General features: G+C 48.2%; 5 protein-coding genes across 11 annotated transcripts in view; 1 reads left to right on the forward strand and 4 right to left on the reverse strand.

The window, feature by feature from the left end:
• LOC116966097 (transitional endoplasmic reticulum ATPase-like) overlaps positions 1–14,717 on the reverse strand; it is a 33,824-nt gene extending 19,107 nt beyond the window's left edge. The window contains exons 1-5 of one of the 2 annotated variants that reach the window (XM_033012263.1): positions 14,446–14,717; positions 10,888–10,999; positions 9,140–9,312; positions 2,553–2,695; positions 980–1,110 (exon numbers count right to left, since the gene is read on the reverse strand). In XM_033012263.1, the coding sequence (XP_032868154.1) occupies positions 980–1,110; positions 2,553–2,695; positions 9,140–9,312; positions 10,888–10,999; positions 14,446–14,465 (579 nt within the window). In that variant the 5' untranslated portion in view covers positions 14,466–14,717. The remainder of the gene's footprint in view (positions 1–979; positions 1,111–2,552; positions 2,696–9,139; positions 9,313–10,887; positions 11,000–14,445) is intronic. The other variant, XM_033012264.1, reaches the window with a different exon arrangement.
• A 4,702-nt stretch (positions 14,718–19,419) lies between these two features.
• LOC116991954 (N-acetylmuramoyl-L-alanine amidase-like) lies at positions 19,420–26,936 on the reverse strand. Its single transcript, XM_033050965.1, has 5 exons — positions 26,611–26,936; positions 23,110–23,964; positions 21,782–21,992; positions 20,737–21,031; positions 19,420–19,526 (listed from the first exon to the last, which is right to left on the reverse strand). The coding sequence occupies exons 1-5, from the start codon at positions 26,681–26,683 to the stop codon at positions 19,494–19,496; spliced, it is 1,467 nt and encodes a 488-aa protein (XP_032906856.1). The 5' UTR covers positions 26,684–26,936; the 3' UTR covers positions 19,420–19,493.
• A 5,839-nt stretch (positions 26,937–32,775) lies between these two features.
• LOC116991813 (long-chain fatty acid transport protein 1-like) lies at positions 32,776–55,319 on the reverse strand. Of its 5 annotated transcripts, none has more exons than XM_033050775.1 (13): positions 55,147–55,319; positions 48,823–49,005; positions 45,086–45,480; positions 44,230–44,391; positions 42,196–42,265; positions 40,804–40,895; positions 39,500–39,609; positions 38,488–38,697; positions 37,363–37,489; positions 36,639–36,776; positions 34,730–34,894; positions 34,285–34,431; positions 32,776–33,533 (listed from the first exon to the last, which is right to left on the reverse strand). In XM_033050775.1, the coding sequence occupies exons 2-13, from the start codon at positions 48,987–48,989 to the stop codon at positions 33,376–33,378; spliced, it is 1,941 nt and encodes a 646-aa protein (XP_032906666.1). In that variant the 5' UTR covers positions 48,990–49,005; positions 55,147–55,319; the 3' UTR covers positions 32,776–33,375. The 5 variants fall into 5 exon arrangements, with proteins under 5 accessions (XP_032906666.1, XP_032906664.1, XP_032906665.1 ...); XM_033050773.1 differs by lacking the exon at positions 55,147–55,319 and adding an exon at positions 54,996–55,138; XM_033050774.1 differs by lacking the exon at positions 55,147–55,319 and adding an exon at positions 51,421–52,000.
• A 13,246-nt stretch (positions 55,320–68,565) lies between these two features.
• LOC116991952 (ras GTPase-activating protein nGAP-like) lies at positions 68,566–109,540 on the forward strand. Of its 2 annotated transcripts, XM_033050961.1 has the most exons (18): positions 68,566–69,168; positions 75,749–75,888; positions 76,125–76,194; positions 87,877–87,965; positions 88,499–88,578; positions 89,249–89,402; positions 90,328–90,426; positions 91,890–92,438; positions 94,286–94,430; positions 96,317–96,461; positions 98,401–98,637; positions 100,441–100,642; positions 102,999–103,099; positions 104,813–105,179; positions 106,306–106,437; positions 106,646–106,818; positions 108,281–108,359; positions 108,862–109,540. In XM_033050961.1, the coding sequence occupies exons 1-18, from the start codon at positions 68,682–68,684 to the stop codon at positions 109,090–109,092; spliced, it is 3,480 nt and encodes a 1,159-aa protein (XP_032906852.1). In that variant the 5' UTR covers positions 68,566–68,681; the 3' UTR covers positions 109,093–109,540. The 2 variants fall into 2 exon arrangements, with proteins under 2 accessions (XP_032906852.1, XP_032906853.1); XM_033050962.1 differs by lacking the exons at positions 68,566–69,168; positions 75,749–75,888; positions 76,125–76,194 and adding an exon at positions 79,822–79,970.
• A 28,255-nt stretch (positions 109,541–137,795) lies between these two features.
• Positions 137,796–144,179, reverse strand: part of LOC116991970 (glutamate--cysteine ligase regulatory subunit-like) — a 15,423-nt gene continuing 9,039 nt past the window's right edge. Inside the window, exons 4-7 of the mRNA XM_033050986.1 lie at positions 143,536–143,592; positions 141,830–142,032; positions 139,640–139,754; positions 137,796–138,434 (exon numbers count right to left, since the gene is read on the reverse strand). Coding sequence (XP_032906877.1) covers positions 138,259–138,434; positions 139,640–139,754; positions 141,830–142,032; positions 143,536–143,592 — 551 coding nt within the window. The 3' untranslated portion in view covers positions 137,796–138,258. The remainder of the gene's footprint in view (positions 138,435–139,639; positions 139,755–141,829; positions 142,033–143,535; positions 143,593–144,179) is intronic.

Below are 144,179 nucleotides of genomic sequence, written 5' to 3' on the forward strand. Positions count from 1 at the left end.
CAAACCCTTAATAATCCATTTTTATGGTAGAGTATTGCATACTCTAGAATAATGTCCCTTCTTGCCACAACTATTACAAGTAATTGCACATAAAGAAGGGGTATATGGTCTGTCAACTCTGACTCCCTCTACAAAAAAGGCCAGAGCAGACTCTATTTCCTCAGAAGGCTCAAATCCTTCAATGTGTGTAATGATATGCTGCACATGTTTTACAACACTGCGGTTGCAAGTGTTATTTTCTACGCTGTTGTCTGCTGGGGCAACAGCATTAGTGCAAAAAACAACAAGAAGCTGGTCAAACTGGTTAAACGAGCTAGCTCAGTGCTGGAGGGGAGAGTAGACTCTGGGATGGATGTGCTTGAGAGGCGTATGAGGCACAAGGTGCAGGTCATCCTGAAAAACCCCGGGCATCCCCTCCATGTAATTCTGGAGAGTCAAAAGAGCACTCGGAACAACAACCGGCTCCTCTCCCTGCCCTGTAGAACGGAGCGGTTCAGGAGATCCTTCACCCCTGCAGCCATTAGATTTTATAATTCGGACCGCTAGGCTGTAGGGGGATGCATTTTGCAATTTTTAATTTTTAATTGTTAATTATTGGTCTTTTTAAGTATTTATTGCTCTCAGGTAGTGTCCACATTGTATTCTATGTATTTTCTGTCTGCGTTCGTTTTGAATCTGTGGGTTTGTTGGTTGGGGGCTTCTGGACATCTGAATTTCCCTGAGGGGATCAATAAAGTATTTATTATTATTATTATTATACATGGCAGCAGTCACAATTTTAGTAGTTGCTTTGGACTGGCATACTCTAGAGAAACAGGTTTGGAGAGATATGGACCAAACGCGAGCAGGTGGGAAGAGTGTAGCTGGGACGTGGTGGGCAAGTTGGGCCGAAGGGCCTGTTTCCACGTTGTATGATTCTATGACACTTTGTGCATTAACCAGCATCTGCAGTTGCTTGTGCCTGGATGGAAGCACTCACCTCTCGTTTGATGGGCTCACCCTCGCAGTGTAGGACAGTATCTGGTGCCACGATGCAGTGTGGTGAAGGGTCAGTGTCCACCACCTTGAACTCCACCGCCCGCAAACCCCCCCGGATCAGGAAGATGTCTCCTGTAAAATACACACGCCATTAGTTTAGTTTGCACCGTCTGGAGAAGGGTCTCGGTCCAAACGTCACCCATTCCATCTCTCCAGAGATGTTGCCTGTCTCGCTGAGTTACTCCAACGTCTTCGGTTTAATCCTGCATCTGCATTTCTTCCTACACTTTAGTTTGGAGATACAGCGCGGAAACAGGCCCTTCGGCCCACCAAGTCCGCACCGACCAGCGATCCCCGCACACTAACACGATCCTACACCCACTAGGGACAATTTTTACATTTACCAAGCCAATTAACCTACAAACCTGTACGTCTTTGGAATGTGGGAGGAAATCGAAGATCTCGGAGAAAACCCACGCAGGTCACGGGGAGAAAACGTACAAACTCCGTACAGACAGCACCCGTAGTCGGGATCGAATCCTGGTCTCTGGCGCTGTGAGGCAGCACCTCTACCACTGCATCTCCGTGCCGTTCTAATGGGGTCACACATGTCCATCAATGTATTGTCAAATGTGCTACATGTCTAATCAGGGTGCGTTGGCCCATCTGTGAGTCACGGCGTCAGACGGAAGAAGGCTGCCTGCCCCTTGTCCAGGGTTACGTCCGTGCCCGCGTGTCCCTGGAGAGGGAACATGCGGTGTCCATGGGGACTGTGGAGGCCTTCTGTGAACGCTGGTCACCGCAGGAGGTTGAATGTATTATAGATAAAAATGGTAATATTTTAATTTGATAATTTTGTTTAACTGTTTTCTAAATAGTTTGAGCTTTCTACCTTCTCTTGTAAATTGTACATTTGTTTAAAAATCTAATAAAAAACCTTTTATTAGAAAAAAAAAAAGGGTGGAATATATCCTTGACAAGGATTGCCAACTAGATTTAATATTCAAAAGATAGACACAAATATGCTGGAGTATCTCCGTGGGACAGGCGGCATCTCTGGAGAGAATGAATTCAGTATGAAGAAGGGTCTCGACACCCATTTTAACTTTGCCTGCTTCGTTGTCAACTTCCCCTAGTTAATAATGATCTAGTCTACATTTTACTTAATAATAATAATAATAATAATAAATTTTATTTATGGGCGCCTTTCAAGAGTCTCAAGGACACCTTACAAAAATTTAGCAAGTAAATTGATCTACTTGATCTACGACCCCTTTGATGTCTTGTATTAACACCTTACCCTTCCATATCTCTGTGTGTCTCCCTCTCCCCCGACTCTGACTGTAGAGGGTTTCAACCCGTTGAGTAACTCCAGCATTTAGTGTCTATCTACGGTTTAAACCAGCATCTGCAGTTCCTTCCTACACATTTAATATTCAGCATTTAAGAATATTTACTTATATTATGGTGGTGGGATTATTGGTATTGTGTTGTATTGTTTCATATTATTGTAAATAATTGATTAAATATATATTTTTATTTTTGAAAAAACATTAAAAGCAAGTTGGTCGTACCTTTGTGGACAGGTCGATAGGCCTCCAGAAAGTAGGGCTTCAGATACACCTCAAACAAATTTCCAGTTAGCCCCTCGATCGTATCATCAATGGGTAAGACGTGAATCCGCTTTCCGTACTTCACATCTGGACACGAATGGATGCTGAGGGAAGAGAATGCCACCGTTTGCAAACATCTGGGCAAAGGGTTAAGGGCCTGTCCCACGAGCATGCGACCTGCATGCGGCAAGCGCGACCAAACCGGGAAGCGGGGGCCGCGGGGAGGTCGTGTGAGCGAAGTCCGCGGGAAGTTCGCGCGTGACGTACGGCGTCAAGACGCTGCGAACGCCCGTCGAGGCGGCTGCGGGCCGGCAGGCCGTTGCCGCGGGGAATTTTGAACATGGTCAGTTTTTCGGAGCCCCGCGCGATGTCGGGACCAGCTCCGCACAACTCCATACGGCTCCGGCAATCGAAGTGGGACCGGCCTCGTGAGGCCGTACGGCTCAAGCGACCACGTTAGGTCGCGCTTGCCGCATGGAGTCGCATGCTCGTGGGACAGGCCCTTTAGTCCTTAACTACCAGGAGACACCCAGTAGCCAGAGCATTGCTGTAGGGGGTCAGAAATGCATCTTCTCAAGGAGTGCACATGAGGTACAATAGAAAATAAGACACAAAATGCTGGAGTAACTCAGCAGGTCAGGCAGCAGCTCTGGAGACCATGGATAGGTGACGTTTCAGGTCCTGCTTTTTGCAATTCACAGAACAGGCAATGAAAGCTTTTCACTGTACCTCGGTACACGTGACAACCAACTAAACTGAAATGGATATAACACGTCAGGGTACTTCGTAGACCACAGTCCGATCTACAAACATCCAAGTATTACTCCATTCGGCCCATCAAGTCTACTCCGCCATTCAAACATGGCTGATCTATCTCTCCCTCCTAACCCCATTTTCCTGCCTTCTCCCCATAACTCCTGACACTCGCACTAATCAAGAATCTATCTATCTCTGCCGTAAAAATATTCACTGACGGCCTCCACAGCCTTCTGTGGCAATGAATTCCACAGATTCACCACCCTCTGACTAAAGAAATTCCTCCTCATCTCCTTCCTAAAGGTATGTCCTTTAATTCTGAGGCTGTGACCTCTGTTCCTAGACTCTCCCACTAGTGGAAACATCTTCTCCACACCCACTCTATCCAAGCCCCTAAAGGGCCTGTCCTGTACCTGCCTTCTCTCCATACCCCCTGATCCCTTTAGCCACATCTAACTCCCTCTTAAATATAGCCAATGAACTGGCCTCAACCACCTTCTGTGGCAGAGGATTCCACAGATTCACCACTCTCTGTGTGAAAAATGTTTTTCTCATCTCGGTTCTAAAAGACTTCCCTCTTATCCTTAAATTTTACTTCGGAGTCACGTGAGTGACTACGTGAAGAACCCCGCTAGGACGCATGCGTGTCATATCGCTACACGCATTGCAACGAGTCACAGCAGGGGGAGGACGTTCCCCTTAAGCGGCAGAATCAAAAAGCCGACAACAGCAGGTAAGGGACTCTGCGTTTTTCCAACTTACCTTGCAGGTGGAAAGATGGACAGAGCTACTAGAAGGAAGGCTGCGAAAAAGCTGGAGGGGGAGAACCGCGGAGTTGCGGGCAGCCAGCAGTAACTGCAGCAGCCGACGGCACGCCTATCTCCCGAAATGGGATCAGCTGTGCCCGACTTCGCTCCCGCACCGGCAAAATCCACTCCTCGGCCGGGCGGGAAAGCGAAGCAAAAGACGGATCGAATACCAGACACGGACGAGTCTGACTTTGAGCAGCCGCGAGCGGCCAGTGCCCGTGAGCACCGGGGCCGGTTTGAGCGGCTGCAGGATGATGAGCAGCCGGGAGCGGCTAGTGCCATAGAGCATTTGACCCGGTTTGACCGGCTGCTGGAGGAAATACTCCAAAGTGGCAGACTCCGGGAGATGGAGGCTAGCCACAGTGGGCAATCAATAAGCCCCACAGCGGTACCCCTTGTGGGGCTGCATAGTGTCTCTTCCTCATCAGAGGAGAACACGGAGGATCAGTTCTGGGCTGACCCAGAACAGGGCAGGGAACAACATACCCCCAGTAAGCCTGGGGTGAAAGAAGACATGCTGGACATGGTGACCCAGTTCTTCCAACCAGACCAAACCGGGGAAGACCTGGAGCCAAAGATAGCAGCTAGCATTGGTTATATGTCGTTTAATCAATTACAGACACAGGCTCTATCAGACACCATGGCACGGCATTTACCTCCAGGTAACTGCAAGTCATTACATGTTCCGAGTGTAAACCAGTGCATCTGGAAGCATGTGGGGACAGCAATTCGAACCAGTGATTTAAAAATTCAGAAGGTCCTAAAAGCATTAACAGCAGGAATAACAGCTTTTGCCCGTACTTTGAAGGAGCAAAACATGACCCAAGACCACCAGGATGCACTGGCTCTACTGGGCAACTCACAGTATGAGTTGAATAACATTAGAAAAAGTGCAATCCAACCAGCATTGGACCCCAAATTTGCCGGCCTTTGTAAACCAGGAACCTCCAAACCGCCAATTCTATTGTTTGGAGGGGATTTACCCAAACAAGTTAAGGAACTTGATGAAGAGGCGAAAACACTGGGGCTCATAAAGGCAGCAACCAAAACCTACTACGGCCAAAAATATCAGCCCTACGGACCTCCCAGACGGCCAACACAAATCGCAGGGAGCGCAAAAACCAGGAGCACCCAACAGGGGTCTTTTTTAAGGCATGACCCAGGCCGACCGCCCTGGAAAATGCGCAAGCCTTCAACCCAACAACAGACCCAAACAACGGCGCCTCAACATCCACGGAGGATGCCGAAGAAATAACACACCTACCACTGGTAACCATGGAGGCAGGTGGGTCTGGTTCCTTAAAAATTAAAGGGAGCACGAAAGTTGGTGGGAGGTTACGATATTATTTGGATGCATGGAATAAGATAACTTTAGACACTTACATTCTAAGCGGTATCTAGGGTTATACCATAGAATTTATACTAAAACATAACCCACCAGTACAGTGCTCACAGGCATACAGAAATCTAAAGCACATGCTGAACTACAGCGGCTATATAAAAAAGGAGTAATTGAACACACCCAACACGAATCACAGGAATTCGTGTCCAATATCTTTATAAAAAACAAGAAAGATGGTGGTTGCCGCATCATCATCGATTTGACAACTTTAAATACCTTTGTACAATATATTCATTTCAAAATGGAAACCTTTGTTACTGCTAAGCAATTAGTTTCCGAAGGCTACTATATGGCAAGCATCGATTTAAAAGATGCTTACTATACAGTGCCCATAAGAGGTGACCACAGATGTTATTTGAAATTCAACTGGATGGGACAGCACTGGCAATACAGGGCACTACCAAATGGCCTAACTTCAGCCCCCAGGCTATTCACAAAAATATTGAAACCAGCCTTGGCGTTACTACGAAAACAAAAACATATGGTAATGGCATATCTGGATGACATATTTATTGTTGGCAAAACTTTGGAATTGGCTAAACTAGCAGTAACAGCCACGAAACAACTGTTCGAAGAACTGGGGTTCATCATCCATCCAGTTAAGTCTAAATTAACGCCTTCAACAAAAATGGATTACCTGGGGTTCACCATTAACTCAGTTCTCATGTCAGTGACTTTGCCGATAGAAAAGGCTACAGCCTTACAAGAGGCTTGCAGCGAAATCATTGACATCACCAAACCCTCCATTAGACTGGTAGCCAGAATAATTGGGAAAATAGTGGCCGCATTTCCAGCCACACAATTCGGACCTTTACACTATCGAAATTTACAGAGAGCAAAAATAAGAACACTCAAAATTAATGGGGGGCCATTTTGACAGGCCAATGAAGCTACCTACAGAAGCCATTATAGAACTAAAATGGTGGGAACACAACATCAAGTATTGTTCCAACCCACTAATTATCAGCAACCCGTCTATGGTACTACAAACTGACCCAGTGCACTTGGTTGGGGAGCCACCAAATCCATCTCGAGCTGTGGAGGGAGATGGAATGCACAGGAGGCATCATTATTAAAAGCATGGGGTATAAACTACCTGGAAATGTTAAGTGCATTCCATGGCCTTAAGTCATATTGTTCGGGGTTAAATCACCAGCATGTTAGATTACAAATTGACAACACCACCGTGGTAGCATATATCAACCATATGGGTGGAAATAAATTGACATCATGTGACAATCTGGTCAACACAATTTGGCAATGGTATATCCAGAGGAATATTTGGATATCAGCTACCTACTTACCAGGTAAACTAAATTTAATGGCAGACACCAGGTCACGCAAATTCAATGAAAACACTGAATGGATGTTGGATAAAAATGTATTTGCTGAAATTACAGCACAGTATGGAACACCAGATATCGATCTTTTCGCATCCAGGCTAAATCACCAGTTACCAAGTTATGTTTCATGGGAACCAGACCCTGGGGCAGCAGCTACAGATGCATTTTCGCTGCATTGGGGGAAATTGTTTATTTATGCATTCCCTCCTTTCTGCCTCATCAGTCGGGTACTAAGGAAAATACAACAAAACTCTGCATCTGGGATTCTTATAGTACCCGATTGGCCTACTCAACCATGGTTCCCGGTGATACTAGACATGGCATTAGAACCGTGCATCACCATTCAACATAGACCAAATTTGCCTGTCATAATCATACCAACTTATTAATTTGTAGAGTCTGAAAGCGCCTCTACAACACCTGGGACTGACGGACCGAACAATGGACATGATTGCATCGGCCCACAGACAGTCCACCAAAAAACAGTACTTGGTGCACATCAAGAAATGGGGGAAGTACTGTCACGACAATAACCTCAACCACAGATCCAACAATATTCCGTCTGTTCTGGAATTTCTGGCCAGTCTACACTACGATGAGGGGCTCAGCTACAGTGCCATCAACTGTGCCAGAAGTGCTCTGTCAAACTACCTGTGGGTACGAACAGAGCGGCGTTCTGTAGGGACTCATCCCCTGGTAACCAAACTAATGAGGGGCATTTTCAACACGAATCCCCCAAGAACCAGGTACACCCAAATTTGGGATGTGAGCATTGTATTGACCATGTTGAGAAACTGGTCTCCACCAACAGCTCTGTCCCTACAGAAACTTACTATGAAAATGGTCTTGCTGATGGCTTTGGTCACGGCACAAAGGGTCCAGTCACTACAAAAACTAAGGCTGGACAACTTGACCATTTCATCTGGGAATTTGACTTTTCTTATCCATGACTTAATTAAACAGAACAGACCGGGAACAGCAGGGCAAAAAATAGAGTTCCGGGCCTACCCGACGGATGATCGCCTCTGTATAGTAACTCACTTACTATTATACATAGAACAGACAAGAATCATCAGAGGGAAAGAAATGGCACTGTTAATTAGCCACAGACAGCCACATAAAAAAGTGACAGCCCAGACCATCTCACGATGGCTAAAACAGGTCCTAGTAAAGGCAGGAGTAGATACTAACGTTTTTAAATCTCACTCCACCAGGGCTGCAGCCACATCAGCAGCAAAACAGTTGGATGGTCCTATGGACCAAATCCTCAAGACTGCAGGATGGTCAACGGAAAGAATGTTCCAACGATTTTATCATAAACCGGTCATAGAACCTGGAACATTTGCAGAAACACTTTTAAGTTCTGTAATATGATTTTACCCATAAATAGGGGCTATGATTTGGATTTAATAAAAAAATATTTCATTGTTTCAATATCGTATTGATATCTAATGATGTTAACACTATTCTCCCCACAATCAAGGCAGAAGTGAGGCATGGACTCGTTCCACGGCATGAAATCACAGAGCTTTAAAATCTTCACGTAGTCACTCACGTGACTCCGAAGTAAAATAGTAAGATTAAACGAGAACTTACCAGTTTGAAGTTTGATCCTTATTTTATGAGGAGTAACGTTGAGGGAATACGTGCCCTCCGCTCCCACCCTTGATCATATACTCAACTGGTATCTCTTCTCTAATCTTACTATGTTTAGTCATTATAGTTATCTGTGATTCCACACCGCTGCTTTGAAGAATGACACGCATGCGTCCTGGCGGGGTTCTTCACGTGTTCCCTCAACGTTACTCCTCATAAAATAAAGATCAAACTTCAAACTGGTTAAGTTCTCGTTTAATCTTACTATTGTCCTCCTTCGATTTTCCAGCATCTGCAGTTAGAAACATAGAAAATAGTTCCTTCATAAACTAAATGAAGACCTGCTGTGTTAAGCCCCTGACCCACTTAGGAAACCTGAACGGAAACCTCTGGAGACTTTGCGCCCCACCCAAGGTTTCCGTGCGGTTCCCGGAGGTTGCAGGTGGTTGCCGGTAGTGGAAGCAGGTAGGGAGACTGACAAAAACCTCCGGGAACCGCACGGAAATCTTGGGTGGGGCATAAAGTCTCCAGAGGTTTCCGTTCAGGTTTCCTAAGTGGGACAGGGGTATTACTCCTGGAACAAAACTAAAACTCTAAATTAAAAAACATTGTTAACAGCGCTAGGGGGGGGGGTGGGGTCACCTGACAACGTCCCCCAGTCGCACTCGTAGGTTGTTTCGGGTCACCCTGCTGATCCGGATCCTCTCCTCACTGCACGTGTCGTCGGACAGGACAATGCAAATTGTCTCCCTCCGCTTCTTCCCCTTCAGCAACACCGTGTCCCCACGGAAAAGCTGCAACTCGTCCATTTTAACCTGCAGGAGAAACCAGGTTTAGTTTAGGAAGGAACTGCAGGTGCTGGTTTTACACAAAATGCCGGAGTAACTCAGCGGGACAGGCGGCATCTCTGGAGGGAAGTATCTTTAGTCGGTGGACCAAGTGGGTCTTCATTTAGTTTTACTTTAAAGATACCGTGCGGACACAGGCCCTTCGGACCACTGAGTTCGCGCCACACACCAACACTAGTGGGAGAGTCTAGGACCAGAGGTCACAGCCTCAGAATTAAAGGACATACCTTTAGGAAGGAGATGAGGAGGAATTTCTTTAGTCAGAGGGTGGTGAATCTGTGGAATTCTTTGCCACACAAGGCTGTAGAGGCCAATTCACTGGATATTTTTAAGGCAGAGATAGATAGATTCTTGATTAATACAGGTGTCAGGGGTTATGGGGAGAAGGCAGGAGAATTGGATTAGGAGGGAGAGATAGATCAGCCATGATTGAATGGCGAAGTAGACTTTTTGGGCCAAATTCTACTATCCCTTATGACCTCATTAATAGGTGACGTTTCGGGTCCCTAAACGTTACCCATTCCTTCTATCCAGAGATGCTGCCTGTTCCGCTGAGTTACTCCATGGTTTAGTTTAGTTTAGAGATACAGTGCGGGAACAGGCTCTTTGGCCTGACGAGTCCACACCGACCACACTGTCCTACACACACTAGGGACAATTTATGATTATATCAAGCCATTTGACCTACAAACCTGTGCATCTATAGAGTGTGGAAGGAAACCGAACATCTATACCCAAATTGCCCACACCGGCCAACATGTCCCAGCTACACTAGTCCCACCTGCCGGCGTTTGGTCCATATCCCTCCAAACCTGTATCCATGTACCTGTCTACCTGTTTCTTAAACGTTGGGATAGTCCCAGCCTCAACTACCTTCTCTGGCAGCTTGTTCCGTACACCCACTACCCTTTGAAGGGAGACAAGCCCAGCCATCCCAATAGACAATAGGTGCAGGAGTAGGCCATTTGGTCCTTCGAGCCTACACCACGATTCAATGTGATCATCCCCAATCAGTACCCCGTTCCTGCCTTCTCCCCATATCCCCTGACTCCGCTATCTTTAAGAGCCCTATCTAGCTCTCTCTTGAAAGTATCCAGAGAACCGGCCTCCACCGCCCTCTGAGGCAGAGAATTCCACAGACTCACCACTCTCTGTGAGAAAAAATGTTTCCTCGTCTCCGTTCTAAATGGCTTACTCCTTATTAAACTGTGGCCCCTGGTTCTGGACACCTCCAACATCGGGAGCACGTTTCCTGCCTCCAGCGTGTCCAAACCCTTAACAATCTTATATGTTTCAATAAGATACCCTCTCATCCTTCTAAACTCCAGAGTGTACAAGCCCAGCTGCTCAATTCTCTCAGCATATGACAGTCCCGCCATCCCGGGAATTAACCTGGCAAACCTACGCTGCACTCCCTCAATAGCAAGAATGTCCTTCCTCAAATTAGGGGACCAAAACTGCACACTAGGTGTGGTCTCACTAGGGCTCTGTACAACTGCAGAAGGACAAGAGCATGCAGTGAGACGGGGCATGGTGGCTTACCTGGGAGAGTGAGACAATGCTGTTGTCGTCGTTGATGGCCTCGTCCACGATGAGGCGGTTGGGCCGGTGTTTCTGCTGGAGGATGGCGGTGGAGACATCTTCTGGCTTCGTGCTGCAGAGACAAGAGGTGGAAGAACCCGATCAATCCCAGAGCTAATCCAGTGCCCTTTAGTGTTAGTTTAGAGATACGCCGCAGAAACAGGCCCCACCGAGTCCACACCAACCATCTAGAAACATCTGCCTGTACTGGGCAGGATGGAATCAGTGCATTACCATCCAAAGAAAATAGACAATAGAAGATATTGCAGGAGTAGGTCATTCGGCCCTTCGAGCCAGCACCGCCATTCAATATGATCATGGCTGATCATCCCCAATCAGTACCCCGTTCCTGCTTTTCCTTGACTCCGTTAGCCCCAAGAGCTGTATCTAACTCTCTCTTGAATACATCCAGTGAATTGGCCTCCACCACCTTCTGTGACAGATCACCCCGTCCACTAGTTCTATCCTATACACGAGGGACAATTTACAGAAGCCAATTAACCTACAAACCTGCACGTCTTTGGAGTGTGGGAGAAAGGGCCTGTTCTTGTTATGTACCGTTCTGTGTTCTCTATGTTCCAACTCAGACACCACACAAGGCCACGCCAACAGTGTAGGTCCTATATAAGCGATGTCTTAAGCTACAAAGTCTCTAAACAATGAGATGCAATAAATCTCTCTGCATTTCTCCTTTATCCTGCATGTTGGCGCAGTGGTAGAGTTGCTGCTTCACAGCGCCAGAGACCCGGGTTTGATCCTGACCACGGGTGCTGTCTGTACGGAGTTTGCACGTTCTCCCCGTGACCTGCGTGGGTTTTCTCCGGGATCTCCGGTTTCCTCCCACACTCCAAAGACGTGCAGGTGTGTAGGTTAATTGGCTTTGGAAAGATTGTAAATTGTACCTAGTGTGTGTAGGATAGTATTAGTGTGCGGGGATTACTGCGGACTCAGTGGGCCGAAGGACCTGTTTCCGTGCTGTATCTCTAAACTAAACTAAACTAAACATTCCTTAAAACCTACATCACAGTTTAAGCTTAGTGTTTAGTTTAGTTTACTTACAGCACGGAAACAGGCCCTTCGGCCCACCGAGAACAATCCTTCCCACACATTAACACTTTCCTACACCAACTAGGGACAATTTTACATTTTACATTTAATACCAAGCCAATTACGTCTTTGGAGTGTGGGAGCAAAATAAATATCTCGGGGAAAACCCACGCAGGTCACGGGGAGAATGTACAAATTCCGTACAGACAGCACCCGTAGTCAGGACGAGCCCTGTCCCACTGTACAAGTTCATTTAAGACTTCTCCCGAGTTTCTCCTGATTCGAACTCGGAGAATTACGGGAATGGCCGCTCGTAGGTACTCGGGGCTCTCGTGGACATTTTTCAACATGTTGAAAAATCTTCACTAGTCATCCCGAGCTTACCGTGTTTCCCGAGTACCTGCCGTTAGCGTTACGAGCCACTAAGAGACGTCCCCGAGCTCCAACGTACCCGCTACGTTCATTCTAGGTGCTTTCAAAGGTTTGATTTTTTTTTTTTAACTCGGGAGAGCACTTGAATGAACTCGTACAGTGGGACAGGGCAAGGCATTAACTCTGCCGCAGAGCCACCTGAATCTGTAGCTTTGATTAGCAAAATTCGAATGGGATTTTTTGAGACATTGAAGGCACAGTGTAAATAAATGCGCCTTGTTGTTTATCGTTATAGGTGTCAATTCTCTCCCAGCCTAAGTTGTGCAACAGGCAGGCGGACAGGCGGCTTGTTCAAGAATAGTTCAGTAGATTGAAGATGACATGTCTGAGAAAACCATTTGAACCCTCCCTCAATTTAAATAGCACGGCAACGAGGAGGATTAAATAAAGCTCATGAGTTCACAGGTTCCAGGAGCAGAATTAGGGCATTCGGCCCATCAAGTCTACACAAAAATGCTGGAGAAACTCAGCGGGTGCAGCAGCATCTATGGAGCGAAGGAAATAGGCAACGTTTCAGGCCAAAACCCTTCTTCAGTCTACTCCGCCATTCAATCATGGCTGATCTATCTCTCCCTCCTAACCACATTCTCCTGCCTTCTCCCCATAACCTCGGACACCAGTACGAATCACAAATCTATCTATCTCTGCCTTGAAAATATCCACTGACTTAAAAATATCCACAGCCTTCTGTGGCAATTAATTCCACAGATTCACCACCGAAAAGGGATAAGATAGCGTGTTTCTTACAGAGAAAATGCAAGGGCCTTCTGTATTTAAGGCCCTTGGCCTTAAAAAAAAAAAATCCTGCATGCCATCTTAAAAAGTAAAATGTCTGATTACTCACTCACTCTCTCTCTCACACACACACAGACAGAAACACACACACAGGGACACACACATACACACAGAAACACACACACACACACAGGGACACACACAAAGAGACACACACACACAGAGACACACACACTCACAGACACACACACACACTCACAGAAACACACACATAGACACAGAAACACACACACACACACACAGACACACACACAGAGACACACACACACACAGAAACACACACACAGACACACACACTCACAGAAACACACACACAGGGACACACACATACACACACAGAAACACACACACAGGGACACACACACATGACACACACATACACACAGAACACACACACAGGGACACACACAAAGAGACAGATACACACACACAGGCACACAGAGGCAGACACAGAGAGACACACACTCAGCCACACAGATACAGATACACAGGGCCACAAACACAGGGACACAGACACACAGACACACAGATACAGATACACACACACAGGCAGACACAGAGAGACACACACTCAGCCACAGACGCACAGAGACACACACACAGGGCCACAAACACAGGGCCACAAACACGCACAGAGACACACATTCCCCTCCCCCTCTCCCTCTGCTTGTGAGCTCAGGGGGGGGGAGGTGGTGGTGGGGGGGATAAATAGCAACTCAGATTACACACAGCATGTGATTCCTGACCCAGGGTGAAATGGGAGAGAACCAACTTCACAGCAGGAGCAAACTTGAGACTGCAATGAAGGCCCCGATGATGTTAGTGCAGAATCAGGCACACTCCCCTTGCCTCTCCCCACCAATGCAGCAACCTGCAGGTTTATATCCCCGGCCTGCAGCAGCAGCAGCAGCAACCCGGCCTACAGCAGCAGCAGCTCCCCGGCCTATAGTGGCAGCTCCCCGGCCTACAGTAGCAGCTCCCCGGCCTATAGTGGCAGCAGCTCCCCGGCCTATAGTAGCAGCTCCCCGGCCTGCAGCAGCTCCCCGGCCTACAGCTCCCCACCAATGCAGCAACCTGGCCTGCAGCTCCCCGGCCTACAGCAGCAGCTCTATTTCCCCGGCCTACAGCAGCAGCAGCAGCAATCTGCACCACTCCCACTGAAGGCTTTTTCTGTTTACGAGGTGAATCTTTCCCAGATACAAGGGGAAGGGCGATGAGAAACGAGCCCCGCGCTCTGATACATACTCGCCTGCTGCTTTGGGCATGGTGGTGACTCTCTGCCGTGTCCAGCCAGCGATCTTTAGCTAAGCCCCGTGTGTCTGGCTTGTCTGCTCGCTCCCCCTCTCGCTGTGTGACTGCAGCCTTGGCTCGTCAGTCCGTCAGATGCCTCGCTCTGTGTGTGTGTGTGTGTGTGTGTGTGACACAGCTGTTTCTCCGCTCTACATGCTTTACCAATGTCATTGAGAGCTAAGCTTGTTGTGTCAGTCAACCCTCTCCCTCCCCCACTCCCTCCCCTTCATCCCTGCTCCCCTCCCCTTCACATACACTCCCTCCCCTTCCTCTCTTCAGCTTCACTCCCCTTAATATCCCCTTATCTGCCCCCTCACCATCTCCCCTCCTCTCCCCTGCTTCTCGACTTCCCCTCCCCACCTCCATATCCCCTCCCTATCTCCCCTCTCCATCACCACCACCCCCCCTCATCTCCTCCTCCCCTTTATACCCCCTCCCCAGACTTCATATCTCACATCCCCTCTCCTCCCCACCTCCTCTCCCCTCCCCTTCATCTCCCCCTCCTCATCTCTCCCTCCCCTGCATTCCTCTCACCCCCTCCCCTCCCCCATCTCCCCCTCCTCATCTCCTCCTCCCTTTATACCCCCTCCCCAGACTTCCTATCTCACATCCCCTCTCCTCCCCCCCTCCTCTCCCCTCCCCTTCATCTCCCCTCCTCATCTCTCCCTCCCCTCCATTCCTATCTCACCCCCTCTCCTCCCCAACTCCTCTCCCCTCCCCTTCATCTCCCCCTCCTCATCTCCCCCTCCCCTCCATTCCTATCTCACCCCCTCTCCTCCCCATCTCCCCCTCCTCATCTCCTCCTCCCCTTTATACCCCCTCCCCAGACTTCCTCTCACATCCCCTCTCCTCTCCACCTCCCCTCCCCTTCATCTCCCCCTCCCCATCTCCCCCTCTCCATTCCTATCTCACCCCCTCTCCTCCCCATCTCCTCTACCCTCCCCATCACCCCCTCCCCTTCATCTCACATCTCCTCTCCCGTCCCCTTCTTCTCCCTCTCCCCATCTCCCCCTCCCTTCCTCTCCCCTCCCCTTCATCTCCCCCTCCCCATCTCCCCCTCTCCATTCCTATCTCACATCCCCTCTCCTCCACACCGGCCCCTCCCCTTTATTCCCCTCCCTTCCCCTCTCCTCTCGCCTTCATCTCCCCCCCCCCCCCCATTTGCTCCCCCAGATCTGAGGTCTCCCCTCCCCTCCCCGCCTGCATGCTGCCAGGACAGTGAACCCACCCTTGTGTCCACAAGGCGATACCTGTACATCACGTTGTGCGTTCGCAGTGTGTCTTAGTAGACGCCCCCTTCAGTCATAACTGACCATGGGAGATGCATCCTAGTTTGCAGGTGATGTGTGGTCGGATGCAAGCCTGGGCGATCGATGTCATGTGGAGGACAGGCTGTTGCCCATGCAGCACGTCCCCCCTCTCCACGTCGCTGATCGATCCAAAGGAACAGCAGGGCCGTTACAGTTTGACACCAGCGCCGTCGACGTTCTCCCCGTGACCTGCGTGCGTTTTCTCCGAGATCTTCGGTTTCCTCCCACACTCCAAAGACGTACAGGTTTGTACCACAACTATGGCTCGTTGCCAAGAACCAAACAGAATTTTGGGTGACCATTCTGGTGTAAGTACAATTGATAACATGTGTGGCACTCGAGTTGTGGTTTAGCTCCACGGATCACACTTATGATCAATATCTGTGCATCTCAGTTCCCAGACATGTTTGGCAATTGGAAACTCATATCTCTGGATAATATATAAAAGAGTATAAGATTTGGAGGGGGATAGATAGGGTGTACTGTTGGACTGCCTCCTGCGAGTGTGGGGACCCAACACAGACAGTGGGGTACATAGTCACCAGTTACCCCAAACACCGGCCACTGAATGGGGTCTGATTGACCTGGGCGGTGACTCGTTGGCCTGGCCCGCCCCAACATGGCTGCAGGTCTAAAAGACAAACGACAGAAGAAGAAGAAGTGGTCTGCATGAGTTTGGCCATTTCCCTGATTTGTTTTCATTGCTGAATCACAGCAAGATATTCCTTTAGATCTCCAGCATCTCGGCCAATGTTCACGTCTGTTCCTCTGCTGGTTAATAAGAAGCTGCTTTGGAGAGGTATTGGATCTTAGGGTTTGAGTTTGCTTTGTTGATTGCCACGTTGGAGCCACTGTGGTGTGATTATTAACTGCGCGACTCTCCCCGAGTGCCTATAAATAGGTTTAGTGCGCTGCTCGTCTGATGCTATCTTTGAGGAATGCAACAGAAGATGAGGAAAGTCCTGATCTCCACCCTTGGTCTCCTGCTGCTGCTGCAGATACTCTCCGCCAGAGAAAATCAGGTCCAACGCAACTCACATGGTCAGTAATGCTTACTATGTTCTGTTGTGCTGAAGTAAAGCAAGAATTTCATTGTCCTATCAGGGACACATGACAATAAACTCACTTGAACTTGAGCAGTGCACTCCAAAGACGTACAGGTTTGCAGGATAATTGGCTTGGGCTAAATGTAAAATTGTCCCCAGTGTGTGTAAGAAAGTGTTAATGTGCGATGATCGCTGGTCAGTGCGGAGTCGATGGGCCGAAGGGCCTGTTTCCACACTGTATATCTAAACTTAAATGCAGATAAACTAAACATTTGTTAACTTACAAAATTCATAAGGGGTTGGACAGGCGAGATGTAGGAAGATTATTCCCGATGTTGGGGAAGTCCAGAACAAGGGGTCACAGTTTAAGGATAAGAGGGAAGTCTTTTAGGACGGAGATGAGAAAATCATTTTTTACACAGAGAGTGGTGAATCTGTGGAATTCTCTGCCACAGAAGGTAGTTGAGGCCACAGTTCATTGGCTATATTTAAGAGGGAGTTAGATGTGGACCTTGTGGCTAAAGGGATCAGGGGGTATGGAGAGAAGGCAGGGATGGGATACTGAGTTGGATGATCAGCCATGATCATATTGAATGGCGGTGCAGGCTCGAAGGGCCGAATGGCCTACTCCTGCACCTATTTTCTATGTTTCTATGTTTCTATTCTGGAGCCATTTACAGTGTGCAGAAACATGATGAAGTGAATAAGTGGAAGGGAGGTTGGTTTGTGTGAAGGTCTGGGCTGCGTCCACAATTCGCTGCGATTTCTTGTGGAGTTTTGCAAATTAAACTGGGTGAACGACCGAAAGGTCGTCATGGTTACGGGAACTCAGACCTCCCGGCCAAAGAACTTTCCCATTTTTGATTTCAGGGCAGAAGTGTCGACATATCGGGGGGACTTGCCGAGCAAAGATGTGTCTGCAAACGGAGATGCCTTTAAAGATGGCTTGCATCAAACATTACCGGTGCTGCAAAACAAAGTGAACAAGAGACTGCCACACTTGCTGCTCCCAAGTTCCCAACAGAAGGCCTAACTTTAACTCAGGCTCCCTTTCCTTAGCTAGGCCCGGTGACCCCTGACCCCTGACTTGGCAGACTTGTCATAAATAAAACTTACTGCTTTGATCAAGGACTTTTGTAATCTTTCTCCCGGGGAAACAGCAACAGTAGCCCAGGTAACCATTCACCCACTTTGATCTAAGACCATTAGGGATCAGTGTGCCTGGACATTAACTACAGGAAGGTCTCTAGTTAAGGGTGTGAAGACTGAACCATCTTACAAACACCAAACATGGAGACCTATCTGAGTCAGATATTGGAGGGGCCCCGACCCTGAAGGACGGCACAGTGGAACAGCGGTAGAGTTGCTGCCTCACAGCGCCAGAGATCCGGGTCCAATCCTGACTACAAGTGCTGTCTGTACAGAGTCTGCACATTGTCCTTGTGTCCACGTGGGTTTTCTCCGGGTGCTCCGGTTTCCTCCCACACTCCAAAGACGTGCATCTTTTGTAGGTTAATTGGCCCTCTCTAAATTGCCCCCAATGTGCGGGGAGTGGATGTGAAAGTGGGATAACACAGAACTAGTGTTGGTCTGCGTGGACTTGGTGAACTGAAGGGCCTGTTTCCGTGCTGTATCTCTAAACCAAACCAAACCTAACCTAACCGTAACCAAACCTAACCTAACCTATCCTAACGTAACCTAACCTAACCGAACTGAACCTAACCTAACCTAACCTAACCGTAACCTAACCTAACCTGACCGTAACCTAACCTAACCCTAACCTAACCGTAACCTAACCGTAACCTAACCTAACCTAACCGTAACCTAACCTAACCCTAACCTATCCTAACCGTAACCAAACCTAACCTAACCTAACCTAACCCTAACCTAACCTAACCTAACCTAACCTAACCGTAACCTAACCGTAACCTAACCTAACCTAACCGTAACCTAACCTAACCTAACCCTAACCTAACCCTAACCTAACCGAACCGTAACCTAACCTAACCCTAACCTAACCGTAACCTAACCTAACCTGACCGTAACCTAACCTAACCCTAACCTAACCGTAACCTAACCTAACCTAACCCTATCCTAACCTAACCCTAACCTAACCGTAACCTAACCTAACCTAACCCTAACCTAACCGTAACCTAACCTAACCTAACCTAACCTAACCTAACCTAACCCTAACCTAACCGTAACCTAACCTAACCGTAACCTAACCGTAACCTGACCGTAACCTAACCGTAACCTAACCTAACCTGACCGTAACCTAACCGTAACCTAACCGTAACCTAACCTAACCTAACCAAACCTAACCGTAACCTAACCGTAACCTAACCTAACCTATCCTAACCTATCCTAATCTAACCTAACCGTAACCTAACCTAACCGTAACCTAACCCAACCTATCCTAATCTAACCGTAACCTAACCTAACCTAACCGTAACCTAACCTAACCTAACCGTAACCAAACCTAACCTAACCAAATCTAAACCAAAACCTAAACCTAAATCTAAATCTAAACTAAAACTAAATTAAATTAAATCATGAAGCCAAACCATAGCAGATTTATTGAAGGGGTTTTTATTGTGGAGGCATATCTGTGTTGTTCTCCCAGTCTGATCTTCGCCCGAGGCATTAGTTATCGGTGCTTGCTCCCCTGACCGTCGACCTCCTAATGTGGAACATAGAGACAGCAGGGTCAGAGTTTATACGTCCCGTACCCCCCCCGCTCAGCGATGTCCGCACCAGCCTCGCCGTTCTATCGCCCCACACTTGGCCACTTGGATACACCTGGATAGGACAGGTTTGGGGGGATATGGACCAAATGCAGGCAGGTGGGACTAGTGCAGCTGGGACATCCTACCTTCTATCCTTGTCCCGCCCCCTCCCCTGACATCAAGTCTGAAGAAGGGTCTCGACCCGAAAAAAGTCGCCCATTCCTTCTCCCCAGAGATGCTGCCTGTCCCGCTGAGTTACTCCAGCATTTTGTAGCTGGGGCATGTTGGCCGGTGTGGGCAAGTTGGGCCGACAGGCCTGTTTCCACACTGTATCACGCTATGACAATATATATATGTGTATTTGTGAGTATGTGCATATATATCTTTTGTTTATTATATTGCCTGCAGTGTACTATGTTTACACATTCTGTTGTGCTGCTGCAAGTATGAATGTTGTTGTTCTATCTGGGACATATGACAATAAAACACTTGCCTCTTGACTATAACTGAGATGGCCTCTCAGGGTGGTGGCACAGTGTTGAGGCAGTCATGTCTCTGACTCTGTGATCCAGTGAGCCAGGTTCGATTCCAACCACTGCTGTCAACTCGAGCTTAAAGATACTGAGTCTGGAGGTGGTTGAGAGGGCGGCACTGTGAGGCAGCAGCTCTACCCGCTGCACCACTGTCCCCTCCCAAATTTGACTCCAATTTAATGCTAAAACCACCCCCCCCCCTCCCCCCCATTGGAAAGGGCCATGTCGGGAACGGGTGTCAGGGGTTATGGGAGAAGGCAGAAAAATGGGAATAGGAGGCAGAGATTGAATGGAGGAATGGGCCGAATGGCCCAATTCTACTCCGATAACCTGTGAGATCCAAGTGCATGGAACTGCAGATGCTGGTTTAAACCGAAGATAGACCACAACATGCTGGAGTAACTCAGAGGGACAGGCAGCATCTCTGGAGAGAAGGAATGGGTGACGTTTCGGGTTATAACCTGAGGAAGGGTCTCGACCCGGAACATCACCCATTCCTTCTCTCCAGAGATGCTGCCTGTCCCGCTGAGTTACTCCAGCATTTTGTGTGTCTATCTTAGATCCAACATGGTCATCTAACCATTCACCAACGGCCCAAGGTCTAACACTTCCCCCATTGTAATGCAGTCACCTTGAAGGCCTCCCAGGTGGTGATTTCACTGAAGAGGGCGTTGCCGGGGCAACTGGTCGCCCTGTATTGCCGATGTCCCTGGATGGCGTAGTCGCTGGTGATCTTGCCACCCGCCACGGCACATCTGGTGAAGCTGTCCCTCACCAGTGCCAGCGCCGTCGGCTCGGGCAGCTCCGAGCTGTAGTTGCCGATGAAGCCCACGCCGTAGCCCTTGGAGTTCTGGCCTTTGGTGTGGGCCCCCAACCAGTGCCAGCCGCGGCCCTCGTACATGTATCCGTCCGAACCCACCAGAAAGCTGCAGACACCAGGGGAACAGCCAATGATGCCCCACCATCACCACTCCCCCTCTCTCTCAACATCACTTCCTTCCATCTCCTTGTCATCTCCCACCATGATCTACCCATCTGTCCCTCCCTCCCTCCCTCCCTCCCTCCCTCCCTCCCTCCCTCCCTCCCTCCCTCCCTCCCTCCCTCCCTCCTCCTTCCCTCCCTTCCTCCCTCCCTCCATCCTTCTCTCCTTCTTCCCTCCTTCCCTCCCTCCCTCCCTCCCTTCCCTCCCTCCCTTCCTCCCTTCCTCCCTCCCTCCATGCTTTTCTCCTTCCTCCCTCCTTCGCTCCCTCCTTCCCTCCCTCCCTACCTTCTTCCCTTCCTCCCTCCCTCCCTTCCTCCCTCCCTCCATCCTTCTCTCCTTCCTCCCTCCTTCCCTCCCTCCTTCCCTCCTTCCCTCCCTCCCTCCCTTCCTCCCTCCCTCCTTCTCTCCTTCCCTCCCCCCCTCCCCCCTCCCTCCCTCCTTCCCTTCTTCCCTCCATCCTTCCCTTCACCCTTCCCTCCTCCCTCCCTCCTTCTCTCCTTCCTTCTCTCCCTCCTTCCTTCCCTCCTTCCCTCCCTCCCTCCCTCCTTCTCTCCTTCCTTCTCTCCTTCATTCCTTCCCTTCCTTCCTTCCCCCCCTCCCTCCCTCCCTGGTCACTATGTACTAGATGGGCCGAAGGGCCTGTATCCACGCTGTATCTCTAATCTAAACTAAACAAGGAGGCCCAGCCACGTACCTGTATCCAATGTCATTCCATTGCCGGTCATCCTGATGGAAGTTCTGGATGCTCCTCATGTTCGCGGCACAATCTGGGAAGTTAGTGCAAGGCTGGCTGGGCGTGTAGGTGTGGTGGATGTAAACAAAGTGCAGAGGCAGCGCCAGCTGTATGGGCTCACCCTTGAAGGGACGGGCACCCCACATACACCGAGGGATAATGGCCGGGCAGTCTGTGGGGAATGATACAAATAGAGTACACACACAACTCCCACACAAACCAACCTCCCTTCCATCGACTCCATCTACACCTCACGTTGCCCCGGCAAGGCCAGCAGCATAATCGAGGACCAGTTGCACCCTGGCCACTCCCTCTTCTCCCCTCTCCCATCGGGCAAAAGGTACAGAAGTGTGTAAACGCACACCTCCAGATTCAGGGCCAGTTTCTTCCCGGCTGTTATCAGGCAACTGAGGCTTTCCACTTACACCTAGATACACGTGGCAATAAACTAAACAGACACAAAGTGCTGGAGTAAATCAGGCAGCACCTCTGGGGAACGTGGATAGGCAACGTTTTGTGTCAGCACCCTTCTCACGTCTGAAGAAAGGTCCTAACTTGCAGTGTTGTTGGTCAGGGGGAGCGCAGTGGCTCAAGTGATAGAGTAGCTGCCTCACAGCGCCAGAGACCCGGCTTTGATTCTGACTACAGGTGCTGTCTGTACGGAGTTTGTACGTTCTCCCTGTGACCGTGTGGGGTTTTCTCCGGGAGCTCCGGTTTCCTCCCACACTCCAAAGACGTACAGGTTTGTAGGTTAATTGGCTTTTGTAAAATTGGCCCCAGTGTGTAAGATAGTGCTAGTGTACGGGATGATCGGTGGTTGGGGAGGGCCAAAGGGCCTGTTTCCCTGCTCTAAGCCAGGGGTGGGCAATCTTGTTCAGCATAGGGGCCGGGACGCATGTCTGTGAGCGGATGGCGGGCCATATCTATCAGGTGTACACATGGATCCCGCCCCGGGTGGAAGGCACCAAATCACGTATTCACATCGATCTCTCCCCTTCGAGGATGCCCCCGTAGCACTGGCCCCTAGTTATGGGCGCTCACCAACATGACGCACCTATGGACTATTGCCTTGGCTCTGTCCTGAAGGTGGTGGCTCAAATACTCACACTCACTCGTCCTCCTTGCGTCGTTGAGTCACTGCGTCTGGGCACCGCGGTCACGGGCCCGGGAGTTGCCGGAAGTTTGCCGGCCGGATGATTTTGGGTTAAGGGCCACATTCGGCCCAGGGGCCGCAGGCTGCCGACCCCTGCTCTAAACTAAACTAAACTGAAATTCGATAGTGACCTTACCGAGATAATTCTGGTGAAAGAGTTTGACCCCTTGCTCACATATCTTCCTGAAGGTGTTGCGTTCGAGGTCCCCGAGCACTGAATTGTTCCGTAACTGGTCGTAGAGGGAAATGGCGCCCAGGACTTGACCGGTGAAGTTGCCGAGGTCAAAGGTGGCCTTAAAGTTCATTCTCCGTGACCTGGCCTTGAGTGGCAGTAGGCCGGGAGCCTGGCTGTAGTAGTCCCTCAGCAGGGCGCTGAGTCTGGGCAGTGGGGGAGGGTGCTGGGCAAGGTGATCTCCCAGGATGAAGCCATCCATGCCGCCGTTGACCAAAGCGCTGGTGGCCAAGGTCCAGGGGCCAGTCCTGGTGAAAACCCGTGGCAGGTCCACATCATCCCAGCAGCCGTCAGATGCCAGCATTTCCTGGTTCTTGTTCGCCTGGTGGGCCAGGAATGCCAGGCCCAGATCCTTGGCCAATGTCAGGGCACACAAGCTGTCCACCGGAGCCCAGAGATCTGCATCGGCACCAGACCTGGGTGACCTCACCTCCCTCTTCAGCCCAGCTTCCACGCCTGCCACCAGGTTGCCCATGGCCACCGTTGTCCCATCCGGGGTGAGGACCACCCCTCTCTCGACCAGGCGGCCCACCTCGTGGTTCATCACCTCCCGGAGGATGCTCTCCTTGGCCTGAGACAGGAGCCCCGACAGGTCCACGGGTGCCGGGACCTCCCCCAGCAGAAGGCGACGGAAATCCTGATCAGAGGTTTGAAGGCTGCGTAGAATGGCTGTAACGTTGAGAATTGTCATCCCGGTATCCTGGCCTTCCAGCTCCTCAATGATGCTGAGAACATTACTCAGGTGGTAGGTCGGGGTGGCTAAGAAGAGAACAGAGGTATTCAGCAGGGGAGGGAATACCCAGCGCCCAGTCATGTTGCCGTGCAGAGTAATCAGAGTTAAACCCCTGTCCCACGGTACGAGTTCATTCCAAGAGCTCTCCCGAGTTTGCCCTGATTCGAACTCGGAGATTTACGGTAATGGCCGCTCATCGGTACTCGGGGCTCTCGTGGACATTTTTCAACATGTTGAAAAATCTTCACGTGTCTTCCCGTGCTTACCTGCCGTTAGCGAGTCTTCCCGAGTACCTGCCGTTAGCGTTACGAGCCGCCAAGAAACGTCCCCGAGCTCCGGCGTACCCGCTACGTCCATTCTCCGTGCTTACCACGAATTTGATTTTTTTAAACTCGGGAGAGTTCTTGGAATGAACTCGTACCGTGGGACAGGGCTATTAGACACAAAATGCTGGAGCAACTCAGCGGGCCAGACAGCATCTCTGGAGAGAAGGCCCATTGTGTATTATGTTTACATATTCTGTTGTGCTGCAGTAAGTAAAGGGGCTGTCCCACTGTATGAGGTGACTCAAGAGTTCTCCCGAGTTTCCCCGGATTCGAACTCGGAGAATTACGGTAATAGCCGCTCGTAATGGGCTCCCTTGGACATTTTTCAACATGTTGAAAAATCTTCACGAGCTTGCCCCGCTTCCTGAGTACCTTCCGTTAGCGTTACGAGCCGCTAAGAGACGCCCCGAGCTCCGCGTACCCGCTACGTACATTCTACGTGCTTACGAGTTTGATTTTATTTTAAACTCGGGAGAGCTCTTGAATTACCTCGTACAGTGGGACAGCCCCTTAAGAATTTATTTGTCCCATCCGGGACATATGACAATAAAACTCTCTTGACTCCTGACTCTTGGGTAACGTTTCTGGTCGAGACCCTTCTTCTCTGCAACATTAAACCTCCTTTCATTTTTCACCCGAACAGTGAAGGAGACAGGACTGGAACAGGCTGTGTTGAACGTGATGCCAAGATAATCTAATCTCCTCTGCGTGTACATGATATATATCCCTCCACTCCCTGCATATCCATGCACCTATCCAATAGCCTGTCAAACGCCACTGTTGCTTCTGCCTTCACTACCACTCCTGGCTTAGTGTAGTTTAGTATAGTTTAGTTTAGAGATGCAGCATGGGAAAAGGCCCTTCGGCCCATCGAATCCACGCCAATCATTGATCACCTGTATACTAGTTCTATGTTATCCCACTTTTGCAACCTACGCATCTTTCTATTTATTTCTTTATTTGTTTATTTTTTGAATTGTATTTTTATTAGAAGCAATGTACAGTGGTATAAACCATGGAATATAATATAATACATTTTGTGTACAACTTCTTGTTTTAAATTTAACAATATAAAATTAATAGACACAAGAAAAGAAGAGGAGATTAAGGATAGTAGTGATGTGTAGTTAACAATTAGTAATTTGTGGATAGATAGAGAGAAAGAGCCCGTAGAAATGTAGAAAAAAAGAGAAGGCCCGGAAAGGAAGAGCAAAAAAAAGAAATGTATAAAGATAAATAAAGGCGAGAAAAGAAGAGAATAAAAAAGGAAGAGAGAAAGCAGAACAGAACAGAAAAGGGATATACCTACTCCATGTCTTTCCACACCCCACACCTAGTTCTGAAATGGTTAATTACCAGAGTTATGTTGCACCATATTATACTTGTAATAGATCGATGAAAGGAGACCATATTTTTAAGAATTGTTCTGATTTTCTTGCTAGAACGAATCTCACATCTTCCATATGTAACATTTCAGACATGTTTGTGATCCACATTTTAAGCGTTGGGGTCGGTGAATTTTTCCAAAATTTGAGTATATGTTTTTCACCAGGGGCAGTCTACAGAGGCTAATTAACCTACAAACCCGTTGGTCTTTGAGATGCAGGGGGCGAAACTGCAGCACCCGGGGAAAGCCCACGCGGTCACAGGGAGAACATGCAAACTCCCCGTACAGGCAGCACCCGAGGTCGGGATCGAACCCGGGTCTCTGCCGCTGTAAGGCAGCATCTCTACCAGCTGCACCACCGTGCCGCCCGGCAGCGCGTTCCGGAGACCTGTGTAGAAACGTGACCCGTACATCTGCTTTAAATGACGGTATCCTGACGAGCGGTAAACCGTGTACCACACACTGTGTCGAAAGCAAAGATCCTATAGCGGAGCAAGATAGACCACTCCTGCTAAATGCAATGGGCTGACGTGTAGTACGCAACGGAGCGGAACGTGGGCCTTTTTTTCATCCATTTCCCTAACCCGACCCGACCCGACCCGACCCGCAGTGTAATCAACGTTGCGGGGGAACAGTTTGTGTTAATAAATTATAATTCTGAAAATGAGGAGAAGATTTTTCCCAAATAACTTTTATTTTTACGAGGATGTTTCCGTAACCGGCTTCCGTCTCCGCGCTAGTATCTTTGCTCCGCTACGGGATCTTTGGTGCGGAGACGGAAGCCGGTTACGGAAATGGGGCCGAAAATTACCCATGGATCTGCCCATGACCGTACTATGTCTTTTTCGTCGAGTGGACTCTCTTGCTCGCTGTAGGATCTTTGTTCGAAAGCATGTGCCTTATTAAAACGCAGCTCGTTAAAATGAATCGTCACCAAAGCAGAGAGAAAACTCACTCACCGTAGCCGGACCAGAGCAGTGGGAACAGAAGCCAGAGGGAGAGAAAGCCTTGTGGAACTCCACCACTGCCCATCCTCACAGCTGACGACTGGAGCAGAAACCTTTGCTCTGCGTACTATTCAGTTAGAGAGTTTGTGCAACACTGCCCGAACTTCACGGCAACTGGCAAACAACTCACCACTTCATTACATTTTACTGCACTACCTTGTCATCCTGATTGGTGAACTCAATCTTATGTATTTACATCTCTTTGATAACTTTTTTTTACGGGATATTGATTATTGAGCGGTTCAGGCAAGGTTCATGTTTTAGTCGAAGGTAGACACAAAAAGCTGGAGTAACTCAGCGGGACAGGCAGCACCTCTGGAGAGGAGGAATGGGTGACATTTCGGGTCGAGACCCTTCTTCAGACTCAGTTTAGAGGGATGAAGGGGTATCTCATTGAAACTTTCCTAATAATGAAAGGCCTGGATAGAGTGGATGTTGAGAGGATGTTTCCACTAGTGGGAGAGTCTAGGACCAGAGGGCACAGCCTCAGAATAAAAGGACGTTCCTTTAGAACGGACATGAGGAGGAATTTCTTTAGTCAGAGGGTGATGAATCTAGGGAATTATTTGCCTCAGACGTCTGTGGAGGCCAAGTCAATGGGTATTTTTAAGGCGGAGATTGGCAGGTTCGTGGTGTCAGGGGTTATGGGGAGAAGGCAGGAGAATGGGGTTGAGAGGGAGAGATAGATCAGCCATGATTGAATGGTGGAGTAGACTTGATGGGCCGAATGGCCGAATTCTAAGTATTTATGAACTAACAGGCATTTTATCTCTTCATCTAATCCTAAAATGACTCTTTCTTCATTAAACCTCTTGAATCACACTAGTGTCCACCTGGGCTAATATCTCTGCCTGTGGCTGGGTGTCAAATTATTTTATTTAACTCATTCGTTGGTGTTTTTGGCCCCAGTCTAGGTGCTGTACGCATGAACATGCTGTGGCTGTAATCACACCTGCAGCCACAAGGTGGTGGTGCAGTGACAATTCACCAAACTTTCCCTGCTGCCTCTCTGCGCCGGGGACCCGGGTGCTGTCTTTGTGGAGTTTGCACATTCTCCCTGTGCGTTTTCTCCAGGTGCTCCGGTTTGCTCCCACATGCCAAAGAGACGTGCGGGTTTGTAGGTTAACTGGCCGCTGTATGATTGCCCCCTGGTGTGTAGGGAGTGGATGCAAAAGTGGGAGAACATCAAACTAGTGTGACCAAGGTGTGAACAATGGTCGGCATGGACACGGCGGGCCAAAGGGCCTGTTTCCATGCTGTATCTTTCAATCCATAAATAATCAAAGCTCGCATCCCTTGTACGTAGATGCAATCTCATAGTACAGTACAGCAGTACAGTATTGAACGAGCCCTTCGGCCCACAATGTTTGTGCTGAGCACTATGCCTGAGCACTTCTTCTTGCATATGTTGTAGGACAACTTCAAGTTCAAGTGAGTTTATTGTCATGTGTCCCTGTATAGGACAATGAAATTCTTGCTTTGCTTAAGCACACAGAAAATAGTAGGCATTTACTACAAAGATAAATGTGTCCATATACCATGATATAAATATATACACACATGAATAAATAAACTGGTAGTGCAAATAACAGAAAGTGGTTGCTAATAATCAGAGTTTTGTCCGAGCCAGGTTTAATAGCCTGATGGCTGTGGGGAAGTAGCTATTCCTGAACCTGGTTGTTGCAGTCTTCAGGCTCCTGTACCTTCTACCTGAAGGTAGCAGGGAGATGAGTGTGTGACCAGGATGGTGTGGGTCTTTGATGATACTGCCAGCCTTTTTGAGGCAGCGACTGCGATAAATCCCCTAGATGGAAGGAAGGTCAGAGCCGATGATGGACTGGGCAGTGTTTACTACTTTTTGTAGTCTTTTCCTCTCCAGGGCGCTCAAGTTGCCGAACCAAGCCACGATGCAACCGGTCAGCATGCCCCTGTAGAAGTTAGAGAGAGTCTTCCTTGACAATCCGACTCTCCGTAATCTTCTCAGGAAGTAGAGGCGCTGATGAGCTTTCTTGATAATTTGCTTGTTCTATTTGACCTTATGTGATTGTGCACGCCGGGTTGATTGCATTTGTCGAAAGAGGGCGGACCACGTGAAGGTTGCAATCTCCCACCCCATGTTAAACTGATTTTGCACTTTTTCTGCTTATTTATTGATGTGTGTGTGTATATATTTAGATAATGGTATATGGACACACTGATCTGCTCTGTAGTCATGCCTACTATATTCTGTTGTGCTGAAGCAAAGCAAGAATTTCATTGTCCTGTCTGGGACACACGACTATAAATTCTCTTGATGTTTTTAAGAAGGAACTGCAGATGCTGGAAAATCGAAGGTAGACAAAAGTGCTGGAGAAACTCAGCCTATTCTCAGAGAAACGTTGCCTATTTCCTTCGCTCCATAGATGCTGCTGCACCCGCTGAGTTTCTCCAGTACTTTTGTCTACCTTCAATAAAATCTCTTAGAAACATAGAAATTAGGTGCAGGAGTAGGCCATTCGGCCCTTCGAGCCTGCACCGCCATTCAATATGATCATGGCTGATCATCCAACTCAGTATCCCGTACCTGCCTTCTCTCCATACCCTCTGATCCCCTTAGCCACAAGGGCCACATCTAACTCCCTCTTAAATATAGCCAATGAACTGGCCTCGACTACCCTCTGTGGCAGAGAGTTCCAGAGATTCACCACTCTCTGTGTGAAAAAAGTTCTTCTCATCTCGGTTTTAAAGGATTTCCCCCTTATCCTTAAGCTGTGACCCCTTGTCCTGGACTTCCCCAACATCGGGAGCAATCTTCCTGCATCTAGCCTGTCCAACCCCTTAAGAATTTTATAAGTTTCTATAAGATCCCCTCTCAATCTCCTAAATTCTAGAGAGTATAAACCAAGTCTATCCAGTCTTTCTTCATAAGACAGTCCTGACATCCCAGAAATCAGTCTGGTGAACCTTCTCTGCACTCCCTCTAGGGCAATAATGTCCTTCCTCAGATTTGGAGACCAAAACTGTACGCAATTGACTTGACTTGACTTGACTTGGTGAGTTACTCCAGCACTTTGTGTCCATCTTATTGTATTGTGTCCACCATTATATTGCCTAATGAAGTAACTCCCTCCCTCTGTCTCACACATACACACAAACAGCCAGCAATTAAGGCACAAGTCATTTAATCAAAATTCACCAACAACTACTGTATACAAAGGCACTAGTGTGCCACCGACTGTGCGTGGCTCGGCTGGTTAAATCCTGGTGAAGAGATAAAGAAAATCGACTCTTAAAGACATATAAATCCTTCAAAAGAGGTAAACTGTTAAAGCTAGTGAGATCAATCATCTTCTATTAACTTCCACTGGCGTCAGTTTTGGCCAAGAGCCACCATTCCCCTTATACGCATTTTTTTTTTTTAGTTTGTACATCCCTTTCTTCTTCATCCATTGAAATAAAGTGGCTTTGACACAGTTAAACGTTAAACCTATGCTTCTGACCACGAAGGCTTTCCTTCCAACTAACTCCAGACCAAGTTGTCGAGGCCTTTTTTAAAAATCAACTTTCCAGTGTCAACAAAGTTAAAAAAAAAATTAAAAAATCAACAATTCCTATGAGTTTTTAATATTCCTTGTGGGAGAGACCACATTCGGCATTTGGAGATGCTTCTTCCGCTGGGGATGGGTTGCAGAAAGCAAAGTGCATTAAGCTCCCAGTTCTTGGTTGGAGTTAGCGCTCTCTCCCTTCAGCTCCACTGAACTATTCCTGTCTTAGAAGCAGCCATATGATCGCTGAGGGACATCCAGATACTCAAAACCAGGGCTCTTCCTTATATAACCGATAACATCATGAGGGAGGGGTGGACAGGGTGAATGTACAGTCTTCCACCAAGATTAGGGGAATCGAGAACCAAGGGACATGGTTTAAGGTGGTAAAGAGGGGTAGGAGTAAGGTTTATTAGGAACTAGAGGGGCAACTTTTTCCAAACACAGAGGGTGGTGGGTGCATGGAGCGAGCTGCAAGAGGAGGTAGTTGAGGCAGATATTATAACAGCATTTCAAAGACACTTGGGCGAGAACATATATGAAAGGTTTAGAGGGATATGGGCAAAACAGGGATTCAATTCGATGTGAGCATGTTAGTATTCTACAATCAAAAGCCCACACACTGAGACTATACCCTGAGGAGTGCCTTCTAATGGGAGCAAGAGAGAGACATGGCCAGTCTATCTCTGCCTCAACCGCCTCAGAACACTGGTCGGACGGTGCAAAAGCCTCATGGAGAAGTGGGGGAGGCAGCCCAAACCATGGAGCACTTACCTACCTGCCCCCTCCTCCCAGAGCCCTGCAAACCAGAAGATCTCAAGGTCTTCAATCCACCTGCCCGAGAGCCTGTGTTATGCGGTGGCTTGGAACACGACAAGAAGATGTTAGTATTGGTCAGCATGGGCCGAAGGGCCCGTTTCAGTGCTGTGGGATGGGGCTGAAGCAAGTGGTCGTGGATTTTTGAACACTGCTCCCTGGCAGTGGGGATGTGGTGAGGGGGGGGGGTCTCAGTGGGAGACCAGTCCCCTCGCACATGGTGCCGCACCCTCCCCTGGACCAGAGGGAGAGGAACCTTGTCCGTGAGCAATGGGTTGCACTGATCAGCAGGAGTAGGGGCTGTGAAACAGCGTCGGGGGCTGGACTGGAATGTGGTGACAACAAGGTGAGACTGGACAGGCTTGGAATAACAAGGAACGGCAGATGCTGGCTTATACCCAAGTAGAGACACACACAAAAATGGTGGAGTAACTCAGCAGGGTCAGGCAGCATTTCTGGAGAACACGGCTTCGGATCGGGACCCTCCTTCAGACCCAAAACGTCACCTATTCCTTTCCCCCAGAGACGCTGCCTATCCCCCTGAGTTACTCCTGCATTTGTGTCCATCCAGCATCTGTAGTTCCTTCCTACACGTCCCCGCATTATCCTTCACAGTTCCTCCACCAAGGACCGACTCTGAGCCGGGGGGGGGGGGGGGGGGGGGGGGGAGGGGCTTTCTCGGTGTTAGGGAGGCAGTAAACGGGCGACAGGTACGAATGTGCCACGGCTCCACGGTGCCGAACATCACGGGTGGAGCCGGCAATCCCGGGCTGTCCTTCCCGGCAACACCTGCGCTCCCCACACTGAGGCAAGGCCGGTGAATGGATGGAGTTGGAGGGAGACCCTTCCTTCCCACTGGTGGCCCCGGTGGTCTTGATGTAGTTTACAGCATCGTGCAGAGCACGCCAGGACCGCAGGGGAATAGCACACTCACAAACTCTCACACACATCACGCTCTCACCTCACACACACTTTCTCACACTCTCATTCACGCTCACACAGCATCACCACCTCACATCACACGGACACCTCTACCACACCGGCAGCACACACGGAGCACACACCGCTTACGCACAGCACACCACGCGGCGCACACAGCAGCACGCACGCACACACACACGCGCTACACACGACGCACTACGCGACACAACAACACACCGCGACACACAACACGCACAGCACCACAGCATCACACGCGCGCACCAACCAACCACACGCTCTCACACACATACACTCACGCTCTCACACACTCACACACACTCTCACACACTCTCATTCACTCACACACACACTCATTCACACTCTCTCACACACACACACACACTCACTCACACACTCTCACACACACTCACACTCTCACACACTCACACACACACACTCACTCACACACTCTCACACACACACGCTCACACTCACACACTCTCACACACACACGCTCACACTCACACACACTTTCTCACACTCTCACACTCTCATTCACTCACACACTCATTCACACTCACTCACACTCTCACACACACACACTCACTCACACTCTCACTCACTCACTCACTCACACAAACACTCTCATACACTCACACACACACACTCTCACACACACCCCACTCACTCACTCACACACAAACACTCTCATACACTCACTCACACACGTTCTCACACACCCCACTCACTCACTCACTCACATATGCTCTCACACACATTCACTCACTCTCACACACACAAAGCACTCACTCACTCACACTTACACTCTCATACACACTCACTCTCACGCACACCCCACTCACTCTCACTCACATATGCTCTGACACACATTCACTCACTAACCTACACACACACTAACCTACACACACACACACACACACACACACACGTGGAGAGACAGGGAACTGGCTGCAGCATCACTGTACACTGATGGTGGAGATAAACAGGGGAAACACAAGAGGAGGTGTAACGGGGACGTACAGTGGGGGGGGGGGGGGGGGGGGGAGCAGGGAGGTGTGCGTGTGACATGGCCGCAGGTAGGTTCAGCGACGGTTTCCCTCCTGTGCACACAGTCCCAGAGTGGAGACCGCAGCTCCAGCACCAATTCCTCATCGGTCGGGATCCCGTTTCCCAGTCGGACCCGTGGATTCCCACAGTGGCACGTTGCCTCCAGTATCTGACATTCGATCCGTCTCTGCCAATACTAGCCCCCACTGTGCGTTGGAGGCATGGTCCTGCCTCGTTCCACAGCTACTCAGACACACCTCAGAGGCCAGATAGTGGTTCAGTCCAGAGATTTTCTTCCTCCTCCTCTGTTTAGTTTGTATTCCCTCACCTTTCGTTCCCTGCGACCTGTATTTAATTTGTTAATTTTTGCCGGATTTGTCTTCCTAATCTAAAGATGGTAGTTCCCGGCCAGAATCATCTCGTGAACCTTCCTGTCTAACGGGATGTACTTGGACAGTTTAGAGTCGAGGAAGAAGAGCTTGTCTTGTGTTTGATGTGGGTCGAAGCCCTGCTTACGTAGCCTGGTCTTCTGGAATTTGAAAGTACCTGGAACAACAGAGAGATCCCAGTTATGGTGGAGTCACCTTCAGTCTCCGGATATGCTTCCACACTCCCGGCCTCTGTGGAGTTTAAACCCCTGTCCCACGGTACGAGTTCATTCCAAGAGCTCTCCCGAGTTTGCCCTGATTCGAACTCGGAGATTTACGGTAATGGCCGCTCGTCGGTACTCGGGGCTCTCGTGGACATTTTTCAACCTGTTGAAAAATCTTCACGAGTCTTCCCGTGCTTACCTGCCGTTAGCGAGTCTTCCCGAGTACCTGCCGTTAGCGTTACGAGCCGCTAAGAGACGTCCCCGAGCTCCGACGTACCCGCTACGTTCATTCTCCGTGCTTACCACGAGTTTGATTTTTTTTAAACACGGGAGAGCTCTTGGAATGAACTCGTACCGTGGGACAGGGCTATTAGGTTTAATTCATTTTATTGCCACGTGTATCGAGGTACAGTGAAAAGCTTTTGTTGCGTGCTAACCAGTCAGCGGAAAGACAATACATGATTACAATCGAGCCGTTTACAGTGTATGGATACATCATATCAAGGGAATAACGTTTAATGCAAGGTCAAGTCAGATCAAGGGAAGCAAAGCAAGAATTTCATTGTCCTATCAGGGACACATGACAATAACTTGAACTTGAAAATGTGGTTTTACGCCTGGCCATAAAGGCAGCCATCACCTCACTTGGTGGACATTAATCCCTCCCCCCCACAGAAGGGGCCACCAGCGACCAGGGTCACGTACTTGTGGTGTCGACGGCAGGCAGGATACGTAGGAAGACAGGCCTGGCGTAGGGAGGCAACACCGCCGTCAGCTCGTGGTACAGGTGTCCGGGGTTTACCTTGTCGTGGGGGTCAGCAATGGCCGCCATGCCAGCCTTCCCCTCCACACCTGGCGGGAGGACGGAACAGGAGAGACAAAGTCAATGTCAGTAACTGGAGACCAGGGAAAGGACAGGAGGTAGACACAAGATGCTGGAGTGACTCAGGCAGCATCTCTGGAGAGAAGGAACGGGTGACGTCTCGGGTCGAGACCCTTCTTCAGACCGATGTCAGAGGAGAGGGAGATACATAGATAAGGAAGTGTAAGGTGTGAAAACAGGACAAAGGGGATGGAGATCAAGGGAAATGTAGAATAGATCATTGTTACCTGGGAGAAGGTGACAACAAAGATAAGCTGTCCTGCCTACCTGGCACTTGCACCCCGTAGACAGCCACGTCGGTGAGGTTGAGGACGTGGCTCAGGGTCCCCTCCACCTCTGTAGTGGAGACGTTCTCTCCCCGCCATCTGAACGTGTCCCCGGTTCTGTCCCTGAAGTACATGTAGCCCAGCTCATCCATCACCAGGACATCACCTGCAAAAACAGGAGGTTAGTCGAGTGTCAGGGTGGGAGATTGCAACCTTCACCTGGTCCGCCCTGTTTCGACGGATGCAATCAACCCGGCGTGCACAATCAAATAAGATCAAATAGAACAAGTTGTCCTACACGTTTAGGCTGTGCACGCCATACGCAAGAAGAAGAAGAAGGCTAATGTTGTTTAGTTTATCAGCATTTCTTCGCATCTCCTAGTTAGTTCCAGCTGCAGGCAAGGGGAGGATGATGGCTTCCCAACTGATACATTAACTCTGTAGGGTCTGGAGTTGAAATAGCACCAATCCCTTTGTCTCCACAGATGCTGCCTGACCCAGCGAGACCCTCCTGCCTCCACAGATGCTGCCTGACCCAGCGAGACCCTCCTGCCTCCACAGATGCTGCCTGACCCAACGAGACCCTCCTGCCTCCACAGATGCTGCCTGACCCAGCGAGACCCTCCTGCCTCCACAGATGCTGCCTGACCCAGCGAGATCCTCCCACCTCCACAGATGCTGCCTGACCCAGCGAGATCCTCCCACCTCCACAGATGCTGCCTGACCCAACGAGACCCTCCTGCCTCCACAGATGCTGCCTGACCCAGCGAGACCCTCCTGCCTCCACAGATGCTGCCTGACCCAGCGAGACCCTCCCACCTCCACAGATGCTGCCTGACCCAGCGAGACCCTCCCACCTCCACAGATGCTGCCTGACCCAACGAGACCCTCCCACCTCCACAGATGCTGCCTGACCCAACGAGACCCTCCTGCCTCCACAGATGCTGCTTGACCCAGCGAGATCCTCCTGCCTCCACAGATGCTGCCTGACCCAGCGAGATCCTCCCACCTCCACAGATGCTGCCTGACCCAACGAGACCCTCCTGCCTCCACAGATGCTGCCTGACCCAGCGAGACCCTCCTGCCTCCACAGATGCTGCCTGACACAGCGAGACCCTCCTGCCTCCACAGATGCTGCCTGACCCAGCGAGACCCTCCCACCTCCACAGATGCTGCCTGACCCAGCGAGACCCTCCCACCTCCACAGATGCTGCCTGACCTGGTGAGTGTTTCTAGCATGTTCACAAGTTATAGGAGTAGAATTAGGCCATTCGGCCCATCGAGTCCACTCCGCCATTCAATCATGGCTGACCTCCGCCACTTAATCTCATTTTCCTGCCTTCTCCCCGTAACCCTTGACACCTAATCTAATCAATTCTTCCCGCAGTTTGTTTTGTTCCAGATTCCAGCACCTGCAGCCTCTCTCGTCTCCACGTTTAACTCTGTTTCTCCCTGCACGGATGTTGCCCGACTTGCTGAGTGCTTCCAACATTTCTTTGACTGGCTCAGGCGTGGGTAGGGGCTGAGCTGGGGTTGGAGAACGAGTCAGCACCAGAGAACAGCGTGTAGTTTAGTTTAGAGTTGCAGAAACGGAAACCAGGCCCTTCGGCCCACTGAGTCCGCACCGCCCAGCGATCCCCCGCACAATAATACTATCCTACACACACTAGGGACAATTTACATTTATACCAAGCCAATTAACCTACAAACCTGCACGTCTTTGGCATGTGGGAGGAAACCGAAGATCTTCGCAGGTCACGGGGAGAACGTACAAACTCCGTGCAGACAGGATGGAACCCGGGTCTCTGGCGCTGTAAGGCAGCAACTCTACCGCTGCGCCACCGTGCCGCCCACGTAAAATTCTTGCTGCTCCCTCATCCCACTGCCCTCCGCGTCCCAGCCACACGTACCTGACAGGTAGGCGCAGTCGCCTTTCTTAAACACGTTGTAGGCGATCTTCTCGCAAGTGGCCGACTCGTTGGCGTATCCGTCGAAGCGGCGGAGAGGGTCCTGTTGGTTTATCCGCCCGACAAGCTGGCCTGGCTCCCCTGCGGCACAAAGAGCGGGCACCGGTGAACCCCGGTATAGGATCCACACCACCCAGCCCAGCCCAGCCCAGGGACAGGGTCACAGTGAGCTGCAGGGAACACGACAGCCTCTCGCAGGATCGGGACATCCCGTCACCTCCCAACCACTGATAGAGCTACCACCTCGACATTGGGCACTGCAGACCACCAATTGCACTAACAAGAACCTGTCTTATTTCTAACTGTGTCCGACGAAGGGTTTCGGCCCGAAACGTTGCCTATTTCCTTCGCTCCATAGATGCTGCTGCACCTGCTGAGTTTCTCCAGCTTTTTTGTGTACCTTATTTCACTAATCAAGAATCTATCTATCTCTGCCTTAAAAATATCCATTGACTTGCTCTCCACAACCTTTGTGGCAAAGAATTCTATCAGGAGTAGATGAATCTTTGTCCGTTTTGCAATCTGCTGGATTGCTCCCAATGATCACTATAGCTGGCCCTCTTAAATAGAGTCTTGATTGTCTTACCGGATCTCTGTGTTGTGTTTAAAGCTTTCTTTAATGGGCAGAGCGGGCGATAGGCACTCACCTTGCCGAGGCAGCCCTTACCTGGATTGCAGGGCACACAGAGCCCCCCTCTCCCGCGGATCAGCTCCAAGGTGTCCTCGTTCACCTTCACCAGGTGGATGGGGTAGACGCGCGGCAGGATGCGGCTGTTGAAGCCGCAGGCCCCCACCTGAGGAGACAGTCGAGGGGGAGAAGTGTGTAGGAAGCGGCTGCAGGTGCTGGATGGCACCAAAGATAGACACTAAACGCTGGAGTAACTAACTCAGCGGGACAAGCAGCATCTCTGCAGAACATGTGTAGGAAGCGACTGAAGATGCTGGTTGGCATCGAAGATAGACAAAATGGTCGACACGGTGGTGCAGCGGTAGTTCTTGCCTTACAGCGCCAGAGACCCGGGTTCTATCCCGACTAGGGGTGCAGTCTGTATGGGATTTGTACCTTCTCCCCGTGACCTGCGTGGGTTTTCTCCGAGATCTTCAGTTTCCTCCCACCCTCCAAAGACGAGCAGGTTTGTAGATTAATTGGCTTGGGTTTGTATACTTGGTATTAGTGTAAATTGTGGGGAGTTGTGACAGGTCGAGTCACAGCAAGCAGACAATTTATTTATTTCGGTGGGGGGGGGTGGGTTGAGAGTTGAGCTGTGGGGGGTGACGGGTAACCTCCTTAACTCTATCTGCCTCCCCTGGGGCTGCACCTGGGAGTGGGTGGTCTGTGTGGTGAGGGGGAGGGGAAGGGTTAAGGGCCTGTCGCACTTTCACGACCTAATTCACGCTCTGTGCCGAGCTTGACTCGTACTCGCAGCATGGTCGTCACGAGGTCGTAGGTAGGCCGTAGCAGGCCGTGATGCTAGTCGTGGGCACTCGTGGCATCAAGTAGGTCGGGGCGTTTTTTCTAGCCTGATGAAAAATGTCCATGAGTAAAAAAAGGTCGTGAATTAGGTCTTGAAAGTGGGACAGGCCCTTTAGCTGTACAGAATTGTAGTCAAGACTTCAAGCAGCCAATTTTATTTGAGGGGGGAGCTGAGCTGTGGTGAGTGACGCTGACCACCCCAACCCTCTCTCCTTGCCCTGGTGTGTACCAGCCGTGGGCACGATGGTACGTGGTGGTGGGACTGGGCACACTGGCACAGTGTGGCCGTGCGGAGCAGGGGCAGGGCCGGGCACACACCTTGCCGTCCAGGTTGGCGATGGAGCAGTTGCACTCGGTGGCGCCGTAGAACTCGGCCACGCGGGCGATGCGGAAGCGGCGGGCAAAGGACTCCCAGACGGCGGGCTTCAGCCCGTTGCCCAGCGCCATGCGCACCCGGTGCCTGCTCTCGGCTGGGCGGCTGGGCTGGTTCAGCAGGTAGCGGCAGATCTCCCCGATGTACTGCACGATCTGGGGGGAGAGGGAGAGAGATGCATGTTAACGAGGGGGGTACAGAGGCATCCCCCACCCCAAGTCCAATCCCAATCCACAGGGGGCTGCCTGCGCGGAGTTTGCACGCTGCACTCTCTTCCCACATCCTTATGATATGCGGGTATTTAGGTGTAGGCCACTCGGCCCATCAACATTCAGGAGCTCAGGGAGCAGAATTAGGCCATTCAGCCCAACAAGTCTACACCATTCTATCCTTCCCTCTCAACCCCATTCTCCTGCCTTCTCCCCACAACCCCTGACATCCTCACTAATCAAGAATTTGCCAATCTCTGCCTTAAAAATACCCAATGATTTGGCCTCCACAGCTGTCTGTGGCAATGAAGTCCACAGATTCACCACCCTCTGACTAAAGAAATTCCTCCTCATCTCTTTACTTCAGATACGTCCTTTTATTCAGAGGCTGTGGCCTCTGGTCCTAAGCTCTCCCTCCAGTGGATATATTCTCTCCACACCCACTCTATCCAGGCCTTTCAATAATATCCAGTTTCAATAATGTTTCCCTCATCCTTCCAAAGTCTGAGTTTAATTTAGTTGTGTTGCATTGAGTTGAGTTTAGGAGTTTAGTCGAGTCGAGGTGTCGAGTCGAGTCGAGTTGTTGTGTTGCATCGAGTTGAGTTGTGTTGACCCCCTGGTCCTAGATCAGCCAGGGTGCGGTGAGTGAAGATGCCAAGGTCCAGGTTGGAGTTTGGCAGGGAAGGAGGTGACCCTCAGACCGGGAGCTCTCAGCCTGCAACGCACAGGGTGCTAGATCACAACTTACCGTGCAGTTGTACTTCACGCAGTCGTCCCAGAAGCGAGAGGCTGAGAACTTCTTCCTGATGACGACGGTCACCCCGTGTAGCAGACACTGTCCCACGCCCACTATGTTACCTGGCAGCAGGGCAGACCAAGGCACGGTTAGAAACAAGGCTTCACAACAAAAGCCACAATTGGGCGCAGCCGAGTAGTGGCTGCCTTGCTGCCTTACAGTGCCAGAGACCCGGGTTCGATCCTGACTACGGGTGCTGTCTGTACAAAGTTTATACGTTCTCCCCGTGACCTGCGTGAGTTTTCTCCGAGAACATTGGTTTCCACCCACACCCCAAAGACGTACGGGTTTGTAGGTTAATTGGCTTGGTATCAATGTAAAAAATGTCCCTAGTGTGTGTGTAGGGCATTGTTAGTGTTCGGCGCGGACTGGGTGATGGGCCGAATGGCCAGTTTCCGCGCTGTATCTCTAAACTAAACACAAAGATTGGTTGGAGCTGAGATGGGAACCATCTCACGAGGGCAAAGCATGGCTGGAAGGATCAGTGGCTGAAATCTTATCCAAATGCTGGGGATTTTAACAAGGGGCAAGGTAGAGAGGTTTAGGGGAGGGAATTCCACAGCTTGGCAGAAGAGCGATGACTTCAGGGCTGAGCCATAAGTTAGAAAGGCATCACAGCGGGGCCAGTGGTAGAGTTGCTGCCTTACAGCGCCAGAGACCCGGGTTCGATCCTGCACTCGGGTGCTGTCTGTGTGGAATTTGCACGATCCCCCGGGACTACTGCAGTGTGAAATCGGGAAACAGGGGCGCAACTGGTAGGGGCGCCGCCTCATAGCAGTAGAGACCCGGGTTTGATTTTGACCTCGGGTGCTTTCTGTGTGGAGTTTGCATGTTCTCCCTGTGACCATGTGGATTTACTCTGAGTGTTCTGGTCTCCTCCCACATCCCGGGGATGTGTGGGTTTGCAGGTTAATTGCCCCTAGAGTGTAGGGAGTGGATGCGCAATTGGGAAGACATAGAACGATGGCCAGCATGGACTCGGTGGGCCGAAGGACATGTTTCCATGCTGTATCTATACACTGAAAAAAAAAACTAATCGCCCAGCTCCAGCTTATGTCGCAGTGGGGTTGGCTTCTGTATCTTTCAATGATGCAATGGAGGGGGCAATCGGAGAATTGATGGGAACATACGGGAGGATAGGGGGGGGGGGGGGGGAGGGATGAGTGGGGAGATGGGAGTGCTGTCTCCTTGCCAGAAGAGATTAGATGGGCTGAATGGCCCTCAGATGTCACTAGGAAAGAGGGAGGGTGGGTTACCTGCTGAATGATACAGCGGCAAGCAGTCGTAAATAACATCGTCAGGCCTCATCTGGAAGCCGTAGTATGCAAATGCAGCCATCCGATAATACCTGCAACCAAACACATGGGGTAAGGAACAAGGGAAGTGTAGGGGGAGGCAAAATGGCTCCCATCTCATAAGTTCACTAGTTCTCGGGGCAGAATTAGGCCATTCGGTCCATTGTAGAATTAAATGGACCATTGATCCTGTTAGCATCAACCCCATCTCGGGGATGTCACTGAACAGGTTCACTCCGCGTCACGTTCGGCACGGATATTGTGGGCCGAAGGGCCTGTTCCTGTGCTGTACTGTACTGCTCCACGTTCTTAGTCGGCTGTTTTGGCAACACAACCCGGTCATTTCCAGTTCCCTTTGACAACCCCCGATTACTTTCGCCACATCTTCCCTTTCAGGTAGCAGAGATGTGTGGGTTTGCAGGTTAATTGGCCCTCTGTAAAATTGCCCCTAGAGTGTAGCGAAATTGGGAACACATAGAACTAGTGCAAACGGTTGATCGATGGGCAGCGTGGACTCGGTGGGCCGAAGGACATGTTTCCATGCTGTATCTATACACTGAATATCACATAGAAACATAGAAAATAGGTGGAGGAGTAGGCCATTCGGCCCTTCGAGCCAGCACCGCCATTCAACATGATCATGGCAGATCATCTAGAATCAGTACCCCGTTCCTGCCTTCTCCCCATATCCCTTGATTCCGTTAGCCCTAAGGGCTATATCTAACTCACTTGAAAATATCCAGTGAATTGGCCTCCACTGCCTTCTGTGGCAGAGAATTCCACAGATTCACACAACCCTCTGGGTGAAAACATTTTTCCTCATCTCAGTCCTAGATGGTCTTCCCCTTATTCTTAAACTGTGACCCCTGGTTCCGGACACCCCCAACATGGGGATAAATGTTCCTGCATCTAGCATGTCCAATCCCTTAAGCCCCTGTCCCACGATGCGAGTTCACCCAAGAGCTCTCCCAAGTGAAAAAAAAAATCAACCTCGTGGTACTTCATCACGAGTATCTCTTGGAAATTTTTCACACTGTTGAAAAAACGTAACGAGTTTCCGCGTTTCCCCGAGTACCTGCCGTTAGCATTAGGAGCCGCGACGAGACGTCCATGAGCTCCGACGTACCCGCTACGTACATTCTTCGTGCTTTTCACGAGTTTGATTTTTTTCTTAAACTCGGGAGAGCTCTTGGATTGTGGGACAGGGCCTTTAAGAATTTTATGTTTCTATAAGATCCCCTCTCATCGTTCTAACAAACACGGTGTCAAAATAACTCCCCTCTTCCCAACGCCACCGCCCCCTGTCTGACCAGAGAGTTGGCGCCCATGTTACCAGCAGCCCTTGGCTTCTACCTGCTGTGCACAACGATGGCAGCTTTGGGCATTCCAGTGGTGCCAGAGGTGTAGATATAAAACAGGCGATCTACAAAAGAACACAGAGGGAGCAAGGTCGGTGCATTGCATTGCAGAGGTTCTCAGCTTCTCACCCCCCCCACCCATGTCACTTTACCTCAAATTAAACCACAAGTGAAAAAGCAAAATAAACGAAAGCCTCAGAAGATGGAAATCTGAAACGTGGTTAGAGAATGCTGGAAACACACAGCGAGCAAAGCTGTATCTATGGAAACAGAAACGGTTTCATCCTTTAGGGGTAGCACAGTGGTGCAGCTGCTGCCTCACAGCTGCGGAGACCCAAGTTTGACCTGACCTTGGGTGCTATCTGTGCGGAGTTTGCATGCTTTCCCTGTCACTGCATGGGTTTAGAAACATAGAAAATAGGTGCAGGAGTAGGCCATTCGGCCCTTCGAGCCTGCACCGCCATTCAATATGATCATGGCTGATCATCCAACTCAGTATCCCATCCATGCCTTCTCTCCATACCCCCTGATCCCTTTAGCCACAAGGGCCACATCTAACTCCCTCTTAAATATAGCCAATGAACTGTGGCCTCAACTACCTTCTGTGGCAGAGAATTCCACAGATTCACCACTCTCTGTGTGAAAAATGTTTTTCTCATCTCGGTCCTAAAAGACTTCCCTCTTATCCTTAAACTGCGACCCCTAGTTCTGGACTTCCCCAACATCGGGAATAATCTTCCTGCATCTAGCCTGTCCAACCCCTTAAGAATTTTGTAAGTTTCCTCCTACATTTCAAAGACGTGCAGGATTGCAAGTTAATTTGCCCTCTGTGAATTGTAATGTGCAAGGAATGGATGAGAGAAAGTGGGATAACATTGAACCGGTGATCAATGGTCGGCGCGGACTTGGTGGGCCGAAAGGCTTGTTTCCCTGCTGAATCTCTAAAGTAACCTAAACTTTTATCTCTATTTCACCTCTAGCCTTTGTAACTATCTCCACCCATCAGCAATTTTTTTCTGAAGGGCCTGTTTCCGTGCTGTATATCTAAAGCAGGTGAGGTAGCACCTCAGGAATGAGGAACAGAACTGAGATTTCAGGCGGAAGACCCTCCATGAGAACCTGACACATTAACACTGTTAATTTTCCGCTGTCCCTGCCCTCCCGATTTCCAGCATCTGCAGCTCGTTTGACTTTTAGACACAATACTCTTTGATGTCACATTGACAAATGGTGGCTGGGCTTACAATTGCGTGTGTAGTGGGGTAAAGGTTAGAGCAGGGAAGTGGGTGAGAGGTTACACTCTAAACTGCTTGTGTACTGCAGCTCAGGAGAGTGATTCACCTCAATCAGGCTACACAGGGAGAAGAACCTTTGACACAATGCCAGAGGGGGAAGGGAGGGAGGGGTGGGAGTGAGAGAGAACGAGAGGGGAGGGGATGGCTCGAGGAGCGAGAGGGGTGGGGAAGGGGAAGTATGAGGGAGGGGAAGGGAAGGGGGAGCAAGAGGGGAGGGGGGAGAGCGGGAGGTGGAGGGGGGAGTGAGAGAGAGCTAGAGGGGAGCAAGTGTGGAGGGGAGAAGGGGAGCGAGAGGGGAGAGAAAGTGGGGAGAGAAAGTGGGGAGAGCAAGAGGGAGGGGAAGGGGGAGAGCAAGGATGGGAAGGGAGAGCGAGAGGGGAAGGAGGGAGTCAGTGGGGAAGGGGAGAGGGAGAGACGAGAGAAAGTGGGGAAGAGCGAGAGGGAGGGAAGGGAGAGCAAAAGGGGAAGGAGTGGGGAGGGGAAAGTGGGAGTGAGAGGGGAAGGAGTGGGGAGGGGAAAGTGGGGGTGAGAGTGGAGAGAATGTGGGGAGAGGGCGAGGGAAGAGACCTGGTGACAGAGGCAACAGTGGACATGTGTACAAGTGTCCATGGTCTGCTGTGTGTTGTTACCGGGTTGTCTGCAAAAACAATGTATTTCACTGTACATGCGACAATAAAGTATCCAGAGTCCACTTTAAGGGCCGTCAATGGATATGTGTGAGGAGTAAAACGTACCCATGAATCCCACCGAAGGAGGATGAGAGGGGGCGAACTTGGACGCAGCGTTGAGCTGAGGATCCAGATGTTCGATTCCAGCTGCATCTTTACTGGAGTCCCAGTCCCCACTGCAGAACTTCCGAATGCTTTTCCCCAGGAGGCCGTTCACTTCCAACAGAGCTGGAGTAAGAAGCAAGGCACGGGCCACAATCAGGCAAGGCTGTACAAGGCACAGTCAGCACCTCCACACGTTTATCACCGCTCCGCTGCACAAACCGGGATCTCCGGTTTCCTCCCACACTCCAAAGACGCAGAGGCTTGTAGGTTAATTGGCTTTGGTATCATTGTAATTGTCCCTGGCGTGTAGATAGCGTTAGTGTGCAAGGATCGCTGGTCGGTGCGGAATCGGTGGGCCGAAGGGCCTGTTTCCGCGCTATATCTCCAAACTAAACAAACTTTAAATAGACAGTCAGTGAGTGACGGGATGGGGTTGAGACTTAAAACAGCATAAACTTAGAAACTTGGGAACCAAAGACTAGTGGGCGGCACAGTGGCACAGCGGTAGAGTTGCTGCCTTTCAGTGGCAGAGACCCGGGTTCCATCCTGACTACGGGTGCTGTCTATAAGGAGTTTGTACGTTCTCCCCGTGACCTGCGTGGGTTTTCTCCGGGTGATCCGGTTTCCTCCCACACTCCAAAGACGTACAGGTTTGTAGGTTAATTGGCTTGGTATGAATGTAGAAGTGTCCCTAGTGTGTGTGGGATAGTGTTAATGTGCGGGGATCGCTGGTCAGTGCCGACCCGGTGGGCCGAAGGGCCAAATTTCCACGCTGTATCTCTAAACAAAAAAAAAACCGTTTGAGCGGCTGACTCACCATCAATCATCTCCGCTCCAAAGATGATAGCTTTGGCTCCGGACACAGACATGCAGTGAGTGAGGGCCTCTAGACGGAGGTTGAAGTTGAGCAGGGCGCCCTCCACCCCGACCTTGGCCATGCCGAGCCACAGGCCGACAAACTGCGGCCGGCTCTCCATGAACAAGGCCACCACATCCCCCGGCCGGGAGCCCTGCTCCAGCAGGAAGTTGCCCACCGCGTTGGAGTACTCGTCCAGTTGTCTGAAGGTCCACCGCTCGCCTGTCCCCTCGTAGACCAGGGCCGTCTTATCCGGGTACCTCCTCACCGTCTCCTGGAAGATCTTTGGGATGGTGCTGTCCTCCTTCTGGTGCCTCTTCACCGCTAGCTTGACCCGCATCAGCAGTAGCAGCCCGCTTACCCAGGGGAGAAGTAACAACACAACATTAGTCTACCATTCACACAATGCTGACAACACAGAATGCTGGGCGGGCGAGCTAGCTGTGGATGCACTGTCCCTCCCCTTTTAACGGGACACTGCAAGATGTGCCGAATAGTGAAAGCCCGGCATAGAATTAATGTGAGAGGATGTTTCCACTTATGGGAGAGTCTAGGACCAGAGGCCACAGCCTCAGAATTAAAGAACGTACCTTTAGGAGGGAAATGATGAGGAATTTCTTTAGTCAGAGGGTGGTGAATCTGTGGAATTAATTGCCACAGACGGCTGTGGAGGCCAAGTCAATGGATATTTTTAAGTAAGTAAGTTTATTGGCCAAGTATTCACATACAAGGAATTTGCCTTGGTGCTCCACCCACAAGTAACACCATGATATATCAGTGACAGTTACGAATGACTCAGAAAACACTAAACATTAATAATAATAAAACATTAATGATAAAACACCATTGATCAAGCATGTGAACCAACAAAATACCAGATCAAAGGGAGGCTACAGATTTTTGGCTGTTGAGTAGAGCAACTACTCGTGGATAAAAACTGTTTTTATGTCTGGCTGTGGCAGCTTTGACAGTCCGGAGTCGCCTTCCAGAGGGAAGTGATTCAAATAGTTGGTGGCCAGGGTGAGAGGGGTCAGAGATGATCTTGCCCGCTCGCTTCCTGGCCCTTGCAGTGTACAGTTCGTCAATGGAGGGAAGGTCGCAGCCAATAACCTTCTCAGAGATATTTAAGATTCTTGATTAGTATGGGAGTCAAAGGTAATGGGGAGAATGGGGTTGAGAGAGAGAGAGAGATAGATCAGCCATGATTGAATGGCGATGTAGACTTGATGGGCTGAATAGTCTAATACTAATCCTATCACTTATGAACGTATGAAGTAATACCATAGACCCACTCTCCCTTGTCCCTGGATTCTGAGGCTGCTGTATATCATGTCCAGAGGTGCAGTGAAAAACTTTTGTTGCTTGCTCACAACGGAATGACTATACATGATTCTAATTGAGCCATCCACAGTACACAGGTACATGATAAAGGGAATAACGTTTAGTGCAAGATAAAGTCCGATTAAAGATAGTCCAAGGGTCTCCAATGAGGTAGATGGGAGGTCAGGACTGCTCTCTAGTTGTTGGTAGGATGGTTCAGTTGCATGTTCTCCAGAGGGATACTGTGCAACTCTGTTGGCGCCCTTTATGTAGCAACTCTTTGCATACCTGGGTATTTCACTAAAGAATAAAGAATTAATGAATTAATTAATCAATCAATTAATTAATCCAGATGCTGCCTGACTTACTCCTGCACATTGCGTCCTTTTCTGTAAACCAGCATCTGCAGTTCCTTGTTTCAATGTGGAGTTGAGTGAGGTGGTTTCGCTGATAAACTAGTAGCGTATGTGCTGGCAAGCGGCCAGGAATATTTCTTGAGTGCTGCATTTAAACCTGCTGCTCGCCTCCCACGGACAGTTCAGTTTCACACAGCTTTACAAGATCCCAGCTGGTTTCAATTCCAGTGGTTCAACGGGTGGAACCCGTATCTCTCTTGGGAACTAACACTAAAGAACGGCAGTGTACGAAAGAACTGCAGATGCTGCTTTAAATCGAAGGTAGACACAAAATGCTGGAGTAACTCAGCGGGTGAGGCAGCATGCCTGGAGAGAAGGAATGGGCGACGTTTCGGGTCGAGGACCCTTGCACTCTGAAGATGGGTCTCGACCCGAAACGTCGCCCATTCCTTCTCTCCAGAGATGCTGCCCCCAGCATTTTGTGTCTACTAAAGAAGGGCTTCCTGTTCAGAAGCTTCTTTCTGGCAAATTTCCACTTGCCAGATTAGACTTCTCTGGAGTCACAGAGTGATACAGAATGGAAACAGGCCCCTCGGCCCAACATGCCCATACCGGCCAACATGCCTCATCTACACTAGTCCCACTTGCCTGCATTTGGCCCATGTCCCTCTAAACCTGTCCTATCCCTATACCTATCTCAATGTTTCTTAGGTTAGCACAGCTGCCTCAGAATCAAGGAATGATATGGGGAGAAAGCAGGAAGGGGGCACTGATTTTGGATGATCAGCCATGATTATATTGAATGGAGGTCTCCAAAGCCACAATAACTTTCTCCGTATCCTCCTTCCAGCCTCTGTATTCAACAAATCATCCACACTTCCTTTCTAAGAGGCAGTGATTCAGTGTGAATTTAGCTTGCCTCCAGCTCCATCCGTTTCTTATGAATAGCCAGAGAGCTGGAATTTAGTACAGTATGTTCATACGTTCGCAAGACATGGGAGCAGAATTAGGCCATTCGGCCCATCGACTGTGTACCACCATTAGTTCATGGCAGGTCTATTTTTCCCTCTCAACTACATTCTTCTGCCTTCTCCCGATAGCCTTTGACACCCTGACTAATCAATCTCCGCTTTCAAATACCCAATGAATTGTCCTCCACATTGCCGTCTGTGGCAATGAATTCGACAGATTCACCACCCTCTGGCTAAAGAATTTCCTTCTCATCTCCATTCGAAAAGGTATACCCTCTGCCATCAAAGTTTATAATAACCCCCATCCCAGAGTTTTGAAAGGAGATCCTGGGTGCTCTGGTCCTCAAGGTGGGTGTAGGCAATGAGTTATCAGAGGGAGTAGTTGCAGCAGATACAATAACAACAATTAAAAGGCATTTGGACATGTACTGTATGTGGATAGGAAAGATTTGGAGGGAAAAAAAGCCAAACACAAGAACTACCTTGTGCAGGAAGGAACTGCAGATGCTGCTTTACACCTAAGATAGACACAAAATTCTGGAGTAACTCAGCGGACCAGGCAGCAACTCTGGAGAAAAGGAATAGGTGACGTTTCAGGTCAAGACCCTTCTTCAGACTGAGTGTCAAGGGAAAGGGGAACAAGAGATATAGACGGTGATATGGTGAGACATATAACAAATGAATGAAAGATATGCAAACAAGTAATGATGATAAAGGAAACAGGCCATTGTTAGCTAAGAAGGAACTGCAGATGCTGGTTTACACCCAAGATAGACACAAAATGTTGGAATAATTCAGGGGGGGTCAAGCAGCATCTCTGGAGAGAAGGAATAGGCGTTGTTTCATGTCTGGACCCTTCTTCAGACTGGGACAAGAACTACCATTCAGAGCAGCACGAGAATGACCTGAGTTAGGACACTTTGGTCGGCACAGACTAGTTAGGACAAAGGTTCGGTTTCTGTGCCTTATGAAATGTGACAATGTCGTGTAGTGTCAATTGCAACAGCAGGACATGTATACTCTCACAGTGGAATCTTACAATATAACTTACAAGATGTCTCTTGGGGCTGTTTTCAACACGATTCGGACAAACCTCCATCCTCCAGTCCCAAGATAGATGCCCAAGCTGGCAGCGATGCTCCAGGTCCAGGAAACGCCCAGGATCTGCATCAGTCCCAGAGACCCCAGGGATACTGTGCAACTCGCCACATTGTGCATCTTGCAACGAGATCGCCTGTTTAAAAAACAATGCTGTCAGTAACAGTGGTACAATAGCTTGGTTCTCACAGCACTTGTTATCACCTAGTGGGCCTGTCCCACTATCACCACCTCTGCTGAGTTTGCCCTTGACTCATACTCGCAGCATGGTCGTCACGAGGTTGTAGGTAGGTCGTAGCAGGTCGGGATGCTAGTCGTAGGTACTCGTGGCATCAAGTAGGTCGGGGCGTTTTTTCAACCCTGATGAAAAAAGTCCATGTGTAAAAAAGGTCATGAATTAGGTCGTGAAAGTGTGACGGGCCCTTATGGAGGGATATGGACCAAGGGAGGGACTAGTGTAGCGGGGACATTGTTGGCGGTGTGGGCGAGTTGGGCCGAAGGGCCTGTTTCCACACTGTATCACTCTATGACTCGAAATACTGACAGATTTATCTCCTAGTGGCCTATTGGAGACATTTAATACTGGTGAGCTTGGCCAACTTCAAAAAGTTGGGACCAAGATGCCAAGGGTCATTCCCTCCTCCTCTGCATACAATTCACCGTGAACACAAATCAACGTTCCATCAGTTAAAAACAACATTCAAGGTCCAAGGTCCAATTGAGAACGCACAACTAAAATACAAGATGACAAGACATGCACTATCTTTTTTCTATCAGAGCACAGTTAACCTGCGCACATGCTTTTGGCAGCAAAGGGATTGTTTCTAGTTAACTATTACCCGCTGGGCAATGATGGTTTAACTGATGGGCAACCTAATCACTGCAGTACAATGCAGATGCAGACACAGCCTGGCACTGCTCTCGTTTGATATCAGTCGGATTCCCTGATAGTGTCTTTATCTTGAAGGTATCAGCCCCAACTCAGTGTCTTTGCCATCAGCACTAATTCAGGGCTTTGCGGACCCAGGTCCAAGGATCCTGTGGTCCAGGCAACGTCATAGTTTAAAACTGAAGCAGAGTCGATGTCAATAGAGTCACAGAGAGATACAGTGTGGAAACAAGCTCTTCAGCCCAACTTGCCCACACCAACCAACATGTCCCATCTACACTAGTTCCACCTGCCTGCATTTGGCCCATATCCCCACAACCCTGTCCTATCCATTTACCGGTCCAACTGTTTCTTAAACGCTGGGATAGTCCCTGCCTCTACTACCTCCTCCGGCAGCTCGTTCCATACACCCACCAGCTTTGTGTGAAAAAGTTACCATTCAGGTTCCCATTAAATCTTTTCCCCTCACCTTAAACCATCTATTCATAACGCCATAGATACTGTAGAAAAGGAATAGGTGACGTTTTGGGTCGAGAAGAAGGAATCTGAAGAAGGGTTCCGACCCGAAACGTCACCCATTCCTTTTCTCTAGAGATGCTGCCTGTCCCGCTGAGTTATTCCAGCATTTGTTGTCCAGGCTGGTATTTAGTGTCAGGTTAATCTTCCACCGTGATCACTGCAGGTTCGGGATGCTGAACAGACTGGCCCCGCTCCATCCCCTTCTCTGCCGGGAGATGAATCATTCCTGCTTCTCAACCCTCTCCACGTAGCTATGACCATCAAACTGTTCAGACTGTGCCAGGCCAGGCATTGCAATTCACTTCCCATTTCCACGGCATGCCTCGGGGTTACCAGGGTTCAGTTCGTGCCCACGGTCTGATCTGCCGTCATCAGTCGCCTGATCGAACCATTCACTAAACCAACCACCACACTATCCGCATCACCCCCACCCCCCTCCCCCCTGACAGCAGACCCCACAGATTCCTGTGTGCCACACCATTCTCCATACACACACACACATCCTCTCACACACTCACCCAAAAAAGCTCCCACACTCACACACACACTCTCATACAAGACTTACACACACAAGATGCACGCAAAGACACTCACAAACACACTCTCTCACACACACTCTCACACATAAGATGCACGCACACACACACACACACACACACACACACACACACACACACACACACACACAAGATGCACGCACAAAGACAAAGACACCCACACACAAGACACAGAAAATAAATTACTTGAGGAACAAAATGCCTCATTGTTTCAACTCTTGGAGCAGCATTCATCTGAATTGGAGTGATGTTTTACACATCACAGGCTGAGTTAGGAAGTCAGTTTGCCCTCAATCCCAAGGCAAAGTCTCCTGACTTAACACTGAAGCTCACAGTTAGATCAACACTTGCTACCTGTTTAAGCGGGGACGCAGGTCAAAGGGGCATCAGACACTGCTCTTTGGATGTCACATCTTGATGCGCTTGAAGGAAACTCACCGGGACCACCGATTGTGTAGCGGTGCACTGAGATTTCCCTCAACTTTTGAGGCAGCCAAACCGCAGAGTGGTATGATTCTCCCGAGCTCAGCTTCTCTTTGATCCTATGTCCTGGTGAAAGTATGGGGCGGTTGCAGGATTATCTCACCTCCCCGTCCGCACCCGGCCAACCCCGCTGCTGCTGCTGCCGCCGCCGCTGCTAGTGTTGTTGCTGTGATCTGTCTCACTCTGCACAAAGACACTTCATTGTGGTTTCGCGGCCCAGTGTGCCGGCAGCGTTCCAGAAGAGGGGCTGTTCCCACATCCACTCAGTGTGAGCCTTTCAACAGTGCTGCGTTCCCTGCTCACGTTTCCCAATCACAGGACCTTCACTGGGCAGATAGCAGGGAAACACAGGGCAGGATCCAAATGGCAATATCCCTATTGCCCTACCATTTCCAGCGGGCTGCTTTTAAATCAGAATGCTCTATTATCCCAGCAGAGCTTGAAGTTCCCCTCTATCCATCTCCCTCTCTCTCTCTCTCTGTCTCTCTACTGCTCAGCAAGCCAGTGAAACTGATCTCAATGGCATAGCTCAAGTTACGTGTGTTAAATAATAAACAGGCGATGAGACGAATCAACTCAAAAGAATTCAAGATACAAAGCAGAGGACAACAACCACCTGAAATGGGAGCTTGCCACAAACCAGATGTCTTTGTGATTATTAACCTATGTTAAGCTGGGAAAATTAATATAGTCTGGATGTGTAGGAAGGAACTGCAGGTGCTGGTTTAAACCGAAGACAGACACAAAATGCTGGAGTAACTCAGCGGGACAGGCGGTATCTCTGGAGAGATACACAAGGAACATACACAAGGAACTGCAGATGCTGGAATACCGAGAAAAACACAAAACAGTGAGGGTGGGGTTGGGGGGGGGAGCGGAACAAGGCCTGGCAAGTGATAGGTGGGGGGGGGGGGGGGAGGCAGAGAAAAGGTCAAAGGCTCAAGATGAAAAGTAGACAAAATGATGTGTATGAAGGAACTGTGGATGCTGGTTTACACAGATAGACACAAAAAGCTGGAGTAACTCAGCGGGACAGGCAGCATCTCTGGAGAGAAGGGATGGGTGACGTTTCGGGTCGAGACCCTTCTTCAAACTGAAGAGTATAGTCTGGAACTTGATGGTCGGCGTCAAGTACTTCAACAAAAAAAGGAACTAAAACAGTTTTTCTCGGTAACCTTACTAAGTTTGGAATGCTAAATGCGACCGGCTCCCACCCACCGTTTCAGTTCATATCTGATTCAACGTACAGTACAGAAACATAGAAACATAGAAAGATAGAAATTAGGTGCAGGAATAGGCCATTCGGCCCTTCGAGCCTGCACCGCCATTCAATATGATCATGGCTGATCATCCAACTCAGTATCCCGTACCTGCCTTCTCTCCATACCCTCTGATCCCCTTAGCCACAAGGGCAACATCTAACTCCCTCTTAAATATAGCCAATGAACTGGCCTCGACTACCCTCTGTGGCAGGGAGTTCCAGAGATTCACCACTCTCTGTGTGAAAAAAGTTCTTCTCATCTCGGTTTTAAAGGATTTCCCCCTTATCCTTAAGCTGTGACCCCTTGTCCTGGACTTCCCCAACATCGGGAGCAATCTTCCTGCATCTAGCCTGTCCAACCCCTTAAGAATTTTGTAAGTTTCTATAAGATCCCCTCTCAATCTCCTAAATTCTAGAGAGTACAAACCAAGTCTATCCAGTCTTTCTTCATAAGACAGTCCTGACATCCCAGGAATCAGTTGGTGAACCTTCTCTGCACTCCCTCTATGGCAGGTTGGGGATATTTCTCAGGAATGGAACTCTGGGCGAGACCGGTATTTCCAGCTCTATCACGGGAAGAAATTCCTCCCCCACCACTCCCTCCCAACCAGCGAAAGCATGCTGCTCGACCCGCTGAGTTCCTCCAGCAGATTCCACTCCATTATCAGGGCGGCACAGAGACACAGCGATAGATTTGCTGCCTCATAGCACAATTGACCCAGGTTTGATAAAACTAAATTGCAGAATCTGCAGACTCTTGTCTTACTTCCCGGTCTGCTGTATTCTATTCTGTAATACGGGTCCATCAACTTTACTGTGATTCTCTTATTTTAGACATAATTTAGTGTGGTCACGATAAAAGCCAACACAATTCTGAGAGGCACAGAAAGGATAGTCAGCCAGAACCTTTTACCCAGGATGTTTCCACTAGTGGGAGAGTCTAGGACTAGAGGTCACAGCCTCAGAATAAAGGACGTTCTTTTAGGAAGGAGATGAGGAGAAATTTCTTTAGTCAAAGGGTGGTGAAACATTGGAATTCATTGCCACAGAAGGCTGTGTAGGCAAAGTCAGTGGATATTTTTAAGGCAGAGATAGATAGATTCTTGATTAGTACGGGTGTCAGAGGTTATGGGCAGGAGAATGCGGTTAGGAGGGAGAGATAGATCAGCATTGATTGAATGGCGAAGTAGACGATGGGCCGAATGGCCTAATTTTGCTCCTATTCCACATGACATGAAATATCAAAAACTAGAGGACATAGCTATTAGGTGAGAGGGGCAAGTTTTAAAGGAGATGTGCGGGTCTATGTTTTTTTTGTAGACAAATGAAATGGCAGCAGCATTTAAGAGACTTTTTAGGTAGGCACATGAATATGCAGGGAATGGAGGGATACGGATGACATATAGGCAAAGGAGATTAATTTAACAGTGTGTAAGAAAGGACTGCAGATGCTGGTTAAAATGGAAGGTAGCCACAAAATGCTAGAGTAACCCGAAACGTCGCCCATTCATTCTCTACAGAGATGCTGCCTGACCCGAGGAGTCAGACATGAGGAGTCAGTTCTCCCTGAAGTGCCACCATACATAGAAGCATAGAAAATAGGTGCAGGAGTAGACCATTTGGCCCTTCGAGCCAGCACCGCCATTCAATATGATCATCCAAAATCAGTACCCCGTTCCTGCTTATTCCCCATATCCCTTGATTCCTTTAGCCTTAAGAGCTATATCTAACTCTCTCTTGAAAACATCCAGTGAATTGGCCTCCACTGCCTTCTGTGGCAGAGAATTCCACAGGATCACAACTCTCTGGGTGAAAAAGGTTTTTCCGCAACATACGGCAACATCCCCATTAACTCCCGAGGACCTCTGAACCATGACTGGGAAAAGAGGAGAAGGAAGGTTTGGGAACGTCGCCTTCATGCGGGATCACAATGAAGCACTGTAGAAGCCCAGTGCCTGGGGCAGCTCAGTAGCGCAGTGGTAGAGTTGCTGCCTCACAGCGCCTCGCCCAGCGGGACAGGCAGCATCACTGGAGAAAGCGGGATGGGTGACGTTTCGGCTCGGGATCCTTCCATCGAGATTCTAGCTGCAATTCATGGAAGCCGGTGATAAGAGGATGATGCACAATATTGCTTAGGTTTCAAAAGAACGCAGGAAAGAAAGAAGGGTGTCGACCAGAAACGCCACCCATTCCTTCTCTCCAGAAATGCTGCCTGTCCCATTGAGTTACTCCAACATTTTGTGTCTATCTTCACAGGATTGAAAGATTGCACACACAATCGCACATTAGCAACTGATGGAATAAAATAAGTCGTCAACAGATACGGCTGATTAAGTTATAAGCTAGAAGTGGTCGAGAGTGAACCACGATAAGACCAAAGGTATTTAGTGATCCCAGCTTTAGTTAATTGAACTTACCTGGGGAGATACAGATGGGAGTTCAGTATTCAAGTCTTGCCTTCAATACTTGTGGTCTTCTTGCCTTCAATACTTGTACTCAAGTCTTGCAGAACCTAAAGGTTAGGAAAGGATTAAGCATGTATTAGCAATGTCAGCATCAATTACTCACTAGCGTTCAGCAACCCTGTCTGAGAGTTTGTGTGATCAAAGGGTGCAGGAGAAGATTGCAAAATCAATTTCAACACAGGGAGATGAAACGTCACAGAAATCGACACACTCTTCATTTATAAACAGAGTGACAGGGGGAGGAGCGGAGACTGTGAATGTTGGAGAGATCAGGATGGGCTGAAGAAGGGGTCTCGACCCGAAACGTCACCCATTCTTTCTCTCCAGAGGTGCTGCCTGTCCCGCTGAATTACTCCAGCATTTTGTGTCTATCTTGGGCTCAAGGACACATTGGGAGAAGCATGTTAAACGGTGAATGCTGTGGGGGATCAGAAGAGGAAGGAAGGGGAATGGGAGAGGTGTGATTGGGAATGGGTGCAGGGCACGGGGAGGGTGAGGCGGTGGGTGGTGAGACTTCACAGGGCGGGGGCAAGTTGGTTTGACGGGGGTGGGTTGATCCTGAGGACGGGGAATGGGTGAGGTAGAGAGCGGGCAGGAAAGAGGGTGGAGGGGGCAAGATGCAGGGGGGAAAGTGCAAGGGTGGAGTTGGAGGAGGACAAGGCAAGGGGTAGGAGGGCCGTATTGAGTGAATGACTAAGGGCAGAACAAGGGCAGGAGGAGTGGTGTGTCGAGGTAAATTTTAAGTACAAATGGGGCAGGGACAGTGTGGAGGAGGGGGGGGGGAGATAGAAGGGACTGAGAGGGCTGGGGGACAGAGTGGACGAAGGAACAGACAGGAGATGGAGGTGAAGGGGAAAGGAGATGCGAGTAGGAGGAGGGTGAGAGGGAGGGACGAGAGAGAGAGAGAGAGAGGGGAGGGAGGAAGTTAGTGAGTGGAGGGGGAGACAGGAGGGAGGGGGGAGTTAGTGAGTGGAGGGGGAGAGAGGGGGAGACAGGAGGGAGGGGGAGAGAGAGGGGGGGGGGGGTATGAGGGAGGAATGGAGAGGGGAGCAGTGGGGAAGGAGGGGGAGGGGAGGAATGAAGAGGGGAGGAGGGAGAGGAGAGGAGAAGAGGGAGGTAGTGAGTGGAGGGGAGAGAGAGAGGGAGACAGGAGAGAGGGGGAGGGGGAGGGGGGAGAAAGAGGAGGGAGGAATGGAGAGGGGAGGAGGGGAGGTAAGGCAGAGGGAAGAGGGGGGAGAAGATACAAGATACAAGATAGATTTATTCATCACATGTGCCAGATGGCACAGTGAAATGAAATTCCCATACAATAAAAATAAGGGACACAACACACTATAGGGTTTGACATAAAACATCCCCACACAGCAGAATCAAAGTTTCCCACTGTGTGGGAAGGCACCAAAGTCAGTCTCTCCCTCCATTGTTCCTCGTGGTCAGGGCCTCAGAAGAGGGGGGAGAAGAGGGGAGGGATGAGGGGGGGGGATGAGGGGGAGGGATGGAAGGGGGGAGGGATGGGGGGGGCGGATGAAGAGGGGGGGGGAAAGAGGGGGAGGGACTGAAGGGGGAGAAGAGGGGAGGATGAGGGCGAGAAGACGGGGGAGGAGGGGAGATGAGGGGAGGGATGAGGGAAGAGAGGGGAGAAAGGGATGGGGGGGGGGGGGGGAGGTGGAGAATGAGAGAGAGGGGGGAGGAAGAGGGGGAGGATGAGGGGGAGGGATGAGGGGGGAGGGAGATGAGGGGGGGATGGGGGGGGGGGGGAGGAGGGGGGGATGAGGGGGGAGAGGGGGGGGGGGAAGGGAGGGGGGAGGATGAGGGGGGGGATGAGGGGGGGAGGGGGGGGGAGGGGGGGGGATGGGGGGGAGGGAGGGGGGGGGGGGGGAGAGGAGGGGAGGGGGGGGGAGGATGAGGGGGGGGAGGGGGGGGGGGGGGGGGGAGGGGGGGGGGGAGGGGAGGGGGGGGGGGAGGGGGGGAGGTGAGGGGGGAGGGGGGGGGGGGAGGAGGGGGGGGATGAGGGGGGGGGATGAGGGGGGAGGAGGGGGGGAGGGAGGGAGGGGGAGGAGAGGGGGGGGAGGGGGGGGGAGGAGGGGGGGGGAGGAGGGGGGGGGGAGGGGGGGGAGGGAGGGGGAGGGATGGGGGGGGGGGATGGGAGGGATGAGGGGGGGGGAGGAGGGGGGGATGGAGGAGGGGGGAGATGAGGGGGGATGAGTGGGGGGGAGGGGGGGAGGGATGAGGAGGGGGATGAGGGGGGAGGGAGGATGGGGGGGATGAGGGGGGGTATGAGGAGGGGAGGATGAGGGGGGGGGGGAGGGGGGGGGGGGAGAGGATGAGGGGGGGGGAGGATGAGGGGGGGGAGGGGGGGATGAGGGGGGAGAGGGGGGATGAGGGGGGGGATGAGGGGGGGGATTGAGGGGGGGAGGGGGGAGGGGGGGGGGGGGGATGAGGGGGGGGAGGGGAATGAGGGGGGGGATGGGGGGGGATGTGGGAGGGGGGGATGGGGGGATGGATGGGGGGGTGAGTGGGGGGGATGAGGGGGGGGAGGAGGGGGGGAGGGGGAGGTGGGGGGGGGGAGGGGGGGGGATGGGAGGATTGGGGGGTGATGAGGGGGGGATGAGGGGGGGGATGAGGGGGAGGGGGGGGGGGGGATGGAGGGGGGGAGGGATGATGGGGGGGGGATGAGGGGGGATGAGGGGGGATGATGGGGGGATGAGGGGGGATGATGGGGGGGATGAGGGGGGATGAGGGGGGGGATGAGGGGGGGGATGAGGGGGGAGGGATGATGGGGGGGATGAGGGGGGGGGGAGGGGGGAGGGATGAGGGGGGGGATGAGGGGGGGGATGAGGGGGGGGATGAGGGGGGAGGGATGATGGGGGGGGATGAGGGGGGATGAGGGGGGATGATGGGGGGATGAGGGGGGATGAGGGGGGATGATGGGGGGGATGAGGGGGGATGATGGGGGGGATGAGGGGGATGAGGGGGATGATGGGGGGGATGAGGGGGGATGATGGGGGGGATGAGGGGGGATGATGGGGGGATGAGGGGGGATGATGGGGGGGATGAGGGGGGATGATGGGGGGGATGAGGGGGGGGGGGAGGGGGGAGGGATGAGGGGGGAGGGAGAGGAAGGAAGAGACTCACTCTTGTGGGGGGACAGGGACAGGGTCAGGGTCAGGGTCAGGGGGGGGTCAACCCCAGGGGTTGGGGGGGGGGCGTCGTTTGGTTTTAACGCCAACGGTGCTCGATGGGCGTGACTGCGCCTGCGTCGAGCCCGCCCTATGCCCTCTGGGAGTTGTAGTGCGATTGCTAATGGCGGCTGCGCACTGCCTACATCTCCCAGGATGCGCCGCGGTCGCTGGAGCAGAGGGGCGCCCACTGCCCTCTGGGAGTTGTAGTGCGATTGCTCGTTCGCGGCTGCGCACTGCCTACATCTCCCAGGATGCGCTGCGGTCGCTGGAGCAGAGGGGCGCCCACTGCCCTCTGGGAGTTGTAGTGCGATTGCTCGTTCGCGGCTGCGCACTGCCTACATCTCCCAGGATGCCCGGCCACCGCCCACCTGAGCCAACAGGTTGTCACTGGGCCACAGGTAAAGCACCTGCCTCCTTATAGAGGCTATGACACTAAATATCACCAGCAGTATAGCACAGGTAAGTAAATAGTTTCACTACAAATATGGGTTGGAAGGAATATGAAGTTTAGTCTGAATTTAATCTGAATTTAGTCTGAAGAAGTGTCACGACCCGAAACATCACATATTTTATTTCTTCACTCCATAGATGCTGCCTCACCAGCTGAGTTTCTCCAACATTTTTGTCTACCTTTGTAGGAAGGAATATGTGTATTATGTGTAGGAAGGAATATGTAGAATGCTGGTTTGAACTGAATATAGACACAAAAGCTGGAATAACTCAGCAGGACAGGCAGCATCTCTGGAGAGGAATGGGTGACGTTTCTGGTTGAGACCCTTCTTCATACTAGTTACTTTTTTTGCACATCTTTCATTCATTGTTGTTTATCTCTTTATTATTGCATATATAGTCTCATTTCCCTTTTACCCATACTAGTCAGAAAAAGGCCACGACCCAAAATGTCACCCATTCCTTCTCTCCAGAGATGCTGCCTGTCCCGTTTTGGTGTCTATCTTCCCCAATGGTTTATAGAGCTTTACATTAAATTTACACTGAATTCAAATGTATTTTACACTTGTTTAAATGTGTTCTAGATAAATCAAACTTAATGCTCATTGATTCAATGATACTTCAAACCCAGGTTCCTATCTCACCAAAGAAAGCACAAAGGAGATGAGGAGCAATTTTTTTAGTCAGAGGGTGGTGATTCTGTGGAATTCATTGCCACAGAAGGCTGTGGTTGACAAGTCATTGTATATTTTTAAGGTGGAGATTGACAAATTCTTGATTAGTTCAGGTGTCAGGGGTTATAGGGAGAAGGCAGGAGAATGGGGTTGTGAGGGAAAGATAGATCAGCCATAATTGAATAACAGAGTAGGCTAGATGGGCCGAAACGCTTAATTCTTCTCCTAGAACTTTATGATGTTATGAAATAAGGAACTGCAAATGTAGGTTTACAAAAAAGACACAAAATGCTTGTGTAACCCAGCAGGTAGCATCTCAGGAGAACATGGATAGGTGACATTTCGGGTCGGGATCCTAATTTGAAGATCATGTTTAGTTTGGTTTATTATTGTCACGTGTACCGAGGTACAGTGAAAAGCTCTTTTGTTATGAGTTATCCAGTCAGTAGAAAGACAATACATGATGACAACCAAGCCGTTCACAGTGTACGGATACAGGATAAAGGGAATAACATTTAGTCAAGATGAAGTCCAGTTGAGTCCAACAGATAAAGATAGTCTAATGGTCTCCAATGAGGTAGATAGTAGGTCAGGACCATTCACTAGTTGGTGATAGGATAGTGCAGTTGCCTTTGCAATAAATCCATCCCAGGTTTTCATCCCAACAAAGCAAACATGAAGAAATAAAGAACTGCAGATCAGGCTTACAAAAAAAACAAAGTGCAAAGGAACTCAACGAGTCAGGCGGCATCTTTGGAGGGAATTGAGAGGCGACGTTTCGGGTCGGGACCAGAAACACGACATATCAATTTCTCTGATGCTCTAAGTTACTCCAGCATATTGTGTTAGTCTGTTTGCATATTTGAATCTTTGCTGCCACCTTCAGACATATGTTCATCAAGGCAGATTGTTCCAGTGTAAAATAAAGGCAGTTTAACAAAAATAACACCTATAATTAATTCATTTTTAAAAGTAGTTGCAGGAACATTAGATTTATAATTTAGAGATACAGCGTGCAAACAAGTCTTTCGGCCCACTGAATCCACACTGACCAGCGATCACCCCACTGGTCAGTAGCACTATCCTACACACTAGGGACAATTTACAATTTTACCAAGGTCAATTAAACTGCAAACCTGGATGTCTTTGGAGTGAGCGAGGAAACTGTTGCAGCCAGAGAAAACCCAGGCAGTCACAGGGAGAACGTACAAACTCCGCACAGACAGCACCCACAGTCAGGATTGAACCGGGGTCTCTGGCACTGTGATGCAGCAGGTCTACTGCTGCGCCACCGTGCCGCCCTCAGTGCTTCTTCTTTCGTGTCCATCTTGTTTCAAGTGTTGACATCGCTGTCATCGTCCATCCTGAAAAAGACGCATGCTGCCCTCATATTTAAAAAAACGCTGCGACCTAGCTGAGGCCTCGAGTACGCGGAGACCACTCTCGAGCACGAAGGAGAGTTACGAAGACCTCGTGTCGACCATGCTGCGAGTATGAGTCGTGGGCAAACTCACCAGAACTCGCGGATTAGGTCGCCCAAGTGGGACAGCCCCTTTAAACTAATTTAAAACATTCTCAGACTGTGTTTGTGAGCAATGCAAACATTGGACCAGTAATGTAAATATAACATCTCTTGGCTAACTTATGAGACTCTTTCTCTTCTTTGTCTTCTTGCCAATATTGAATGAAGAAATGGCAACATTGCCACTTCAATCTCAGATAGATCTGCTACAAAATAAACAAAACGTTTAATGTAACAACAGCAGCAAAGACAGGGAAAGGTAAGAATTATTAAGTATTCAAAGGAAACAGGAAATCATTCAATCCATCGTTTCCACATCACTGAGTATTGGAAATTTGATTATCAGGGCTGATAAATTGGATGATGCAAGCCACGACAAATTGTGTTCTTATAAGTTTTTTTGTGTTAGTAATAAACAGTGTCTTCTGGAAATAGAATAGAATAGAATAGAATAGTTTCTTTATTGTCATTGTAACATGAACCATGTACAACGAAATTGTAAAATGTCAGCCAGTCAGTGCACCATTCAAACATTTCTAAAAGCTAACGATACATACAAGGTAAAATATTTAAAAAAAGAGATAAACAACTAAAATAAATATCATAAAAATAGCACGCATAAACACCCAGCCCTACATCCTTCTGTCGATTTCACAGTCTCTTAGTATGTATCGCCCCTGCGTTCCTTGGCGGCTACATTTCGTGCCTTTATAGCAGTGGGGTAAAAACTGTTTTTAAGTCTGTTTGTCCTTGTCCTTGTAGATCTGTACCGTCTGCCTGACGGTAACAGTTCAAACAGGGAGTGTCCGGGGTGGGAAATGTCCTTTATAATACTCTGGGAAATAGACACAAAATTGACACAAAACAGTTAGATGCAGCCCTTAGGGCTAACAGAATCAAGGGATATGGGGAAAAGTACTGATTTTGGATGATCAGCCATGATGATATTGAATGGCTCGAAGGGCCGATTGGCCTACTCCTGCACCTCTGTTTCCAAAATGCTGGATTAACTCAGCGGGCTCTGAGTACCTGCGCAGTACTGTTCTGCATTCTATGTTCACCCACAATACTTCAGATAGATGGCATGAAAGTGGCCAGTAGGGCATGAAGGTGTAGAAACAAGGAACTGCAGACGCTGGTTTACACAAATGGACACAAAGTGCTGGAGTAACTCAGCGGGTCCGGCAGCATCTCTGGAGAACACGGATAGGTGACGTTTCTGGTCGGGACCCTTCTTCAGACTCTGGAACTTTTATAAACAAATTACTCGAATGATTAAATCCACAACTTGATTATAATTGTTGAAAACATTATAATAATATTGAATTATCATGAAATGAGTCCCTGTAGTGCCATAACTCTTAATATGTCTGTATAAGAATTGAAAATGATAAAATGTATGCATACATTAGCTCAACTAAATTGAGAATAATGGCTCTGAAGGATCTGCATGGACAACGTAATTGCAGCTATTAATTTTGAAAATAAGGATTTTCTTATTCAAATATCTTGAATGGGTTTGCCATATGAGCAGATTCAACAGATTAAGCCGATTAAAGGGGCTGATTGTAGTTATATCATATATATTTTATCCACGTAGGAGTCCGTGGATATATCGTAGCGGCTCGTAATGCCAGTCGTAGGTACTCGGGGCATCAGGTAAGTCGGGACGTTTTTTCATGATGAAAAATGTGCACAAGTAAAAAAAATAGCCCCGAGTATCTACAGCTGGCATAACGAGCCGCTACGATATATCCACGGCCTCCCATGGACTTGTTACGAGCATTCTGCGAGTTTGAAAATTCGGGAGAATTCGTGAATAAGTGGCGAGAATTCGTGAATAACTCGGGAAAGTGGGACAGGCCCTTAACTGGGCCCGGTAAATACGCCCCTAGTGTGCAGGGAGTGGATGCGGAAGTGAGATGACACAGAACTAGTGTGAACGGGTGATCGATGGGTGCAGTGGGCCGAAGGGCCTGATTCAATGCTGTATCTTTCAATCATTCAAAAAAAAAAATACCTGCAGATTTTGGAAATCTGAAATTAAAACAGACAAATTATTTTGCATTTGAAATGGAAATGGAAGGAATAGAGGTAAAGGTCTGAAGAAGGGTCTCGACCCGAAACATCACCCATTCCTTCTCTCCAGTATTTTGTGTCTATCTAAAGATCAAACCAGGCAGGGCTACAATATATAAATTTATTTCTAAGAAGCTTGCGAGTAAATAGGAAGAGTGGAAATGAATGCCTGCGATGCATTACCACATGGACACAATATCACCGGGCAAATGCCAGCTGACAAGGAAGAATCTGAAGAATGGAAAGAAGGACAAAGCAGAGCTTGTTGTGCTATGCTGCAGTCCTTGACAACCATGCAGGCCTAGCGAGTGGAACTGAGACCGGCACAGAGAACGAGAGAGAGAGAGAGAGAGGGGGAGAGCCTGTGAATTACTGAAAGCAGAAGTGAAAGACTTAGTGTGAAAATATGACGTCAGCAGATCAAGGAGAACGTTTCGCCAGTCAAAATACCTTGCAAGTTTACTGCCGCAGTTTAGTTTAGAGATACAGCGCGGAAACAGGCCATTCGGACCCCCGAGTCTGCGCCGGCCAGCGATCCCCGCACATGAACACTATCCTACACACACTAGGGACAATTTTTTACATTTACACCAAGTTAATTAACCTACAAGCCTGAGATAATAATACTTGGAATATCAGAACAAAGTTTAACACTCACAACAAGCCAAAAAAACATCCTCGACTACAGTATAATAACTGGGAAAAAATTAATATTAAATTTTGGAAAGGCCCTATAACCCCCACAATTAAAATGTGGATTGTGGAAATGTCAGAGACCCTACATCTAGAAAGAAATAGACTTCTCTTAATGAACAAACAAGAACATTTTGTTAAAATATGGGCTCCATTCATTAACTATTTGAAGGGATAGACTGGCCCAGCACGAAAACCCAACTGAAGCTTGAACTCAGGATTAGATGAAAAGTTATACTTTATAATTCACGAACCTATCTCCAATGACGTATTATTAGTAATTCATTCCACTTTTTCTCTTTTTTGACATTTGTAATTCTTTTTTTCTCTTTCTCTCTCTTTCTATCTATATAAAAAAAACACTAGAGTGTGGGAGGAAACGGAAGATCTCGGAGAAAACCAACACTGGTCACGTGGAGAAAATACAGCACCTGTAGTCAGGATGGAACCCAGATCTCTGGCGCTGTAGAGTAGTAGGCTTACCGCTGCACCACTGTGCCACCTGAGTTGTTATTCTTTTCAGGGCAAGGTTCTACAATCAAATAAATGCCTCAAACTGATGCAGTGTCGTGACATACATCCGAAAAGTTAGTTTACATCAAGTTGTTCCTAACAACCTTTTAGGAAATGGCGCCTTTATGAAAAATAACTCTTCTTTGGAAAGACAGAATATACCTAAAAATAGATGACCTGGAATATACCTTGATTAGAAACTTGTGTTGAACTTATATTCAGTTTTGATTGGTTCTTTTCACACCTTACATGAATAGCTACTTCCCCACAGCCATCAGGCTATTAAACCTGGCTCGGACAAAACTCTGATTATTAGCAACCACTTTCTGTTATTTGCACTACCAGTTTATTTATTCATGTGTGTATATATTTATATCATGGTATATGGACACATTTATCTGTTTTGTAGTAAATGCCTACTATTTTCTGTGTGCTTAAGCAAAGCAAGAATTTCATTGTCCTATACAGGGACACATGACAATAAACTCACTTGAACTTGAACTTGAACTTGTACCCTTCCATATCCCGTTTCCCTCTGTTCAGTGATGATCAGCCATGATCATATTGAATGGTGGTGCTGGCTCAAAGGGCTGAATGGCCTACTCCTGCACCTGTTTTTTTTAACTTTGTTTCTTTGTTAGTTTAGTTTATTCTCACCTGTACCGAGGCACAGTGACATTTTTTTGTTGCATGCTATCTAGTCTTCCCTGACTCTCACTCTGACGAAGGGTCTCAACCCGAAACGTCACCAATTCCTTCTCTCCAGAGGTGCTGCCCGTCCCGCTGAGTTACTCCAGCATTTTTGAGCCTATCTCCTCCCTCAGCCATGATTATTTGGTGTAAACCAGTATCTGCAGTTCTTTCCTACAAATTCTATAGGCAGTTCATGCACTGTAGGATTAGTGTAAATGGTTGCTTGATGGGGCTGAGGAGACCTTTTTGTGCTCTATCACTCACTTGTCCCACCTCTGTGAGCTGTTTATCTATTTTTCAGTGTGCAGTATATGTTAAGAAGTAAATCAAATAGCATGAAAGTTAATTTATTTGTGTTTTCTGTACTTATATGTCATATGTATAAATTCATTTGCAGGATAAATGGCTCTAATGCTAGCACATCACTCCTCAAATATGGGACACAAAACTGGACACTATATTCCTAATGTGGTCTGACCAGTGCCTTATAAAGCCTCATCAATACATCCCTGTTTTTATATTGTAAGCTAAACAAACCTCATATGAGGGCCAGTTTCTCCAGCTACCCTTCCCTTTGTCTCTTGCTCAAGATATCCACATCTGTAGTTTCTTGTGTCACAATCTCTTTCCTCAAAAAATAGGAACTAAAATTGGTCACATGTACGTCAAATGTGGTCGTACTAATACCTTGGTCAGTTGCATTAAGATTACCTGCCTTTATACTCCCAATTCTCTGGAAATAAAGGGGCTGTCCCACTGCGGCGACCTAATTGGCGAGTGTAGAAGAGTTTGCCTTCGACTCATACTCGCAGCATGGTCGACACGAGGTCCTAGGAGGTCTTTGTAACTCTCCTTCATGCTCGAGAGTGGTCCAACATGCTGGAAAATGCCCGCGAGTAAAAAAAGGTCTCCATGGGAAAAGTCTATATATTTTTTTACTCGTAGGTTTAGTCGAAGTAGGTCGTAGTAGGTCGAAGGTAGTCTTAGATAGTCTTCAACATAGTCGAAGGAGGTTGAAGGAGATTGAAGGAGGTGGTCTTCACTCTCCACTATTCGGTGTCCAGTTTTCCCGAAGTTAGTCGTAGCTGGTCTTCTACATAGTCGAAGGAGGTTTTCAACATGACATTTTTTCAAACTTTTCTAAACTCTTCTAAACTCGCCAATTAGGTTGCCACAGTGGGACAGCCCCTTAAGGGTAACAGTCTATTTGCCTTCCCTGCTACCTTCTGCAATTATGTGCCAGATTCCTGCACCATGCACAAACCCCTCAATGTCCTTTTCATTGTCTACAAAGCTTTCCTGACCATGCACTTTGACTTGAGTGTATTTATCAATGATATAACTGAGCTGTTTGGAGAGCAGGCAACATAAAGTTTTTCACTTTACTTCGACACTCGTGACAATAATAGACCTAAACCAAAATTAAACAGTACATATCCCAACGAGCAACACTTTTAGAAATTAATAATAAAAATATCACCACATTGAATGTTTTAGTCATGTACTGAGCGATCTCCTGTTTTCATTAACACTGCGTGGGCTACATTTTCGGAGTTAGTTTTTAAGGTTGGAGATCCAGCGCAGAAACAGGCCCTTCGGCCCACCGAGTCCCCATGACTAGCAATCACCAGACACTAGCACTATCCTACACACACACACACTAGGGATACTTTACCAAAGCCAATTAAACTACAAACCCTGCACGTCTTTGGAGTGTGGGAGGAAACCGGAGATCCCGGAGAAAACCCGCGTGGCTGCAGGGAGACTTTATTCAGGTAATAAATATATACAATACATGAACCGTGCAAAAAATTCATCCGACATTTATGGAGGTTTTACAAATTGGTCAATGCAGTCTACATACATTGCTCAAATTTCACAAATTTATCCCCCACCCTTGCCACTCATGTGGCCCACTGGCGTGGGATCCCTTCCCTTATTTTTGAGGGGTGTCTCCACCACACCCTGCCCCCATGTCCAGCAGCAGAAGGACCCTAGACTGTGCCTTGGCGTTGGCTGCACCGAGCTTCAGTGCGTCCCTCAGCACGTTCTCCTGCAGTCTGCAGCGGGCCAGTTGGTAACATTCCCCGACGGACATCTCGCTCCGCTGGGTGGTCAACAACACTCGGGCAGACCAAAGAGCGTCTTTCACCAAGTTGATGACCTTCCAGCAGCTCTCGATGCCAGTCTCTGAATGCGTCCCTGGGAACAGTCCGTAAATCACAGAGTCCTTTGTGACGGAGCTGTTCGGAATAAATAGTGACAGGGACCCTTGCAGACCTCTCCAGACCTCTCCAGACTCTCTGCAAAGAGGTGGGCAACCGCCTCCTCTCCATATTTACAATTGACAAATTCCGTATAGACAGCACCCATGGTCAAGATCGGACCCTGGTCTCTAGCGCTGTAAGGCAGCAACTCTACTGCTGAGCCACAGTGTGACCCAAATTAAATGCAAAACCGGATTGCTGGGGAAGATGAGGCACGATTGCCGTCACCTGCTTCCTGTAGCTCATCAGTCAGGGGTATGATACTAGTCTGGGGGCAAGTGCATTCCTGGACCATCTGTATACACCAGGGTCAATTTACAATTAACCTTCCGTTCCTATCGCTGTTGGGCAGTTGGAATGTGGGAGGGAAACGCAAGTACACTGGGGAAAACCCCCCACAATGTCATCCTTTGGAGAGGGTGCAGAAGAGGGGTGGGGATCGATGGAGATGATTCACTGTGCTGAGATGTGCAGTGGGGAGAGGTAAGGAGCAGATCTCTTCCCTCTGAAAATCTTTGGGCGGCACGGTGCCTTACAGCGCCAGAGACCCAGGTTCGATCCCGACTACGGGTCCTGTCGGTACGGAGTTTGCACGTTCTCCCCGTGACACGCGTGGGTTTTCTCCGGGTGCTTTGGTTTCCTCCCACACTTTAAAGACGTACAGGTTTGTAGGTTAATTGGCTTCGGTAAGATTGTAAAATTGTTCCTAATGTGTGTAGGATAGAGTTAGTATGCGGGGCGATCGCTGGTGGGCTGAAGGGCCTGTTTCCACATTGTATCTGTATCTCTAAACACCTCAACCAATTATGTCTGCATAATTTAGAGGGTGGTGGAGGCAGGTTCTCTGGATGCTTTCAAGAGAGAGCTAGACAGGGCTCTTATAAATAGCGGTCAGGGGATATGGGGAGAAGGTAGGAACGGGGTACTGATTGGGGATGATCAGCCATGATCACATTGAATGGCGGCGTTGGCTCGAAGGGCCAAATGGCCTACTCCTGCACCTATTGTCTATTGTCTATTGTATATATACACAATGAACTTTTTTTTGTGTACTATGTTTACATATTCTGTTGTGCTGCAGCAAGCAAGAATGTCATTGTCCTATCTGGGACACATGACAATAACACATTCTTGACTCTTGAACTCTAAGGATGGAATGTTCTCCCAGGGAAGAAGCCTGACGCACAAGGCCTGAAAACGGTGGCTCTTCTTTGAAAGAGGTTTGTGACTGACTTGGGGGAAGGGGGAAGGCAGATGTGACATTTAGGTTTAAAAGAAAACAGTCTTTTGAATCTTCTCCCCGTGTGACCTTGTGGTTTACATTGACATCAGGGCGTTGTGTGTGATTGGTGTCCTTCACGCCAGAGCACCCTCCCCTTCTTCCTCTGTGACAGATGTACTATCAAAACACCTAAAAAAAAAACCCCAACCCACACGCACGCACAGGCACAGGCATCGGCTAAGAAATCAAGCACTCTCAACGCGGCAGTGGTTTCAGTTGTCGAGTGTCAAGGGTCCTCTGAGCAGAAGATACCTAGACCTCCCTCCTTGCCCAGTGCCTGGTGATGGAAGATGAGGAGGCTTCACCTGTCCCTGCTACGGACCAGACCGACAAGCAGCCAGCAGAGAGCCAGTCTAAAGCCAGGCTAAAGGCCTACAAGTGGTTTACAGGCACCAAACAGAATGCCAAGAGGTGCAAGGAGGAGGAGGAGGACGATGGAGGGGAGGAGAGGGCAGATGAAGGGGACTTGAAGGAGGATGCTCAAGGTGCAGAGGCTCCCGTGCAGGAGGGTCAGGAGGAGATGGCCTCTGACCCCGAGGGTACGAGGAGTTCCCAGCAGGAACAACCATCCAAGGATGAAGCCCAAGGCAAGAAGGACCAGCTCTCCAAGAAGACCGAGCCGGCCAAGTCGGTGAGAGGTCCGGGGCGGAACCTGCGGAAGGTGAAGTCGGACTCGGCCGAAAGGATCCGGAGTTTCCTGACCTCGGTCTCCAATCGCCTGTCCAGGAAACGTTCTCTCCAGGAACCCATGCAGGTGCCGTCTCACCAAGGTACGTTGTTGCAAGCTCTGTGTTGCTGCCGGAAGGATTTTGATTTGGGAATTCTGCGGCAGGTGGATTCAAAATTCTTGGCAGGAGGAAACTATTTTCTTGGCGGGTGGGGTCACAGTGACTGATGAAGGGAATATTGGAGGAACAGCACCTCATATTTTGCCTGGGCAGCTTACAACCCAGTGATATGAGCATTGACATCTCTAACTTCAAGTAACCCTTGCTTTCCCTCTCTCTCTATCCCTCCCCCTTCCAAGTTCTCCAACCAGCGTGACTGTCCTACTGATTGGATTTTACACCGAACACCTCGTTGTCTGTCAGCTTCACCTAACAACATTTTCCTTGACCTTCTTCCCCTCTGATCTCTCGTTTTCACACCTCACCCATCCATATTTCCCTCTCCCCTGACTCTCAGTCTGATGAAGGGTCTCGGCCCGAAACGTCACCCAATCCTTCTCTCCAGAGATGCTGCCTGTCCCGCTGAGTTACTCCAGCGTTTTGTGTCTATCTTCGGTATAAAGCTGCAGTTCCTTCCTACACGTACAGCCAATATATTCTGTCTGTTTGTACAATATAGACAATTTCGCACCTAAAGCTAAATTAGAAACTTCAGGAAATCAGAGAGGCCGAATATTTGCTTAAAATATGATAAGGATCAAAGTGTGAAAGTCATATTCAGAAAGTGGCTGTAATTTATTTGTTTTTCCCCCGACACACAGCTTCACAATGATCAAAGTCTCGACCCGAAAAATCGCCCATTCCTCCTTCTCTCCAGAGATGCTGCCTCATCCGCTGAGTGACTCCAGCATTTTGTGTCTATGTTCACAATGATCATTTGAGGTGTAGTCACTGTTGTGGTATAAGAAGCAAAGCTGCCAATATGTTCACAGCTAGCTCCCACGGATAGCGCCGAAAATACGACTAGATCATCTGTTTGCCTCCAGGGATGTGTAGGAAGGAACTGTAGATGCTGGTTTATACCCAAGTCCAGAGGAAAAGGCAGCATCTCTGGAGAAAAGGAATAGGTGACGTTTTGGTTCGAGACCCTTCTTCAGACTGAGAATCAGGGGAGAGGGAAACGAGAGATATAGAAGGTGCCTGGAACAAATGAATGCAAGATATGCAACCGGCAACGATGATTGAGTAAGGGTAGAGCCCACAATGGTCCATTGTTGGCTGTGGGGAGGGCGATAACAAGTTATACAGACAGTGAAACTCAACAGGACGACAATGAAACTAGTACAATGACTAGGATGGGGGAGGGACGGGATGCAAGGGTTACTTGAAGTTAGAGAAATCAATGTTCATACTGAAGGAACTGCAGGTGCTGGTTTAAAACGAAGATAGACACAAAATGCTGGAGTAACTCAGCAGCTCAGGCAGCATCTCTGGTGACCATCTTCAGGTGTTTGTTTTATACGTCTGCACTCTCCTTCAACTCCAAAACATTCCAACTTGGACATGTAATGCCAGCCCACAGAGCAATTTATTCCCCATTAACTTTCCCTGCTACCTATTCTCCCCACGTTAAACCATTAAACACTACAACCTCCAAATAAGTTCTGAACTACATAGACTTGGGGGCATTCATTCACTTTTTGCACAGTTACAGTTTGTTTTACATGTACGTATGTGTGGATGTCTCTCTCTCTCTAACGATGAGATAGAGCGGCGCGCGAACGCGCAACTAGAGAGAGCGCGCGCGCACCTGGCGGAACCTCGCGACAACCCGCGACCCGCGCTCAACACCCCGCGAAACCGAGATCGCTCGAACTCCCGAACGCGCGACTCGCTCGAAATCTACCGCGACAACCGCACCACGCCCTCTAACCCTATAACCGCTCCCTAACGGTCTCTAGCTGCTCCTTAACTCTCTCTCGTCTCTACCTCTCTCTCCTCTCCTCCTGTCTCTCCCTCTCTCCGTCTCTCCCTCTATCGGTCTCTAACTCTCTCCTCTCTCTTCTCCCTCTCTCTGTCTCTCCCTCTCTCTGTCTCTCCCTCTCTCTGTCTCTCTCTCTCCCTCTCTCTGCCTCTCTCTCTCTCTCTCTGTCCCTCTCTATGTCTCTCTCTCTCTAACTGTCTCTCTCTCACTCCCTCTCCCTCTCTCTCTGTCTTTATTATATATATATAGAAAAGATAGATAGATAGATGGATATATAGATAGATAGATGTTTAAAAAAACATAGTGTCTATCTTCGGTGGGAATGAGTGCCTGATGGGGAGAGAAGCCCGTGAATTACTAACAGGTTGTGGGAAGCTTACAGGCAAGAAGCAAAGTGGGGAAGAGCTAATCAAGAGAAAAGAAATGCAAAGATAAGCAACATTATTACCTCAGGGCTTCTCAAATGACCACAGTGCAAAATATTCTGCTCTGCAAATTGAACAACTTCCCACACGCTTCCGGTTGAAGAGATTCCATTGTCAATTTGTTCTGAAGCTTGGTTGAGCCTCTGATAACTCTGTCACGTGAGGAGCAGGTAGATCAAAGTAGCAGCAGCTCACAAAAAGAAATACATACATGTAGCTGGATCCCCCGACAACCTGTCTGGCAGATCTGGGAAAGATCTGGGCAAGAAAGAAGTGCTGGAGTCAGGTGGCATCTATGGAGAGAGAAGCAGAGTTAATGTTACATAGAAACATAGAAAATAGGTGCAGGAGGAGGCCATTCAGCCCTTCGAGCCAGCACCGCCATTCATTGTGATCATGGCTGATTTTCCCCAATCAATAACCCATGCCTGCCTTCTCCCCATATCCCTTGACTCCACTAGCCCCTAGAGCTCTATCTAACTCTCTCTTAAATCCATCCAGTGATTTGTCCTCCACTGCCCCCTGTGGCAGGGAATTCCACAAATTCACAAATCTCTGGGTGAAAAAGTTTTTTCTCACCTTAGTCTTAAATGACCTCCCCTTTATTCTCAGACTGTGACCCTGGTTCTGGACTCGCCCAACATTGGGAACATTTTTCCTGCATCTAGCTTGTCCAGTCCTTTTATAATTTTATATGTTTCTATAAGACGTCCCTTCATCCTTCTAAACTCCAGTGAATACAAGCCTAGTCTTTTCAATCTTTCCTCATATGACAGTCCCGCCATCCCAGGGATCAATCTCGTGAACCTACGCTGGACTGCCTCAATCACAAGGATGTCCTTCCTCAAATTAGGAGACCAAAACTGCACGCAATACTCCAGGTTGTTTTAGGTTGAAGATAGACACAAAATGCTGGAGTAACTCAGCGGGACAGGCAGCATCTCTGGAGAGAAGGAATGGGTGACGTTTCGGGTCGAGACCCTTCTCCGGTTTCCTCCCACACAATAAAAACCTACAAGTTTGTCTTACAATGGGATCATGATGAATCAGCCAGTATCCTATCTTATGGAAGTACCATTCTGAAGTCTGATAAGAGAGGGGAAGAAACAGTCCCTGAGTCTTTTGGTTCATGCTGTCAAGCTTTGTCCTTCTGCCAATGGGAGCAGGGAGAAGAAGGAATGACTGGAATGGGATAAGTTGTTGATTATGATGGCTTATTCTCTGAGGCAGCGTGAAATGTAGATGGAGTTAATAGTGAGATGTCTGGTCTGTGTGATGGACTGGGCTACAGGTGCAACAAAGGATGTGACCAGTGAGGCAAGAGTGACCTGACAACGTGATGGAGCAGTCATCCCCCGAGGACCAGAGACCGTGGTGGAGGATGGAGTCGGTGATGATGATAGAATTGATGGGTGAGGAGCGAGGAGAGGAAAGGAGAGTGAACTGGTGTCTGGTCATCCATGCTCTCCTGATCGGACGAGGAGAGGGATGTGGCATCCATGCAAGAAAAAGGCTGAAGGCCCACAATAGCCTGGGACTTGCCTGGAACAGGCACCGCTCATAAGAACTGGTGCATGGACTGGACTTTGAAAATGGCGCCAAAACATGGTGCCTCTTGCATGGGGGCTCAGTAGATTATTTCTGTACACTAGCTAATTGGGGATCAGGGGTATGGCAACACTCTACTGTTCTGCTTGTAAGAAACATAATTTCACTGTGTGTTAGCACTTTGCACATATAAAAGCCACATTGAGCCATGGAATTATTGGACCAGTGAGCCATTGAATTGTTAAAGAAGGAACTGCAGATGCTGGAAAATCGAAGGTGGACAAAAATGCACAAAAGGTAGACAATCATTGAATTATTGGACTGCGTTCTTCCATGGAGGATGGGATGCTGCTCTTCCTATCGCTCTCCGGTAGGAAGCGGCCGATTTAGGAAACTACAAGCCACAGGGTGTGTTCCATTCCGACGCCGGAGTTTCGATCGTCACAGCGAGAGGGCTAGTACATTGGGCCGTCCGTAGCGGTGACTGGGGAGGGTTCAAAGACCCAGAGGAAGATGACTGGATTTTATCGCCTTCCATCACAGTGGGAAACATTGATTCCACTGTGGTGGATGTTCATGTTAAACTCTATTTTATGTCAAGTTGTTACGTGGGCGGAGCACCAAGGCAAATTCCTTGTATGTGAATACTTGGCCAATAATTACTTACTTATTGTGTGTTGTGTTCTTTTTATTCATGTGGCTGCATGGTAACTCAAAGCTCTCTGCACCAATTGGTGCATGTGACAATAAATGTGAGCTTAAACTTCACGGAGACTGCCGACATCCTTGGTCTTTCGCCACGTCGTATGTTGAGGTTGGTAACCCACACTTGACGGTTGAGAATGTGGAACAGGAAGTGAGTCATCCATTGTGCACCTTTAGTTGTCTTCCTGTCTGTACCACACTGAGTGGCAGGAAACCGGAGTGTTGCCAGAATTGAGAGTACGCGATGCGCCAGTCACATAGGCACAGCAGCATCATCCCCAACTATCTTAAACATTGATCAGTCTGAAGAAGGGTTTCGGCCCGAAACGTCGCCTATTTCCTTCGCTCCATAGATGCTGCTGCACCTGCTGAGTTTCCCCAGCAATTTTGTGTACCCTATCTTAAACAAACCTTTGATTTCAATCAGAGATAGACACAAAAAGCCGGAGTAACTCAGCGGGCCAGACGACATCTCCGGAGAAAAGGAATAGATGATGTTCCGGGTCGAGACCCTTCCTCAGACTTTCTGTCCTAGGCCTCCTCCATTGTCAGAGTCAATCAACAGTGTTCGAACAACTCAAAGAGTCCCGACCCAAAACTTGGCTCATTCATGTTCTCCGGAGAGAAGGAATGGGTGACTTTTCGTGTCAAGACCTGGTCTGAAGAAGGATCTCGCCCAATAGGTCACCCATTCCCCTCTCTCCAGAGATACTGTCTGTCCCACTGAGTTACTCTGGCATTTTATGTCTATCCTCGGTGTGAACCAACATCTGCAGTTCCTTCCTACACATGTTCTCCGGGGATGCTGCCTGACCCGCTGAGTTACTCCCGCACTTTGTGTTAATAAATAAATAAATGATGGGTCCTTGTCCCAAATATTATGGAGGCCACTGCAGTTACGTTATTTACATTATTTACATTGTACAGGGTGACACAGTGGTAGAGTTGCTGCCTTACAGCACTAACAGCACCAGAGGCCCAGGTTCGATCCCGACTACTGGTGCTTGTATGTACGGAGTTTGTACGTTCTCCCCGTAACCGCGTGGGTTTTCTCCCAGATCTTCTGTTTCCTCCCACAGTCCAAAGACATACATGTCTGTAAGTTAATTGCTTGGTATAAATATAAAATTATCCCCAGTGTGTGTAGGATAGTGTTTGTGTGCGGGGATCGCTGGTCGGCGTGGACCCGGTGGGCTGAAAGGCCTGTTTCCACGCTGCATCTCTGAACTAAGCTAAACTAATATTAAAGGTAGACAAAAAATGCTGGAGAAACTAAGCGGGGGAGGAAGCATCTATGGAGAGAAGGAATTGGCGACGTTTCGGGTCGAGACCCTTCTTCATACTCAAGTAGTCCAGCATCTGCAGTTCTTTCTTAAACTAATATTAGTGAGTATATTGAGGAAACTCTCCCTTCTTCTCTAAATAGTTCCTCACCTTAACATGTACTCAAAGCTTCCGTGTGGTAGAGACAAAATGTTGGGAGTAACTCAGCGGGACAGGCAGCATCTCTGGAGAGAAGGAATGGGTGACGTTTCGGGTGAAGAAGGGTCTCGACCCAAAACGTCACCCATTCCTTCTCTCCAGAGATGCTGCCTGTCCCGCTGAGTTACTCCAGCTTTTTGTGTCAATCCTCAGTAGAACAGTACAGTACAGCACAGGCCCTTCGGCCCACAATTTCCGTGCCGTACATGATGCCAAGTTAACCTAATCTCCTCTGCCTGCATGTAATCCGTATCCCTCCATTCCCTGCATATCCATGTGCCTGTCTTAAACACCACTATCGTATCTGCCTCCACCACCACCCCTGGCAGTACGTTCCATGCACCCACCACCCTCTGTGTAAACACTTGCCCTGCACATCCCCTTTAAACTTTGCCCCTCTCACCTTAAAGCTGTGCCCTCTAGGAAAATAGGAAAAAGGTTCTGACTGTCTACCCTGTCTATCAGATAGATAGAGCTTCCGTACTGTGTCGCTAAACTAAGCTAAGGTCCTGATGGTTCTTCCCATTTGTTTCAACAGATGAAGTTGAGGCAGGGGTGGAGGGCTCCAGCCAATCTCCTCCCATTTCGTTGGTGCCTTCTGCTAGAGTGCCAGTCTGGGACGTCAACAACTGCACGCTGGTCGATGGTCAACTCCTGCTGATGTCTCGGGACGATGAGGTAACAGGTCATCTTACTGTTCATTCATAAGTGCATAAGTTCTCGGAGAATTAGGCCATTCGGCCCATCAAGACTACTCCGCCATTCGATCACAGCGGATCTATCTTCCCATCTCTACCCCATTTACCTGCCTTCTCCCCATAAGGGGGATCGCAGGTCTGTGTGGACTTGATGGGCTGAAGGGCCTGTTTCCATGCTGTATCTCTAAAGTCTAAAGTAAATGTTTCTGGTTACAGAACTACAGGTCTCGGCTCCGGACCGGCAGCTCAATGTCGGAGGTCAGCTTCACCCCCTCACACCCCTGGGGTAAGTTCTACCTCCTCCATGAAGCACCACCTTCAGCCAAAAGCCTCCTTCACCCAAACCCACCCCCCATATCCACACCTCGCCCCAAACCCACCCCCCACCACAAATCCACCCCTCACCCCAAACCTCAACCAAATCGAACTCTCTCACCCCAAAGCCTCCTTCACCCAAAGTTCACCGTCACTCAAGCCCCTTCCTTGCCCCGTCCCCTTCCCTCACTCCTCACCACAAACCGCTACCGTACCCCATCCACTCCCTCACACCAATGCCTCCTTCACCCAAACCTGTCCCAAACCCGAACCCCACCCTCACCTCAAACCCCTCCGACCCAAAACCCTCCCTCACCCCAAATCACCCTCCCTCTCCCCACCCCGAACTTCTCCCTCATCCCAACCCTCTCCTCACCTCAAACCACTCCCTCACCCCAGACCCCTCTGTCACCCAATTCCTCCCTTGCTCCAAACCCCTCCCTTCCCCCAAACCTCACCCCAACCACTGCCTCTCCTCAAACCTTGCCTGACCCCTCGTTCACTCAAACCATCCCAAGCCCCTGCTCCTTCACTCCTCAGCTCAAGCCCCTTTCTCACCCCAACACTCCCCTCCCCCCCCCCCCCATCCCAAACACCTCCCTCTCTCCCCTCACTCCTCACCCCAACGCCACGGATGACCAGTTAAACTAGGGACAATTTACAATTTTGCCTGTACGTCGATGGAGTGTAGGAGGAAACCAGAGCACCCGGAGAAAACCCATGTGGTCACAGGGAGAACATGCAAACTCCACACAGACAGCACCCGTAGTCAAGGTCCGTAATTACGTTGTCAGGAACCTGTCACAGACAGCACCCGTGGTCAGGATCGAACCCGGGTCTCTGGCACTAGAAGGCAGGAATTGTTGCCAATAATTCAAAAGTAGCTCACTAGCTGGACGTTGTGAGCGCCTACCTACGGGCCAGAAGGTAGCAACGAATAAAAGGACTGGTCCGGCAGGACTGTAAAGCATCCACCAGGATGTGCAGCAACTCGACTTGCAGTTCGTACTTTGTCCAGCAGGTGATTTCCATGAGACATTGAACCAATGGGTTCCCATCACCTTGCTTTCTTTCTGAAAGAAATAAGTCTCATTTTTTGAGACTGGCGGCACGGTGGCGCAGCGGTAGAGTCGCTGCTTTACAGCGCCGGAGACCCGGGTTCGATCCCAACTACGGGTGCTGTCTGTACGGAGTTTGTACGCTCTCCCCCTGACCTGCGTGGTGGGTTTTCTCCGGGATCTCCGGTTTCCTCCCACACTCCAAAGACGTACAGGTTTGTAGGTTAATTGGCTTGGTATGAATGTAAATTGTCCCTTGTGTGTGTGTGTGTTGGGTAGTGTTAATGTGCGGGGGTCGGTGGTCGGTCCGGACTAGGTGGGCCGAAGGGCCTGTTTCCGCGCTGTGTCTCTATACTAAGAAGGGTGACCTGATGAAGGTTATAAAAACATGAGATGTTTCCACTAAGGTGCAAGAACCTTACTGAAGGTAAGGTTCCACTGAAGGCAAGACCAGGTCAAGTGGACTTACGAACCTATGAGTAGTGTATGGTGCAGTACAGCCACGAATGCTTCCTTTTGCAACTTTTTGATTATGTTTTGTAACTTCTTCTTCTTCTTGCGAATGAAACATAAACCAAAGGAATAGTTAGATCTCAAGCCGGGTGTTGTGCAGCCAGGTTGATGTGTCTGTTGGCGTCAATGTCTGCCGGGCCCTGACACAGCTCCGTTTGGTGGGTGGTAGAGCGGGCACCCAGAGATGACATGGTTGGCTGTCTTTTGTTCTGCTTTGCATTCACAGGCTGGAATTTGCAACTGAAACACTTTTGTAACTGAAACACTGAGACGGGTTTACGAGGGTGACTAATTTCTGTCAGAGCGGAGCAGTGAACCACTAGTATCCCCGCTGTTTGCAATCCAACAGCGCGCTGTGGAAAATGTTCCCTGCTGCAGCTCCCCCAACATCGTTGGTCTCTGTCTGGTTTCAGGCAGATGTGGTTTGTTGGCCTTATTTCTAAACGGCTCGATTGGCGAGATTAATAAAGGTAGTTGTGGTGAGCAGGAAATGATTAGAGCTTTTCAGAAAGCAGAAAAAAACCTGTAAGAGGTGGCAGGAAGCAGTTTATGCTGTTTTTTATTTTTTTTTATCCACGGATGTGGTTTGTCTTTGGCAAGGCCAGCGTTTATTGAGCAATCCCAGTTGTCCTTGAGATGGTGGTGGTGGGATGCCTTCTTAAACCCCTGCTGTCCCTCTGGTGAAGTCAGCCCCACACTGCTGTTGTGTGGCACAGCGGTACAGCACCGGAGACCCAGGTTCGATCCTGACTCCAGCTGCTGTCTGTACGGAGTTTGTACATTCTCCCCGTGACCAGCTTGGGTTTTCTCCGGGATCTCCGGTTTCCTCCCACACTCCAAAGATACAGGTTTGTAGGTCAATTGGCTTGGTATGAATGTAAATTGTCCCTAGCATGTAGGATATGTGTGCAGGGCAGTGTTTGTGTACGGGGGCCAATGGTCGGCAGGGATTCAGTGGGCCGAAGGGCCTGTTTCCACACTCTATCTCTAAACTCAACAAACTAAAGACTTCTTCTTCTTGCGTATGGCGTGCACAGCCTAAAGTTGTATGACAACTTGTTCTATATAATCTTATTTGTTTGTGCACGCCGGGTTGATTGCATTCGTCGAAACAGGGCGGACCACGTGAAGGTTGCAATCTCCCACCCCGAACTAAATGACGTGATATTGTTGACTTGATAATTTTTTACTTACCAGAAATATTGAGGAATGTGGGACAAAGATGGGTGGGTGGAAACAAAACGCTGGAGTAACTCAGCAGGACAGGCAGCATCTCTGGAGAGAAGGAATTGGTGACGTTTCAGGTCGAGACCCTTCTTCAGACTCCAGTCTCCAGTTTAAACCAGCAACTGCAGTTCCTTCCCACACAAAGATGGGTGGGTCATAAGTCGCCCTGATAGTGGGACAGCATGAAAAGGGCTGAAGGGCCTGCTTCTACCTGTCAACTCAGCGAGTGGCCTCTGTGAATGTGAAATTGCAAAAAAAATAAAGGGTCAGTGGATGTAGATTCACATTTCAGAAGGGAAAGATCTTTATGTTCATAAGTGATAGGAGCAGAATTAGGCCATTCGGCCCATCAAGGCTACTCCATGGCTGATCTATCTCTCCCTCTTAACCCCATTCTCCTGCCTTCTCCCCATAACCCCTGACACCCGTAGTAATCAAGAAGACTTTGGGAGTGGGAGGGGGGGGGGACACCTATCACTGGGGCAAACGACTCCTGGGATTTCCGCATTGAGGTGTTGGGCACGGACCTGGTGTGAATCTAAGAAGCAAACCTTAATCTCTTTAAGAATCAAGGGAAATTTTGCTGCTGCCTGTGAGGCGTACTTCTGCTGACAGGAAGCAACGCTGATCGTGAAAAAAAAAAACCGAGGTCTGAGGCAGAATCTTTCCTCGCAATCAAACCGTGGAGGTCACCTGACCGGAGGGGATGGGTGTTGGTGCTGAAACCCAAATTGTCACCCCAGCACTCTGGTGTGTGAGAGGCAGTGTAGTGCTGGAGCTGCCCCTGTCCTAGGGGAATGACCCGGCTCTTGCAGAGTGAAGGGCAACTAAAGTGACACCACTGCTATCGGAGGCAGCAGGACAGACCAAGGAAGTTGGGGGTCCTCCAAGTGAGGAGGAGGAGGTGAAATGGGTGTGAAGACCTGGCTAGTGTGTGGGGCACATCAAGGTAAGAGAACAACCTGCGTTCCGACTATCTCCAAACCATACACTACTGAAGCATAGTACTGTATCTGAGAGGCTTATCTACTATGTATGAGTAGGAAGGAACTGCAGATGCTGGTTTTTAACTAATGATAGACACCAAAAGCTGCCGTAACTCAGCGGGACAGGCAGCATATCTGGAGAGAAGGAATGGGTGATGTTCTTCAGACTGAAGAAGAGTCTCAACCCAAAACGCCACCCATTCCCTCTCTCTGCCTGTCCCGCTGAGTTATTCCAGCTTTTTGTGTCTACCCAATATGTATCTTAAGTGCTTATGTATAGTGATACTTACAGAGTGATACAGTGTGGAAACAGGCCGTACGACCCAACTTGCCCACACCGGCCAACATGTCCCAGGTACACTAGTCACACCCGCCCGCGTTTGGCTCATATCCTTCCAAACCCATCCTATCCATGTACCTGTCTAACTATTTCTTAGTTGTTTGGATAGTCCCTGCCTCAACAACCTCCTCTGGCAGCTTGCTCCATACACCCACCATCCTATGTATGAAAAAATACTTGTACAGAACTCCATACAAAAATGAATTTCACTGTACCAAGGGTTGCAATTTGAAAATAAGGGGTCGGCCATTTGGGACTGAGATGAGGAAAAGCCTTTTCACCCAGAGAGTTGTGAATCTGTGGAATTCTCTGCCACAGAAGTCAGTGAAGGCTAATTCACTGGATGTTTTCAAGAGAGAGTTAGATATGGCTCTTAGGGCTAATGGGAATCAAGGGATATGGGGAGAAAGCAGGAACGGGGTACTGATTTCAGCCATGATCGTATTGAATGGTGGTGCTGGCTCGAAGGGCCGAATGGCCTACCCCTACACTTATATTCTATGTTTCTATGGTACATGTGACAAATACAGTACCATAACCATTGCGTCAGGCTTTAGAAGGCTCCTGCCGCCTTTACGATATGTTTTAATCAGCTGTCAATCTGATTAACTTGAAAGAAAACAAAGTAAAGGGATAATGAGTTATTATTCAACTGTACAACAGGTGAGATGGTTGACTTGGCTTATGTACAATTGTAAAATGCCCCCAGTGTGTAGAATAGTGCTAGTGTATGGGGTGATCGCTAGTCCGCAAGGACTCAGTGGGCCGAAGGGCCTATTTCCGTGCTGTATCTCTAAAGGTCCTCCAACGGATTGTTGGTTGCTGCAGCTTGCAGCATCTGCAGCATCTCTTGTTCAAGTTCAAGTTCAAGTGAGTTTATTGTCATGTGTCCCTGATAGGACATATTGTGTCTCCCCGTGACCATGTGGATTCCCCTGGGATACTCCAGTTTCCTCCCACATCCCCCCTAGACTGAAGAAGGGTCTCGACCAGAAACGTCACCTATTCCTTTTCTCCAGAGATGCTGCCTGACCCGCTGAGTTGCTCCACATTTCCGTGTCTGTCCTAAGTAGGCTAGGTTGGTAGGTTAATTGTCCTGAATTGCTTCTCAGGTGTAGGCAAGTGGTGGAATCCAATGGGATTTATTGAGATGGTGGGGAGAAGGAAAAATGGGGGGTTAGCCTAGGATGAGTGTATAAGAAGGAACTGCAGATGCTGGAAAATCGAAGGTGGACAAAAGTGCTGGAGAAACTCAGCGGGTGCAGCAGCATTTATGGAGCGAAGGAAGTAGGCAACGGGCCGAAACCCTTCTTCAGACTGAACAGTCCCAGCATTTTTGTCTACCGTAGGTTGATTGATGGGCAGTGAGAACTCGGCGGGCCGAAGGGCCCGTTTCTGTGCTGTATTTCTCTCTATGCCTTCAAAAACAAGTCGTCAAGTCAAGAGAATTTATTGTCATGTGTCCCAGATAGGACAATGAAACTCTTGCTTGCTGCAGCACAACAGAATATTGTGAGCAAAACAAATAACAACATTAAATTAGGAGGAATCATGTATAAAACAAAGTTACTTCCCTTTGCCGACTAAACCAATGGATTTAAATCCTGTTCATAATCAATTGGTTCTCGGATTCCATTTTGGGTTTGATCTGTTCTGGGAGATGGAGCAACTAGTAATCAAAAAATCCATCTGTCTCTGCCTTAGAAATATCCTCATCCCACTTTCTTGGGATCATCTCGTAACTTGGTGCTGGCCTACTCCTGCACCTATTGTCTATTGTCTAACTCCATTGGGGACAACAGTGGGGCATCATTTTAACACCTATCTCTCAGGTGGGTGCAGATGAATGGAGCTTCAAAGACGAATAGGGAATTTAATTTCGCTGCTTTGGTCAATATTTATCTCACAAGGGCCAACGTAAAATGTAATAATTTGAGACACAAGGAACTGCAGATGCTGGAGTCTTGCATAGAGCACAGAATGCTGGAGTAACACAGCAGGTTAGGCAGCAACTCTGGAGGACATAGACAGTGACGTTTCAGGTTGGGACCCTTCTTCACCCCGATTGAGATGTGATGATTAATTGTTGGCTGTTCGTGGGAGCTTGCTGGGAGCTGGGTCAAATATTGCAGCAGGGACTATACTTAAGACGTCTTGAGGTTGTGAAACATTTTCAGTTCCTTTTTAATTTAGCTTTGTCAGAGGGTTGTCTCCAGATCTTAAGGTTGGAAGCTCATCTATTTCTCTTAGGTGGAGCATCCTTAATGTTTAATGTTTTATGTGGCATTCCTAACTGTCACTGTATGTCATGTTGTCACTTGCGGGCGGAGCACCAAGCCAAATTCCTTGTATGTGAATACTTGGCCAATAAACGTATTCATTCATTCATCCACCCAACCTTGAGAGAAGATAGAAACATGGAAACATAGAAAATAGGTGCAGGAATAGGCCATTCGGCCCATCGAGCCTGCACCACCATTCAATAAGATCTTGGCTGATCATCCAGAATCAGCACCCGTTCCTGCTTTCTCCCCATATCCCTTGATTCCCTTAGCCCTAAGAGCTATATCTAACTCTCTCCTGAACATATCTAGTGAATTGGCCTCCACTGCCTTCTGTGGCAGAGAATTCAACAGATTCACAACCCTCTGGCTGTAAAAGTGTTTCCTAAATGGCCCACTGCTTATTCTTAAACTGTGTGACCCCTGGTTCTGGACTCCCCCAACACGGGATACATTTTTCCTGCATCTAGCCTGTCCAATCCCTTAAGATCGTTGACAAGGCTTTGGAGAAATGACAAATGAGGCAACGGACAATATTTTTCACAGAAACCTTCTAGTGTGGAGCAACTGGAAGCCACATTATCTCAATCATCTCGGTTGTTGTAATACTGCTCAGAAACCAATGCACTACTGAGTCCAGAGCTTTATTTTTGTGGAAGTTAGTATGACACAGGCAGTACCACCAACTGAGAGTGACTGAGAAACGCCAGGCGTGTTACACGAATATGAGTATAAATATAAATAATGTTGTAATTTGGAAACTGGTAGATGACGTTCATGTGAATGTGTTGGATTTCAATAGTGTCAAGTGAAATGGACATCACCCCATAAGAAGGGTGTGGACCCGAAACGTCACCCATTCCTTCTCTCCAGAGATGCTGCCTGTCCCGCTGAGTTACTCCAGCTTGTTGTGTCACCCTATAAGTTACTGGATGGGGCAAAGGGATCTCAGTTTGGATGAATGCTAAATAGAGTTTTGATGAAGTTCTTAATGAAGGGAGTGTGGTTCCTCTAATTTATATTTGGAATTTATTTTATGCTGCATCCGGGCATGTTAGAGATACAGCATGGAAACAGGCCCTTTGGCCCACCCAGTCCATGCCGACCACCTGTTCACACTGGTTCTATGTTATCCCACTTTTGCATCCACTCCCTGCACACTAGGGTCAATTTACGGAGGGACATTGTGGGATGTGCAAGGTAACTGGAGCACCCGGAGAAAACCCACGTGGTCAAACTGGAAATATGTCACTCGGAAATTATGCCCCCTAGTTCTAGATTTTCACACCAAGTGTTATATCCTTTAGGTTTTTTTAGTTTTCGGGATCCAGCGTGGAAACTGGCCATTCGGCCCACTGAGCCCATGCTAACCTGTACCGAATTCTATCGTACATACGGGCGACAATTTGCCACTGACTGCCAATTAACCTACAAACCTGCACGTCTTTGGAGTGTGGGAGGAAACCTGAGCACCCGGAGAAAACCCACGCGGTCACAGGGATAACGTACAAACTCCATACAGACAGCACCCGTAGTCATTATCAAACTAACACTGTAAGGCAGCAACTCTACCACTGCGCCACCATGAAGCCCGTTGAGTTCATATCGACCATTGTTACCCTGCTGGCTACCATTAATTGTAAACTTAAATGGACCATTGATCCTCTTAGCATCTAAAAGTTGCCATTCACTGATGTGAATCCCATATGTTTCAATAATTTAACCCTTCATGTTAATAAGTTATAGAAGCAGAATTAGGACATTTGGCCCATCAAGGCTATTCTGCCATTCAATCACGGCTGATCTATCTTTCCCTCTTAACCCCATTCTCCTGCCTTCTCCCCATAACCCCTGACACCCGTACTAGTCAAATCATTTTTCTGCCTCTGCCCTGGTTTGATCACTATGTATTTGTGTGGTGGTCCACTAATGTTCACAGTCAGTGGTGGCAATACAATACCGTTTATTGTCATTTGAACCTCAAATGAAGTTCAAACTAAATTTGGTTTCTGCAGTCATACAACAAGAAAAAAAACCAAGACACACAATTTGCACAATTTACACAAACATCCATCACAGTGAATCTCCTCCTCACTGTGATGGAAGGCAAAGTCATTGTCTCTCCTCTGTTTTCCATTCTTCTCCCGATGTTAAAGCCCCCGGAGGGCGATGGCAAGTCCCGCGGCCGTTAAAGCCGCGCCGGGCGATGGCAGGCCCCGCTCTGAGTCTTAATGTTGGAGCCCCCGGCGGGCGATGGCAAGTCCCGCGACCATCAGGATGTTAATGGTGGAGATCTGGAGGAGTAGAATTAGGCCATTCGGCCCATCAAATCTACTCCACCATTCAATCATGGCTGATCTATCTCCCCCTCCTAATCCCATTCTCCTGCCTTCTCCCCATAACCGCTTTACACCCGTACTAATCAAGAATCTATATATCTCTGCTTTAAAAATATCCACTGACTTGGCCTCCACAGCCTTCTGTGGCAACAGATTCACCACCTTCTGACTAAAGACATTTCTACTCGTCTCCTTCCTAAAAGAACGTCCTTTAATTCTGAGGCTGTGACCTCTAGTCCTAGACTCTCCCACGTGGAATCTAATTCTCCAGGAAACCGCAGTCAGTGGAGGGGAATTAGGTCATTGAGTGTGTAGGAAGGAACTGCAGATGCTGGTTTACACCGAAGATAGACACAAAAATGCTGGAGTAACTCTGCGGGACAGGCGGCATCTCTGGAGAGAAGGAATAGGTGGTGTTTTGGGATGGGACCTGTCATCAGACTGGAAGGCTGAAGACTGCAACCGTAGATGCTGGTAACATGAAAATACACAAAGTACAGGTACATAGATAGGACAGGTTTGGAGGGATTTATGCCAAGCACAGGTAGGTGGGACTAGTGTTGATGGGACACGTTGGTCGGTGTGGGCAAGTGGGACCCAAGGGCCTGTATCCACGCTGTATGACTCAATGACCATAACTCAGCTGGTCAGGCAGCATCTCTGGAGAACATGGTAGAGCTACTGCCTTACAGCGCCAGAGACCCGGGTTCAATCCCGACTACGGGTGCTGTCTGTGCGGAGTTTGCACGTTCTCCCCGTGACCTGCGTGGATTTCCCCCCGGGATCTTCGGTTTCCTCCCACACTCCAACGAAGTACGGGGTTGTAGGTTTAATTGGCTTTGGTGTAAATGTAAATTTACCCCAGTGTGTGTAGATAGTGTTAGTGTGCGGGGATTGCTTTTCGGTGCGGACTCGGTGGGCCGAAGGGCCTGTTTCTGCTGTACCTCTTAACTAAACTAAAAACTAAACGATACAATATGATAGAACTTTATTTATCCCAGGAGGGAAATTGATCTGCCGACAGTCATAAAAACACAAGATACATGAAAGATGGAATTAAAGCGACAAGTGGAGAGGATTGGGGATGTGCAAAGATTGGGGGGGGGTGAGGGGAGACAGTCTACCCCACGACAGAAGGAGGAGGAATTGTACAGTTTGGCGCAATGGGCTAAGTGTTCGGCTGGCAACCGGAAGGTAGCCGGTTCGCATCCCGCTTGGAGTGCATACTGTCGTTGTGTCCTTGGGTAAGACACTTCACCCACCTTTGCCTGTGTGTGAATGTGTGTGAATGTGTGTGAATGTGTGTGAATGTGCGTGAGTGACTGGTGGTGGTCGGAGGGGCCGTAGGCGCAGATTGGCAGCCACGCTTCCGTCAGTCTGCCCCAGGGCAGCTGTGGCTACAGAAGTAGCTTACCACCACCGAGTGTGACTGAGGAGTGAATTAATAATGCGATGTAAAGCGCCTTGAGTATTAGAAAGGCGCTATATAAATCCCATCCATTATTATTATTATTATTACAGTTTGATAGCCACATGGGAAACACTAAACTAAACTAACTAAAGCTAACTAATCTTAACTTAACTAAACTGGGATAGGTGATGATTCTTCACCTCTCCATTTTGGTTCTCAATGCCAATGCACTCGAAGGGATTAATTTATTTGCAGCTTTATCAGTGTTTTTTAGTTGCCCGTCAACGATAGCATCTGCAGGAAGTGACAGTTTCGGTAATTTGCAGCAGGTTTAGACTGATGCACACTTTGGTTATCTGCGTGCTCATTATTCCCAGGTTTGGAAAGGATGTATCGTCATCAAAAATCAAGCAATTTGCAAAAATCTGAAATAGATGCAGAAACTCTCAGCAGGGAAGGCAGCATCTGCGGAAGATAGACTGCGTCCCTAGTCGCCGTACTAGTTTCACTGTCGTCCTGCTGAGTTTCACAGTCTGTACAACTCGTTATCACGTGTAGGAAAGAACTGCAGATGCTGGTTTAAATCGCAGGTAGACAAAAAGTTCAGTCCTCAGTCTGAAGAAGGGTCTCGACCCGAAACGTCACCCATTCCTTCTCTCCAGAGATGCTGCCTGTCCCACTGAGTTACTCCAGCATTTGGTGTCTAACTCCATACCACCTTCTCCACAGCCAACAATGGACCATTGTGGGCTCTCCATTTCCTGGATCACATTTGCTTTTTCTTCTTTTTAAATTTATTTATTTATTAGAAGTAGACATATTATAAAATGTAGTTACATATTATAGTAAAAAAAAAACCTTTTCATATACATCAGTCATACATTATTAAAATTTTCCATTATCAATTACTTCTGCTTCTAGTATTTATATTTTTTATAGAAAGCAAGAAAAAGAGAGGGTAGAAAGTTACAAAATAAAAAAGAAAGCAAAAAAAAAACAAAAAAAAAAACAAGAAACAACACAACAGAAAAACAAGGGAGGTGGAATGGGTTACCTGTAATACATCAATGGAGATAGGTTCGTAGGTTATAAAGTATAGAGTATAGTTTTTCATCTGTTCCTGAGTTCAAGTTTCAGCTGGGTCCTCGTGCTGTGCCAATCTATCCCTTCAGATATTTGCTTTTTCAATATCCTTCTCCCATTTATTCTTTGTGCCGCCTATTCCCCCGACTTTCCCCTGACTCTCAGTCTGAAGAAGGGTCTCGACCCGAAACGTCACCTTAAATTCTTTTCCTCCAGAGATGTTGCCTGACCCGCTCAGTTACTCCAGCATTTTGTGTCCACCTTAACGTTGGAATTGGATACTGGAACCGTTTGTTGCTATTTATCTGTTCATTTGGGTGTCTAACTCTTGGAGGGACTGGTGCAGTTCGAAAGGCAGTGTCGCTGAGATAGTAGGAGCAGGACTAGTCTTACTGACGTCCTTTGTTTCTGCAGATCCACCGTCTGGGAAGAGGAGTCCCCCAGCAGTGCGGAAACCCGAACGGATCGGAGCTTCCAGCGAGGGCCCAGTAAACAACGTGAAGGTACCAACGCGACTCCCTCAACCCCGCCGCTCTCCAGCCATCTCCGTGCTCACACTATGGCCATTCGGCCCAGCAAACATATGCTAGCTCTCTCTCCTCACACTCACTCTCTCTCCTCGCACTCTCTCTCTCACTCTCTATTTTTCTCTCTTTCTCTCTCTCTCCTCGCACTCATAGAAACATAGAAAATATGTGCAGGAGTAGGCCATTCGGCCCTTCGAGCCTGCACCGCCATTCAATATCTCTCTCTCTCTCCTCGCACTCTCCCTCTCCCCCTCTCCCCCCTTCCTCTCCCCCTTCCTCTCCCCCCCTTCCCCTCCCCCCCTTCCTCTCCCCCCCCTTCCTCTCCCCCTTCCTTTCCCCCCCTTCCTCTCCCCCCCTTCCTCTCCCCCCCCTTCCTCTCCCCCCTCTCCCCCCCCACCTCTCTCCCCCCTCCCTCTTCCAAGATGCCCCTTCCCAGAGCAAGACATCACCAAACCCTTTGACCAACGTGTGCAGTCCTGCTCCACGATTGACTCTCCTTCCCGTTGCAGAATCTGATCAGGAAAAGATGGAGGAAGAAAAGTCGGAGCCAGGCCGAAGCACCCGAGTCTCCGCACGGCAAGAGCACCAGGTAGACCCATTGTACTGGAGGGTTTCCAAGCAAAGATGCCTTCTGTGCTGGGCAGTGCATCAACATTACACCATGTACTGCGGACACAGCAGAACCTCCTATAGTGGGTGGGAGTTAGTCACTGCACCCCATCATAAACAGGCAACACTCAAGATCCCTTGCTCATTATCCATCTGAACATGTACAAGCAAGCCACCTATTATAGAATTCCACAATATCTTGGATGGATAGGGCAGGTTTGGAGGGACATGGGCCAAACGCAGGCAGGTGGGACTGACTAGTGTAGATGGGACATGGTGGGCACGTTGGGCCGAAGGGCCTGTTTCCACGCCCTATGACTTTATGACTATCTTAAGTCCACACCCATAAGGGCAGCACGGTGGCGCAGCGGTAGAGTTGCTGCCTTACAGTGCTTACAGCGCCAGAGACCCAACTACGGGTGCTGTCTGTACGGAGTTTGCACGTTCTCCCCGTGACTGCGTGGGTTTTCTCCGAGATCTTCGGTTCCCTCCCGCACTCCAAAGACGCACAGGTTTGTAGGTTAATTAGCTTAGGTGAAAATTGTGTTTCCGCGCTGTATCTCTAAACTAAACTAAACTAAACGATGATCACAGGAGGTCAACTCTCAGGACCTTTCTAATTCGGACTCGCTTCACCCCTTGTACTCCAGAAGGCAGAGCATCCAGAAGCTGGGGGAGGCTGTGTCCTACGAGTCTTTATCGGGGCCTTTGAACCCCATCGAGACACTCAACCTGTCGAATGAGACGAACGTCATCATCAGGAAACTCCACAGTAGCATCCTTGGTGAGAAGTACTGCTTCGAGGTAAATAGCGCGGCTGTTTCTTATTCAATTATGATGCAAACCAACCCGCGGTTACACAAAGTACAAAATCACCAGACTAAAGACACCACATTTTCAAAATAACTATGTTACAATCCTTATTGAGGACACATTCCATCCCCCCGCGGTGCCCAGCGGTCCCAGAAATCCCCATGGGTGCCCGTGGACAGTGCGTAGTCCCTCTCTAGTGCCCCCGGGGCGCGGACATAAAGGGGCAGGCAGCCGGCTCGGGCAATAGCATGGCTGTTTGTGAAGGATGTTCTGGCGGGGTCCCCCACTGTGGCAAGGGAGCTCTGCCCTGGGTCTCCGATTCTTAAAGAGCGAGGCATTACCCTGAGCGGCACTGTTTCCATAGATGGTGCAGAGCATTTACACACAAGAGCACATATGCACAGACACACACACACACACACACGCACACACACACACTCGCACACACAATGCATACCAGAATGTGCTCATTCACACACTCAAATACACATGCATGCACACACAACATGCACACACACTCATGCTCGTGCCTACACACACATGCATTCACACACTCACAAACATACACACACTCACACACGCACACACACACATATGGACACGCATGCACTCACATATATGCACATATCCACACACACACACACACACACACACACACACACACACACACACACACACACACACACACACACACACACACACCTCACACACACACACACACACACACACACACACACACACACACACTCGCACACACACACACACACACACATTCACACACACACACACACCTCACACACACACACACACACACACCTCACACACACACACACTCACACTCACACACACACACACTTGCACTCACACATTCACCTACGTATATAGATTCACACATGCCCACTGCTTACACTTACAGGTCATTAACTCAAGGGGGAGTCGTTGCTTTGGCTGCTCATCCGCAGAAGAGAGAGACAAATGGATGGAGAATCTGCTTCGAACTGTCCAGCCCAACAAGGTAACTATAGCAGATGGACACAAGATGCTGGAGTAACCCAGCGGGACAGGCAGCATCTCTGGAGAGAAATGAATGGGTGATGTTTTGGGTCGAGACCCTTCTTCAGACTGAGAATCAGGGGAGAGGGAAACGAGAGATATAGAAGGTGCCTGGAACAAAAGAATGCAAGATCTGCAAAAGGCCACGATGATTGAGGAAAAGTGGAGCCCACAATGGTCCATTGTTGGCTGTGGGGAAGGTGATAGCGAGCGATATAAACAGTGAAACTCAACAGAACGACAGAGAAACTAGCACAACGACCAGGGTGGGGGAGGGGCGGAGAGAGAGGGGATGAAAGGGTTACTTTCGGGACGACGGATGGCACAATGGGCTAAGTGTTCGGCTGGCAACCAGAAGGTAGCCGGTTCGAATCCCGCTTGGAGTGCATACTGTCGTTGTGTCCTTGGGCAAGACACTTCACCCACCTTTGCCTGTGTGTGAATGTGTGTGAATGTGTGTGAGTGATTGGTGGTGGTCGGAGGGGCCGTAGCCGCAGATTGGCAGCCACGCTTCCGTCAGTCTGCCCCAGGGCAGCTGTGGCTACAGAAGTAGCTTACCACCACCGAGTGTGACTGAGGAGTGAATGAATAATGCGATGTAAAGCGCCTTGAGTATTAGAAAGGCGCTATATAAATCCCATCCATTATTGTTATTATTACTTGAAGTTTGAAGTCAAATTCCGTGCAGGCAGCACCCGCAGTTAGGATTGAACCCGGGTCTCTACCGCTGTGTTACTCCAGCACGGGCGGTCACGGTGGCGCAGCGGTAGAGTTGCTGCCTTACAGCGAATGCAGCGCCGGGGACCCTGGTACGATCCCGACTACGGGTGCTGCCTGTACGGAGTTTGCACGTTCTGCGTGGGTTTTCTCCGAGATCTTCGGTTTCCTCCCACACTCCAAAGAGGTACAGGTTTGTAGGTTAATTGGCTTGGTATAAATGTAAAAATTGTCCCTGGTGGGTGTAGGGTAGTGTTAGTGTGCGGGGATCGCTGGTCGGCGCTGACCTGGTGGGCCGAAGGGCCTGTTTCCCTGCTGTATCTCTAAACTAAACTAAAATGTCGATAGGCACAAAAAGCTGGAGTAACCCAGCGGGACAGGCAGCATCTCTGGGGAGAAGGGATGGGTGACGTTTCGGGTCGAGACACTTCTTCAGATTTACACTGAACATTTCTTTTCCTGGAATGTTCTCTTTGCTCCTGTTTCCTGTGCTTCAGCCAAAAGTCTTGGCCCAGGAGCAGGCATTTTGTAAAGATCACTGCCTTGGTGTCAATGCGAGATACCAACAGGTGTAGGATGGTGTTAATGGGCGGGGATCGCTGGTCGGCGCGGGCCCGGCGAGCCGAAGGGCCTGTTTTGTTTCCGTGCTGTATCTCCACACTGTAAACATTTTGTGTCCTTCTTCCATCCATTGTTGATCTCTTCCAGGACAACCGCGAGAGAGTGGAGAACATGCTGAGCTTGTGGGTGAATGAAGTGAAGGACCTGACTCCCAGGAAGAAGTACTTCTGCGAGCTGCATCTTGACGGCTGCCTCTACGCCCGCACCACCAGCAAGCTCAACGCCGACGAGCTCTTCTGGGGCGAGCACTTTGAGTTCAACAACCTGCCCCCCGTCCGGGAGGTCACCCTCCACCTCTTCAGGGACGAGGACAAGAAGAGGAAGGAGATGAACGCCTTGGGCTCCGTCACCCTCCCTCTGGCGGAGGTGACGGGACGTCAGCACACGGAGAGGTGGCACAGCATCAGCGTGCAGGCCGTCAACAAGGGCAAGGTGGTCCTCCCCACCATCAGGCTCAGCCTGCGCTACCAGAACATCAAGGTCCTTCCCATGATACACTACAAGGAGTTTGCCGAGTATCTCATCTGCAAACACACCACCCTGTGCACCGTGCTGGAGCCAGCCCTGAAGGTGAAGGAGAAGGAGGAGGTGGCCTCGGCTCTCGTTCATGCCCTCCAAGGTGTCGGCAAAGCCAAGGTACGTCAGCACCTCATTACCGCTCCAGGCACCCTCTCCCCCTCACGCAACCCACAGCGGTAGAGATGCTGCCTTCTTCTTCTTGCTTGCGTATGGCGTGCACAGCCTAAAGCTGTAGGACAACTTGTACTAATTGATCTTATTTGATTGTGCATTGGTTGAAACAGGGCAGACCACGTGAAGGTTGCAATCTCCTGTCACAGAAGGCAGTGGAGGCCAATCCACTGGATGTTTTCAAGAGAGAGTTAGATAGAGCTCTAAGGGCTAAAGGAATCAAGGGGATATGGGGAGAAAGCAGGAACGGGGTACTGATTTTGGATGATCAGCCATGATCATATTGAATGGCGGTGCTGGCTCGAAGGGCCGAATGGTCTACTCCTGCACCTATTTTCTTTGTTTCTATGTTTCTATATTTTCCATGTCTGTATGGAGTTTATACATTCTCCCTGTGACCACGTGGCTTTCCCCGGGTGCTCTGGTTTCCTCCCACACTACAAAGACGTACAGGTTTGTAGGTTAAGTGTGTATAGGATGGTGCTAATGTGTGTAGGATGGTACTAGTGTGTGTAGGATGGTGCTAGTGTGTGTAGGATGGTACTAGTGTGTGTAGGATGGTACTAGTGTATGTAGGATGGTACTAGTGTGTATAGGATGGTGCTAGTGTGTATAGGATGGTACTAGTGTATGTAGGATGGTACTAGTGTGTATAGGATGGTGCTAGTGTGTATAGGATGGTACTAGTGTATGTAGGATGGTACTAGTGTGTATAGGATAGTACTAGTGTGTGTAGGATGGTACTAGTGTGTGTAGGATGGTGCTAGTGTGTATAGGATGGTGCTAGTTTGTATAGGATGGTACTAGTGTATGTAGGATGGTACTAGTGTGTATAGGATAGTACTAGTGTGTGTAGGATGGTGCTAGTGTATGTAGGATGGTACTAGTGTGTATAGGATGGTGCTAGTGTGTGTAGGATGGTGCTAGTGTGTATAGGATAGTACTAGTGTGTGTAGGATAGTACTAGTGTGTATAGGATGGTACTAGTGTGTATAGGATGGTGCTAGTGTGTATAGGATGGTACTAGTGTGTATAGGATGGTACTAGTGTGTATAGGATGGTGCTAGTGTGTATAGGATAGTACTAGTGTGTATAGGATGGTACTAGTGTGTATAGGATGGTACTAGTGTGTATAGGATGGTGCTAGTGTGTGTAGGATGGTACTAGTGTGTGTAGGATAGTACTAGTGTGTGTAGGATGGTGCTAATGTGTATAGGATGGTACTAGTGTGTAGGATGGTGCTAGTGTGTATAGGATGGTACTAGTGTGTAGGATGGTGCTAGTGTGTATAGGATGGTACTAGTGTGTGTAGGATGGTACTAGTGTGTGTAGGATGATGCTAGTGTGTGTAGGATGGTACTAGTGTGTATAGGATGGTACTAGTGTGTGTAGGATGGTACTAGTGTGTATAGGATGGTACTAGTGTGTGTAGGATGGTACTAGTGTGTATAGGATGGTGCTAGTGTGTGTAGGATGGTACTAGTGAGTGAGGTAATCGCTTGTTCTAATACAGGTGTTTTATGGCAAGATATAGACCATTTGGCCCCTCTAGCTGTTCTGCCCTTGTTAGATTTGTGCAATCTAACCTTGGACTCAATAGATTCCAGCCGGGTCCTCAAACCCCAAAGATATCTCACCTGCCCAAATATCTACTGATGTCTGTCTGCCTTGGATGGGCTTGATCCGTCACCTCTCCGGTATTGGGAATTCCACAGATGGACTATTAATGTTGCCACTGCCGTGTGTGAGATAAGCATGTGTTCATCCTTACTGTCTTTGCCACAACTCTGTAGGACTTCCTCATCGAGTCGGGGATTGCGGAGGTCCATCGGTGCGAGGAGAATCACTCCGTGCTCTTCAGAGAAAACACCTTGACCACCAAGGCCATTGATGAATTCATGAAGCTGGTGGGGCAGAAGTACCTGGTGGAAACTCTTGGTAAGAATAACCCGTGGCTTTAAGTAGTTTAGTTCGGAGATACAATGTAGAAACAGGCCCTTTGGCCCATCGAGTCCACACCAACCAGCGACCCCTGCATATAAACACTATCCTACACACACTAGGGACAATTTACACTTATGCCAAGTCTACGAACCCAAGCCAATTAACCTACAATTGGCCCGAAACGTTGCCTATTACCTCCGCTCCATGCAGAGTTGAACAATCTCCACTATAGGAAATAGGCAACGTTTCGGGACGAAACCCGGAAGGGTTTCGGCCCGAAACGTTGCCTATTTCCTTCGCTCCATAGATGCTGCTGCACCCGCTGAGTTTCTCCAGCATTTTTGTCTACCTTCGATTTTCCAGCATCTGCAGTTCCTTCTTAAACAACCTACAAACCCGTACGTCGTCTTTGGAGTGTGGGAGGAAACCGAAGATCTTGGAGAAAACCCCACGCGGTCACGGGGCGAACGTACAAACTCCGTACAGACAGCACCCGTAGTCGGGATCGAACCTGGGTCTCTGGTGCTGTTACCGCTGTAAGGCAGCAACTCTACCGCTGCGCCACTGTGCCCCCGTAAGCTTCCTCCTTGGTGATTTGGGCTTATACCTGGAGATACGATGTCAAGCTGGAAAGGGTGCAGAGAAGATTTACGAGGATGTTGCCAAGACTGGAGGGCCTGAGCTACAAGTAAAAGGTTGGGCAGGCTAATTGGGCAGGCTTCTGACGCATCCCCACTTAATTGCTGAGAAGCTTGGCACTAGATAGCTGACTGCCACCCTCTAAAGGGCAGATACAGAACTGAATTTACTTTAGATAGATAGATAGATATAATTTAATTGCCACACAACCAAGGTCGGTGGAATTTGGGTTGCCAGCAGCGGTACAATAATAAAGAACACAACCACAATTAAAATTTTACACAAACATCCACCACAGCATTCATCACTGTGGTGGAAGGCACAGAGCTTGGCCAGTCCTCCTCCATTTTCCCCCGTGGTCGGGACCACCACCCTCCACAGCCGTTGCTGCGGGCGTCCAGATGGTAAGGGACAAAGTCAAAGTCAAGGTGAGTCCAGGATCGGCTCTTCCCAACCAGAGACCGCGGCTTCAGGCTGGTGTAGGCCGCAGACCGACGGTCAAAGTTTTAAAGTACCTGCCGTGCCGCAGCCGGAAGCACCGCAGTCTGCAGGGCCGGCGGTCGAAGCTCCCCTCCAGGGGAGATGGTAAGTCCATGCCGCACCTGCGGTAGAAGATGGCCGCGGGCCGGCAGTGAAAGCTTCTTCTTCCACCCGGGTCCTCCACGTGAGATCCCGGGCTGTAGACGCCGCACCAGCTGGAGTTCTGCAGACTGCGGCTTCAGGCTGCCGGCTGCCGACTGCCGCGGGCCAGCGTAACGGAGCGCTCCCCTCCAGCGAGGGCTCACCCGCTCCATGCCGAGAGTCCACGCTGCGCCCGCCGCTGAAGCCCCGGGCGCGTCTCCGGGAAAGTCCGCGCCGATCCTTGCTGTTAGGCCACGGGGGAGGCGACCTGGAAAAAGTCGCCTCCATGGAGGAGGCGGCCGAAACGGTTTCCCCCTTACCCCCCCACACCACCCCCCACACATAACACACAAAGAAACATTAAAAACACACTTTTAAACATACTAAAAAAAACGACACGCTGCCGACAGGCTGCTGCAGTGCAGCGCCCCCTTCCTATGATCTTTAGAGTTTACAGCGCGGGAACAGGCCCTTCGGCCCACCGAGAACGTACCGTCCAGCGATCACCCCCGTACACTAATGACAAAAGTATGGAGTTTGTACATTCTCCCCGTGGGTTTTCGCGTGGGTTTTCTCCGGGTGCTCCCACACTCTGTAACCTCCCACAACCTCATTCGCAGGAGACTTTGTAACACGACTCTACAATCCTGAGGAGAATTACGAAGTGGATCCGAACAAGTGCTCGGCTAATGATGTTTTGGAAAACCAGTCGAATATGAGAGAGAGCTGTGAAGAAGCATTTCACCAAATCATAGACTCCCAGTGGTAAGTGAGCAAAAACAAATATCCAATGTTTCTAAAGTAGGGTCCCGACCCGAAACATCACCTATCCATGTGCAGGAAAGAATTGCAGATGCTGGTTTATATGGACCCAAAACATCTCCCCCAAAACATCACCCATTCCTTCTCTCCAGCGATGCTGCCTGTCCCGCTGAGTTACTCCAGCATTTTGTGTCCACCATCACCTATCCATGTTCTCCAGAGATGCTGCCTGACCCGCAGAGTTACCCCAGCACTTTGTGTCATTTCTTGGTAAGCCAGCATCTGCAGTTCCTTGTTTCATCAAATATAGAGCACTGGTAGACCACTCAGGCCCTCTAGTCAGCCATTATTTCAATACTATATTGTCTGACCTTCTGCCATCATGATATTCCAATGGTATTATAAATGCCACTGGCACGTCTAGCCAGTCCAATCCTTTAAGAATTTTATGAACTATAAGATCCCCTCTCATCTTATAGAAACGTGTACCGAGGTAGAGGGAAAAGCTTTTGTTGCGTGCTATCCAGACAGCGGAAAGACAACACATGATTACAATCGAGCCGTTTGCAGTGTATCGATACATGATAAGGGGATGACGTTTAGTGCAAATAAATCCAGTAAAGTCTGATCAAGTCCGAGAGTCACCAATGAGGTAGATAGTAGTTCAGCACCGCTCTCTGGTTGTGGGAGGATGATTCAGTTGCCTGATAACAGCTGGGAAGAAACTGTCCCTGAATCTGGAGGTGTGCGTTTTCACACTCACTTCTGTTGTATCAAATTCCTCGTATGTTGCAAAACTTACTTGGCTAATAAAGTATGATTATGAATATGATTGTAGATAATACGCTAGAAATTCTATATATTTTTTTTTTATTAAAGGTAATCAATTACAATGCTTCAAACAACTTTATATCAAATTAATTCAATTTGCATTAAGTAAAACACTAATAATACTTATCTACTATTTTTTTTTAGAAATAATGATAGAAAAAGAATAGAACAGTTATAAATCATTAAGAGAGTGATTAAATAATAATTTGATTATATATAAGAAAGAAAAGAGAAACGGAAAAAAAAAAAAAAAAAAAAAAAAAAATTATAAAAAACCACAATATGTATTGTTAATAACACTACTACAAGTGATAGTATCAATAAAGACATATATGTTAATTCCAATATAAAAATGAATTATTCTCACCAAATCCCGCAGGGTGCACGCCGAGCTGTGTTGCCAAGAACAGCTACTTCTCTAAATACTGTATATATGGAGACCATATCTGTTCAAAAGAATTATACTTGTCCAATAGGACAAATCTAATTCTTTCCAGATGTAACGTCTCCATCATCTCTGCTGCCCACATTTTGGTTGTGGGGGATAATGTTCCCTTCCAAAATCTAACACGCTAGAATTTAGAAGATTGAGGGGGGATCTTATAGAAACTTACAAAATTCTTAAGGGGTTGGACAGGCTTGATGCAGGAAGATTGTTCCCGATGTTGGGGAAGTCCAGAACAAGGGGTCACAGTTTAAGGATAAGGGGGAAATCTTTTAGGACCGAGATGAGAAAAACATTTTTCACACAGAGAGTGGTGAATCTGTGGAATTCTCTGCCAGAGAAGATAGTTGAGGCCAGTTCATAGGCTATATTTAAGAGGGAGTTAGATGTGGCCCTTGTGGCTAAAGGGATCAGGGGGTATGGTGAGATGACAGGTGCAGGATACTGAGTTGGATGATCAGCCATGAGCATCTTGAATGGCGGTGTAGGCTCGAAGGGCCGAATGGCCTACTCCTGCACATATTTTCTATGTTTCTATGATTCTATCCTTCTAAATTCCAGTGAATTTTGAGTTGAATTTTTAGCTTATGCTGGAGTGTGATAGCACAAGTACTTTGTGTTTTAATTGTAATTTAAATGTATGTTGTGCGTTTGTCTTGCGTTCAGTGCCTTTCCCGACGAGCTGAGGCAGATATTTGCGGCCTGGCTGCGAGAGTGTATCAACCGAGGGAAGCCGGACATCGGACAACGCATGATATGCGCCTCGCTCTTCCTGCGATTCCTCTGCCCGGCCATCATGTCCCCCAGCCTCTTCAACCTGACCCAGGAGTACCCCAATGACAGCACCGCCCGGACCCTCACCCTCATCGCCAAGGCCATTCAGAACCTGGCCAACTTCACCACGTAGGTCCAAGCCGCTGTCATGAGTCAAGAGTGTTTTATTGTCAAATGTCCCAGACGCAACAATGACATTCTTACTTGCAGCGGAACAACACAATATGTAAACATAGTACACTGTAAACAGTATGATAAACGAGAGAAAACATATACAGTATATATATATATGTATATATATGTACATTTACATTCGCACACATACATGTATACACACACATATGCGCACAAACACACAAACATATATATACATATACACACACACACACACGTATATATATATATACATATACACACACATATGTATACACATGTGACTAGTGGGGTACCACAAGGCTCAGTGCTGGGACCCCAGCTATTTACAATATATATTAATGATCTGGATGAGGGAATTGAAGGCAATATCTCCAAGTTTGCGGATGACACTAAGCTGGGGAGCAGGGTTAGCTGTGAGGAGGATGCTAGGAGACTGCAAGGTGACTTGGATAGGCTGGGTGAGTGGGCAAATGTTTGGCAGATGCAGTATAATGTGGATAAATGTGAGGTTATCCATTTTGGTGGCAAAAACATGAAAGCAGACTATTATCTAAATGGTGGCCGATTAGGAAAAGGGGAGATGCAGCGAGACCTGGGTGGCATGGTACACCAGTCATTGAAAGTAGGCATGCAGGTGCAGCAGGCAGTGAAGAAAGCAAATGGTATGTTGGCTTTCATAGCAAAGGGATTTGAGTATAGGAGCAGGGAGGTTCTACTGCAGTTGTACAGGGTCTTGGTGAGACCACACCTGGAGTATTGGTCTCCAAATCTGAGGAAGAACATTATTGCCATAGAGGGAGTGCAGAGAAGGTTCACCAGACTGATTCCTGGGATGTCAGGACTGTCTTATGAAGAAAGACTGGATAGACTTGGTTTATACTCTCTAGAATTTAGGAGATTGAGAGGGGATCTTATAGAAACTTACAAAATTCTTAAGGGGTTGGACAGGCTAGATGCAGGAAGATTGTTCCTGATGTTGGGGAAGTCCAGGACAAGGGGTCACAACTTAAGGATAAGGGGGAAATCCTTTAAAACCGAGATGAGAAGAACTTTTTTCACACAGAGAGTGGTGAATCTCTGGAACTCTCTGCCACAGAGGGTAGTTGAGGCCAGTTCATTGGCTATATTTAAGAGGGAGTTAGATGTGGCCCTTGTGGCTAAAGGGATCAGAGGGTATGGAGAGAAGGCAGGTACGGGATACTGAGTTGGATGATCAGCCATGATCATATTGAATGGCGGTGCAGGCTCGAAGGGCCGAATGGCCTACTCCTGCACCTAATTTCTATATTTCTATGTTTCTATATATATACACATACACACATATATATATACACATATACGCACATGCGCACACACACACACACAAAAACAGATATATACACACACACACACACACACACACACACACACACACACACACACACACACACACACACACACACACACACACACACACACACACACACACACATATATATATATACACACACAGAGTTTTAATATATAGATAGATACATACATATACACTTGCACATATATATGTATATACACACACACACACATATATATACACATGTGCAAAGATTGGGGGGGGGGGGGAGGGGAGTCAGTCTACCCCACGACAGAAGGGGGGAGGAGTTGTACAGTTTGATAGCCACAGGGAGGAAGGATCTCCTGTGGCGTTCAGTGCTGCATCTTGGTGGAACCAGTCTGTTGCTCCTCAGGTTGACCAGTGTGCGGTGCGGTCACTGATCTCAGTTTGTGTTCATCAAACAGGTTTGAAGACAAGGAAGGCTACATGACCTTCATGGATGACTTCCTGAGGTCAAACTGGGAAAACATGAGGATGTTCCTGACGAACATCTCCAATTCAGAGCCAAGCATGAATGCCTCGGAGTTTGAAGGTTGCATCGACCTAGGCCTGGAACTTTCCATCCTGCATTCCCTTCTCTGTGACATTGTCCCACGCCTGGACCAGGTGTGGCTCTCTCATATTGACTTCTGTTTCTTTGTTATGCCCCATCAACCACGACTGATTACACAAGGCTAAGCCCACCCTACATCCCCACGGGTTCGATCCTGACTACGGGTGCTGCCTGTACGCAGTTTGTTCCTTCTCCCCGTGACCTGCTCCGGTTTCCTCCCACACTCCAAAGACGTGCAGGTTTGTAGGTTAATTGGCTTGGTACAAATGTAAACTGTCCCTAGTGTGTGTAGGATAGTGTTAGTGTGAGGGGATTGCTGGTCGGCGCGGACTAGGTGGGCTGTAAGGCCTGTTTACACACTGTATCTCGGGGTGGAAGATTGCAACCTTCAAGTGGTCCGCCCTGTTTCGACTAATGCAATCAACTCGACGTGCACAAACGAAAGATCAAATAGAACAAGTTGTCCTACAACTTTAGGCTGTGCACGCCACACGAAAGAAGAAGACTGCATCTCTAAAAAAACATTATCCCTAGAGTTATGGACAGAGTAAGGAAGACATCATAGAAACATAGAAACATAGAAATTAGGTGCAGGAGTAGGCCATTCGGCCCTTCGAGCCTGCACCGCCATTCAATATGATCATGGCTGATCATCCAACTCAGTATCCCGTACCTGCCTTCTCTCCATACCCTCTGATCCCCTTAGCCACAAGGGCCACATCTAACTCCCTCTTAAATATAGCCAATGAACTGGCCTCGACTACCCTCTGTGGCAGAGAGTTCCAGAGATTCACCACTCTCTGTGTGAAAAAAGTTCTTCTCATCTCGGTTTTAAAGGATTTCCCCCTTATCCTTAAGCTGTGACCCCTTGTCCTGGACTTCCCCAACATCGGGAGCAATTTTCCTGCATCTAGCCTGTCCAACCCCTTAAGAATTTTGTAAGTTTCTATAAGATCCCCTCTCAATCTCCTAAATTCTAGAGAGTATAAACCAAGTCTATCCAGTCTTTCTTCATAAGACAGTCCTGACATCCCAGGAATCAGTCTGGTGAACCTTCTCTGCACTCCCTCTATGGCAATAATGTCCTTCCTCAGATTTGGAGACCAAAACTGTACGCAATACTCCAGGTGTGGTCTCACCAAGACCCTGTACAACTGCAGTATTCGGAGGATTGTAATAGTGCAGAGGGTAAAGCCACTACCTCACAGCCCCAGAGACCTAGGTTCAATCCTGTGTTGTTTTCAGTAGGGATCGAACCCGGGTCTCTGGCACTGAGTGACTCTACCAGCTTTACATTATAACAATCCACTGATGTCTTCCTTACTGTGTGGATCTGCACAATCTCCCTGGGATTTCCTGCGTCTCTTCTGACTGCTCCGGTTTCCTCCCACATCCCAAGGACGTGCGGGTTTGTAGGTCAATTTGCTTTTTGGTGGGTATGGAGTGTCTGTGAACAGGTGGTCAACGTGGACCCGGTGGGCTGAGATCTTGCTGTATCTTTCAAATTCAAGATTCAAGAGAGTTTATTGTCATGTGTCCCAGATAGGACAATGAAATTCATGCTTTGCAAGAATTAAGAATTGCAAAAATTAAAAAATTGAAATGTTTATAGGGTCATCTTAAATTAGTATGACAGAATTTTTGTGGTGAATTTAATTCCCAGATATGGATACAACTTAAGTCGCTTGAGTTCCTGCGTTGGTTTCTCTCCATCTTTAGCCTTTAGAATTGAGAGATACAGTGTGGAAACAGGCCCTTTGGCCCACCGAGTCCGTGCTGATCAGCGATAACCCCGTACATTAACCTAGACACACTAGGGACTATTTAGAATGGGAACATAGAAAATAGGTGCAGGAGGAGGCCATTCGGCCCTACGAGCCAGCACCGCCATTCATTGTGATCATGGCTGATCGTCCCCTATTAATAACCCGTGCCTGCCTTCTCCCCATATCCCTTGCCTCCACTAGCCCCCAGAGCTCTATCTAACTCTCTCTTAAATCCATCCAGTGACTTGGCCTCCACTGCCCTCTGTGGCAGGGAATTCCATAAATTCACAACACTCCGGGTGAAAAATTTTTTCTCACCTCAGTCTTAAATGGCCTCCACTTTATTTAAGAATCTTTTACTATAGCCAATTAATGTATGAACCTGTACGCCTTTGGAATGTGGGAGGAAACTGGAGCACCCGGAGAAAACCCATGAAGGAACAAACTCCGTACAGACAGCACCTGTAGTCTGGCTGGAACCCGTGTCCCCGGCGCTGTACGGCAGCAACTCTACCGCTGCGCCACCGTGGCGCCCCCTTACTAACGTACACCTACCCTCGCTAACGTTCTCCTTTTGCCACCTCCTTTCCATGCACGCTCGGGCGATCCTGGTTCAACCCGCCGCATCCCGCAACGCCGACAGACCGAACTCCACAAGCTGCAGCCTCTCCCTGCTATCCTGAATGGCATCACTCACTCCATGGGGGACACAGGTGCACCTCTGATACATCACCAGGAGCTCAGGTATGGTGGAGGCAAGCTGTTTAATCTCGTACAGGCACAAGTCCCTACCATTGCTAATCTATTTAATTTACAATTATTAATTAAAAAATAATATTAGGTCCAAAGTTGCATCGACTGTTGGTGTCTATAAAGGTGGTGAAATACATTTAGTAGCAGTACCAATATGTACATATTCAGGCGTTAAAATTTACCACTGTTTATAGGCGGCATAGTGGTGCAGCGGGTAGAGTCGTTGCCTCACAATGCCAGAGACCCAGGTTCGATCCTGATCTCGTGTGCGGAATTTGCACGTTCTTCCTGTGACTGCGTGGGTTTCTGCCGGGTGCTCCGGTTTCCTCCTGCATTCAAAAGACGTACGGGTTAAATGTTAATGTTAAATTGCCCCTAGTATGTAGGGAGTGGATGGAAAAATGGCAATGTGGGCTAACATGGGATAACATGTGTGGTCGGCATGGACTTGGTGGGCCGAAGGGCCTGTTTCCATGCTGTACCGACAGATGGCACAATGGGCTAAGTGTTCGGCTGGCAACCGGAAGGTAGCTGGTTCGAATCCCGCTTGGAGTGCATACTGTCGTTGTGTCCTTGGGCAAGACACTTCACCCACCTTTGCCTGTGTGTGTCCTTGGGCAAGACACTTCACCCACCTTTGCCTGTGTGTGTGGATGTAATTATGTGAAGCACTTTGGGGTCAATGCAAGTTGACTAAAAATGTGCTATATAAATAAAGAAGGAAAAAAAAAAAAAAAGTTTAGATAAGCTAAACTAATATAAACTAAGTGAAGATAAGCTATAAATTAAGCTAAAATAAGCTAAACTAACTAAAGCTAGCGAACTAAAACTGAAGGGCAACACAGTGGTGCAGCAGGTAGAGACTCTGCCTCACAGCCACTGAGACCAGGGTTCGATCCTGGCCTTGGGTGCTGTATGCACGGGGTTTCTACACTGGGGGCTGAGCGGAGACCTCATTAAAATAATGACAGGCATTCATTGAGAAGGCAATCAGAACCTTTTTTGGGCAGTCACGGTGGCGTAGCGGTAGAGTTGCTGCTTTACAGTGAATGCAGCGCCGGAGACCCGGGTTCGATCCTGACTACGGGTGCTGTCTGTACGGAGTTTGTACGTTCTCCCCCGTGACCTGCGTGGGTTTTCTCCGAGATCTTCGGCTTCCTCCCTCACTCCAAAGACGTGCAGGTTTGTAGGTTAATTGGCTTGGTATAAATGTAAAAATTGTCCCGAGTGGGTGTAGGATGGTGTTATGTGCGGGAATCGCTGGTCGGGGCGGACCCGGTGGGCCGAAGGGCCTGTTTCCGCGCTGCATCTCCAAAACTAAAAACTAGAACGTTCTCTAGTTTGGCATCATTTTGCAGGTGACTAGCTAACACAATTACAACTCTGTGTGTGATTCCGTGCAGTTTTAGGCAGAGCTGATCCCAAACCAGGCTGTGATGCAAGCGGACAGTATGCTGAGCCTGGTGCATCGGGTCATTTGCGTGTAATTTACGCGACATCATTTACGTGTCACGACGCACGTGATGCGCGCATGGTGCGTGATGACATAGGCAGTGACGCGCGTTGTCGCAGGATTTTGTGATGTACAAAATCTTCGCGTGGCATCTGCATGACGTGCAAATGACGGCCAAGTGGGACATGCCCCTAAGAGTTGTTGCAGGCATGTTGATTTTCTTCACTGTTCTATGTATTATACTCTTCCAGCCCGTACTGCCGGGTGGACAAGCCGACCTACGTGGCGCCCAAGGACGTGAACCAGGTCAGCGCGTCGATGCTGAGCCTGCAGAGGTCCACGGTGGAGGAACATCAGCACGTGAGCAGGTTGACAAAAAGCAGCGCGGCTACGGTTAAACGCACCCAGAGCGCGCCGGCACGGAAGAGACCCTGCGTGTCGCACCAGTCGCCTGGCTGTCAGCCCAGTCCAGACCTGGGGGAGCACGCCGACCAAGACACCATCACCAGCCTGCCAGACCGGCAATACAGCACCCTGACCAAGATGCCCTACTCTGGCACCCACTCGCTGAGGTCACCGCGCTCCCGATTGCACGCCAGCCCACAGCCGAAAATGCAGGTGAGCATGCCATGCCAATGCAGCACAGCCCACGTTATGGGGTTAGGCACCTCTGGACTCAATCACATTGTTGCTTGTGGGAGTTTGCAGTACACACATTGGCCATAGTGTCTCCTATTGATTCCTACAGCAAATAGTGTGATGCATGAGTCTGTGATTCTACAACTAATGGTAACCAAGTCATTGGGAATTCAGAGGTAGTACAAAATGCTGGAGAAACTCAGCGGGTGAGGCAGCATCTATGGAGAGAAGGAAATAGGGAATTGGGAATTCATCCAACTGTTCCAAACGATCGCAGCAGGTTTTATCACTTGAAAAATGCCTGATATTTATCCCTAAATCATCAGACAAACCTCTGGGCTATTTCATATTGTGGCTTGTGGGAGTTTGTTATGTATAAATTGGGCATAGCCTTTCCAACATTACTGCATTCAGCATCCACGAAAGTGGCTATTTGGCTGTAAAGAGCACTGGTACACACATCTTCGGCTCGGAGGGTAACAGTTAACGTGAGTGTTTTGGGATTGTGAAAGAGATTCCCTCAGTGGTCTGTGTAGGAAGGAACTGCAGATGCTGGTTTACACCGAAGATAGACACAAAATGAATAAAGAGTAATAAGGATTTTTAGTTATAGAGTCATAGAGCCCAGTTTGCCCACACTGGCCAATATGTTTGTCCACACTAGGTTTACCTGTCTGCATTTGATCCGTAGCCCTCTAAACCTACCCTATCCACCTGTCCTGTCTAAATGTTTCTTGAATGTTGTGATCGTACCTGCCTCAACCACCTCCTCTGGCAGCTCATTTCATACATCCACCACCGAAAAAGATTTAATAGGAATCTGAGGGGTAACATTTTCACACAAAGGGTGGTGGGTGTATGGAACGAGCTGCCAGAGGAGGTAGTTGAGGCAACGTTTAAGAAATATTTAGACAGGTACATGGATAGGACAGGTTTGGAGGGATATGGGCCAAATGTGGGCAGGTGGGACTAGTGTAACTGGGACAGTTGGCTGGTGTGGCCAAGTTGGGCTGAAGGCCCTGTTTCCACACTGTATCACTCTATGACTCTGTAATTCTTCTCGTTCCATATTCCGGTTGCTCTAACTCTCTTCTTTCCATGACAGACCCATCATCCCCGCCTAATGCCGGTCGATTCATTCAGAAAGTCCCAAGTCCCGTGGGAGCGTAACTCTGGAATCGAGAAATGGTCCTCGCAAATGGAGTCTGAGAGTCAAGGCAGCAAACCCTTTGAGAAGGTAAATGGAGGATCTTGTGCAAGCAGATAAGAGTTAGTCATGGCCTTGTGTTTGGCACAGACATGGTGGACCATAGGGCTAGTTCGTGTGCTCTTGAATTTTATGTCCTGAGTTCAATGTTCCCACCAGCTGTGAAAACCAAAGTGTTCCATTGCAGTTGAGGGAATAAATATCATCTGTTTTTGTTTTCCTCGCTGCCCTCCCACAGTACGAGCAAGACATCGCCAGTTTGCAGACAACCGTGGGGACAATCGCCCAGGACCTGAAGGAGCTCGGAAACCGCATTAGCAAACACCTCGAGCAAACGCTTCAAGAAAGTGAGGAGAAGCAGAGAAAGGAACTGAAGGAAAAGGACCAATTGATCTCAAATCTCACCAGCAGGTGAGTGAACAAAAAATTATCCCTCAATGAAATCAACCGAGATTATGAAGCTGTTAGCTCAACAAAAGATGAAATGTATGCAGAGAAAATAGATTCAAGATTCAAAAGAGTTTATTGTCATGTGTCCCAGATAGGACAATGAAATTCTTGCTTTGTAGCAAATAGGCTGGAATCTTGAGGTAAACGCAAGGTAGCTGCAGAAAACATTCCAATCAAATCATTGCAAGATGGCGCCCAACCCTGGCGACTATTTACGTGTGAGACACAGAAACAGATCTACAGTCACATTTTACAATTGCTCCACACTTTTAAATCTCTACTCCTACAGCAACATTTCTTAAGTTAACTATGATCCTCTTAAACTCCACTAAGAACCAGGGGCCACAGTTTAAGAATAAGGGGTAAGCCATTTAGAACGCAGATGAGGAAACATTTTTTCTCACAGAGAGTTGTAAGTCTGTGGAATTCTCTGCCTCAGAGGGCGGTGGAGGCCGGCTCTCTGGATGCTTTCAAGAGAGAGCTAGATAGGGCTCTTAAAGATAGCGGAGTCAGGGGATATGGGGAGAAGGCAGGAACGGGGTACTGATTGGGGATGATCAGCCATGATCACATTGAATGGCGGTGCTGGCTCAAAGGGCTGAATGGCCTACTCCTGCACCTATTGTCTATTGTCTGTCCATTGCTGTCTTTACCCAGCACTAAACGTTATTCCCTTATCCAGTATCTGTACACTGTAAATGACTGGATTGCAATTGTGTATTGTCTTTCCGCTGACATTAGCACACATTAAAACCTTTCCCTGTACCTCGGGAAACTGTAACTGTAAACTCAACACCATACAGTGAAAACCAGCAATAAACAATAAAATGAAGTCAGCAGGTCAGGAACTACCTGTAGAGGGAATGGGCGAACGACGTTTTCAGTTGGAACTTTCTCCACACTGCAGGATCACAACTCGAAATGCCGTCTGTCTATTCCCTGCAGAGATTCTGCCTCACAGCAGGAGTTTAGTTTAGTTTAGAGATACAGCGTGGAAACAGGCCCACCGAGGCCGCACTGATCAGCGATTACCCCCTACACTAGCATTATCCTACACACACTAGGGACAATTTTCAAAAAAAATTTTTACCCAAAACTATTAAGTTACAAACCTGTACGTCTTTGGAGTGTGGGAGGAAACCGGAGCACCCGGATAAAACCCACGCGGTCACGGGCAGCATCACTGGAGAGAAGGAACGGGTGCCGTTTCGGGTTGAGACCCTTCTTCAGACTGAGAGTCAGGGAGGAGAGAGACGTGGAAGGATGAATGGGGTGTGAAAACACCTCAGTAGTCGGTTCTTCTGAATAGAGTAGAACCTTCCCTCCACTACCTTGCTGTGGATGAGTACCTTGTTCTACAGTGTCCATGTGGTTTCTGCACAGCCTGAACGCACGTTGAGATGTTTTTCTTCTGCTTCTCCAGGCTTGACGCAATAGAAGAGGAAAGAAAAAAGGACATTGATAAGTTAGAAATCACTGCCGAGAATAAGATAGCGTGTTTGGTAAGTAATATTTCACTGGGCAGCATGCTTGCATGTTGCAAATAGATCCAAGGACAGAATACAGAGGAAAACCATTTGACCCTTTTTTTGTGGAATTGAATATAATTTGCTTGGCTATATACACACCCACCATTTGGTGGTGATATATGCATCCACCATTTTGTGAAACGATATATAGACCTACCATTTTGTGTGGTGATATATGGACCCGCCATTTTGTGAGGCGATATATGGACCCACCATTTTGTGTGGTGATATATGGACCCTCCATTTTGTGAAGCGATATATGGACCCACCATTTTGTGAAGGGATATATGGAGCCACCATTTTGTGTGCTGATATATGGGCCCACCATTTTGTGAAGCGATATATGGACCCACCATTTTGTGTGGGAGGTTCTTTTACAACCAGCATGGGCCTGTGGGCTGAACAGCCGTCTTTGGGAATGACCTGTGATTCAATAGCAAATAGCCTTAACTTAACAGGATGTGCTTCATTGCAGGAAAGTCGCCTCCTATCGATGGAACAGCGGCATGCAGAGCTTCTGAAGGCCGTGGGCGGGATGAGGGCCAACCAACAGCCAGCAACCTCCAGCCAGGGTGCTCGTACAGATACCACATCCCAGGCTCCGACCGGCCCTGGTCTACCACCTCCACCCGGACCCAAGACACAACCGGATACCACCGACAATCAGATCGTGGAGAATGGCCAAGTCGAGAACGGCCCTGTATAAAGACTTTCCTCAACCCCAAAACTCTGTTTGTTCTCCTGTGTACAAGACGACGTGTGAAATATCAAAGCAAAAAATTCCTGCTCATTCATAATTCTCCCATATCTGTGCACTCTTTAAAAGTTTGCATTGCGTATGAGGGCCGGACCTTGGATAAAGCCTTCCCTATATTATTGAGTAGGTTGACAAGCTTCCTTGGTGTCAGAGTGTGTGGCAGAGAGATGCACCAATCTCTGGTACTACTTAGGAATGAGGTTCAAGTTTAGGGTTAACCATACAGGAAGTCCCATAACGTACACACCACAGGAACAGGTCTCACAACTGGACGTTTGTACTCTGGTTGAATGTCCTCCGTCCCCACATCAAATCCATTGTTTAATTTAGTTTAGTTTATAGACACAGCGTGGAAACAGGCCCTTCGGCCCACCGCGTCCGTGCCAACCAGCGATCCCTTTGCACTAACACTAGGGACAATTCACAATTTCTACCAAGCCAAATAACCCACAAAATCTGCACGTCTTTGGAGTGTGGGAGTAAACCTGAGCACCCGGAGAAAACCCACGCAGGTCACGGGGAGAACGTACAACAACCAGGATATAGTCAGGACCGAACCTGGGGCTCTGGCGCTGTAAGCAGCAACTCTACCGCTGCCTCACAGTGCTGCCCCAAACTGGATCGATTGGGTCTTCAAAATTCTGGGTCTCATTTTAAATTTGAGATCTAGCTTGTCACATTTTCCGACATTGGATTTCTCAACATATTATTTAACTGCGCCTCTTCGAGATGGTCTTTGTACACACCCGCCCCCGCCCCCCCCCCCCACACGCACTCCATGACTGCTATGACTCTGATCGCTGAAGCTTCACGTCACTCTATGACCGACTTAAATTGAATACACATTGGAACTGTGGAGGGTGCCTTGATGTAAATATTTTTTTTTAATTATATAGAAAACAGTATATTAATTACTCAACTATAAATGTCCTTGATGGCATTAACTTCTAGAACCACGGTGGTTCTTCTGGTGAAAAGACCCACACTGTTGCTAACTCATTGAATTCTCTATATCAAGCTAGTAGCAATAGAGGACTGAGAAAATGTCAAATATTTTGAGCTGTACATTTTGAAAGCAAAAGTTTGAAGGGATGTAATTTTGAGAAAGAAATATTATTTTTGTGAACAGTTTCAATGTAATTTCTCTTTTTTTAAACAGTTATTAAAAAATGTCAAAAATTACTGGTGTCAGGGTTTATGGGGAGAAGGCAGGAGAATGGGAGAGATAGATCAGCCATGTTTGAATGGCGGACTAGACTAGATGGGCCGAAAGGCCTAATTCTGCTCCTATATCTTGAACCTGAACAGGAAGAAAAATTTGCTTTGGTTTATCACTGGCAGAGTTTTGAATGTTCATGCATGACCAGGAATGGCACAGATTAGTTGACTCTTGCAAAGATGAGGATTTCAGCACCTGATAGACTCTGGTGTGGAGGGAGATGTGCAAAGACAAACAGAGATGGAATTGCTGGAAGCAGTCCTTGTGATCTCAGTATTAGCTCATGAACCCACATTTTCACACTGTACAGTTCCACCTGTTGATACTACCCTTATCAAAATTCAGATCTGCCTTTAAAATACAGCTTTCCAACTATCATTTGTTGACCATTATTTATTTGACTTTAATGTGTGTAGACTTTGAGTAACCGCTGGTGTAAGCAAACGGTGGCCAGATGCAAATGATAAATGGTGATCGATATCTTCAGGGGCGATGAGAGAGATTTGGCCATTTTGTGAGATGATCTTGTGACCACCATTTTATGATGTCATTTGGCATGCTCATCATTTTCGGAAATTATGACGCGTGTGCCAGTCATTTTGCGATATTTTATGGTACTGTCATCATTTTCTGAGAAAATGTATGAGGCGTTATATGCACCTACCATTCTATGAGCTGATAAATGTGTCCAACATTCTGTGTTATATAAATGCCCACATTTTGTGAGGTGATAATCACTCACCGTTTTGTGAGGTGATGTACGCTCCCACCATTTTGTGAAATTTTGGAATGTTATATGACTCGGCCATTCCTCTGTGAGATGATATAAACGTTCACCATTTTGTGTGGTGATATACTGTATGCAGTCGCCATTTAGTGTGCTGATATATTCACCTTCCATTTAGTGTGATGATATATCTACCAACCATTTTGTGTGGCGATATATGCACCCGCCATTTTGTGTGGCGATATATGTGCCCACCATTTTGTGTGGTGGTATATACACCCACCATTTTGTGTGGTGATATATTTACCCACCATTTTGTGTGGCGGTATATGCGCCCACCATTTTGTGTGGTGGTATATGCGCCCACCATTTTGTGTGGTGATATAGGCACCCACAATTTTGTGTGGTGATATATGCGCCCACCATTTTGTGTGGTGATATATTTGCCCACCATTTTGTGTGGCGGTATATGTACCCACCATTTTGTGTGGTGATATATGTGCCCACCATTTTGTGTGGCGATATATGTGCCCACCATTTTGTGTGGGGATATATGTGCCCACCATTTTGTGTGGGGATATACGTACCCACCATTTTGTGTGGTGATATATGTGCCCACCATTTTGTGTGGGGATATATGTGCCCACCATTTTGTGTGGGGATATACGTATCCACCATTTTGTGTGGGGATATACGTACCCACCATTTTGTGTGGTGATATATGTGCCCACATTTTGTGAGGTGATAATCACTCACCGTTTTGTGAGGTGATGTATGCATCCACCATTTTGTGATGTTATACGATATGGCCACCACTTTGGAGACAATATGTATTTTCACCATTTTGTGATGTGAATATGCAGAGAGAAAAAAAAAAGTATATTTTCCCAAAATGGCTCTTATTTTGAAGCGCGTCTGACATCTGCATGGCTACTCAAATAAATAATAAAATATATGTTGCCGACTTCTGCAATTTTTCTTCAATTAATGTAATCTACAGACATAAATAGTCAAGAGAGCAGCAATTGTGTTTTTGCACCACTTGTTGAACTGGGCAAGGGTGGTGGTGGGCACATCGTTGTCAGATGTGGCTATTCCCTTCCGAGCTCTGGTGGCTAGGAATTCTTGATCATCGGTAACTCTGATCCAGTTGGCAGTTCATAAGTGATAGGTACAGGATTAGGCCGTTCGGCCCATCAGGTCTACTCCGCCATTCAATGATATCTTTCCCTCTCAACCCCATTCTCCTGCTTTCTCCCCACAACCCCTGATCCCCTTACTAATCATGAATTTGTCAATCTCTGCCATAAACATACCCATTGAGGGCCTCCACTGCCGTGTGTGGCAATGAATTCCTTAGATTCACCACCCTCTGGCTAAAGAAAATCCTCTTTATAAAGGCGCTTTTATTCTAAGGCTATCACGTCTGGTCCTAGACTCTTCAACCAAGTGCTTGAAGCTTAAGGAATTAAATGTGGAGTTAAGACATTTTTTGTTTGTTTGAATGATCGACAGGTACGGCACATAAACAGGCTCTTTGGCCCGAGTCCATGCCAACCATCTTCACCAGTTCAACCTGCCCTCATTTGGCCTATATTCCTATACACCTTTCCTATCCATGTATCTGTCCAAGTGTTGTTGAAAGCTTGTGATTGTACCTGCCTCAATTACATTCTCTGGCAGCTCATTTCATACACACACCTCAGGGAATGGATGGATGTGGATCACTGACAAGCAGAGATTAGTTTAACTGACAGGAACCATGCCAACATTTAAGAAACAGACAGGTACATGGAAAGACACAAAATCTGGAGTAACACAGCAGGTCAGGCAGCATCTCTGGAGAGAAGGAATGGGTGACGTTTCAGGTCCAGACCCTTCATCAGACCGAGGGAGGCGGAATCCTCACATAAGAAGTCAAGACCCTTCTTCAGACTGAAGATCTGAAACGTCACCCATTCCTTCTCTATAGAGTTGCTGCCTGTCCCGCTGAGTTACTCCAGCTTCTTGTGTCTATCTTCGGTTTAAACCAGCATCTGCAGTTCCTCCCTACACACAAGTACTTGGATAGGACAGGTTTGGTGGGATATGAGCCAAATTCAGGCAGGTGGGACGTGTAGATGGGACATGTTGGCTGCTGTGGGCAAGGAGGGCCAAAGTTCCTGTTTCCACTCTGTATCACTGACTCTAAGGTGGAAGGCGGAGGTATAATTTAATCTTTTCTGATGTTAGGTTTTTTTCTACTGAGATAAGCAGAGGAAGTGTTGGAGATAACATCACCTCCACACTGAATCCGGCTCAGAATTATAGTGCCTTGAGAGTAAAGATCGAGTGACGAACAAAATCAAAATAGCACCACCCTTCCCAGCTGTTATTTGGGCAAAACCCGAGATCAACATCTCACATGTGAAGCATTCTGCCTCGCTGGAGCAGGTCGGGTTAGACTGGTCTTGACGAACAGCCGGCCCAGAGACATGGTTCGTGACCCAACCTACTCCAACTTTCAGCTTGTCCATGGCCGCAGAGACGATGAGAATGTCTACAGCAACTGCTGCAATCACCAGAGGCGCAACGAGGCTCACCGCGCGAGACGAGGTAAGGAGAAGCTCACCGACAGCTCGTGGCCCCGGCAAGAATAACCGAGGGTACACAAAAATGCTGGAGATACTCAGCAGATGCTGCTGCACCCGTTGAGTTTCTCCAGCATTTTTGTGTACCTTTGATTTTCCAGCATCTGCAGTTCCTTCTTAAAGAATATCCGTGGTCTAGTCTAGTTTAGTAGAGTCCATGCCGACCAGCATTGAGAGGGGGGTTAATGAGAAGGTGGGGAGGGAGACTGAGTGTAAGAGGGTACACAAAATTACTGGGGAAACTCAGCGGGTGCAGCAGCATCTATGGAGCGAAGGAAATAGGCGACGTTTCAGGCCGAAACCCTTCTTCAAACTACTCCACTGAGTGTAAGGGGAGTGGGAGAGCATAGGAAGGAAGGGCACCTTCCTTGGGGAAGGGGACATGGGCAGAGAGTGGGATTAAGGGTGAGGAGTGGATAAGAGAGTAGGGAAAAAAAAAAGTCAAAGTCAAAGGATCCTTTATTGTCATTCAGACCTTTCGGTCTGAACGTAATTTCGTGCCTTGCAGTCATATATATTTAATAAAAATAACAAAACACACAATAAACACAAATTTAACATCCACCACAGTGAGTTCACCAGGCACCTCCTCACTGTGATGGAGGCAAAAGTCTTAAAGTCTTTGTGTCTTCCCCCCTGAAGCTGGAGAAGAGGGGAGAATGGGGAAGTAGGATACTTTAATTTGGTTTAGATGTTTAGTTTAGTTTAGTTTGATTGAATTTAATTTAATTTAGTTGAGATGAGTTGAGTTTAGTTTAGAAAGGAAACAGGAATATACAAAGGAAACAGGAATATACAAAGGAAACAGGAATATACAAAGGAAACAGGCCCTTCGGCCCACTGGGTCTATGCTGACCACCATGCATTAGTTCCATCCTACACACTAGGGACAATTTGCAGAAACCAATTAACCTGCAAACCTGTACGTGTTTGGAGTGTGGGAGGAAACCGGAGCACCCGGAGAAAACCCACGGGGTCACAGGGGGAACGTACAAACTCCACACAGACAGCACCCGTAGTCACATGTTTGCAAAATTAAATTAAAACCTCAGAGGCAGGAAAAATAAAATAAAAATTGTAAATGGTCGAAACACTAAACTACAGGAACTTGTCTCTTGTGTAGGATAGTGTTAATGAGTGGGGGACAGTACAGACTCTGTGGGCCGAAGGGCCTGTTTCTGTGCTGTATCTCTACAGCCCCTCTGGACTGAAAGAGTGTAGGATTCCGATGGGATTGAGTAGATAAGAACTGGGGATGACAAGTTACCAGCGACTGTGTCTGCCTGCGACACAGACAAAGATACCATCTTCAAAAAAAGTGATGAAGAAATATTTACCAAGCATTGAATATTTTTAACTTTATAATAGCTGAAATAACATCAATGATCATGTTTCACTGAGGTTTCAAACAGTAATTATGTCCTGTATGTAGATAATTCTTACAGTACATAATGTGAAGTAATCGTTAGTTTAGTTTAGAGATACAGCTGAAAAAACGATCTTTCACCCCACCAAGGCCACGCGAATCATCGATCACCCGTTCCGTTATCTTACTTTCTCATCCACTCCCGATACACTGAAGGCAATTTACAGAGGGCAATTAACCTGCAAACCCGCATGTTTTTTTGAGATGTGGGAGGAAACCGGAGCACCTGGAGTAAACCCACACGATCGCACGGAGAACGCACAAATGCCACACAGATCGAACCCGGGTCTCTGGAGCTGTTAGGCAACGGCTCTATCAACTGCTCCCCTTGGACGCCCATTTATCTTTTGCAATGAGTTGCCCGAAAAATTAACTGAACTCATGAGTTTAAAGCAGCAGGGAAATTTAGATACAGTTAATTAACTAACCTGGAATATTAAAATATACCAGTATTAGCAATGATGTCCGCAAATCTATGGCATTGTATTAAAGACTCACCTGGTTTGCTACTGTCCTACATAGAAACATAGAAACATAGAAATTAGGTGCAGGAGTAGGCCATTTGGCCCTTCGAACCTGCACCGCCATTCAATATGATCATGGCTGATCATCCAACTCAGTATCCCGTACCTGCCTTCTCTCCATTCCCTCTGATCCCCCTAGCCACAAGGGCCACATCTAACTCCCTCTTAAATATAGCCAATGAACTGGCCTCGACTACCCTCTGTGGCAGAGAGTTCCAGAGATTCACCACTCTCTGTGTGAAAAAAAGTTCTTCTCATCTCGGTTTTAAAGGATTTCCCCCTTATCCTTAAGCTGTGACCCCTTGTCCTGGACTTCCCCAACATCGGGAGCAATCTTCCTGCATCTAGCCTGTCCAACCCCTTAAGAATTTTATAAGTTTCTATAAGATCCCCTCTCAATCTCCTAAATTCTAGAGAGTATAAACCAAGTCTATCCAGTCTTTCTTCATAAGACAGTCCTGACATCCCAGGAATCAGTCTGGTGAACCTTCTCTGTACTCCCTCTATGGCAATAATGTCCTTCCTCAGATTTGGAGACCAAAACTGTACGGAATACTCCAGGTGTGGTCTCACCAAGACCCTGTACAACTGCAGTAGAACCTCCCTGCTCCTATACTCAAATCCTTTTGCTATGAAGGACATCTCTACCTGGCCTGGATCACATTATGTACTGGATGTACTGTAAGAATGATGTGCTTCATACAGGATATAATTACTGTATGAAGCCTCCTAATGACTCCAGTGCCAGAGGTTTGGGTTAACTGGCAGCACGGTGGCGCAGCGGTAGAGTTGCTGCCTTACAGCGCCAGAGACCCGGGTTCGATCCTGACTACTGATGGTGTCAGGATGGTGTTTGTACCTTCTCCCCGGGACCACATGGGCTTTCTCCGGGTGCTCTGGTTTCCTCCTACACTCTGAAGGTGTACTCTGAAGGTTTTTTAGGTTAATTGGCTTTGGGAAATTTGTAAAATAGTGTATAGGATAGTGTTAGTGTGCAGGGATCGCTGGTCGGTGCCGAAGGGCTTTTTTCCATGCTGCATCTCTAAACTAAACTAAACTAAACTAAACTAAACTAAACTGAGCAAGCAGGTTACTCTCTAAAAGTGTTTAAGAAGGAACTGCAGATGCTGGAAAATCGAAGGTAGACAAAAGTGCTGGAGAAACTCAGCGGGTGCAGCAGCATCTATGGAGCGAAGGAAATAGGCAACGTTTCGGCCCGAAACTTTGCCTATTTCCTTCGCTCCATAGATGCTGCTGCACCCGCTGAGTTTCTCCAGCACTTTTGTGTACTCTCAGAAGTGGGCAGCAAATGCTGCTTTTTCCGTGACTCGCCTAGCAACAGTGTAGATTAAAAAATATTGAAGGGGATTAAATATTTTGGCATGTATCGGGTAGACAATCAGAACCTTTACCCAGGGTGGAAATGTCAAAGGCAACAGGGCATAGGTTTAAGACGAGGGGGTCAAAGTTTAAAGGACACACGCAGGGCAAGTTTTGAAACCAAAATTCCATTGCATCAGAACCACCCAGTTAAAGGATTAGAGACACACAAAGGTGGTATAAATGTGGAGTAAATAATTATAATGTTGCCTAGTTACTTGGTCTCTGAGTGAAAAGGGAAGACCTGTTTCCTTTACCAGAGACTCGGTAACTAGGGAACATTGGGTTTCGGCCCGAAACGTTGCCTATGTGAGGGATCAAAGCAGAAGATGATCAAGGAAATGTAGAGTGGTTCATTGTTGGATGAGGGGAAGGTGACAACGAGGCCTACAAACCAGTAATATTTAATCAAGAGGATAGTGAAACTAGTCGGAGAACTAGGGTGGGGGAGGGACGGAGAGAGAGGGAAAGCATGGATTACTTGAAGTTAAAGAAATCAATATTCATACCGCTGGTTGTAAGCTGCTTTGATCATTTTCACACCTTACCCTTCCATATCTCTAGTCTCCCTCTCCCCTGACTCTCAGTCTGAAAATGGGTCTCGACCCAAAGCGTCGCACATTCCTTCTCTCCAGAGATGCTGTTTGACCCGCTGAGTTACTCCAGCATTCTGTGTCTATCTGCAGTGTAAACCAGCATCTGCAGTTCCTTCCTACACATGCTCCCCAGAGAAGCTGCCTGTCCCGCTGAGTTACTCCAGCATTTTGTGTCTACTGTCGAACCTTTGGTAAGGAGTTAGTAATGTCGACGAAGGGCGAACAGCGCTAGGTTTTGAGGTGAGGATGATTTGTAGGTGGAAGTGTTTCTAGGCATCGTTCCCTGGGCTCTCAAAAAATTTGAAGTTTTGGGCTTTGGGATGTTCTACCTCAGTTGTTGTATCAATCGATTAACAAAAGCCAGCTGCATTTGCAATATTTATATGCATCTTTGTTATCTGTTCCTGTGCATCAGCATCTACATAGAGTTTGCTGTTTATCACATCAGAAATGTGATATCCGTGCAGAGAAAAAAAGATCCATATAACCAGTGTTAGCCAGCATTCCGTGCCACTGATCCCGAGACAAGAGTTCGAATCCCACCACATCCACTGGGAATTTGACTCCAAATTATTAAATAAATATGGATCTCAAACGCAAGCTTGTGAAAATGGCATGTTGGCGCAGCGGGTAGAGTCGCTGCTGCCTCACTGCTCCAGCGACCCAGGTTCAATCCTGACCTCAGCTGCTGTCTATGTGGAGTTTGCACGTTCTTCCTGTGTCTACGTGGGTTTCTTCCGGGTGCTCCGGTTTCTTCCCACGCCCCAAAATCGTGCGGGTTTGCAGGTTAATTGTCCCTCTGTAGATAGTCCCTGGTGTGTAGGGAGTGGATGAGAAAGTGGGTTACCATAGAACTGGTGTGAATGGGTCGGTATGGACTCGGTGGGCCGAAGGGCCGGTTTTCATACTGTATCTCAAAACTAACCTAAACTAAACTAAACTAAACTAAACTCAACTCAACTAAACCACTGGATTATTGTATAACAATGTGGCTCACTAATACTGTTCACTCTTAACACCTCCCTCAGTTCCGGGATAATTATGGATGTACAGTATATTAAATGGTAGCATTGTCAGTAACTTACACGCCCTGTGAAAAAATTAATTTTAGTTTTTTTCGGGTAAACCTATGTCTTTGACATTTCCACCCTGGGTAAAGGTTCTGATTGTCTACCCGATACATGCCAAAATATTTAATCCCCTTCAATATTTTTTAATCTACACTGTCTGTATTTTTAGTTTTTGCTTTAGAGACACAGCATGGAAATAGGCTCTTCGGCCCACCGACCCGATGCCGACCATCGATCACCCATTCACACTAGATCCAGCAAGAATTTCATTGTAGGTACACAAAAAAGCTGGAGAAACTCAGCGGGTGCAGCAGCATCTATGGAGCGAAGGAAATAGGCAACGTTTCAGGCCCCTTTCTGGGACACGTGACAATAAACTCTCTTGACTTGACTTGACTTGAGATATCATCCCATTTTCTCATCCACTCCCTGCACAGGCAATAAAACTGGTTAACGGACTGTGTCCCCTCCCCATACATCCTATACCAACACACATAACCTCACCCATACTTTGACAGCTAGACACCAGTGTAAGTCCGGACTGAATGTCTGTTTTTCGTTCAATTTTAAAGTCTATTTTAGATAAGTTAATTTTAAAGTTGTATGTATTTATTCTGTTTACATTAACTGCACTGATAGGAACTGGTTGCGAAACAATTTTTCGTTTCCTCTGTGCATGTAAGTACTCAGTGAAAATGACATTAAATTAAATACTGAAATACTGAATACATTAGGAGCAGTGTTTTAATTTTAGCAGAGGGCCAATTAACCTACAAACCTGCACATGTCTGGGATTTGGGAGGAATCCGGAGCACCCGGAGGAAACCCACGTGGTCACAGGTAGAACGTGCAAACTCCACACTTGAGGTCAGGAACCCGGGTCTCTGGCGGTGTAAGGCAGCAACTCTACCGCTGTGCCACCCAGCCTCCTGCTCATATTGTCTTGTCTTCTTCTGATCTGGGCCTCAAGCACTTAGAGCGATCTCTTGAAACCATGATGCCTGGGCATCGAGTGCCCAAACTGCAGGGAACTGATGTGTAAATGTTCTATCAGCCCGCCGAGTTACTCCAGCACTTTGTGTCTTTTTTTTGTAAACCAGCATCTGCAGTTCCTTGCATCTACCTCTTTTATTTTGCAGGTTGGAAAGGAGATATTACCTGTGGGGGCTGGACCATTCTATGTGGAAAAGCTTGCATCCTGCACTTTGTTATTGCGACCATCTTCCTCACCATTCTCATCCTGCTCATGGCCTGCCTTGTGAACAGTAAGTCCTTCAAACCAGATACGTTTCAATGAGGTTCCCCCCTCATTCTTCAAAACTCCACTAAGTACAGGCCCAGTGCTGACAAATGCTCATCATAAGTTAACCCACTCATTTGTGGGATCATTCTTGTAAACCTCCTCGGGAATTGGGTGGAAATCCTGGGGGGGACAGGGGGGGACGCATCTACCCCCTGCTTTGAGAGGTGGGGGACAATCCCCCCCTATGTTTTGTAATCTGGACTTTATCAGACGCTTTCTAAGGGCTGAATCGGCCTGTTAGCGGGGCCTTTCAGCGCCCGGCGCGGCTTAAAATCAAACATCTGCATCGAGGCGATCGAGGCGATCGAGGCGATCGAGGCGATCGAGGCGATCGAGGCTCCCGATGCTGAAGCCCCCGCCGGCCGATGAAAGACCCCGTGAACGGGCCGATTCAAGCCCCACGATTCGGGGCGGACGAAGCTGCTGTTGCTGGAGTTCGGAGTCGGTCACCAACCACGGTCAGCTCCCGATGTTACCGTCCACAGGGCCCACGGCCGAAGCCTCGTGTGTGCGCGCATGCGTGCACGCAGCTGCCAACATGTCCCCCCCATGTTTTGATAGCGATTTCCGTACCTGCCTCTGGACCCCCACCAGAGCCAGCACATCCTTCCTCAGATATGATGCACAACATTGCTCACTATACACCAAATACGGCCTGATCAACGCCCTCCAGAGCCTCAGCATTACAGCCTTGTATGACCTATATATGTGTACAAATCAGGTGTATGACCTTCTAGACAGAGATGCTGCCTGTCCCGCTGAGTTACGCCAGCTTTTTGTGTCTATCTTCGGTTTAAACCAGCACCTGAAGTTCCTTCCCACACATTTTGTCTGAAAGAATGACACACTTTGAAAATACCACAGCAGAAGCATTATTGACGTTTGATGCTGTTTGATGTTTCTTTGATGTGAAAATTTGCCTCTCTCTGTCTTTCAGTCTCGGCAGTTAAAAAACATTTCAGTGGGGAGGCTACTGACCAGAATCAGCCGGAGCCCGGTAAGTTAGTGAACTTGCTTCGGAGGGTACTAGTTATTTAGGCTTACATTGGCTCTTGAAAGGCAAAACCTGCCACCACTGTAGAAAATCTGGTGAATCTTTGCTCCATTCCCTCTATAGGAAAGACAGTAGATTTGCCTTTGATGAAAGTTTCACTCTTAAGACACAACAGGGAAGAAAGCAGTCTAGAGAGACAGCACGGAAACAGGCCATTCGGCCCCCCCAAGTCCATGCTGACCATCGGTGACCTGCGCACATTGGTTCTATGTTATCCCACATTCTCATCCACTCCCTACACATTAGGGGCCATTTACAGAGGGCTAATTAACCTGCAAACTTGCACGTCTTAGGGATTCAGGAGTAAAGCGGATACAGGGAGGATGTGAAAATTCCACAGAGTCAGCATCTGAGGTCAGGATAGAATCTGGTACTCAAGCATTGTGAACAGCAGCTCCACCCGCTACACCACTCTGCCTCCGTATGCATGCCAGTCAGAAGTAGAACTCGCCCCCTCTGTATGCTACTGATTTATTGAGAGCTGCTGCCTCATAGCGCCAGTGACCCGGGTTCGACCCTGACCTCTGGTGCTGTCTGCGTGGAGTTTGCATTTTATCCCCGTGACCGCGTGGGTTTCCTCCGGGCGCTCCGGTTTCCCCCCCCACATCTCAAAGATGTGCGGGTTTGTAGGTTGATTGGCCCTCTGTAATATTGCCCCCTAGTGTGTAGGGTGCGGATGAGAAAGTGGGATAGCATAGAACTAGGGTCTACGTTGGCATGGACTCGGTGGGCTGAAGGGCCTGTTTCCATGCAGTGTTTGTAAACAAAATTTAAACTAAACATTGAAATATTTCACAGCATATTAAATAATATACCAGTAATATTATTTTATATTAAATATTACAAGTTCTTATGACCTTAATGCTGGAACAGTATTGGTTTGATAACGGAATTATTTCTCACTTTCCCAGACACATCTACAAGCATGACTGCCTACATGGATCAAACTGAAAGTAAGTTGGTCTGATCAGCTCTGTGCATTGTTTATATATTTGCAAAACTCTGGCCATGATTCAAGGGGAGAAAGTTATGTTATGTTGTGTTGTGAAAATTATGGATAGGACAGGTTTGGAGGGATATGGACCAAGTGAGTTTATTGTCATGGAATTCTTGCTTTGCTTCAGCACACAGAACATAGTAGGCATTGACTACAAAACAGATCAGTGTGTCCATATACCATGATATAAATATATACACACATGAATAAATAAACTGATAAAATGCAAATAACAGATAATGGGTTATTAATAATCAGAGTTTTGTCCAAGCCAGGTTTAATAGCCTGATGGCCAAGCCCATGCAGGTGGGACTAGTGTAGATGGGACATGTTGGCCGGTGTGGGCAAGTTGGGCTGAAGGGCCTGTTTCCATACTGTTTCACTCCATGACTCTAATGCATTTCAATAGCACATGGGGATGAGGTCATTTGCTTCTGAATGGCAATGTAGGCACATGAATATATTTAATATATTTCTGGAATTTTACACAGTACAGTTTAAATAATAAACCAGTTAAAAAAGCCCACAAAAAGATTTAGAATTGGTCTACTAGCAACCTTCCTTTTGTTGTGTTAACTGTCTCACCCTGGTCATTCCTTCTTCTCCCTGCTCCCGCCCGACCATGGGAGAACATAGAGGAAGAGGACTGGACTTTGCTGCCTTCCCTCACAGTGGGAACCATTGTGGGGAGATGTTTTTCATGTTCAATGTTAAATTCTTTAAAGTTGTGTTTTACTTTTATTGGTGTGCTGCAAATGGCAACTCAAATTTCACGACACCAATTGGTGTACGTGACAATAAATGTCCTTTGTCCCACGTCCGTCCGGCAGAAGGAACAGAAGCTTTGAAGCGCGCCCCACCAGACTCAGAAACAGTTAAAGCCCTGTCCCACGGTACGAGTTCATTCCAAGAGTTCTCCCGAGTTTGCCCTGATTCGAACTCGGAGATTTGCGGTAATGGGCACTCGTCGGTACTCGGGGCTCTCGTGGACATTTTTTCAACATGTTGAAAAATCTTCACGAGTCTTCCCGTGCTTACCTGCCGTTAGCGAGTCTTCCCGAGTACCTGCCGTTAGCGTAACGAGCCGCTGAGAGACGTCCCCAAGCTCCGACGTACCCGCTACGTTCATTCTCCGTGCTTAACACGAGTTTGATTATTTTTAAACTCGGGAGAGCTCTTGGAATGAACTCGTACCGTGGAACAGGGGTTTTACTTCCCCTCTGTTATCAGGCTTCAGCAGGGTCCTTCCATAAGCTAGCATATTGCCTGATTCACCTCTACCCCATTGTGGACATTGGAGTGTCAGACCAGTGGGCATGGCTCCATTTAGAACCATTCTCTATCCCTCTTGATACTTCATTGCAATATGTTCTCAAGCTGTATTTTTTAACCAAACTTGAACTCAACATTGAAATACTTCACAGCATATTAAATTATATACCAGCACCAGGAGGCACGGTGGTGTAATGGTAGAGTTGCTGCCTTACACCTGGGTTCAATCCTGACTATGGATGCTGCCTGTACGGTGTTTGTACTTTATCCACTTGGGTTTTCTCTGGGATCTATGGTTTCCTCCCACACTCCTAAAGGGCCTGTCCCACTTTCACGACCTCTGCCTTGACTCATACTCGCAGCATGGTCGTCACAAGGTCGTAGGAGGTCGTAGGAGGTCGTAGGTAGGTCGTAGCAGGCCGTGATGCTAGTCGTAGGTACTCGTGGCATCAAGTAGGTCGGGGCGTTTTTTTCTAGCCTGATGAAAAATGTCCACGAGTAAAAAAGGTCGTGAATTAGGTCGTGAAAGTGGGACAGGCCCTTTAAACGTACAGGTTTGTGAGCTAATTGGCTTGGTATAGATGTAAATTGTCGCTAGTGTGTGTAGGATAGTGTTAGTGTGCGGGGATCGCTGGTCGTCACGGACTCGGTGGCCCTGTTTCCCTGCTGTATCTGCAAACTAAACTAAGACTGAGTTTCAGAAGCTCACAAGGGGACATAGAGTGGGTGACCAAATAATTATTATTTGGTCTAGTCAAATCAAGTCAAGTCACTTTTATTTTTATAGCACATTTAAAAAACAACTCTCGTTGGCCAAAGTGCTTTACATTGGTGGAGGTACTAACGCTATACAACATATCCTGGTAACTGGATGGGGGGGTGATCAGGCCCATCAGTCCGCGATAGTTCATCTTATGACCTTAATGTTTGGATAGTGTTTGTTTGATAATGGAATTATTTATCTTTTTCTTAGCCTTATCGCTGGCACAAAGCATAACCAAGGCACAAGACACAAGTACGTTGATCTGATCAGTTCTGTGACTTATTGATATCTTTGGCTACAAGTGAAGGAGAGAATGGGGAACTATAGCACATGGAGAGGAGGAGACATTTTCTTCAGAGTGGCATTGTAGGCACATGGATATTTAATATATTTCTGGGATATATCGCAGTATAATACAGATGATAGACCAGTCAACAGCCCACAAAAAGATTGAAAATAAGTATACAAGCAATCTTCCTTTTGTTGTTGTCCCTGTCCCACCCCAGTTACTCCTTCCTCTCCCCGCTCCCATCTGGCAGAAGAAACAGTAGCTTGAAAGCGCGCACCACCAGACTCAGGAACAGCTTCTTCCCCTCTGCTATCAGGCTGCTGAATGGTCCTTCCATAAGCTAGGGCACTGTCCGATTCACCTCCACCCTATTGCGGACATTGGACTGTGTCTATGGATCTAGTGTGTTACAATGCTGAGAACTCTATTCTACACTCTATGGTAAATAATATACCAGTAACAGAAGCTCACAAGGGGCCACACAGAGTGGGTGTACAAACAATTGTTATTTGGTCATGGTAACATGAAAAATGTCCACAAGTAAAAAAGGTTGTGAATTAGGTCGTGAAAGTGGGACAGGCCCTTTAGTCTTCACCTGTGTTGTCACTTGGTGTTGCCACGTGGGCTGGCGTTACTTTTATAATGCATTTCTTTCTCTCCCAATGAATGTGTTAGAAATGTAACATAGAAATGTAGAAACATAGAATATAGGTGCAGGAGTAGGCAACTCGGCCCTTCGAGCCTGCACCGCCATTCAATATGATCATGGCTGATCACCCAGAATAATTCCCCCTTTACTACACACGAGTACCATCCTACACACACTAGCACTATCCTACACACACTAGTACCATCCTACACACACTAGTACCATCCTGCACACACTAGTACCATCCTACACACACGCGCACCATCCTACACACACCAGTACCATCCTATACACACTAGCACTATCCTACACACATTAGCACCATCCTACACACACTAGCACCATCCTACACACACTAGCACCATCCTACACACACTAGTACCATCCTACACACACTAGTACCATCCTATACACACTAGTACCATCCTACACACACTGGCACCATCCTACACACACTAGTACCATCCTATACACACTAGTACCATCCTACACACACTAGCACCATCCTACACACACTAGTACCATCCTACACACACTAGCACCATCCTACACACACTAGCACCATCCTACACACACTAGCACCATCCTACACACACTGGCACCATCCTACACACACTAGTACCATCCTACACACACGCGCACTATCCTACACACACTAGGGATTATTTACAATTTTACCAAAGCCAATTAACCTACAAACCTGTACGTCTTTGGAGTGTGGGAGGAAACCAGAGCACCCGGGGAAAGCCACGTGGTCACAGGGAGAACGTACAAACTCCATACAGACATAGAAAATATAGCAACATAGAAACAAAGAAAATAGGTGCAGGAGTAGACCATTCGGCCCTTTGTGCCAGCACCGCCATTCAATATGATCATGACTGATCACCCAAAAACAGTACCCCGTTCCTGCTTTCTCCCCATATCCCTTGATTCCGTTAGAGCTAAATCTAACTCTCTCTTGAATACATCCTGTGAATTGGCCTCCACTGCCTTCTATGGCAGAGAATTCCAGAGATTCACAACTCTCTGGGTGAAAATATTTTTCCTCATCTCCGTCCTAAATTGCCGACCCCTTATTCTTAAAGTGTGTGACCCCTGGTTCTGGACTCCCCCATAATGGGGAACATTATTCCTGCATCCAGCCGTAAGAATTTTATATGTGTCTATAAGATGCCCTCTTATCCTGCTAAATTCCAGTGAATATGAGTCCAGTCGCTCCATTCTTTCATCACCTGACAGTCCCGCCATCCCGGGAATTAATCTGGTGGACCGGTTCGTTTCAGCAGAGTGACTTTTCACCATATTTGTTTGGAACTCACCTGTTGTCTATCTGTTTACCAGGCTTGATGTGTAAGTAGGAACTGCAGATGCTGGTTTATACCGAAGATAGACACAAAGCGCTGTAGCAGAAAAGTGCTCAGTGGTACAGGCAGCATCTCTGGAGAGAAGGAATAGGTGACGTTTCGGGTCGAGACTCTTCTTCAGACTTAGAGTCAGGGGAAAGGGAAACGAGAGATATAGACAGTGTTGCAGAGAGATGTAGACTAAATGAATGAAACATGTGCAAAAGAGTAACAATGATAAAGGAAACAGGCCATTGTTAGCTGTTTGCTATGTGATAACAAGAAGCTGGTGAGTCTGGGTGGGGGAAGGATGTAGAGAGAGGAAATGCACGGGTTATTTGAAGTTAGAGAAATCAATTTCTCGACCCATTCCTTCTCTCCAGAGATGCTGCCTGTCCTGCTGAGTTACTCCAGCATTTTGTGTCTATCTTCAATTTTCCTGCCACTGGGTGGTAAGCGGCCCAAGTGATCTGTCCAGTGTTGGAGTTTAATGACGAAGGTTCTTTCTCTCTGTCTTTCAGTCTCTGAGCTCAAAGGTCTCATGGACAAGATGATGGCAAAGCTAAAAACGATTGAATATCAAAGTAAGATATTGCAAACTGTCCACAATGCTTGGCTCTAGCGGGATGTGAAGGATGGAATGTGGTGTAGATGGAGGGTTGGGGAGGAGTCATAGAGTGATACAGTGTGGAAACAGGCCCTTCGGCCCAACTTGCCCACACCGACCAGCATGTCCCATCTACACTAGTCCCACCTGCTTGCGTTTGCCCCTTATCCCTCTAAACATGTCCTATCCATTCGCATAGCCCCTGCCTCAACTACATTCTCTGGCAGCTCGTTCCATATATCTACCACCCTTTGCATAACAAAGTTACCCCTCAAGTTCCTGTTAAATCTTTCTCCCCTCATCTTAACCCTAGGGGGCGGCTCCTGTGCTGTGTTGTTCGATGTTTCATTGTCCTATCTGGGACAAACGACAATCAAACTCTCTCTTGACTCTTGTTGTTGACATGATGAATTTAAAGGAGACTCCATTAAACAAATAATGTTTCCCCAAAGACACTCGGGAAGACCTTCTCTGGTCGTTGTCAAGCTAATTTGAGGAAGGACATCCTTGTGATTGAGGCAGTGCAGCGTAGGTTCACGAGATTGATCCCTGGGATGGCGGGACTGTCATATGAGGAAAGATTGAAAAGACTAGGCTTGTATTCACTGGAGTTTAGAAGGATGAGGGGGCGATCTTAAAGAAACATATAACATTATAAAAGGACTGGACAAGCAAGATGCAGGAAAAATGTTCCCAATGTTGGGCAAGTCCAGAACCAGGGGCACAGTCTTAGAATAAAGGGGAGGCCATTTAAGACTGAGGTGAGAAAAAACTTTTTCACCCAGAGAGTTGTGAATTTGTGGAATTCCCTGCCACAGGGGGCAGTGGAGGCCAAATCACTGGATGGTTAGAGAGAGTTAGATAGAGCTCTTGGGGCTAGTGGAGTCAAGGGATATGGGGAGAAGGCAGGCACGGGTTATTGATTGGGGACGATCAGCCATGATCACAATGAATGGCGGTGCTGGCTCGAAGGGCCGAATGGCCTCCTCCTGCACCTATCGTGACGAGAAATGTTGAGTGTTGATTGTGTTCTTCATCAAATTGCTTGGGGAACTCCATGGGTCAAGCAGCATCTGTGGAGGCAAAGGGATGGTCGACAATTGGGGTTGAAACCTCGCATCAGTTCTGTTGTTGTCCCACTCTATTCTCTCATCTCGCCCGTCTCTAATCACATTCTTTGTCTTTTCTTCGGCAGCCAACAATATGCGCTGTGATGTGAATTGTAGCTGCGGTGAAGCGGAAAGCCATTGTTTGTCAAAGACATGGATGGAGGCTCAGCTTGAGTTGAAATGTGGGAAGAAACAGGTGGGAAACTATAGCCCGCTTACCCTGCACCAAGCTGCACTTAATCTGTGGGTGGCAGACCAAACGCTGAGGGTTCACGGAGGAGTCTTGTTGGGGAATGGAGGTTGGATCCATCCTGTTGGCACCTTTGGGGCAAAGGAATACTCTAGATGACATTTCAGGTCTTGACCCAAAACACCACCTATTGTTTATCTCCAGAGATGATGATGCCTGTCCCGCTGAGTTACTCCAGCCTTTTGTTTCTGTCTTCATTTTGAACCAAACTAAGCCGAACTGAACCAAACCAGACTACAGATGCTGGTTTACCAAGGAAATACATAAAATGCTGGAGTAACTCAAGAAGCCAGGCAGCATCTCTGAAGAACATGGATAGAGCTGGAAGGCTGGAGTTGCCAAGAGTGGTGACCTGGCACTGGCTGCCAACTGCCCCGTATTAGCCAGGACATATTTGGCTGCTACTACTCGGATCGAGGGGACTGTGGGATCGGAGCGCCTCGTCCGGCCCCGACGTGGTGCAGCCCATGGAGTGCAGCAGCAGCACCTCGCCCGTGGCCCCGTCGGTCGGCAGCCCGGCCAGCTGTCCGACCTTCAGACCTTCGCTTACCGCCGACACCACCACCCCTCCTTCTCATGGCCGATCATCGGTTCACGAGTTGGACGGGGCGCCGGACTTTGCGCGCAACATCGCGCGGCCCCCCAGGCCAAAACTCTTCACCTGGCCCGCCGGCTGGGCTTTGTGTGCAGTCCAGCACCCGGGCCAACTCATCATTCACCCAGCCACGGCCGAGTCGGTCAACGAATTGCCGTCGGGAATTTGTCCCGTATTTTGACCTTTTGTCCCCTATTTGGGAGTGAGAAATTTGGCAAACCCTACCTGGCATGGAAGTTAGTGAAGGGAGGAGAAGCTTTGTCCAGTGGATCTCCAACCTTGTTCTGTTGGGAAGATTGTGCCTTGCGTCCTTCCATGCATTGTAGTCATGTGTAAATTCCCCCCACAGGTGTGCCCAAACACCAAGGATATTAGCACCCAGGAGACTGTAACCCAGCACGAGACAACATCAGTTAGTGATGCAACCACGCCTGTAACCCAGCACGAGACAACATCAGTTAGTGATGCCACCACTTCACTCACCACAAGGTATGCTATCCGTGCATCTCCAAATATTGTTGTTGGATGAAAGATCTAGCAGGAACCTGAGGGACAAGTTTCTTCACACAAAGGGTAGTGGGTGTATGGAACAAGCTGCCAGAGGAGCAGCACTGTGGCGTAGAGGTAGAGCTGCTGCTTCACAGCACCAGGTATCCAGGTTCAATCCTGACTACGGGTGCTGTCTCTTAGTTTAGTTAAGTTCAGTTCATAGATCCAGCGCCGAAACAGGCCCTTCGGCCCACCGAGTCCGCATTAACCACCGATCCCAGCACACTAACAACATCCTACACACAGTAGGGACAATTTTACATTTACCAAGCCAATCAACCTACAAACCTGTACGTCTTAGGAATGTGGGAGGAAACCGAAGATCTCGGAGAAAACCCATGTGGTCACGGGGAGAACGTACAAACTCCATACAGGCAGCACCTGTAGTCAGGATCGAACCCGGGTCTCTGGCGCTGTAAGGCAGCAACTCTACTGCTGCACCACCGTGCCCCTGTACTGTGCAGAGTTTGTATGTTCTCCCTGTGGCCGCCTGGGTTTTCTCTGGGATCTCTAGCTTCCTCCCACATCTCAAAGACGTGCAGGCTTGTGGGTTAATTGGCTTCAGTAAAATGTCCTTCGTGTGTTGGATGGAGCTAGTGTATGGCTGGTTGATGGTCGGCGCGGACACGAAGGGCCAAGGATCCTGTCACCTCGCTGTATCTCGAAACTAAATAAACTTTTCAGCCACATTCCACATTGAATTGAATTTCTTTATTTGTCATTCAAAAACAAGTTTGAACGAATAGATGTTTAAAGTTCTTGATTGGTTGGTAGTGGGATATTTTAAATGGTCTAATATAACCATATAACAATTACAGCACGGAAACAGGCCATCTCGACCCTTCTAGTCCGTGCCGAACACATAATCTCCCCTAGTCCCATATACCTGCGCTCAGACCATAACCCTCCACTTTCCCATCCATATAACTATCCAATTTATTTTTAAATGATAAAAACGAACCTGCCTCCACCACCTTCACTGGAAGCTCATTCCACACAGCTACCACTCTCTGAGTAAAGAAGTTCCCCCTCATGTTACCCCTAAACTTCAGTCCCTCAATTCTCAAGTCATGTCCCCTTGTTTAAATCTTCCCTACTCTCAGTGGGAAAAGCTTTTCCACGTCAACTCTGTCTATCCCTCTCATCATTTTAAAAACCTCTATCAAGTCCCCCCTTAACCTTCTGCGCTCCAAAGAATAAAGCCCTAACCTGTTCAACCTTTCTCTGTAACTTAGTTGCTGAAACCCAGGCAACATTCTAGTAAATCTCCTCTGTACTCTCTCTATTTTGTTGACATCCTTCCTATAATTAGGCGACCAAAATTGTACCCCATACTCCAGAATTGGCCTCACCAATGCCTTGTACAATTTTAACATTACATCCCAACTTCTATACTCATATTAAATGGAGGTAAAGAGCGGTGGAAGATGGTGGTGAATCTGTGGAATTCTTTGCCGCAGAAGGAGTTCCCTGCCACAGAGGGCAGTGGAGGCCAAGTCACTGGATGGATTTAAGAGAGAGTTAGATAGAGTTCTAGGGGCTAGTGAAGTCAAGGGATATGGGGAGAAGGCAGGAACGGGGTACTGATTGGGGATGATCACAATGAATGGCTCGAAGGGCCGAATGGCCTCCTCCTGCACCTAGTTTCTATGTTTCTATGAGACCAAAAGAATTTTAAGGCAGAGAAAATTCTTGATTAGTACGGGTGTCCGGGGTTATGGGGAGAAGGCAGGAGAATGGGGTTAGGAGGGAGGGATAGATCAGCCATGATTGAATGGCGGAGTGGACTTGATGGGCCGAATGGCCTAATTCTACCCCTATTCCATATGACCTTATGACCTATGATTGCAAAAGGAAGTACAGGAAACACAACAAAAGTTAGTGAAGAATGGGTTAATTTTGCTATTTTTAATAGTGTGACAACATTTTTGCACAAAAACATTCCTAGTGCATTTGATAATAAGTGTTTACAAAATTCTTTGGATTTTTGGATGTGTTTATCACTCAGGTATTTTATAATTGACTTCCAATTTTCTTGACGAGTCATGCCCTTGCAAACTGCTGAGTCAACCTCGGATGTGGGGCTTAGTGGAGGGTGTGTTGTGAATCAGGCACTCTCCTTGAATGTTGGTACGGTGACTTAGTAGGGTATATGCGGTATGGGCTTTGACCAAGATCTTGCCCAAGAAACATGTAGAAGATAGGAGTGGGAGGAGATCCACTTTCATCCCCTTAAGCCTGCTCCACCATCAGCGTCTGAAGAAGGGTCTCGACCCATTCCTTCTCTCCAGAGATGCTGCCTGTCCTGCTGAGTTACTCCAGCATTTTGTGTCTATCCACCATTCAATATGATGGCAGATGTGATCTTGGCCTCTGAGGCCATCTCCCACTGCTCTGTAGAACCCTCGGCTCCCTGTTAAACTAAAAACCTATCACAGGTTTGACTCCTCATCCACATATTACATGGGTTATCCCTTATTTTTGAAATAATGACCCCCCCATTGGTGAACCATTCTCCCAACATCCAATTTGATTTTGTAAAGGTTGTTTACTATGGACCTTCAGGACGTTCGGGAAGCTAGTAATGGATTGGATGGGATAGTCAAAGAAAATGTTTCCCCTTTTGGGGAAAAGTTGTGAAACATTAACCAAATACAAAGGGCGGCATGGTGGAGTTGGTAGAGTTGCTGCCTCACAGCGCCAGGGACCCGGGTTCGATCCTGACCTCGGGTTTTTGTGAATTGAATTGAATCCTTTATTTGTCATTCAGACCTTTCGGTCTGAATGAAATGCTGTTGCCTGCAGCCATACATGTAATAATAACAAAACACAATAAACACAAATTAACATCCACCACAGTGAGTTCACCAAACACCTCCTCACTGTGATGGAGGCAAAAGTCTTAGAGTTACTGTCTCTTCCCTCCTCTTCTCCCTCTGCGCCGAGGCGATACCCCACCGGGCGATGGCATCAGTCCCGCGGTTCAAGCTCCGCGGCCCGGGGGCTGGTCGAAGCTGCCCGCAGCTGTTGCAACGGGTGCTCCGGAAAACAGGCACCAGCCTGTGACCTGCGAGCTCCCGACATTGTCCTCCACTGGCCCGCGGCCGAGCCCCGGATCCAGGTCGCCGCCGCCAGAACGCCACCTCAGCCGCCGTAGCACCGTCTCCGCCCCACACCGGGCCGCCCACGGGTGCTGTCTGTATGGAGTTTGCACGTTCTCACTGTGACCACATGGGTTTCCTCAGGGTGCTCCGGTTTCCTCCCACATCCCAAAGATGTGCAAAGGCATTGTCATGGCGAGCTATCTTAGCGAAGGACGGCACGGTGGTGCAGCGGTAGAGTTGTTGCCTCACAGCGCCAGAGACCCAGACTCGATCCCGACTACGGGCGCTGTCTGTAAGGAGTTTGCACGTTCTCCCCGTGACCTGCGTTGGTTCTCTCCAAGATCTCTGGTTTCCTCCCACACTCCAAAGACGTACAGGTTTGTAGGTTAATTGGCTTGGTATAATAGTAAATTGTCCCCAGTGTGTGTAGGATAGTGTTAGTGTGCGGGGATCGCTGGTCGGTGCCGACTCGGTTGGGCCGAATAGACTGTTTCTGCGCTGTATCTCTAAACTAAAAACAAAACAAATAATATGAATGTTAATGAGATGTCATCTCTAGATTATTTCTCTTTCTTCATTCTAGGCAAACCTCAAACACCCCAGTCTTGTCGACTGGACAAACAACCCTGGGTTAACACGTCACAAACACATGATTACAGCAGACCTGCAAGAAAGCCTCTGATCGAAGAATTGAAATCAGACATTAAGGGATATATTTGACTGCTGATGGATTAACAGGGTGTGTAAGGCATGTGTTAATCTTCCAGTGGAACTTCATTCTGCTTGGCTATCTCCATGCCTACGCTTCCAGTTTGCTTTCTGTAGAGAGATGAGCCTCTTAGAGACCTATCTCTTATTGGCTGCACTCACCAAGATCCATTGGAATGCTACCCCGTCAAAGGGCAGCACCTGTGGGTTAACTGAAGTGAAGGGTGTTGAATGAAAGCTAGCCTCATAACACACGCGAAACACACAGACACACTGATACATCTACCCAACATATTAAACGTTTAATGTGTCATTCTCAATTGTTTACTGTATGTCGTGTTGTTACTTGTGAGCGGAGCACCAAGGCAAATTCCTTGTATGTGTAAAATCAAGTACACACACGCGCACACACACACACACGCGCACACACGCACACACACACACGCGCGCACACACGCACACACACACACACACACACGCATGCACGCACGCACGCACGCACGCACGCACGCACACACACACACACACACATGCATGCACACACACAAACATGCCTGCGCACGCAGGGGATGAGAATCACCGGAGCACCCGGAGGAAACCCACAAGATCATTGTGAGAACGTGCAAACTCCACTCCAGTTCATTCACCAAAGTTTTTTTTAAATCAAACATCTAAATATTTATAAAATTATAATTATAAAATTAAAATTATTTAAAAAAAAAATATATATATATATATTTTCTTTGCCTGAAGCACCATGGAAAATGTCATAGGTACACAAAAAATGCTGGAGTAACTCAGCGGGTGAGGCAGCATCTATGGAGAGAAGGAATAGGCGACATTTCGGGTCGAAAACCTTCTTCAGTCTGTCACAATGTTAAAAATGGTTTTATAAATGCAATGTTGTTATCAAACTATTTCCTCTCCTGAAATAATTTGGCCTTTAGTTTTTATTTATCTTGAAGCATAGAAACACAGAAGGAGGACATTCGGCCATTCATTGTGATCATGGCTGATCGTCCCCTATCAATAACCCGTGCCTGCCTTCTCCCCATATCTCTTGACTCCACTAACCCCTAGAGCTCTATCTAACTCTCTCTTAAATCCATCCAGTGACTTGGCCTCCACCGCCCTCTGTGGCAGGGAATTCCACAAATTCACAACTCTCTGGGTGAAAAAGTTTTTTCTCACCTCAGTCTTAAATGACCTCCCCTTTATTCTAAGACTGTGGCCCCTGGTTCTGGAGCACGCAACTCTTTTGTAAATGTGTGTACATTTCTGGTTGTTTTATGCCGAATATTTTCTGATGTGAATTTTATTTTTCATTGCCTACATTCTGGTCACAATTCTTGTTGACATAAACAGATTAGGTTTTTCTTTCCTGAGGTATGGGTGTGAAAAGCATTGAGAACCATTGTGTTTATTTACTGCGGCAACCACACTATGTAGAATTTAATGTGAGCTTGCTAGTTATAGCCTCTCCAACCCCCCTCCCCCCCTCCCCACCCCACCCGAGAGATCTGTAGATTATTATTCACTTACATCTTTTCATTTAAGTAGAAGAATTTTAATGCTGTATTTGCTTCTAGTGATGAGAAAAAATGGAGCTCAGTCACACAATTCATTAGGTCTTGCTGTTATTTTTTAAGCGTAATTCATTAAATGATTGAGAGAAATATCAAACACGGTTGACCCAGTTATTGCCCCAAACTTTTGCAAACTCACACACCAGCTCTCTCTTTCTCGCACGCACATGCACACACACATACACACGGACAGGCAAACATACATATCTAGGCAAGCGTACGTGTACAAAGAAAGTCACACCCACATTCACAAATGTACACACAAAAGTAGAAACACCATGTACGCCAGTATACAGATACACACACACACACGTTCACGTTCGTTTGCACGTACATATGCACACACACTCACTCACCCACACACGCGCATGCACACACTGATGCACATGCATACACACACACACACACACACACACTTGTGTTCACATACACACACACACACATGCACGCACACACATAGTATCTCGGCCCTCCCGCGGCCTAAGCAGACCGTTCCAGTACTGTTGGTCTCCTCTTGGAGGCTGTGATCCTTGTTGGGCACAGTTTCATAAATTCTGGGAGCAGAATTAGGCCATTCGGCCCATCAAGTCTCCTCCACCATTCAATCATGGCTGATCTATCTCTCCCTCCTAACCCCATTCTCCTGCCTTCTCCCCATAACCCCTTACACCCGCACTAGAGAAGAATCGATCAATCTCCGCCTTAAAAATATCCATTGACTTGGCCTCCACAGCCTTCTGTGGCAAAGAATTCCACAGATTCACCACCCTCCGACTAAAGAAATTCCTCCTCATCTTTCTAAAGCTACACCCTTTTATTCTGAGGCTATGGACTCTCCCACTAGTGGAAACATCCTCTCCACATCCACTCTATCCAGGACTTTCACTATTCGGTAAATTAGTCTGGCAAAACGGATAATCCAGAAACAAGGAATAAAGTCCTAGCCAGCCCAACCTCTTTCTTTAGGCTTTTGTCATAAGGTCATAAGTGATAGGAGTATAATTAATCCATAAGGCCCATCAGGGTCTATTCCATCAATAGACAATAGACAATAGGTGCAGGAGTAGGCCATTTGGCCCTTCGAGCCAGCACCGTCATTCAATATGATCATGGCTGATCATCCCCAATCAGTGCCCCGTTCCTGCCTTCTCCCCATATCCCCTGACTCAGCTAATTTTAAGAGCCCTATCTAGCTCTCTCTTGAAAGCATCCAGAGAACCGGCCTCCACCGCCCTCTGAGGCAGAGAATTCCACAGACTCACAACTCTCTGTGAGAAAAAGTGTTTCCTCATCCCCGTTCTAAATAGCTTACTTCTTATTCTTAAACTGTGGCAGAGAATTCCACTGAGAATTCCTGTTATTCAATCATGGCTGATCTATCTCTCCCTCCTAATCCCATTCTCCAGCCTTCTCCCCATAACCACTTACACCTGGCAACTGTGCCAGTCCTGGCAACATCCTCATATTTCTTTCTCGCGGTTACGGACGGGGAGGTTGGAACGGTTGGGGGGAGGAGGTCGCTCTGAGAGCATCAAGCTGCAAAGTACCGCCAGCCGAGGTACTTGCAACTCAGCACGTCTTTGCTTCTGTGTCTTCTGCAAGATAAGGCAAAGGCAGCAGATTTTATCAACAAGCCTCTCTTGCACATCTCGCCCGGAAAGGTTTTTGAACCAACTTCACATCAAGCCGCAAGTGAAGATGACACTGAATAGCAGCAAACATCTTGGTCTGATGCAAGTTGGCAGTTCCAACGTTCCACAGCGGGACAGGCAGCATCTCTGGAGAGAAGGAATGGGTGACGTTTCGGGTCGACACCCTTCTTCGGACTGGTCAGGGATAAGGGAAACGAGAGATGTAGGCGATGATGTGGAGAGATAACGAACAATGAAGAACAATTCCTGCAGGAATGACTCTTAAAGAGTTAAAAGTTGAAAAGTTTGGTGCTGGTTTATTGTTGCCATGTTTACTGACATACAGTGAAAATTTTGTTTTGTTTACAAACCCGTTAAATCATATTATACACCAGTGCGTTAATGCCAAACATAGAAACATAGAAACATAGAAACATAGAAAATAGGTGCAGGAGGAGGCCATTCGGCCCTTCGAGCCAGCACCACCATTCATTGTGATCATGGCTGATCGTCCCCAATCAATAACCCGTGCCTGCCTTCTCCCCATATCCCTTGATTCCACTAGCCCCTAGAGCTCTACCTAACTCTCTCTTAAATCCATCCAGTGATTTAGCCTCCACTGCCCTCTGTGGCAGGGAATTCCACAAATTCACAACCCTCTGGGGGAAAATGTATTTTCTCACCTCAGTCTTAAATGGCTTCCCCTTTGTACTAAGACTGTGAACTCGCCCAACATTGGGAACATTTTTCCTGCATCTAGCCTGTCCAGTCCTTTTATAATTTTATATGTTTCTATAAGATGCCCCCTCATCCTTCTAAGCTCCAGTGATTACAAGCCTAGTCTTTTCAATCTTTCCTCATATGACAGTCCCGCCATCCCAGGGATCAATCTCGTGAACCTACGCTGCACTGCCTCAATCACTAGGATGTCCTTCCTCAAATTAGGAGACCAAAACTGTACGCAATACTCCAGATGTGGTCTTATCAGAGCCCGATACAACTGCAGAAGAACCTCTCGACTCCTCTACTCCATATTAATACAACATGTAGTGCAAATACATTAAGGATAGAATGCAGGATATATAGTGTTATAATGATATGTTACAGTATTAACATGTTGATTCTGCCTTAAAAGTGGTAATAACAGCCCACTGAGTCCACACCCATCACTCGAACACTAGCGCTATCCTCCACACTTGGGACAATTTACAGAAGCCAATTAACCGACCAAACTTCAAGTGTTTTGAGTGTGGGAGGAAACCGGAGCACCCGGAGAAAACCCACGCGGTTACGGGGAGAACGTACAAACTCCACCCGTAGTCAGGATCGAACCCGGGTCTCTGGTGCTGGGAGGCAGCAATTCTACCGCTGCACCACCGTGCCTCCTCAAGGTGTGTGATTGTATGAGGTCAGAGGTGAACAGCGGGCAACATAGGAAATAGGTGCAGGAGGAGGCCCTTCGAGCCTGCACCACCAGGGAAGATGTCGCAGATCAGTCTGAAGAAGGGTTTCATCCCGAAACGTTGCCTATTTCCTTCGCTCCATAGATGCTGCTGCACCCGCTGAGTTTCTCCAGCACTTTTGTCCACCAGGGAAGATGTCGTCTCGGTTTACAGTTCGTGGGTGGTCTCGGGTAACATCTGTGTTTACATCGTGGTGTCCTAGGGCTTCCGGAGGTGGTGAGACGTCAAGAGAGAGATCCAACCGCTACCCTTTTGCCGCAGAGCGGGCTCAGTACTGCGCTGCTGCTCTCTCCGCCTTGACCACGTACCCTTTGGACTTGATGATCCCTCTGTTTTTAATAACGGCTGAGTACCGGAGGATCCAGCGCGGTGCCCATTGGGCCGTGCCCGGACCCCGCACGCTGGCACCAAGGGCATCCTGGAACGGTCCCAGCGGGAGGATATCTGGGCAAGGAAGGAAACCTCAGTGAAACGTCTAGACTTTAGAGACACAGTGCGGAAACAGGCCCTACGGCCCACCGAGATCGCGCTGACCAGCGATCACCCCGTACACTAACACTATCCTACACACACTAGGGACAATGTATAATTTTACTGATGCCTATTAACCTACAAACCTGCAGGTCTTTGTAGTGTGGGAGGAAACGGGAGCAACCGGTGAAAACCCACGCAGGTCACGGGGAGAACGTACAAACTCCGTACAGACAGCACCCGTAGTCAAGAGCCTGGGTCTCTGGCTTGGTGAGGCAGCAACTCTACCGCTGCGCCACCGTGCCATGCTTATAAACAGTGCCATGTGTATAAACCATGTGCTAGGATAGGATAGTGGCATTTAAAAGACTTTCAAAGACTTTCCTAGCATCCGAGGCCAGGATCGAACCCGGGTCTCTGGCGCTGGGAGGCAGCAGCTCTACCCGCTGCACCACTGTGTTGAGATGGGGCTTGAACCGGTGATTTTTTGGTGCAAACTGTGTTCCTGCCGAGGTGATCCACTGGAGGCTGACCAGCAGCGGAGAACCAGGCCTTCTGGAGGACCAGTGAGAAGCTGTGCCATAGCCTGGCAGGTCGACAGAGCCGGGGTTAGCGCCGCGGAGAGGACCCGGCGGTGATAGTGGAGGGGTCGGCACGGCGGTCGATGATGGCGCCGACTGATAGATGAGGACGGACACGTGGAAGTGAGGACGCCGCCGCCGAGGGAAGGTACAAAGGAGGAGCCGGCGTGGTGGGGACCGCTGTGAGGGGGGGGGGGGTGGGGGGGGAGAGCAACGGGGACCCGGCATGGGGGGGCGTACGTTGTAACTTGGTAAGTGCCCTTTATGGGCGACCATTTGCATACCTCGGGTGTGCAAGCGAAGAATTTCACTGTGACTTGTCACATGTGACAATAAAGCATTCATTCATTCATTCATTCATTCATTCATTCATTCATTCATTCATTCATTCACTCATTCATTCATTCATTCACTCATTCACTCATTCATTCATTCATTCATTCATTCATTCATTCACTCATTCACTCATTCATTCACTCATTCACTCATTCATTCACTCACTCATTCATTCACTCATTCATTCACTCACTCATTCACTCACTCATTCACTCATTCACTCATTGATACCAACACAGGAAGAACATGAGGATACTTCACCTGTGGGGTCATTGTGGGTCAACAGTTGGATGTTGTTCTCACTGGCGAAGGTGGTGAGATCAGGTGGTATCACACAGCAAGAGGCCAGGTTCACCTGGCAACTACTTGGCTGTACCTAGGGCAGAGAAAACCTGGGTTAGAACAGTAGCAGAAGGAAGTGGTCAGGTCGGGGGGAGTTCCCCCCGCCACGTGTAGCGTGTAATCCCGTGCTACCTGCTCCATGGTCGGATAGTCGGCGACTAAACCGTCTTCACCCACCTGGTTTGCCAGGTGAGGAGGGGGCTGTGGACCCCCAGCAGGACCAAGAACAAGACCTGTCAAAGGGCGGATGAGCTTCTAGCGAGCCAATGGCCACCCACACTTCAGTAGAAGTTGCGATCACTGTTGTACATAGCGTCGTGAGGAATGATGATGATAAAACACACACACACCAAAATCCTGTACTTCCAGCGGCGGAAGTCCGCAGGAACTGGAGGACAGAGATGTGTGGTGCGTCCGTCACCGTTCCCGTCGGAAACTGGCACCAACATGTCGCTAATGTTGCCAACAATGATGAAGAAGGTGGTGGGCAACACTTAGCTTCAATGTGCAGGAAGGAACTGCAGATGCTGGTTTAAACCCAAGGTAGATGCAAAATGCTGGAGTGCCTCAGCGGGACAGGCAGCATCTCTGGAGAGAAGGAACGGGTGACGTTTCATGACGAGACCCTTCACCAGACACATAGTGTCATAGAGTCTGAAGAAGGGTCTCGACCCAAAACATCACCCATTCCTTCTCTCCAGAGATGCTGCCTGTCCCGCTGAGTTACTCCAGCATTTTGTGTCTCATCCATATTCAATTCAATTCAATTCAATTCAATTCAACTTTAATGTCATTGCACAAATACTGAGTATGGGTACAACGAAATGCAGTTTTGCGTCAGTCCGTAGTAGTAGTGCAATATAGAAATTAAAAAAAAGAAGATACAGAATAATCAAAAATACAGAATAATTAAACAATGGGGACGGAGGGACCGGAGAAATCTATCGGCGGGACTCCGAGTTCAGCAATGTGATGGTATAATTGTAGAAGCTGTTCCTCATCCTGCTGGTACGAGACCTGAGGCTCCTGTACCGTCTCCCTGATGGGAGGAGGGCAAACAGTCCATGGTTGGGGTGGGAGGGGTCTTTAATGATCTTCCCGGCCCGTCTCAGACACCGTTTTCGGTGGAGGGCATCCATGGCAGGGAGCGGGGCACCGATGATGTGCTGCGCGGTTTTCACCACCCGTTGTGGTGCCTTCCTGTCCGCAACAGTGCAGCTGCTGTACCATACCGTGAAGCAGGTGGTCAGGATGCTCTCGATGGTACAGCGGTAGAAGTTGGTCAGTATCTGGGGGGACAGGTGGGCTTTCTTGAGCCTCCTCAGGAAGTAAAGGCGCTGCTGTGCCTTTTTGATCAGCTTGGAGGTGTTGAGGGACCAGGACAAATCCTCCGAGATATGTACCCCGAGGAATTTGTAGCTGGAGACGCGCTCCACCTCAGTCCTGTTTATATGGATGGGGGTATGACTGTATATATATATACAGGTATATATATATACACAATGTTTTTCATTTTATTTATTGCTTTCGTTTCATTTTTCCATCTAGTACATAAAAAATGTAATAGTGAACCAACTACACCATAACATTTGAACTTTGAATTCATATTAATATTCAAGGCTTACAAGATGATGCCATCTTACATATATCCTGAAGAAACAGAGGGGACCTCATTGAAACTTACTGAATAGGGAAAGGCTTGGATCGAGTAAATGTGGAGAGGATGTTTCCACTAGTGGGAGAGTCTAGGACTAGAGGTCACAGCCTCAGAATTAAAGGATGTTCCTTTGGGAAGATGAGGAGAAATGTCTTTAGTCAGAGGGTGGTGAATCTGTGGAATTCATTGCCACAGACGGCTGTGGTGGCCGATTGATATTTTTAAGGCGGAGATTGACAGGTTCTTGATTAATAAGGGCGTTGATGGTTTTGGGGAGAAGGCAGGAGAATGGGGTTGAGATAGATCAGCCATGATTGAATGGCGTAGCAGACCTGATGGGTTGAATAGCCTAATTCAGCTCCTATGACGTAGGAACTTGGATGAGCAAAGGGGTGGGGGTGATGGATGGTGTCAGGGAACAAGCCAATGAGCAACACAAGGTATGTTTGTACCTGAGCATTTAGGCAAAGGGCCTCCAGCAGTTGGTGGTCCAGGTCGGACACTCCGATAGACGACACCTTCTTCTCTTGGACCAGAGCCTCCATCTCCTCCCAGGGAGGTTGCAGCTCCTCCAGGGATCGGCGCTCACCTCCGGACAGTGGGGGCAGGGCCAGGATAATGGAGTCAAACTGAGTCACTCCCAGCTCCAGGCAGGCTGCAAATCAACAGAGAATACCTGCCCTTAGTCCTCAGCTGAAGGAGTCCAAATATATAGAGTGTCCAGTCATAGGGTCATACAGTGTGGAAACAGGCCCTTCGGCCCAACTTGCCCACACCAACCAACATGTCCCATCTAGACTAGTCCCACCGGCCTGTGTTTGGCTCATATCCATCTAAAGCTGTCCTATCCATGTACCTGTCCAAACGTTGCGATAGTCCCAGCCTCAACTACCTCCTCCGGCAGCTCGTTCCATACACCCACCACCCTTTGTGTGAAAAAGTTACCCCTCAGGTTCTTATTAAATCTTTCTCCCCTCACCTTAAACCTGTGTCCTCTGGTTCTCGATTCCCCTACTAGAAACATAGAAACATAGAAAATAGGTGCAGGAGGAGGCCATTCGGCCCTTCGAGCCAGCACCGCCATTCATTGTGATCATGGCTGATCGTCCCCTATCAATAACCCGTGTCTGCCTTCTCCCCATATCCCTTGACTCCACTAGCCCCTAGTAGGTGACGTTTCATGTCGAGACCCTTCTTCAGACATTTTTGTCTACCTTCGATCCTTCCAGCATCTGCAGATATTCCTTAAACACCCTGTGTAACTAAGTTTAATTTGAGTTTGTTATTATGTGCACCTAGGTACAGTGAAAAACTTGAGGAAAAACGTTTCCACCCAGAGAGTCGTGAATCTGTGGAATTCTCTGCCACAGAAGGCAGTGGAGGACAATTCGCTGGATGGTTTCAAGAGAGAGTTAGATAGAGCTCTAAGGGATTAACGGAATCGAGGGATGTGGAGAGAAAGCAGGAACGGGTGACTGATTTTAGATGATCTGCCATGATCACATTGAATGGCGGTGCTGGCTCGAAGGGCCGAATGGCCTACTCCTGCACCTATTTTCTGTGTTTATAATTTAGTTTAGAGATACGGGCCTTAATTCCATTAGCCCTAAGAGCTTTATCTAACTCTCTCTTGACACAAGGTGCTGGAATAACTCAGTAGGTCAGGCAGCACCTCTGGAAAACATGGATTGGTGATGTTTTGGGTCGGGACCCTTCTTCAGACTCTTGCTTTTTGATGAGTGAATGGGGGCCTGAAAGTTATTAAAAAGTTAAAGGGTGTGAGTGCTGTCTCGGATGTAGGCGGTGGAGGCCAATTCACTGGATGTTTTCAAGAGAGAGTTAGATACAGCTAGCGGAATCAAGGGATGTGGGGAAAAAGCAGGAACGGGGTACTGATTTAGGATGATCTGCCACGATCATATTGAATGGCAGTGCTGGCTCGAAGGGCAGAATGGCCTGCTCCTGCACCTATTGTTCTATGTTTCTATGTTTTGTTGCATGCCAGCTAACAGACCTCAGAAAGACAATACATGATTCCAATTGAGCAATCCAAATGGCACTGATCCATGATAAAGGGAATAAGCTGAATAGCTGTCACATGCAGTTAGAGGAGATTTAATTGCCAGCCCATGGGAGAGTCCACATTGGCTCCACCTACCTCTGGACGCACTCTCTTTGATCATCCCAGGTTCAAAGCTGTAGATGAAGAGTTTGGCTGAGGAAGACAGAGAGAGGATGAGCAGGTATTTACACAAACAAGCCCCAGCTCTGTGGAGACAAGGAACTGCAGATGCAGGTTTATAACAAAATAAGACACAAAGTGCTGGAGTAACTCAGCGGGTCAGGCAGCATCCCTGGAGAACATGGATAGGTGATGTTTCGGGTGGGGACCTGTATTCAGACTCTTTCATCTTCAATAAGGTCACCTATCCATGTGCAGAGCTGTTCTATGTTCTATGTTCTAGATCTCCAATGGTTGAGTGATCTAAAGTAATGTACAGGTTTAGTTTAGTTTAGTTTAGTTTCGTTTAGAGATACAGCATGGAAGCAGGCCCTTCGGTCCAGTGAATCTGTACTGAGCCATCCACCAGTTCTACTCTACACGCTAGGGAGAATTTACAGAAGCCAATTAATTTACAAAGCTGCAGGTCTTTGGAGTGTGGGAGGAAACCGGAGCACCCGGAGAAAACCCACGCAGGTCTATAGACAGTAGGTGCAGGAGTAGGCCATTCGGCCCTTCGAGTCAGCACAACCATTCACTGTGATCATGGGTGGACGAAAATGCTGGAGAAAATCAGCGGG

Source organism: Amblyraja radiata, chromosome 35, assembly GCF_010909765.2.
Source record: "Amblyraja radiata isolate CabotCenter1 chromosome 35, sAmbRad1.1.pri, whole genome shotgun sequence".
Lineage (NCBI taxonomy): Eukaryota > Metazoa > Chordata > Chondrichthyes > Rajiformes > Rajidae > Amblyraja > Amblyraja radiata.

Coding starts and splice junctions, on each gene's coding strand:
- LOC116991952 (XM_033050961.1), top strand. CDS start 68,682: ATGGAAGATGAGGAGGCTTCACCTGTCCCTGCTACGGACCAGACCGAC. Junction 88,579..89,248: donor CCGCACGGCAAGAGCACCAG/GTAGACCCATTG, acceptor CTTGTACTCCAG/AAGGCAGAGCATCCAGAAGC. Junction 106,438..106,645: donor GCAGCAAACCCTTTGAGAAG/GTAAATGGAGGA, acceptor GCCCTCCCACAG/TACGAGCAAGACATCGCCAG.
- LOC116991954 (XM_033050965.1), bottom strand. CDS start 26,683: ATGGGCAGTGGTGGAGTTCCACAAGGCTTTCTCTCCCTCTGGCTTCTG. Junction 21,993..23,109: donor CTTTCACCAGAATTATCTCG/GTAAGGTCACTA, acceptor CATTCCCCACAG/ACTGCCCGGCCATTATCCCT. Junction 21,032..21,781: donor TGGAATGACATTGGATACAG/GTACGTGGCTGG, acceptor TGGTGTCTGCAG/CTTTCTGGTGGGTTCGGACG.
- LOC116991813 (XM_033050775.1), bottom strand. CDS start 48,989: ATGCACAATGTGGCGAGTTGCACAGTATCCCTGGGGTCTCTGGGACTG. Junction 45,481..48,822: donor ACAGCCCCAAGAGACATCTT/GTAAGTTATATT, acceptor CCCCTGGGTAAG/CGGGCTGCTACTGCTGATGC. Junction 38,698..39,499: donor GCGTGAAGTACAACTGCACG/GTAAGTTGTGAT, acceptor CTCTCCCCCCAG/ATCGTGCAGTACATCGGGGA.